Here is a 144,179-nt window from a genome sequence, read left to right on the forward strand (position 1 = left end):
AGTTCAACATGTAATTTCAATTTACATTATTTTGAGTAGTCAAAAAATGATGTTGTCATGACGTTGCCCTCTTTGGGTACAGAGACCATCCCCCTCTCTCTCTCTCTCCTACACCCAGGCTGCTGTTAGGCAGGTCATACATTCCTGGAGGAGATTCTTCCTCATGGCCAGACAGCATAGAGAGAGAGTGAGTTCTCATAGGGAGAACAAAGGAACTTCTTCCAACTCACAGAACTTGAGAACTGAACAATATTCATGTTCTGGAGAATGTTTAAACGGTCGGTGAAGTAGCCAGCTACGAACTGGTCCGTTTGGTACAATTTTGTGAAACTCATGAGAGACAATACAGCCACATTACCATAACCTTGTTTATACAAGAGTCTCCGTTGTGAGGCTTGCATCTAATTGTTGTATAAAATGAATGAGTAAAGATGAAACTATTTGTGAAATTGTGTTTGTGATTTTAAACTGTTTAACGAAGGAAACTCCGATTCCCTTTGGAGTTTAACTAAATCATAGGCCCGTCCCATGAGCACAGACATTGATCTGGCATCGTGGGACAGACGCTTTTTGCTCTTCCGAATATAACCCCCACATTGGGAATTTATCTTTAGACCATGCTTCTCAATTACGAGAGGGCTAAGGTTTGAGTAGAGACCAGCTTACCTCGATAACCACGAGAAGGCTAAGGTTTCAGACGATTGCTGAATTCTTAACCATACCACGTGGTTAAACTCTGAGACTATCGAACCGACAGAATAGGAACAAATCTTTGATACTAATTACTGGTCTGCAACTAGGAATTCGGTATCATTGAACGCGAAGACCGACAACCGCCGAAACATCTATTCTATAACAACATTGCTGAATGTTACTCTGAACTATCCATCCTAACCAGGACAGAGAGAGAGAGGGTGGACAAACTCTCCAACAGAAACAAACTTTCCAACAGAGATCACGACGACACACTGAGCGTAAATATATACAGTGGGGCAAAAAAGTATTTAGTCAGCCACCAATTGTGCAAGTTCTCCCACTTAAAAAGATGAGAGAGGCCTGTAATTTTCATCAAAGGTACACTTCAACTATGATAGACAAAATGAGAAAAAAAATCCAGAAAATCACATTGTAGGATTTTTTATGAATTTATTTGCAAATTATGGTGGAAAATAAGTATTTGGTCAGTAACAAAAGTTTATCTCAATACTTTGTTATATACCCTTTGTTGGCAATGACAGAGGTCAAACGTTTTCTGTAAGTCTTCACAAGGTTTTCACACACTGTTGCTGGTATTTTGGCCCATTCCTCCATGCAGATCTCTAGAGCAGTGATGTTTTGGGGCTGTTGCTGGGCAACACGGACTTTCAACTCCCTCCAAAGATTTTCTATGGGGTTGAGATCTGGAGACTGGCTAGGCCACTCCAGGACCTTGAAATGCTTCTTACGAAGCCACTCCTTCGTTGCCCGGGCGGTGTGTTTGGGATCATTGTCATGCTGAAAGACCCAGCCACGTTTCATCTTCAATGCCCTTGCTGATGGAAGGAGGTTTTCACTCAAAATCTCACGATACATGGCCCCATTCATTCTTTCCTTTACACGGATCAGTCGTCCTGGTCCCTTTGCAGAAAAACAGCCCCAAAGCATGGTGTTTCCACCCCCATGCTTCACAGTAGGTATGGTGTTCTTTGGATGCAACTCAGCATTCTTTGTCCTCCAAACACGACGAGTTGAGTTTTTACCAAAAAGTTCTATTTTGGTTTCATCTGACCATATGACATTTTCCCAATCTTCTTCTGGATCATCCAAATGCTCTCTAGCAAACTTCAGACGGGCCTGGACATGTACTGGCTTAAGCAGGGGGACACGTCTGGCACTGCAGGATTTGAGTCCCTGGTGGCGTAGTGTGTTACTGATGGTAGGCTTTGTTACTTTGGTCCCAGCTCTCTGCAGGTCATTCACTAGGTCCCCCCGTGTGGTTCTGGGATTTTTGCTCACCGTTCTTGTGATCATTTTGACCCCACGGGGTGAGATCTTGCGTGGAGCTCCAGATCGAGGGAGATTATCAGTGGTCTTGTATGTCTTCCATTTCCTAATAATTGCTCCCACAGTTGATTTCTTCAAACCAAGCTGCTTACCTATTGCAGATTCAGTCTTCCCAGCCTGGTGCAGGTCTACAATTTTGTTTCTGGTGTCCTTTGACAGCTCTTTGGTCTTGGCCATAGTGGAGTTTGGAGTGTGACTGTTTGAGGTTGTGGACAGGTGTCTTTTATACTGATAACAAGTTCAAACAGGTGCCATTAATACAGGTAACGAGTGGAGGACAGAGGAGCCTCTTAAAGAAGAAGTTACAGGTCTGTGAGAGCCAGAAATCTTGCTTGTTTGTAGGTGACCAAATACTTATTTTCCACCATAATTTGCAAATAAATTCATTAAAAATCCTACAATGTGATTTTCTGGAGAAAAAAAAATCTCATTTGGTCTGTCATAGTTGAAGTGTACCTATGATGAAAATTACATGCCTCTCTCATCTTTTTAAGTGGGAGAACTTGCACAATTGGTGGCTGACTAAATACTTTTTTGCCCCACTGTACATTGATTGCAATTATTCCCGAATGAGTGAGCGTTCATGTGCAAAGGATTAGCATTTCAATTGTTATAATTATCAACTTTGCAGTGTCTTATCTCAGTCGACCCCCACTTCCCTTTTGTCCACCAAGCTGCCATGCAGGTTTAGCCCACTAGGGCACATTCCCCTATCATTTCCTTGTAACCATATCTACTTGTTTGTTTGTGCATTTCTGTGATTATTTAGTTAGTTAATAAATAAATGATTTAAGACAATTGATGTATGGATGACTCATAGTGAAGACAGGGTTCGTGCAAATAACCAACAATTTACGACGTTTGGAATTAGACTAACGTGAGGTAAAGAACAATTCATTAATTAGAAGACTAATTGATTAGATATTAAAATATCTGAAAGTTATATTAGGAAAATTATAACTATGTAATCTGAATATTTTCCTTGGTGCCCCAACTTCCTAGTTAATTACAGTTACATTATTAAGTTAGTTTAATCACGTAATGATAATTACAGAGAATATTTGAAAAAAAAAAAAGTGTTCAGTTTAATGATGCCAAAGACACGACAATATTGATGGCATTTTGCAAATCCAAATCAGTTTTCTACATTGATCTAACATCATAAGTATTCGCTCATGAGCTTTCAGGTTCCCAAACTCTATTTAGTGGGAGCAATGGAAAGGCTTCTCCCGTGTGAGTTTCGCTCATGTGATTTCATGTTTCCTAACTGGTTAAACACTGGGCGCAATGGTATGGCTTCTCACCTGTGTGTACCCTCTTATGTCTTTTCAGGGATCCTAATAAGGCAAACGTACTTCCACACTGGGAGCAGTGGTAAGGCTTCTCCCCTGTGTGTATTCGCTCATGAGCTTTCAGCTTTCCTAACTCCGTGAAACTCTTTTCACAGTGGGAGCAATAGAAAGGCTTCCCCCCTGTGTGTATTCGCTCGTGGAATTTCATGTTTCCTAACTGGTTAAAACTATTTCCACAATGGGAGCAGGGGTAAGGCTTCTCCCCTGTATGTATACGCAAATGAGATTTTAGGTTTCCTAATTGGTTAAAATGCTTTCCACACTGGGAGCAGTGGAAGGGCTTCTCCCCTGTGTGTAGTCGCTCATGAGCTTTCAGCTTTCCTAACTCCGTAAAACTCTTTTCACAGTGGAAACAATGGTGTGGCTTCTCTCCTGTGTGTATCCTCCCATGTCTTTTCATGTTTCCTAACTGGTTAAAACTCTTTCCACACTGGGAGCAGTGGTAAGGTTTCTCCCCTGTGTGTATTCGCTCATGATCTTTCAGCCTTCCTAACTGGCCAAACCGCTTTCCACACTGGGAACAATGGTAAGGCTTCTCCCCTGTGTGTATTCGCTCATGAGCTTTCAGGCTTCTTAACTGACTATAACTCTTTCCACACTGGGTGCAATGGTATGGCATCTCTCCTGTGTGTGTCCTCTCATGTCTTTTCAGGCTTCCTAACTTGATAAAACTCTTTCCAATCTGGGAGCAGAGGTGTCGTCTTGCTGGTTTGGAAGTCTCTGGTTCCGCAGAGTTTGGTTTTTCTCCTGCCAAAGACAGTGTTTATTTAAAGAGAGACATAAATGAAACCTCAACATGATAAAACCGTCTTGCTATGAGGTTTAATCCAAATCAGATCCCTCAATAACCTGAGGCAAGTTTTCAAACATTTCATAATTCAAAACAAATGATGTTGTAGAGCTTCCTCATAATTACTGATATGTTTACATTACTTATTTAATTAATTCTGTTTTATATGTCAGAACACAAAAACTAAACAGTTCTAGAACACTCAAGACACAGACGTCACTGGATTCCAATCGAGCAGGTGGTTGTAAATATATAACCTTCATAGCTGTATGATACAGAATGTGACTTTTTCCATACGCACTAAAGCATATTACTCTCAAATTTTGTGCACAAATTTGTTTGCACTCTTGGCATTCTCTCAACCAGCTTCATGGGGTAGTCACCTGAAATGCATTTCAATTAACAGGTGTGCCTTGTTAAAAGTTAATTTGTGTAATTTATTTCCTTCTTAATGCGTTTGAGCCAATCAGTTGTGTTGTGAAAAGGTAGATAGCCCTATTTGGTAAAAGACCAAGTCCATATTATCGCAAGAACAGCTCAAATAAGCAAAGAGAAACGACAGTCCATCATTTCTTTAAGACATGAAGGTCAGTCAATCTGGAAAATTTCAAGAACTTTGAACATTTCTTCAAGTACAGACGGAAAAAAACATCAACCTCTATGATGAAACTGGCTCTCATGAGGACCGCCACAGGAAAGGAACACCCAGAGTTACCCCTGCTGCAGAGGACAATTTCATTATTTTACAGCCTCAGACATTCCAGCCCAAAAATATGCTTCACAGATTTCAAGTAACAGACATCTCAACATCAACTATTTAGAGGAGACTGCGTGATTCAGGCCTTCATGGTCGAATTGCTGCAAAGAAACCTGCAAAGAAACCACAACTAAAGGACACCAATAAGAAGAAGAGACTTGCTTGGGCCAAGAAACATAAGCAATGGACATTAGATTGGTGTTAATCTGTCCTTTGGTCTGATGAGTCCAAATTTGAGATTTTCGGTTCCAACTGCCGTGCCTTTGTGAGATGCAGAGTAGGTGAACGGATGATCTCTGCATGAGTGGTTCCGACCGTGAAGCATGGAGAAGGAGGTGTGATGGTGCTTTGCTGGTGGTGACACTGTGTGATTTATTTCGAATTCAAGGAACACTTAACCAGAATGGTTACCTCCAGGCTGTGTAAAGGCTATTTGACCAAGAAATAGACTGATGGAGTGCTGCATCAGATGACCTGGCCTCCACAATCACCCGACCTCAACCCAATTGAGATGGTTTGGGATGAGTTGGACCGCAGAGTGAAGGAAAAGAAGCCAACAAGTGCTCCGCATATGTGGGATCTCCTTCAAGACTGTTGTAAAAAGCATTCCAGGTGAAGCTGGTTGAGAGAATACCAAGAGTCTGCAAAGCTGTATTTGTATTAGTCGGGGACAGCCCTACTGGTAACATATACCAGTGAGCAGATCTATTTTATTTGTTCTAACTAAACTACAGCACTTACTTTGATGAGTCAAATCTGATCCTTTCTTCTCTTCTCCTCCTCTCACAGTTCCACTCAGCCCCGTTGTTTTCCTGCAGTCCACCAGCAGCACAGACAACCTCTTCATACCCAGCAGTAAGGTGCTACCGTGAGAGGCACGACACGGGGACTCCGGGAGGGAGGAAGGGCTAGCGTTGTCCTGGTAACCATAAAGAGGGGACACAGACACATATCATTATGGATGCTGATGTCACTGTTGTCATGAAGTTCGTTACAGAAACCCAGCCCAGACCCCGATAGAGCAAGCTGTATGCTAGACCAGACCAAGCTGTACCATCTGGTGTTCTGATCTGGAGAGACTCTTCTCTTCCTCGTCAGCATCAGGATGTTGTTGAGGCTCCCCAGAGGATCCACAATAGTCATGTCTCTCTCCTGTGTGAACGAGAACAGCAAACAGACAGTCAACTTATGATCTTCTACTACAATCACAGGGGCATGAATGTCTAAAAAGGGCCTAAAATGGGCCTAAAATGGGCACTTTCATCATGATTTTGTAAAATATTGTTTGTGTTGTAAATGTAAAAGGGTCCTTCCACTAAATGGAGGCTTTTTGCACCCCTTTGATATTTTAAGTAGAAATGATGCACCAATATTGAATTTTAAAAGCCTGTTATGCAAAGTGAAGTGCACTTTAATACAGACCACACGGAGAATTCAATAAATCGAATTTAAAAGTACCAAAAATATATGTACCAATGGCAGATTACCACTTAAACATTTCCTACCTTACTGAACAACATATTCAAGTGTAGAACTTCAGTAGAATGCCCCTTTAAAACCACACATTAGTTCAGGTTATAATTTGTGTAACTTTCCAACAGGAATATGTTCCAAAAACTTCATAAATAACAAGGTTGCCAACAAACAGCGCATACAAAGTTGTATAGAGGCAGAATAAGACACCGGGAAGGGAGTGGGCTATTTCATTACGTGTTTCACTCACCACGTTAATCCACTCTGGTAGCCTACGGGCAAACATTAAGAATAAGCTACGTGGTGAGTTGATGCCTATTCGGCAGCGTGTTAGCTAGGTGAATTGACCATGCTACTTTGCATGCGGCGTTTGTTGGCATCCTGTACTTTACGAAGATTTTGGAACAGATTCCTGTTGGGACGTTCCACAAATTAGACCCCATTAGTTCAACAACTGCATCGTTTGTGACCCTGGTTTTAAGACAGTACTCACTGGTGGTAATCGGAAATTCCCTCTCCTCCTCTTTTATTGAGATAGCCTCCTCTTCCTCTTTTACTACAAAATGTTCTTCCTCTTCTTTCAATGTTATGGCATCTTCCTCCTTTTTGATTCTGAAAGTTACTACCTCCTCCTCTTCCACTCTGACAACCTCTTTCCCATCTTCCTCTTTCACTGTAATATCATCCTCTTCTGTCAATGTGATAGCCTCCTCTTCCTCCTTTATCATCCTGAAAGCTTCTCCCTCTCCTTTCATCAGAGCTTCTTTCTCCGTCGAGCTTAGTGAGCTCATGCTCCGGGCGATTATCCTAGTGCAGTATCAATTTAACACATTTGCTAATCTAAGACTCAAATTACGTTAAAATGAACGAGTAGATACGTAAACATAATTATGAGCCAGCTAGCAAACCACCGCGTTGATTGAATCAGAAGCCTTTTGTCGCAGTTGAAGAAGCATCCTGTCCCGTCCACTAGAATACACGTCACGCAAGAAGCATCACCCGAAAGACTCATATCGCCACCAGCTGGCTGGAGTGGGTAACGCAGATTGGAGAAAAAACAACCAGATGTTATGTTTTCTCTTCCTTCTTACAGCCAATACTTTCCTCCAGGGCTGACCTGCCCATTAGGTAGGATTAGGTGACAGATTGACGAGGGTGGCATTTTACGAGCTAAATTGACCAAAGCTCATCGCTAACAACACATAATAACACCTCACATAATGTTGCCCTAAAACTATGACAATTTCTATCACCCAGTGGCATATGGACTATTTAGGTGAGTGTTGGTGTTGCCACATGAAGCAGTGCCTGCTTTGTTTAAGGCAACATGGACATATACGGCTCTACCTGTGTAGAGCTCATGCTCCTTCACCCTTCCAATCTCTGAAGTGCCCTTTTGGGTGGTGGTATAATTTGTATTCATTTTTTTGTCATTTTTATTCTGAACCCACTGCCTGCAAGTCATTGTTAAATTTGCCTAACTATCTTACAGGTAGACCCTCTTTCTCTCTCTCATCATGTCACAAGCTGACAGGCTCCCAGAGGCAGGGCAATAAAAGGCCCCAGCTCACTCAACTGCCCCTCCCCTCTCCAACAGACATCAACCCAGAACATCCTGAAGACAGAACATCTAAAAGATCATCTGGGAATCCTTTCTTCCTCATGGAGCTTTTTGAAAGTGAGGTGAATATTCAATGTGAAGTTTGTACAGTGGATTCGGAAAGTATTCAGACCCCTTGACTTTTTCCACATTTTGTTAAATTACAGCCTTATTTTAGAATGGATTTAAAAAACGACATATTCAGCAATCTACACAATACCCCATAATGAGAAAACAAAAACAGGTTTTATGAAAATGTAGCAAATTTCTTAAAGATAAAAAACAGAAATACCTTATTTACATAACAGTAACTATTCAGACCCTTTGCTATGAGACTGCCAGAGCAAAAACCAAGCCATGAGGTAGAAGGAATTGTCCGTAGAGCTTCGAGACAGGATTGCGTCGAGGCACAGATCTTGGGAAGGGTACCAAAACACTTCTGCAGCATTGAAGGACCCCAAGAACACAGTGTGGTGAAGAAGGCGCAACAGAGCCTCTTCAACCTCAGGAGACTAAAGAAAGTTGGCTTGTCACCTAAAACACTCACACATTTTTACAGATGCAGAATGAAAGCATCCTGTCGGGCTGTATTACCGCCTGGTACGGCACCTGCACCACCCACAACTGCAAGGCTCTCCAGAGGGTGGTGCGGTCTGCCCAACGCATTACCGGGGGCAAACTACCCACCCTCCAGGACACCTACAGCACCCAATGCCCAAAAATATATAATCAAGAACATAAACCACCCGAGCTACTGCCTGTTCACCCCGCTATCATCCAGAAGGCGAGGTCAGTACAAGTGCATTAAATCTGTGACTGACAGACTGAAAAACAACTTCTATCTCAAGGACATCAGACTGTTTAACAGCCATTACAAGCACATTAGAGGCTGCTGCCTATAGGCATAGACTAGAAATCACTAGCCACTTTAAGGAATGGAACACTAGTCACTTTAATAAGTTTACATATCTGGCATTACTCATCTCATATGTATATACTGTATTCTATACTAGTCTACGGTATCCTAGTCCGTTCCGCTCTGATATCGCTCGTCCTTATGTATATAGTCTTATTTCATTCCTACTTATATTTGTGTGTATTGGCTAGTCATATCCCAGTTCAACTATTTGCTTATAGTCTTGGCTACAGCCACTGTGTTCTTTGGGAACTTCAATGCTGCAAAAAAATGTGTCTCCCTTCCCCAGATCTGTGCCTCGACACAATAATGTGTCGGCGCTCTACAGACAACTCCTTCCACCTCGTGGCTTGGTTTTTGCTCTGACATGCACTGTGAACTGTGGGACCTTATATAGACTGGTGTGTTCCTTTCCAAATCATGTCCAATTAATTGAATTGACCACAGGTGGACTCCAATCAAGTTGTAGAAACATCTCAAGGATGATCAATGGAAACAGCATGCACCTGAGCGAGTCTCATATCAAAGGGTCTGAAAACTTGTGTAAATAAGGTATTTCTTTTGATTTTCTATAATTTGCAAACATTTCTAAAAACCTGAATACTTTCCGAAGGCACTGTATGTATATAAAAACATGTTTTCCACTAACCCTACCATCCATCCCCTAATTAGAGTAAACTAATGCACAACAACTATTAGGCTTCTACGTCCAGCTTCTACATACTATGTACATTTTACGGACACAATGTATTTTACAATAGTTATATTTAGTTTGTTTTTAATCTTATCCTTCAGTTACGCTAAACCTCTCCCATCTATCTCTGAAGACCACCCCGTCCTATCCTTCAGTTACCCTAAACCTCTCCCATCTATCTCTGAAGACCATCCAGTCCTAACCTTTAGTTACCCTAAATCTCTCCCATCTATCTCTGAAGACCATCCAGTCCTAACCTTTAGTTACCCTAAACCTCTCCCATCTATCTCTGAAGACCACCCCGTTCTATATGCCATATATTTTTAACTGTGCTATTTCACAAAAGTTATTGACTTTTATATTCTCATCGTTGATACAGATTGTAAATTAAAAATAAACATGTTTGATAAAAGTATTATTATTTTATTAATCAATTGACTATGACTTTTCAAATCACCCAGTAGTGCTGTCTGCAGAGTTAGCTCCAGGTAAATGTTGCCATTCCTTGACCTGCGACCAAAGACAAGCAACATATGGACAGTACCAAAACAAATGATCTAATGATTCTGTGTCTTCGCAGCTAAATATGCAGAGGTTCGTTGTATCCCCTATATATATTTTGTAAAATAATTTCAATTGAAAAATTCTAAGTTTTGAATCTGGTGTCATTCACAATTTTCATGAACCAAGTTTGTTCTTTAAAGCAGGGCTGACAGACAAGATTCTGACTTTTCCCCCCTTCCACTTGTCTCTTCCATTTTTGTGGTAATGCTGCAATTAGTTGGTTGTAATTTTGGGTAGAGCAGAGATTTCCATATATTTTTATGAGCTGCATGTGTGACAACTCCACCAGTCCTATTGATGGTATAATTTACAAAGATTATACCTTTTTCATGTAATCAATTTTATTTATTTATTTTGATCAGTTACTATATTTGAGTTTAACCATTTTTTTAAATGATTTGTTTGGTCTTTTCTGGTGGATTAAACTGAAATTGCAACCAACTTTCTAAGGCTTGTTTTAAAAAATAATGATCTTTTGGAGATGATTCCATTTTCAAATAACTGAAAGTGAGAGGTTGTAATCTGAATAAAGAGAAAAAGGCCATTCTTGAACATCGGGTGAGACATTCTTACTAATCTGATAGAGAACCAGGTCGGAATAAAAGTAGAACTTTTGTATGATTGAAGCTTTTAATTAGAGATCTAATGCTTTAATAATTAATAATTTCTGCCCTCCGAATTCATATTCATTATACAAATAGTCCTATTTAATTTAATCTTGCTTGCTGATATAAATACAATTGAATATTTTTTTCTTTAAAAGGGGACTGGGAGACAAGTCAGGATCGAGGCAAAGATGAACGGAGCAAAGTACAGAGAGATCCTTGATAAAATCCTGCTCAGGACCTCAGACTGGGACAAAGGTTCACCTTCCAACAGGACAATGACCCTAAGCACACAGCCAAGACATCGCAAAAGTGGCTTCGAGACAAGTCTCGGAACGTCCTTGAGTGGGCCAGCCAGAGCTCGGACTTGAACCGGATCGAACATCTCTGGAGAGAGCTCTGGTGCAGGTTTTCATTAAGGATCTCTCTGTACTTTTCTCCATTAATCTTTCCCTCGATCCTGACTAGTTTCCCAGTCCCTGCCACTGAAAAACATTCCCACAGCATGATGCTGCCACCACCATGCTTCACCGTAGGGATGATGCCAGGTTTCTTCCAGATGTGACGCTTGGCATTCAGGCCAAAGAGTTCAATCTTGGTTTCATCAGACCAGAGAATCTTGTTTCTCATGGTCTGAAAGTCCTTTAGGTGCCTTTTGGCAAACTCCAAGCTGGCTTTCTTTTGTCTTTTACGGAGAAGTGGCTTCCGTCTGGCCACTCTACCATAAAGGCCTAATTGGTGGAGTGCTGTAGAGATGGTTGGTCTTCTGGAAGGTTCTCCCATTTCCACAGAGGAACTCTTGAGCTCTGTCAGAGTGACCATCGGGTTCTTGGTCACCTCTCTGACCAAGGCCCTTCTCCCCCTATTGCTTAGTTTGGCTGAGCCGCCAGCACTAGGAAGGGTCTTGGTGGTTCCAATCTTCTTCCATTTAAGAATGATGGAGGCCACTGTGTTCTTTGGGACCTTCAATGTGGCAGAAATGTTTTGGTCCACTTCCCCAGATCTGTGCCGTGACACAATCCTGTCTCGAAAGGAATATATCACATCAAATATAGGCTACTTAAAGTTCAAGTTAGATCACACATTCCGCCGATTGTTGTTGAAAAACGTTTCTTAAACGGAACAAAACGGGGATAAACATACCTGAATTTGTCCAATAGAAACTCTCGTTTGCAACTGTTGGACTAATGATTACACCGTATATCAGCTAGATGCAGGCAAGAGTGTGCAAGGCGGTATTGAATGTGTCAATATATTTTTCAAATTCTTCTCTCGACCAGTGTGCACCTACGTTGTAAACCTTAATTCATAGGCTAGGTTGTAGCAACCTTATGATGGGAATAGGGGAAATGTTAGTATCATGTAGTAGTCTAAACCTATCGCTGTTACATTGAACAGGGTGAATGGAATATGATTTGGAGTCATCTAATATGCTGTAATAGAAATAAGGCCATGCTCATGAAAAAACAAATAGTTCTGCCTCATCTTAAACGGCACTGTTAGGATGGTGGACCACTCTTGGTACACATGGGAAACTGTTGAGCTGGGAAAACCCAGCAACTTTGCAGTTCCTGACACAAACCGGTGCACCTGGCACCTACTACCATCCCCCATTCAAAGACACTTAAATATTTTGTCTTCCCCATTCACCCTCTGAATGATACACATACACAATCCATGCCTCATTTGTCTCAAGGCTTAAAAATCCTTATTTAACCTGTCTCCTCCCCTTCATCTACACTGATTGAAGTGGATTTAACTAGTGCCATCAATAAGGGATCATATCATTCATCTGGATTCACCTAGTCAGTTTATGTCATGGAAGGAGCAGGTGTTCTTAATGTTTTGTAGACTCAGTGTAAAGCACTACAGATAATCAAGTGCTATTTGAATGTGATGCATTTGCTCTATTGTTTACAGCGGGGTTGGGAAATTCCAGTCCTCGAGGGCCTGATTAGTGTCACAGTTTTGCCCCAGCTAACACACCTGACTCCAATAATCAACAATTCATGATCTTCAGTTTAGAATGCAATTTGATTAATCAGCTGTGTTTGCTAGGGAGGGAGAAAAAGTGTGACATCAATCAGGCCCCGAGGACTGGAGTTGCCCACCCCTGGTTTACAGGATTATTTGTATTTTAAAGAGCGTAGCTTTAAGGGGTTAGTACCGTCACATCTAGATAAAAACGAATGTAAAAAATGAACAGAGCAAATGTGTATTAAAACACTACCTAATCATATAAGTATTTATTCAACATTTACATATTCATATTATAATGAAACAGTAGGGAGCAGGTCTCGAACCCTCGACCTTCTAGCCCGAGGTCCGGCGCGCTATCGACTGTGCCGCAAAAGCATGCTCGTGCGGCAGGGTTGATTTCCGCGAGTAATAACCCAGGGTCGCTATTATTATTATTATTATTTATTTTTTTTTTATTTTTTTTTATTGGGGTGGATCAGCTTAATATTGCGGAAAGAATGTTGCTTCCAATGTAATTGTCTGCATCATTTCCAATCCCCCATATTTTTTTGGGTAAATATATATATCCATACACGCATGCATACATATATACATATATACATACACATACCTATATAGACATACATACTTTTTTAAAGAATATACCTTTATTATTATTCCCCGCAACCCTACCACCGCTCCCCCAATTGGAGTAAACTAATAAACACTTCTGCTTTTACCTTCAATTTATACATCTTATACCTATTTTACAGACACAGACTACTTTATAATAGTTCTCTCTTGTTTGTTCTTAGTCCTTCCTCTATTTCTGTTGTCCATCCAATTTTATTTCCACTTGTAACTGTGCTATTTCACAAAAGCTCCGCACCTATACACATTTCACAGATCCCGTATGCCCTACATTGTTTATCTTGTTATTAGTCCCACCCTTCAGTTCCACTCAACCCTTCCCATCTATCTTCCAACATCATCCATTTCGGATTTTTATTTGCCATATATTTTTCAACTGTGCTGTGATGCTTCACAAAAGATTTGAACCTTCCTATTCTCATAGCTTCTACAGATTGTAAATTAAAAATAAACATTTTTGCTAAAATAATTATTATATTATTGATTGATTGACTATGGCTTTTCAAATCCCCCAGTATTGCTATCTGTAGCGTTAGTTCTAGGCAAATGTTGCAATTCTTCAGCCATTCCTGGACCTGTGACCAAAAACGAGCTACATATGGACAATACCAAAATAAATGATCTAATGACTCTGCCTCCTCACAACAGAATCTGCAGAGCTGGGAAGATTGTATACCCCATATATATAACATTCTATTAGTTGCAAGAATTTTGTACAGTAATTTAAATTGAAAAATTCGAAGTTTTGAATCCGGCGTTGTTTTGCGTATCAATTCATAAACCATGTGCCATGGAATGGGTACATCGAAAATCTCTTCCCAACTATTTTGCAATTTATATGGCACAGCTGTCAGATTTTTGGTCCTTAAATGAAATTGGTATATGTTTTTATTTATCACACTTTTCTTTAACCATTTATGTTCTTTAATACAGGGCCGACATACAAGTTCCTTACTTTTTTCCCCTTCTACTTGCCTCTTCCATTTTTGTGGTAATGCTGCAATTAATTGGTTGTAATTTTGGGTAGAGCAGACATTTCCATATGTCTGTGTTAGCTGCATGTGTGACATAACTCCACCAGTCCTATTTATGATATCATTCACAAAAATTATACCTTTTTTAAACATTTCTTCGATAAATACAGTTTTTTTATCAATTACTATATTTGAATTTAACCACAATATTTGTTGTACTATTTGTTCCGTCCTTTCAGGTGGATTAAACTGAAATTGCAACCAACTTTCTAAGGCTTGTTTAAAAAATAAGGATATTTTGGAGATTATTTCCTTTTCAAACAACCGAAAGTGAGCAGGTGTAATCTGAATAAAGGGAAAAAGGCCCTTCTTGAACATAGGATGAGACATTCGTACCAATTTACTAGAGAACCAGTTTGGATTTAAGTATAACTTTTGTATGACTGATGCCTTTAGTGAGAGGTCTAATGCTTTAATATTTAATAATTTCTGCCCTCCGAATTCATATTCGTTATATAAATAGGCCCTTTTAATTTTATCTGGCTTGCCGTTCCAAATAAAATGGAATATTTTTTGTTCATATAATTTAAAAAGCAGGTCACTAGGTGTAGGCAAAACCATAAGCAAATAGGTAAACTGTGATATGACTAAAGAGTTAATCAGGGTGATTTTTCCACAAATAGACAAGTATTTTCCTTTCCATGGTAGCAAGATCTTATCTATTTTTGCTAACTTTCTATAAAAATTTATTGGAGTGAGATCATTTCTTTCTTTTGGGATTTTTATACCGAGTATGTCCACATCTCCGTCAGACCATTTAATTGGTAAACTACATGGCAATATAAAATGTGTATTTTTTAGTGATCCAATACGTAATATGGTACATTTATCATAATTTGGTTTTAATCCAGAGAGGATAGCAAAGGTATCTAGATCCTCTATGAGGCCGTGGAGAGACTCTAGTTGTGGTTTTAAAAGAAAACATGAATCATCAGCGTACAATGACACCTTAGTTTTTAAGCCACGGATTTCTAATCCATTAATATTAATGTTTGATCTAATTTTAACAGCTAACATTTCGATGGCAATAATAAATAGATATGCCGATAGTGGACAACCTTGTTTTACTCCTCTAGATAGTTTAAAACTTTCTGAGATGTAGCCATTATTTACTATTTTACACCTAGGGTTACTATACATAATTTTAACCCATTTTATAAGAGATTCCCCAAAATTGAAATATTCTAGGCATTTATATATAAACTCCAGTCGTACTTTATCAAAAGCCTTTTCAAAATCAGCTATGAAAACCAGACCTGGTGCCCCCGATATTTCATAGTGTTCTATTGTTTCCAGTACTTGCCTTATATTATCTCCAATGTATCGTCCATGTAAAAAACCTGTCTGATTAGGATGAATAATATCTGACAAAACTTTTTTTATTCTATGCGCCAAGCATTTTGCTAGGATTTTTGCATCACAACACTGTGTAAGAGGTCTCCAATTTTTTAATTGGACTGGATCTTTATATATACCACTTGGGTCCTGTTTCAGTAATAACGATATCAGACCTTCTTGTTGCGTGTCTGATAATCTACCATTTATATAGGAGTGGTTAAAACAAGCTAATAATGGTCCTTTGAGTATATCAAAAAAAGTTTTGTATACTTCCACTGGTATGCCATCCAGCCCTGGAGTTTTCCCATCCTTAAAGGCCCCAATTGCATCAAGCAGTTCCTCCTCTGTAATTTGGCCTTCACATGAGTCTTTCTGTACAGATGTTAATTTTACATTATTAATAGGAAAAAAATCCATACAATTAGTTTCAGTTAGTGGAGATGGAGGAGCCTGAAACGAAAACATATTCTTAAAGTACTTTACTTCCTCTTTCAAAATATCATTTGGTGAATCATGCGTGACTCCATCATTTGTAACAAGTTTTAATACATTTTTTTTGGTAGCATTTCTATATTGAAGATTGAAAAAGAATTTGGTGCATTTTTCCCCATATTCCATCCAGTTCGCTTTATTTTTATAATATATTACACTGGATCTTTCTTGAATAAGTTCCTCCATTTCTTTTTGTTTTTCCTCTAACTTATTCTGTGCCTCTATGGTACTGTTTTTATTGCTATCTAACTGTACTGTTAGTCCTTCAATTTCCTTTGTTAATATGGACTCTTTTGATCTAAATTCCCTTTGTTTTATAGATGAGTACTGAATTGCATGGCCTCTAAAGGCACACTTAAAAGTGTCCCATACAATAAGGGGATCTGCTGTACCTATGTTATGTCTGAAAAAGTCAGTTATAAAATCTTCTGTCCTAGTTCTAAACAATTTATCATCTAGTAGACTTTGATTAAATTTCCAATATCCTCGCCCACGTGGAAATTCTGTAAGAGAAATATATATGCCAATTATGTGATGATCCGACCGCATTCTGTCCCCTATCAACACTTTTTTAACTTTTGGTGCCAGAGAGAATGGTATAAGAAAGTAGTCAATACGACTAGCTTGATTCAGCCTCCGCCATGTATATCTCACTAAATCAGGGTATTTAAGTCTCCATATATCCACTAATTCCAATATATCCATGACATTCATGATTTCCTTAAGTGCCTGAGGGTGATAGTTTGTAGTGTGATTTCCTTTCCGGTCTATAGAGGTATTTAAGACCGTATTAAAATCTCCCACTATAATAATAGAGTCTAGTGTTGCTTGTAGAGTTGATAAATTCTTATATATATTTTCAAAGAAGCTTGGATCATCATTATTCGGACCGTATAGGTTAACAAGCCATATTTGTTTATTGTCCAATAACATATTTAAAATAATCCATCTACCTTGAGGATCTGTTTGGACAATTTGCACATTTGGATCAAAATTATTGTTAATTAAAACCATCACCCCTTTTGAATTTCTTTGCCCATGGGAGAAATATATTTTGCCCCCCCAGTTCTTTTTCCACAAAACTTCATCTAAAACTGTTGAATGGGTTTCCTGTAAACAATAGGTATTATAATCCTTCTCTTTTAGCCAGGTAAATACTGATCGTCTTTTCTTATTATCTGCTAAGCCATTACAATTGTAACTGGCTATACTTATTTCACCACTTACCATAATGAGACACACTTTTCATTCTTTTAATCAGAATATATTTTTGTAAACGTACTATTAAAAAGTAACATAATGATTGAGTGTCTATATAGTTGTACCATGATATTTGCATTTCTACTAAGTAAACCTCCAATTGGTCCCTACTATTCCACCCGCTAAAAGGCCTCATCTCGAGATGGCTTGTCATCCCAATGCCCGGTAGACCACCCTCGACCCCCTGTATCCCATAGCCCTGAACCGACTGGGATCCATTCTTTGAAAAGAGCATACAGTGCCATTTACCGAATTGAAGAAGATCAATTACCATATGCATTTCCATTGCCCTCACCTCGATTTGTATTATATATATCTGTGGATCATCCTCTATTGTCCCTAACATCTTTTACTTCTTCCTTCGCAACAGTTGTGGGATACACACATACACCCACACACACTCAGCCCTTACCCCCACACAACCATAAGCTCACTTTCTCAACAATTGCACCATCCCAGAGCCCAACTCAAGATGGGTCATGATTTACAAATGCACTTGCAGTTGCAGCTGCATGAGAAGGCCTGCAAGACCGCACAAAAAATTAGCAAAAATTGAGAGATTTATTTACCATTGTCATATCCTAGATAATGGAGGTCAAATGTACACCTTATTCCTGAAACACCCACAATACGGCCACCCGTCATGACCATGTCCCCACGCATCTCCATGCAGTCCGACTTTGATTTTGTGCCGCCAGGGCCACAATAATATACCCCCTCTCTGAATGTCCGAGTGTGACCCCCTCCCCATGGGTTACTGCAGCTAGTGTTGCCAGCACTGCCACTGCCTGGGTGGGGGCACCCCACCGGAATCCCCACCGGCTAGGTACAAGGTCGTCATGGTTCTCATTAGCAGCTTTGAGAATTTCCTTGTATATTATGCTCTCCCTTTATGGGGCTTTGGCTTTGCAGGACCAACCCTGCCAAGCAGGCTCAGAATCTTGAGGGGGCAGTGCTGCTCTTGGTCTCTGACCTCATTTTAGCTGCATACAGACCGCTTACAGCGGGCACATATAACAGTTAGGGACTTCTCCTTAGTATCTGGGTCATTCAGGTGGGTGTCTAGGGTATAGTGCCATGGACCGTACCATTAAAATAGGATAATAAATAATTAGATATAATTTATAAAAAAATAAATAAAAAATGTAGTTCTCCATGATAGGACAATAAATAAATAAGACGTATAATTCATTATAAAAGTATATCCATCATCTTAACAACATTGAAAGCCCTCTCATACCCGGCTCACAGCAATACATTGGCTCTGGGATATGCAACCATTTCATTACTCACTCACTCAACTTTCCAAACATAACAAATAAAATAAAAAATAAACACAAACCATACCATCCACACATACTGTGCCTTCTGTTTACTTAGTTTTTATCTTCACTATGTTGAATTAGTGCTTGTGTGTTCAATTAGTTATATGTGAAGATTTATAGAAAAGCTATATTTTTTATTGTATTGTTACAATCAGTAACCGGGCTTGAATTGTGTTTATTTCCCTCGTCTATGAGAACTTTGTAATTTTTAAAATAACCATGGAGTAGTCTTTGTGTCTCTGAACAACTGGTTATCAATATATAGTTTATCAACGACGAGAGCTACTCGTTTCGCTTTTAATCTATTTTCTTTGAAAATTGGATACAGAACTTTGCGCCGTTCTGCAATTTCCTTCGGAAACTGATCATTCATGCCAATTTTGGTCCCAGCAAGTCTTTTACCCAGGCTTTTAACCATTATTTTATCTTTAAATGAAGCAAATTTGGCAACGATTGGGCGTTCGTACCTCTGCCCTCTCTGTCCGAAGCGGTGAACGCGTTCAAGTTGGATTTTGTCGATAACTTCGCGTGGAATCTGAAGCGCTGTAAGGAGGAACTCTCTAACTATAGATTCAGGAACTTCTCCTTCTTTTTCTTGGATACCTGTAAGTACCAAATTCTCTCTCATGGATCTAGTTTGTATGTCCAGTAAGGTTTCTTTCAGAACGGTGTTCTCCTTTTTAATTCCATTCATTTCGGTTTCAATCTTATTGACTGTCCCTTTTAGCGCGTGTGTTTGCTTCTCCAATGTCGCAGCTTTTTCATCACTCATCTCTAGGCTTGCCTTCAACTCTTTTATATCCTTACTAACTAATTCAAGTATACCCAGTTTGTCATTTATTGATTTTAACAGATCGGTTTCGACCTTTACCATTCCCGGTGGTGAGAATATTAAATCATCAGTGTCTGTAGAAGAGTCACGTTTTCGTTTTGTAATCGGTTCCCCTGTCTTACTCTCCGTCATGTTTGGTTGTTGCCTGTTTTCGTAATATTTGTCGATAAATGTCTCTAGTTTTAGGATTTGTTTTGTGTTATTGTCCAGATTGAAGGTTATCACTCACCAGATTAAGTAGTGCTAATATTTTAGTCTAATTTAGCAGATATTTCGAATATTATGTTTTATCTTGAGGTGCTCTACATAAATCCCTTCAGTCCGCCATTACCCTTACGTTACCTTTCTTTTCTACCTTTCGTTACCTGGACCGATCGCTATTATTATTACACTATTAAGCTTCTACGTCTGTATACAGGACGGTATTATTTGTAAGACGTAAGAGAAAATATATCAGCTTATTGTTAAATTATTATGACGTTCTTTCCAATACAAAAGTGTAGTAACTATTGTTTCCAAACTGCGTTACCCACTCCAGCCAGCAGAAGGTGATGGGAGTCTTTCAGGTGATGCTTCTTGCGTGACGTATAATCTAGTGGACGGGACAGGAGGCTTCTTCAAACAGCGACAAAAGGCTTCTGTTTAACCACGCTGTGCTTTGCTAGCAAACCTAAAACTCTTTAGACCATTCTTGTGTGTATTACTCTTAGTGTTTCGAACATAATTCTGTTTATCTATCTACTGGTTCATTTATAAACGTAATTTGCTTGTTAAATTAGCAAATGTGTTACATTGATACCGCACTAGGCTAATTTCCCAGAGCATAAACGCACAAATCGACGGAGAAAGAAACTCTGGTGAAAGGAGGCAAAGAAGCTTGAAGAATGAAAAAGGAGAAACAATAGGATGATATTACAGTGAAAGAGGAAGATGGGAAAGAGGTTGTCAAAGTGGAAAAAAAGGTAGAAGCTTTCAGAATCAAAAAGGAGGAAGATGCCTTAAAATTGAAAGAAGAGGATGAACCTTTTCGAGTAAAAGAGGAGGATATCGCAATAAAAGAGAAGGAGACTGAAGTTCCGATTACCACCAGTGAGTACTGTCTTAAAAACAGGGACACAAACTATGCAGTTGTTGAACTGTGTTTTTTAAGGGGCATTATACTGAAGTTCTGCACTTTAATATGTTGTTCAGTACTGTAGGAATTGTTTTAGGGGCAATCTGCCATTGGTACATATATTTTGTGCACTTCAAAATTGTATTTATTGAATTCTCTGTGGTCTATATTAAAGTGCACTTATTCTAATATAACAGGCTTTTAAATATAATATACAGTGCATCATTTCTACATAAAATATCAAAGGGACGCAAAATGCATCCATTTTGTGGAACGGCCCTTTAACATTTGCATCACAGTGGTGGGAAAAGTACGCAATTGTCATACTTGAGTAAAAGTACAGATACCTGAATAGAAAATTACCCAAGTAAAAGTGAGTCACCTAGTAAAATACTTCCTGAGTAAAAGTCTAAAATATACTTTAGTATCAAAAGTAAAGTTTATTAATAATTTCAAATTCCTTATTAAGCAAACCAGATGGTGCCATTTAACTTTTTTTCTTTTCTTTTAATTTACAGATAGCCAGGGACACACTCCAACTCTCAGACAATCTACAATTGAAACTTGTGTTTAGTGAGTCTGCCAGATCAGAGGCAGTGATGATTACCAGGGATGTTCTCTTGATTAGTGCGTGAATAGGACCATTTTCCTGTCCAACTAAGCCTTCAAAATGTAATGAGTACTTTTGGGTGTCTGGGAAAATGTATGGAGTAAAAAGTACATAATTTTCTTTAGGAATGTAGTGAAGTAAAAGTCAAATTAGTCAAAAATAGTAAAGTACAGATTCCCTGAAAAACTACTTAAATCGTACTTTAAAGTATTTTTTACTTAGGTACTTTATACCACTGATCACAAAAAAAAGAAAAAGCATAATTCAAGTGGCTAATTTAGGCCCTTTTTAGACATATATTCAAGCCTCTTGTAACACTGTAATTGCAATAGAAGTTCATAAGTTTACCGTCTGTTTGATGTTCTCATTCACACAGGAGAGAGACATGACTATGGTGGATCCTCTGGGGAGCATCAACAACATCCTGATGCTGACGAGGCAGAGAAGAGTCTCTCCAGATCAGAACACCAGATGGTACAGCTTGGTTTGGTCTAGTATACAGCTTGCTCTATCGGGGTCCGGGCTGGGTTTCTGTAATGCACTTTGTCAACAGTGACATAAGCATCCATAATTATATGTCTGTCCCCTCTTTATGGTTACCAGGACAATGCTAGCCCTTCCACCCTCCCGGAGTCCCCATGTCGTGCCTCTCCCGGTTGCGCCTCACTGCTGGGTATGAAGAGGTTGTCTGTGCAGCTGGTGGACTGCAGGAAAACAACGGGGCTGAGTGGAACTGTGAGAGGAGGAGAAGAGAAGAAAGGATCAGATTTGACACATCAAAGTAAGTGCTGTAGTTCAGTTTGAACAAATACAATAGATCTTCCCACTGGTATCTGTTACCAGGACAACCAGCAGAGTTGTGTTAGTTGACATGAAGATGGACTGGTATCTTTTACTAGTAGGGCTGTCACAGACTAATAAACATCTTGTTTGACTTAGTCACCTGTTCTTTCCACCAATCAATTGGTGCACATTTTAAATGTGTATTTCTATATATACACTACCGTTGAAAAGTTTGGGGTCAATTAGAAATGTCCTTGTTTTTGAAAGAAAGGCACATTTTATGTCCAATAAAATAACATCAAATTGATCAGAAATACAGTGTAAACATTGTTAATGTTGTAAATGACTGTTGTAGCTGGAAATGGCAGATTGTTTTATGGAATATCTACATAGGCGTACAGAGGCCCATTATCAGCAACCATCACTCCTGTGTTCCAATGGCACGTTGTGTTACCTAATACAAGTTTATAATTTTAAAAGGCTAATTGATCATTAGAAAACCCTTTTGCAATTATGTTAGCACAGCTGAAAACTGTTGTGCTGATTTAAAGAAGCAATAAAACTGGCCTTCTTTAGACTAGTTGAGTGTCTGGAGCATCAGCATTTGTGGGTTTGATTACAGGCTCAAAATGGATCAATTAGCCTTTTAAAATGATAAACTTGGATTAGGTAACACAACGTGCCATTGGAACACAGGAGTGATGGTTGCTGATAATGGGCCTCTCTACGCCTATGTAGATAATCAGCCATTTCCAGCTACAATAGTCATTTACAACATTGACAATGTCTACACTGTGTATATGATCAATTTGATGTTATTTTAAATGGACAAAAAAAGGCTTTTCTTTCAAAAACAAGGACATTTCTAAGTGACCCCGAACTCTTGAATGGTATTGTATATCCTCACACCATCCATGTTGTAAACAGCATTCTGCATGAATTCTTACTCAACTTGCAACAAAACAATTTTATGAAATCTAATTTTGTTAGAAATCTAAAATTGTTTAACATGGTCAAGTTCGGTTTCTGTGCAATCTTCAGACACTCTAGAAGGCAACCAAACTTGTTTCATCATTCTACATGATGTATTGGCTATACAACACCTGAATTAGCCCATGAAGGGTCTTGGTCCAAACCTATCGTTTTGAAACCTAGCTAGATAGCCAATGAGCTGGGCTTTCCAGCAGTATGTGAATGCCGTTTGTAGGACAAACAGCCATCATGCTAGAGCTGTGCACAACAGAGTTCATTCTCTGGTGAAAGGAAACAGGACGCACTGTAGTTTACGTTTCACAGCAGTTCCTTCTCTTCTACAAACTTCTCAAATCTGAAAAAGTTAAACATGGCTACTAAGAGTGGAAAAGCTAAATCTCAGTCCAAGTATAAACATTTTGATGATATTATTGCAGAAATTGACCAGGAGAGTGACACAGAAGGAATGGATGAGGACTCTGTGAGTGACCACAGTTATGATTCCAGCGCGGAAGAAATGTTTTTGGAAGGAAAAGATCCACTTTTAGACCAGTAAGTAAAATTGGTTTTTGCTTCTCATGCTAATGCAGTTGTTTCAATGGTCACATATTCATTTGATATTTTTTGTTGATTTATTTATATATATATATATATTTATACACACATTCGAAGTTTACATACACTTAGGTTGGAGTCATTATAACTCGTTTTTCAACCACTCCACAAATTTCTTGTTAACCTCACTAGGGTATGTGGGACGGTAGCGTCCCACCTCGTCAACAGCCAGTGAAACTGCAGGGCGCCGAATTCAAAACAGAAATCCCATAATTGGAATTCCTCAAACATACAAGTATTTCACACCATTTTAAAGATACACCTGTTGTAAATCCAGCCAAAGTGTCTGATTTCAAAAAGGTTTTACGACGAAAGCACACCAAACGATTATGTTAGGTTAGAGCCAAGACACAGAAAAATACAGACATTTTTCCAGCCAAAGAGAGGAGTAACAAAAAGCAGAAATAGAGGTAGAATTAACTTCTCTTAAATACCGATCCCGGATCCGGGTTTGAAAATAGACAACATACGGTGATCGCCACAAATAGTCATATTAAGCATTCCTGAAAATACAAGTGTCTCACATGCTTCAAAAGCCGTGAATCTTGCTAATCCAACTGCGTTGTCAGATTTAAAAAAGGATTTACTGCGAAAGAATAGGATGCGATTATCTGAGCTCAGCGCTCCATAACAAACTAATTTTTCAACCAGCACAGGCGTAACATTATCACAGATTGCGTTGAAATAAATCATTTACCTTTGAAGATTTTGCTCTGTTTGCAATCCCAAGGCTTATTGTTACACACTGAATGGTCTTTTGTTCGGTTAAATCCATTTTTTATAGCCTAACACGAAACATTTTGTGAACGCTTATGTCGTTGAATTTCATTTCATAAAATTTTTGACGAAACATCCGACCTAAATACACTGACTAAACCTGACGTTATCCAGTCATGTTTGGTTTCCTTGCAATCAACTGTTTGTTTGTAACACAACCAAACTTGATGGGTCATTTCGCGGGACGTATTGAGCCGAAAAAAACGATTGGAAGACAACGAGTAACGAGCTCATTGTGCACCAATTATATGACCACTGTCTCGTTGATTGACTGTATTTTAACCCAATGACCACTCATCGTCTTGAAATCTAGCTGGGTAGATAGTGCCATTTACCTCTGTTCAATGGCTATCAAATGGTTATTTGTTTGAAGACCAACCCATACATGAAACGCAGGCGTAACGAGTGTCTTTTACCTTTGCGTTTAGAACTGGAAGGAACGAAAGTTATTACGCACAGCAGTATTTCGGCAACTTGCATCTTCAGCTGTTTATTTATCCAACATCATGGCGAATAAGTCAGGGAAAGCTAAATCTAAGACTAGATATACGAATGTGGAACCTGCTGGTAGAGAGGTAGAGGGGCAATGGCACTCTGTGCTGGAGGAAGATGTGGCGCCCCGTGCTCCAGTTTTCAGACCTAAAAGGCAACCCGGACCCCAACTGGATATGACATCGAAGTATAGCCCGATGCAACTTTTCCAACTGTTTTTCACCCCGGCAGTTGTTGATTCCCTTGTTTGCAATACTAACAAGTATGGGGCTAGGAAGCAAGCAGGAAAGAAACAGGAATGGAAGCCCATTTCCATGTCAGACATTTTCTGCTACCTTTCACTGGTAATTTACATGGGGCTGGTGAAGTTCAAAACCCTAAAGGATTACTGGAAAACATCCGAACTCTATCAACTGCCTTTCCCCCCCACTGTCATGTCCTCTACAAGGTTTTTAAATATCTCACGGGCGCTTCACATCAGTGACCCAGAAGATGATGAGGAGAATGACAGGAGGAGAGGCACCGCACGGTTTGACAGGCTCTGCAAAGTCAAACCTCTCTACCACAGCATGGTTGAGGCTTGCAAGACCCATTTTCAGCCCGCACAGAACGTGTCAATCGATGAGAGGATGGTAGCCTCAAAGGCCAGAATTGGCCTAAAACAATACATGCGTAACAAGCCAACTAAGTGGGGTTACAAGCTGTTTGTTTTGGATGATTCTGTGTGTGCATACACATGCAATATTTTTGTCTATGAGGGGAAGAACACTTGTGCGACTGGTAAGGGACTTAGCTATGACTCTGTGATGGAGTTATTGGATTTCCAACTGCTGGGGAAGGGCTACAAACTCTTTGTGGACAACTTTTACACAAGCCCTACCCTGTTTGCAGACCTGAGGAAGCTAGAGGTGTGGGCTTGTGGCACTATTCGGACCAACAGAGTGGGCTTTCCAAAGACAAAAGTAAATGACATGCCTGAGCGGGCTGAGCGGGGTACCATGCGATGGATCCGTGAAGATGGCCTGCTGTTTGTGAAGTGGATGGACACTAGAGAAGTGGTGATGTGCTCCACTATTCACAAGTCCTTCAATGGCGACCATGTCAGTAGGCGTGTGAAAGACGCCATGGGTGCATGGACCACCAAAAATGTCCCCATTCCTGCAGCCATCAAGGACTACAACAAGAGCATGGGAGGTGTAGACCTATCAGACGCACTGATAGGGTACTATAATGTTCTTCATAAGACAAAGAAGTGGTACAAGACATTGTTTTACCACTTCATTGACATTGCTGTGGTGAATTCCTTCATCCTGCAGAAGGAAATGGCGAAGAGCTGTGGACAGCCCCCCATCACACAGCTAGCCTTCAGGGAGCTGCTCATCCGGGAGCTTGCTGCCTATCGCACAAAGTCCACTGCATCACGCTCTGCCCCCTCTACCTCTGCCCGCTCTACCTCTGCCCGCTCTACCTCTGCCCGCTCTACCTCTGCCCGCTCTACCTCTGCCCCCTCTACCTCTGCCCCCTCTACCTCTGCCCCCTCTGCCCGCTCTACCTCTGCCCCCTCTACCTCTGCCCGCTCTACCTCTGCCCCCTCTACCTCTGCCCGCTCTACCTCTGCCCGCTCTACCTCTGCCCGCTCTACCTCTGCCCGCTCTACCTCTGCCCCCTCTACCTCTGCCCGCTCTACCTCTGCCCCCTCTACCTCTGCCCCCTCTACCTCTGCCCGCTCTACCTCTGCCCCCTCTACTCCTGCCTCCAGTGGTGTTCATATGCCACAGTTCATTAGTGCAGGCATGACTGTGCCTCATGGCCAAAAGGCCACAGCATGGAGGCGTCGTTGTGTTCTGTGTCACATGAAGTCCCCCATCACCTGCACCACGTGTTCAGTTTGTCTCTGCTTTACCTCAGAAAGAGACTGCTATGGGACATGGCACAGGCAGCAAAATATTGTGTAGAAGACCTCTAAAGGCTCTACCCCTGTTTTTTTGTTGTTTTTTTTAAATATTTTTTTAAACATTTTTTTTTTTTGTGTGTTAGAATTGCTTTTTGATATGTTGTATATAGTTATTTGCACTGTTGTATATAGTTATAGGTCATTTCACCAATTCGGCCACTTGGGTACATTTGGGCAACTTGTGTGGGACACCTGGGTGACTTCATGCTAAATTTCATGTAGCACACTCATTTTGGAAGTTATCAGTCTGAAACTTTGCACACCTACAGTTGCCCTCTTGTGTTCTCCATCAAAACTATCTCCAGCATCCTATCTGACTGTGTGGCTATTCTAGTACATGTGAAAAAGGATGCTACAACAATAAAAACAGAAAACATATGTTTATTTCCTTGTATTTTCTTCTACCAGATCTATTGTGTTATATTCTCCTACATTCAATTAACTTTTCCACAAACTTCAGAATGTTTCCTTTTAAATGATACCAAGAATATGCATATCCTTGTTTCTAGGCATGAGCTACAGGCAGTTAGATTAGGGTATGTCTTCAGGCGGAAATTGAGAACAAGGGTTGCAGCCATAAGAGGTTGTTAAGGAGCCTGAAACAACACGAGAGAATACACACAGGTGAGAAGCCTTACCACTGCTCCCAGTGTGGCAAGTGTTTTAACCAGTTAGGGAACCTGAAACAACATGAGAGAATACATACAGTTGAAAAGCCTTACCACTGCTCCCAGTGTGGAAAGAGTTTTAACCAATTAAGCAACCTGAAAGCTCATGAGAAAATTGACACAGGGGAGAAGCCTTAACACTGCTCCCAGTGTGGAAGGAGTTTTAACCAGAAAAGCAACCTCAACCAACATAAGATAATACACAACGGGGAGAAGCCTTACCACTCCTCCCAGGTGCAAAGCTTTTGCCCATTTAGGAAGCCTGAAAGAACACATGAGACTGCACATAGAGGAGAAGGCTTACAAAAGCTCAGACTTTGGGAAAACCTTATGAAATTGCTTCTTCCAATTATTGATAAACATGTACCTGTTAAGAAACTGACTGTTAGAACTGTTAAGGCTCCATGGATTGATGAGGAAGTTAAAAACTGTATGTTTGAAAGAGTTGGGGCAAAAGGAGTGGCTAATAAGTCTGGCTGGCTTACGTACTGCAAATGGAGAAATTGTGACCAAACTCAATAAAATAATACACCTTATTAGGAAGCCAAGATCAATGATATAAAGAATGATGGGAAAAAAACGTGTAAAAAATCATAATGAAAGAAAAGCAGTGCAAGTATTACATTTTGTAAAGTTAGTGTGGGAGAGGTGGAAAAATTGTTATCGATCAATAATGACATTGACAACTTAGATGGGAAGCTACTGAGGACAGTAGCTGACTCTATAGCCACTCCTATCTGTCATATTTTTAATCTGAGCCTAGAAGAAAGTATTTTATCCTCGGGCCTGGAGGAAAGCCAAAGTAATTCCACTACCCAAGAGTGGTAAACACGGTCTTTACTGGTTCTAACAGCAGACCTATAAGCTTGCTGCCAGCTCTTAGCAAACTGTTGGGGAAAATTGTGTTTGACCAAATACAATGATATTTCTCTGTAAACAAATTAACAACAGACTTTCAGTATGCTTATAGAGAAGGGCACTCAACATGTGCTGCACTGACACAAATGACTGATGATTGGGTGAGAGAAATTGATAACAAGAAGATTGTGGGAGCTCTATTGTTAGATTTCAATGCAGCCTTTGATATTATTGACCATAACCTGTTGTTTAAGAATGTCTGTGCTATGGCTTTTCAACCTCTGCCATAATGTGGATTCAGAGCTATCTATCTAGTAGAACTCAGAGGGTTTTTAAAGGAAGCTTCTCTAATGTCAAACATATAAAGTGTGATGTACCGCAGGGCAGCTCTCTAGGCCCTCTACTCTTTTCTATTCTTACCAATGACCTGCCACTGGCATTAAACAAAGCATGTGTGTCCATGTATGCTGATGATTCAACCATATAAGCATCAGCAACCACAGCTAATGAAGTCACTGAAACACTTAACAAAGAGTTGCAGTCTGTTTTGGAATGGGTGGCCAGTAATAAACTGGTCCTGAACATCTCTAAAACTAAGAGCATTGTATTTGGTACAAATCATTCCTTAAGTTCTAGACCTCTGCTGAATCTGGTAATGAATTGTGTTGCTGTTGAACAAGTTGAGGAGACTAAATTACTTGGCATTACCTTAGATTGTAAACTGTCATGGTCAAAACATATAGATTCAATGGTTGTAAAGATGGGGAGAGGTCTAGCCGCAATAAAGAGATGCTCTGCTTTTTTGACACCACACTCCAAAAAGCAAGTTCTGCAGGCTCTAGTTTTGTCTAATCTTGATTATTGTCCAGTCGTGTGGTCCAGTGCTGCAAGGAAAGACCTAGTAAAGCTGCAGCTGGCCCAGAACAGAGCGGCACGTTTTGCTCTTAATTGTAATCAGAGGGCTGATATAAATACTATGCATGCCAGTCTCTCTTGGCTAAGAGTTGAGGAGAGACTGAGTGCATCACTTCTTCTTTTTATAAGAAACATGAATGTGTTGAAAATCCCAAATTGTTTGCATAGTCTGTAAGGGAATTCTGCCCTATGTGCACAGAAGAGACCACAGGAAAACTTATTTGATCAGAGGTTAGTTTGTTTAATAAGGATTGCAACACGGAGTTTACACTTACAGCAATTTGCAAGCAACACTCAGTACAAAATATGGTGTTTTCCCTTTTTATCCCCTACTGAGGATCACCCCGCCCAGCTAGGGTGATGTCCCCTAACTTTAATACCATATAAGCTCATAATTAATAGTTGCTAATACAAAGATGTCTCTGCTAGGCGGAGTTCAGCTTATTGCGTTATTGGCAGTTAGTTTCCCAATCACTCTTCCCCTTATTGCTATCATGTCAGACTGGAAGTAAGACTGGAACATAGTATCAACAGGAACTCTTAGTTCCCTTTATCCATCTGTTACCTAAAATATAGTTTCAACATCTGACTTTGTACAGTTGACCTTTTCATTCACTTGCAAGGTGTCAACCACTGATTCTTAATCTCAAGCTAAAGCAACACATGAATCATTGTACTTTTGTCATCACAGGTGCTCCTATAATGTACAGATATCATCAAAGTTCTTACAAGTCAACTTACACACAGCTTTGACACACACACTTATCCCACCAGACATGCCACCGGGGGTCTTTTCACAGTCCCCAAGTTTCCAGAACAAATTCAAGAAAGCGTACAGTATTATATAGGGCCCTTATTGCATGGAACTTCCTTCCATCTCATATTGCTCAAATAAACAGCAAACCTGGTTTCAAAAAACAGATAAAGCAACACCTCACAGTACAACCACTCTCCCCTATTTGACCTAGATAGTTTGTGTGTATACATTGATATGTAGGCTACGTGTGCCTTTTACAAAATGTATGTAGTTCTGTCCTTGACCTGTTCTTGTCTATTGATGTGCTGTATTATGTGTCATGTTTTGTGTGGACCCCAGGAAGAGTAGCTGCTGCTTTTGCAACAACTAATGGGGATCCTAATAAAATACCAAACTCTGTTATTCTCTCTGAGCTCAGAAATAAAGAATCTTGGTTTGACTTGGACTCCAGCAGATCCTTATTTTATAATATCCACCACAACTCTCCCACGGATTGCTGTTTATCATTGTCTCAATGAAGAGTTCTTTGTTTTACTTTCCAATAAACATTCCACTTTCCTGGGGGCATTTACAAGCTTCCCACTGGTTGAATAAACGTTGTTTCCACGTCATTTAAAAAAAACATCTTTAACATTGATGAACCTTCACTATCTTCATCCCTAAACTAGCAACATTAACTATTGTCTATTGTTATTCTCAACTTCCTGGCCATATGAAATCCTAGCTAAATACAATGTTCCCTACCAGTTTTCATGTCTTTGGTTATGCAAACGTTTGTTTATTTAATTATATTTCTCATTGAGATTAATATTTTTTAAATTCTGTATGAGTCACGCATTGCTTTGGTCATGTGGTCTCTTATGGGTCAATAATTTTAATTAGAATATAGCAATGATGCTCTCTCCTCAATCACTTAGTTTCTTTGGAAAGTATTCAGACCCCTTTACTTTTTTCACATTTTGTTACGTTACAGCCTTATTCTTAATTGGATTAAATCAAACAATTTCCTCAGCAATCTACACACAATACCCCATAATGACATCACAATACCCCATAATGACAAAGCGGAAACAGGCTTTTTGTAAATTTCTGCAAATGTATTAATCACAAAAAATGTATTTACATAAGTTTTCAGACCCTTTGCTATGAGACTCGTAATTGAGCTCTGTTGCATCCTGTTTCCATTGATCATCCTTGAGATGTTTCGACAACTAGATTGGAGTCCACCTGTGGTAAATTCAATTGATTGGACATGATTTGGAAAGGCACACACCTGTCTATATAAGGTCCCACAGTTGACAGTGCATCTCAGAGCAAAAACCTAGCCATGAGGTTGAAGGAATTGTCCGTAGAGCTCCGAGACAGGATTGTGTTGAGGCACAGATCTGGGGAAGGGTACCAAAACATTTCTGTAGCATTTAAGTTCCCTGATTTAGCCCCCTGCAGTAAAAGGTTATTCATGGAGTAAAATGATCTGTTTCAGTCATTAGTAAAGGGCACATCGTTAAGAATACAGTTATCTTTTTGTTGTTGTTTTGTGGTCTATATCCTGTCAATAATTTATTCCTTCATAAACAGAAAACGTTTACCTAAACACAACATGTGTGCAAGGGCCCCTCTAGGTTCACAACATCTTGACCATTAAATCTGGACAGCTGACAACTATTTTTAAAAGGGTAAAAGTGATCTGTTTAGGTCGTCAGTAAAGGAAGCATAGTTAAAGAGTACAATGAACCTTTCAAAGAGGATGGGGTGAGGTCTCTGGGGCTTATTTTGGGGGGGGTTGGCTGAGACATCCCTCGGACATCTCCCCTAAACTATTTTTGAAAGGGTAAAAATGATCTGTTTATGTCGTTAGTAAAACATATGTTTTAAAGACACCTGGGGGTCCAGGTTGTTAGTTATTTTGTGTACATATAGTTCCCCTGTGTGTAAGAGCCCCCCTAGATTCACATCTTCTTGACGTTTAACATTCCCAGCCAAGGGGAGAGACAGAGGGAGAGAGATTTAAATTCATTGAAAGTAAATTACATTTTATTTAAAACCTTTTATTTTATTCAAAAACTTTAGTACAGTCATTTAAACATACATATTACAATTATTAAAGTTTACTATGTAATATTAAATACAAAATTATGTCACTAATGTTTTTTTACTAAAGAACTTTATATAAATCATACATGTTATTATTACATGTAGCAACACCACATGACAACAACATGGTTGCAACCCCACATAACAACAACATGGTAGCAACACAACATGGTAGCAACACAACATGGTAGCAACACAACATGGTAGCAACATAACATGGTAGCAGCACCACATGACAACAACATGGTCCTAACACAACATGGTAGCAACACAACATGGTAGCAACACCACATAACAACAACATGGCAGCAACACCACATAACAACAACATGGTAGCAACACAGCATGGTAGCAACACAACATAACAACAACATGGTAGCAACACAACATGGTTGCAACACAACATGGTAAAAACACCACATAACACCAACATGGTAGCAACACCACATGACAACAACATGGTAGCAACACAACATGGCAGCAACACAACATGGTAGCAGCACAACATTGTACAAACATTATTTGGCACAGACAAGAGCACAAAGGCAAGAAGGTAGAGACAGCAATACATCACACGAAGCAGCCACAACTGCCAGTAAGAGTGTCCATGATTGAGTCCTTGAATGAAGAGATGGAGATAAAACTGTCCAGTTTGAGTGTTTTTTGCAGCTTGTTCCCGTCGCTAGCTGCAGCGAACTAAAAAGAGGAGCGACCCAGGGATGTGTGTGCTTTGGGGACCTTTAACAGAATGTGACTGGCAGAACGGTTGTTGTATGTGGAGGATGAGGGCTGCAGTAGATATCTTAGATAGGGGTAAATGAGGCCTAAGAGGGTTTTATAAATAAGCATTAAACCAGTGGGTCTTGCGACTGGTATACAGAGATAACCAGTTTATAGAGGAGTATAGAGTGCAGTGAGGTGTCCTATAAGGAGCATTGGTGGCAAATCTGATGGCCGAATGGTAAAGAACATCTTGCCGCCCATTGTTTCCTACCATGACTATATCCAACCCAACTACATGTGTTGCCACTATCATGTATCCTACCATGACTATATCCAACCCAACTACATGTGTTTCCACTATCATGTATCCTACCATGACTATATCCAACCCAGCTCCATGTGTTTCCACTATCATGTATCCTACCATGACTATATCCAACCCAACTCCATGTGTTGCCACTATCATGTATCCTACCATGACTATATCCAACCCAACTCCATGTGTTGCCACTATCATGTATCCTACTTGGCTGAAGCTTTGATCCAGTGGAAGAAGTATTGAGGAGCAGGGAGGTTAAAGGTCACTTCAGGATACAGCTGTTACTCTACACTATCCCTAGATAATCCAGTAATGAGAGAAAATGTATAGAATATTTAGGGCCCTATCAAATCCGTTTTCTTTTCTTTTTTTCACCTAATTACATTTTCTCCATTTTTTCAGGTTTCTGATTTGTCCCTGTTTTTCTGTTTTTCTCTCTAAATCACACTGTTAATAGAATAACAACAACATTGGATGTTCTAAGTCCACAATAATACTTAAACCACATCAGGAGACCACTTTTGAAGTCTGAGAAAAAAATTCATTTTTGTGTGTACCCTTTAATATAAGTGGCACCAGCAAGAGCCTTGCTTGGTTAGTGGTGTCTCTGTAGCACACATGTGATTGCAGAGTGTGCTGAACAAATCACAACAGGATTGATGCAAATGATCATGATATCATTCTGCCAGGTAGGCATAGACTACTTTGTAGTTGACATTTAATTGACAGGGTTTTTGGGAAAGCTTTTCCATCAACCAGAAGATGGTTGTCATCAGCATAATCGCCCAACAGCTAAACATAGTGGTAGACAAATGCACTCAGACAGGGGGATTTCCGGGCTGTTTCCTCTTCAGAAAGTTGAGGGAAAATACAAATCACTGAGTCTAATTTAGACGACTTGCAGGCAGTGGGTTCAGAATAACTATGACATAAAAATGAAAACTCTTAAATCTGTCACCTAATCCTACCTAATGGGCAGGTCAGCCCTGGAGTAAAGTATTGGCTGTAAGAAGTAAGAGAAAACATAACATCTGTTTATTCTTATTTTTATTACCTCTCATGACATTGCTTGCAAGAATAAACATTGTAATTAATATTTTTCCAATCTGCGTTACCCACTCCAGTCAGCAGATGGCGATTTGAGTCTTTCAGGTGATGCTGCTTTCGTGACGTATAATCTAGTGGACGGAACTGGAGGCTTCTTCAACAGCGACAAAAGGCTTCTGATTCAACCAACGTGGTGATTTGCTAGCGAACCTAAAACCGAAACATTGAAGCGCTTTAGACCAATCTTGTGTATTTTACTCATAGTGTTTTGAATATAATTCTGTTTACCTTTCTACTAGTTCACTTAAACGTAATTTGCCTGTTAAATTAGCAAATGTGGTAAATTGATAATGCACTAGGCTAATCGACCGGAGCATGAGTTCACTAAGCTCGACAGAGAAAGAAGCTCTGATGAAAGGAGAGGAAGAAGCTTTCAGCATGAAAAAGGAGGAAGAGGAAGCTATCACATTGAAAGAAGAAGAGGATGATATTACAGTGAAAGAGGAAGAATGGAAAGAGGTTGTCAAAGTGGAAGAGGAGGAGGTAGAAGCTTTCAGAATCAAAAAGGAGGAAGATGCCATAACATTGAAAGAAGAGAATGTAGTGAAAGAAGAGGAAGAACCTTTTAGAGTAAAAGAGGAAGAGGAGGCTATCTCAATAAAAGAGGAGGAAGACGTTTTGGGAGTGAAAAAGGAGGAGGCTGAAGATCGGATTACAAACAGTGAGTACTGTCTTAAAAACAGGGGAACTATGAAGTCCTTGATTTAATGTATTGTTTTAACGGGGCATTCTAAATCAAATCAAATGTATTTATATAGCCCTTCGTACATCAGCTGATATCTCAAAGTGCTGTACAGAAACCCAGCCTAAAACCCCAAACAGCAAGCAATGCAGGTTTAGAAGCACGGTGGCTAGGAAAAACTCCTAGAAAGGCCAAAACCTAGGAAGAAACCTAGAGAGGAACCAGGCTATGAGGGGTGGGCCAGTCCTCTTCTGGCTGTGCCGGGTGGAGATTATAACAGAACATGGCCAAGATGTTCAAATGTTCATAAATGACCAGCATGGTCAAATAATAATAATCACAGTAGTTGTCGAGGATGCAGCACCTCAGGAGTAAATGTCAGTTGGCTTTTCATAGCCGTTCATTAAGAGTATCTCTACCGCTCCTGCGGTCTCTAGAGAGTTGAAAACAGCAGGTCTGGGACAGGTGCACGTCCGGTGAACAGGTCAGGGTTCCATAGCCGCAGGCAGAACAGTTGAAACTGGAGCAGCAGCACGGCCAGGTGGACTGGGGACAGCAAGGAGTCATCATGTCAGGTCGTCCTGAGGCATGGTCCTAGGGCTCAGGTCCTCCGAGAGAGAGAAAGAAAGAGATAATTAGAGAGCAGCATAAATACTGGAGGCTGAGAACGGAGGGGTTAGGAGACACTGTGGTGCCCCATCCGATGATACCCCCGGACAGGGCCAAACAGGAAGGATATAACCCCACCCACTTTGCCAAGGCACAGCCCCCACACCACTAGAGCGATATCTTCAACCACCAACTTACCATCCTGAGACAAGGCCGAGTATAGCCCACAAAGATCTCCGCCACGGCACAACCCAAGGGGGGGCGCCAACCCAGACAGGAAGATCACGTCAGTGACTCAACCCACTCAAGTGACGCACCCCTCCTAGCGACGGCATGAAAGAGCACCAGTAAGCCAGTGACTCAGCCCCTGTAATAGGGTTAGAGGCAGAGAATCCCAGTGGAGAGAATTGGAATTGACCCTATACATTTGCAACACAAACAATATTTGACAAAATCATGATGAAAAAGGCCATTTTAGACATATTCATGCCTCTTGATTGTAATAGATGGTCATAAGTTTACGTCTGTTTGCTGTTCTCGTTCACACAGGAGAGAGACGTGACTATCGTGGATCCTCTGGGGAGCCTCAACAACATCCTGATGCTGACGAGGCAGAGAAGAGTCTCTCCAGATCAGACCACCAGATGGTACAGCTTGGTCTGGTCTAGCATACAGCTTGCTCGATCTGGGTCTGGGCTGGGTTTCTGTAAAGCACTTCATGACAACAGTGACATCAGCATCCATAATGATATGTGTCTGTGTCCCCTCTTTATGGTTACCAGGACAACGCTAGCCCTTTCACCCTCCCGGAGTCCCCGTGTCGTGCCTCTCCCGGTAGCACCTTACTGCTGGGTATGAAGAGGTTGTCTGTGCTGCTGGTGGACTGCAGGAAAACAACGGGGCTGAGTGGAACTGTGAGAGGAGGAGAAGAGAAGAAAGGATCAGATTTGACTCATCAAAGTAAGTGCTGTGGTTTAGTTTGAACAAATAAAATAGATCTGCCCACTGGTATCTGTTTCCAGGACAACCAGCAGAGTTCTGTTAGTTGAGGAAGATAGACTGGTGGATATGGATGTTAAGAATATCATAACACTGAAAAAGGATTCTGCCAATGAAAAGAGAGAAACCAATAGACCATATAAAACCTTGATGAACGTTAGCTTTAGAGAGAAAGTTTCAAGATGATCCAATGTAAGCTGCTTGTTTTACAAAACATTATGGATGTTACATTGCCTGTCCCAATCAACCCCCCCCTATCTTTACAAGACTGTAGAACAGGCAAACTAAACTCAAGACACTGTTAATTAATTAACTAATACTGGAGGAAAGCTGTGATCAGGCTGCCCACTCATGAGAAAGCTTCAAACTGTAACCAGTGCCTACAGCCTGGTTCAGGTTATCAATCAACCTACCAGGGTAGTTACAAACAGTACAGAAATTAAATCATCAACATATTTTGATCATATCTTTACTAATGCTGCAGAAATGTGTTTTAAAGCAGTTTCCAGATCCATCAGATGTAGTGATCACAATATAGTAGCCATTTCTAGGAAAACCAAAGTTCCAAAGGCTGGGCCTAATATTGTGTAAAAGAGGTCATACAATACTTTTTGTAGTGATTCCTATGTTTTTGATGTAAATAATATTTGTTGGTCCGTGGTGTGTAATGATGAGCAACCAGACGCTGCCCTTGACACATTTGAAAATGCTTATCCCAGTTACTAATAAGCATGCACCCGATAAGAAAATGACTGCAAAAACTGTTAAATCCACGTGGATTGATGAGGAATCAAAAAATGGTATGATGAAGAAGGAGGCAAAAGAGATGGCAAATAGGTCTGGCTGTATAACTGATTGGCAAACGTATTGCAAATTGAGAAATCATGTGACTAAATAAAAAGAAGAAACTACACTATGAAACAGATAAATGACATGAAGAATGATAGTAAAAAGCTTTGGAGCATCTTCAATGACATTTTGGGCTAAAATATCAACAATGACATGTCACCGGTGTCTGACAACGTGGATGGAAAATTGAGGATAATAGCGGCCGATATTGCCACTCCTATTTGCCTTGTCTTTAATTTAAGCCTACTAGAAAGTGTGTGCTCTCAGGCCTGGAGGGAAGCTAAAGACATTCCACTACCCAAGAATAGTAAAGCTCCCTTTGGTCGGCTATTTAAGCCAGTAATCAGCCTATTACCAACCCTTACATTGTTGGAAAAAAATAGTTTGGCCAGATACAATGCTATTTTACAGTTAACAAATTGAGACTTTCAGCTTATAGGGAAGGACATTCAATAAGCATAGCACTTACAAATGACTGATTGGCTGAGAGAAGTTGATGATGATAGAATTATTGTTGGGGCTGTTTTGTTAGCCTTCAGTGCGGCTTTTGACATTATCGATCGTAGTCTGCTGCTGAAAAAAACGTATGGCTTTACACCCCCTGCTATATTGTGGATATATTTTTTTAAATGTAACCTTTATTTAACTAGGCAAGTCAGTTAACCTGTTATGGCTGCAGCCCGGTGTCGGTACACTTATGACAACATCCCGTCCAAATGCAGGGCGCGAAATTCATAAGATATTCTTTAGAAATATTTAACTTTCACACATTAACAAGTCCAATACAGCAAATGAAAGATACACATCTTGTGAATCCAGCCAACATGTCCGATTTTTAAAATATTTTACAGCGAAAACACCACGTATATTTATGTTAGCTCACCACCAAATACAAAAAAGGACAGACATTTTTCACAGCACAGGTAGCATGCACAAAACCAACCTAACTAACCAAGAACCAACCAAACTAACCAAGAAACAACTTCATCAGATGACAGTCTTATAACAAGTTATACAATAAATCTATGTTTTGTTCGAAAAATGTGCATATTTGAGGTATAAATCATAGTTTTACATTGCAGCTACAATCGGAAATAGCACCGAAGCAGCTAGAACAATTACAGAGACCAAATTGAAATGCCTAAATACTCATCATAAAACATTTATGAAAAATGCATGGTGTACAGCAAATTAAAGACAAACATCTTGTGAATCCAGCCAATATTTCCGATTCTTTAAGTGTTTTACAGCGAAAACACAATATAGCATTATATTAGCTTACCACAATAGCCAAAAACACAACAGCATTGATTCAAGCCAACAGTAGCGATAACGAATAAACCAGCAAAATATATTAATTTTTTCACTAACCTTCTCAAAATTCATCAGATGACAGTCCTATAACATCATATTACACAATACATATATTGTTTGTTCGAAAATGTGCATATTTAGCGGCACAAATCGTGGTTATACAATGTGAATACTAGGCAAAATGCAATAACAATGTCCGGAGAAATCTTGAAGAGGCACCTAATCTAATCAAATAACTATTCATAAACGTTACTAAAAAATACATGTTGGACAGCAAATTAAAGATAGCTTAGTTCTTAATGCAATCACCGTGTTAGAATTCTAAAAATAACTTCAGTACGACATCCAGCTTACGTTATGGCGAGAGAGCGCCCAAAATCTGGGCGCAAACTAATAGTACACATGTTCGACAGATATATGAAATAACATCATAAATGGGTCCTACTTTTGATGATCTTCCATCAGAATGTTGTACAAGGGGTCCTTTGTCGGGAACAATCGTTGTTTGGTTTTAGAATGGCATTTTTCCCTCTTGAAATAGCAAGCAAAACTAGCCAAGTGGCGCGAAGCTCTCCTTCCTGAACAAACGCAGAGAACGCAACACGCCTAACCTCCCGAAAAAATGTCAATAATATGATAAAACTATATTGAAAAAACATACTTTACAATGATATTGTCACATTTATCAAATAAAATCAAAGCCGGAGATAGTAGCCGTCTATAACGACAGCTTTTCAGAAGGCAATCCCCGGGTACTTCTCGCACCTTCCAGAAAACAGGAAATTGGTGTCACGTCATGCCAAGAGCTCTTATTCGACCTCAGATCAAGCGATACACTCCATTTCTTCTCTCACTCCCTATTGACATCTAGTGGAAGGCGTATGAAGTGCATGTATACTAATACATATCAAGCACAGTTATAGGCAGGCCCTAGAACAGAGCATCGATTTCAGATTTTCCACTTCCTGTCAGGAAGTTTGCTGCAAAATGAGTTCTGTTTTACTCACAGATATAATTCAAACGGTTTTAGAAACTAGAGAGTGTTTTCTATCCAATAGTAATAATAATATGCATATTGTACGAGCAAGAATTGAGTACGAGGCCGTTTGAAATGGGCACCTTTTATCCAGGTTACTCAATACTGCCCCTGCAGCCCAAAGAAGTTAAAACCTGTTTGGGATAGGGGGCAGTATTTTCACATCCAGGTTGAAAGCGTGCCCAAAGTAAACTGCCTACTACTCAGGCCCAGAAGCTAGGATATGCATATAGAACACACTCTAAAGTTTCTAAAACTGTTAAAATAATGTCTGTGAGTATAACAGAACTTATTTTGCAGGTGAAACCCCAAGGACAAACAATCCAGGAGGATTTTTTGTTGTTGTTGAGTTGACTGTTTTCAATTGGTTTTGTGTGGCACTTTGTTGCAGTTCCTATTGCTTCCATTAGATGTCAACAGTCTTTAGAAATTGGTTGATGTTTTTCTTAAGAGAAATGAAGAAGTACGGCTATTCAGAACGAGGGTCCAGCCTAGTGCTCTCTAATGTTTTGATGCGCGCTCCAGGTCACGCGCTTCACCTTGTTTTTATCCGGTATTGAACACAGTTTATCCCATCTTAAATTTTATTGATTATTTACCTTTTAAAATACCTGAAGTGTGATTAGGAAAGTTGTTTGAAATGTTTGGACAGCGTTTACAGGTAACTTATTAGATATTTTGTAGTTATGTTGGGCGAGTTGAAACCGGTGTTCCAAATAAATTGACATTTTGGAGATATAACGACGGAATTAATCGAACAAAAGGACCATTTGCGATGTTTATGGGACATATTGGAGTTCCAACAGAAGAAGCTCTTCAAAAGTAAGGCATGAATTATATCGTTATTTCTGAGTTTTGTTTCGCGCCTGGCGGGTTGAAATATGATTGTCATGTGTTTGTTTGATGGGGTACTGTCCTCAGATAATCGTATGGTTTGCTTTTGCCGTAAAGCCTTTTTGAAATCTGACATGGTGGCTAGATTAACAAGAAGTTAAACTTTAATTTAGTCTATTGCACTTGTTGAATGCATGAAAGTTAAATATTTAGAATAAAAATATATATATTTCGCGCTCTGCAATTTCACCGGATGTTGTCGAAACGTTCCGCTAGCGGAACCCCTAGCCATAACAGGTTTTAATGTGTTTGAACCAATCAGTTGTGTTGTGACAAGGTAGGGGTGGTATACAGAAAATAGCCCTGTTGGGTAAAAGACGAAGTCCATATTATGTCAAGAACAGCTCAAATAAGCAAAGAGAAACAACAGTCCATCATTACTTTTAGGACCATCACAGGAATGGAAAGCCCAGAGTTACTTCTGATGCATAAGTTCATTAGAGTTACCAGCCTTAGAAATAACAGCCCAAATAAACGCTTCACAAAGTTCAAGCAACAGACATCTCAACATCATCGGTTCAGAGGAGACTGCGTGAATCAGGCCTTCATGGTCGAATTGCTGCAAAGGAACCACTACAAAAGGACACCAATAAGAAGAGACTTGCTTGTGCCAAGAAACACGAGCAATGGACATTAGACCGGTGGATATCTGTCCTTTGGTCTAATGAGTCCACATTTGAGATTTTTGGTTCCGAACGTCATGTCTTTGTGAGACGCGGAGTAGATGAACAGATGATCTCCGCATGTGTGGTTCCCACCGTGAAGCATGGAGGAGATGTGATGGTGTGCGGGTGCTTTGCTGTTGACAATGTCAGTGATTTATTTATTCAAGTCACACTTAACCAGCATGGCTACCACATCATTCTGCAGCGATACGCCATCCCATCTGGTTTGGGCTTAGTCCCACTATCATTTGTTTTTCAACAGGACAATGACCTTGGTCAACACACCTCCAGGCTGTGTAAGAGCTATTTGACCAAGAAGGAGAGTGATGGAGTGCTGCATCAGATGACCTGGCCTACTCAATCCCCCGACCTCAACCAAATTGAGATGGTTTGGGATGAGTTGGATTGCAGAGTGCAATCATACAAAAGCAGCATACAAGTTCTCAGCATATGTGGGAACTCCTTCACAACTATTGGAAAAGCATTCCAGGTGAAGCTGGTTGAGAGAAAGCCAAGAGTGTGCAAAGCTATCAAGGCAAAGGGTGGCTACTTTTAAAGAATCTAATATATATTTTGATTTGTTTAACACTTGTGGTTACTACATGATTCCATGTGTTTTTTAATAGTTTTGATGTCTTCTCTATTATTCTACAATGTAGAAAATAGTAAAAAGAAAGAAAAACCCTTGAATGAGTAGGTGAGTCCTAACTTTTGACTGGTCCTGTACATTAAATTCCCTGGCAACAGCTCCAGTGGACATTCCTGCAGTCAGCATGCCATTTGCCCGCTCCCTCAGAGATCTGTGGCATTGTTGTGTGACAAAACTGCACATTTTCGAGTGGCCTTTTATTATCCCCAGCACAAGGTGCACCTGTGTAATAATCAAGCTGTTCAATCAGCTTCTTGATATGCCACACCTGTCAGGAGGATGGATTATCTTGGCAAAGAATAAATGTTAGCTAACAGGGATGTAAAAAAATATTTTTTTATCAGCTCATTAAACATCCAACACTTTACATGTTGAGTTTATATTTTTGTTAATTGTATTAACTGTCAGTTTTAGGAACATCTACCCAAAATATTACTTTACCCAAAATATGACATCGGCGATAGTCAAAATTTTGAAAATCTGTGAACGTCTAAATAAGAAATTGGTCCATTTAAACATCATGTGTCGAACCCTTTCAACAACGGGGAGATGTTACTGATGTGCTTTGTGTCTTCGACGTAAAAACTAGTTTTGGACTTCCACTTAAAATGTCTTATTTACTTATTTTATGTTTAAGGAAGTTTGTAGGTCACATTCTGTATCATACAACTATGAAGGTTATATATTTAGAACCACCTGCTGATAGGAATCCAGCGATGTTAGTGTCATAGAACTGTCTAGTTTTTTGTGTTCTGACTTGTAAAACAGGATGAATAAAATAAGTAATGTAAACATATCAGTAATTACCAGGATGCTCTACAACATTTGTTTTAAAATCACACAAAGATTGTTAACTGGCCTCAGGTTATTGAGAGATCTGATTCAGGATTTACCCTCGTAGCATGGTTGTTTTATCATGTGGAGGTTTCATTCAGGTCTCTATTTTTTTTAAACACTGTCAGACTCAGAGGAACCAGAGCCAGGGACGTCCAAACCAGCAAGACGACACCAGTGCTCCCACTGTAGAAAGGGTTGTAACCTGTTATGGGACCTGAAACAACATGAGAGAATCCACACAGGGGAGAAGCCTTGCCACTGCTCCCAGTGTGGAAGGAGTTTTAGCCATAAAGGAAACCTGAACCAACACGAGAGAATTCACACAGGGGAGAAGCCTTACCACTGCTCCCAGTGTGGAATGAGTTTTAAATTTATAGCACACCTGAAAAAACATGAGAGAATACACACACGGGAGAAGCCATACCACTGCTCCCAATGTGGAAAGGGTTTCAGCCAGCCGGCGAATCTGAAACGGCACGAGAGAATACACACAGAGGAGAAGCCTTACCACTGCTCCCAGTGCGGAAAGAGTTTTAACGATTTAGGGAACCTGAAAAAGCATGAGAGAAGCTTTACCACTGCTCCCAGTGCGGAAAGTTTTTCAGCCGGTCAGGGGAGCTGAAATGTCACAAGAGAATACACACAGGGGAGAAGCCTTACCACTGCTCCCAGTGTGGGAAGTGTTTTAACAATTTAGGGAACCTGAAAAGACATGAGAGAAGCTTTACCACTGCTCCCAGTGCGGAAAGAGTTTTAACGATTTAGGGAGCCTGGAAAGACATGAGAGAATACACGCAGGGGAGAAGCCTTACCACTGCTCCCAGTGTGGAAAGTGTTTTAACAATTTAGGGAACCTGAAAAGACATGAGAGAATACACACATGGGAGACGCCTTACCATTGCTCCCAGTGTGGAAAGGGTTTCAACTGGCCTGCGGATCTGAAACGGCATGAGAGAATACACACAGGGGAGAAGCCTTACCACTGCTCCCAATGTGGAATGAGTTTCAACCAGCCGGGGGAGCTGAAATGGCATGAGAGAATACACACAGGGGACTTGCTGTCTTATATTGTTGACTGATAATGATTACCTGTTTTTACCATATGAACTTGAATTGTACAAAGTATACTAAAACATATATTTGTATGTTTTTATTAAAAAACATGAATTTAATATGGAGTTTGAATATAGAGTAGGTCAGATTCCTTCTGTTTTAAATGGTCCTTTTTTAAACTCTGACACTGTGTGTGTTTATCTGTGTGTCATTCCTCCAGCATTACAGATAATCAAGTGTTATTTGGATGTGATGCATTTGTTCCGTTGTTTACATTTGCATTGTTGGCCCACTGATGATTTAATGAAATGAAAATGTTCACAGACTCTGTAATGCAAAATGTTAATTGTATGTGTCCACATATCTGAGTATGTGACTTGTGGCGGATGAATCAGAATTAGTTGGGTAACATAGATAATTAAGATGTCTTATCTGCATAATATGCTGATGTGATATACTTGTTATTAGAATGTATCCCTTCGGACTCTGGTGATGGCAGTTGCACTTCTTCCCTCAGCTGGGGCTCAGTCACCTGGGGCCCAGAGAGGGGAGAGGTCAGGCTTGTCTTTTACATGTCCCTGGTGCTATGCAGAATATCAGAAAGGGAAGAGGACAGGAGGGAACATTGTCTTCATATGTGAATGTATCTGTTAAACTATGTGAAGGGATGGTGTGATTAATGGGGAACCAATTACTGGTTTCCACAATGTCTGTGCGCAAGTCACTCCCTCCTTTGGCATTGGGGGGAGGTGTATGGCAGTGTCTGGAACCATTGTATGTCCTCTCTGATGTTGCACTTATCCTGGGATAGTGTATGACCTAGAGGCTCACTCCCCTCTGTGAGCTTGTCCAGGAGTGGGGTCAAGAAGGGGTTTTACTTGAGATGGGAGTATCTAGAGTTGACAATTGAGTTATGCCATTGGATGAGTTGGTGTTTTTGTGCTATGAAGTACTAGGAACGAGATTAGAACCTCGTTTTAGGGACCAAACTGAATGATAAATTATAGCGAATGCTATCTGGCTACGGGATACTCCTTTCTCATTATAAAGTCTCACTTTGTAAACTGTTCCTAATATCTGTGGTTTATGTCGACTAGGGGGGTGGATCTTTGCTATAAATGATCTCAGTAGCCATTGTGTTGCCACTCTCAACGGTTCATTAGAAATAGTGAATTGTTGAAAGTCATTGCAAAGATCTTATTATTAAAGATGTAGTTTAAGTATAACTCTGATTGGTGTGTGAACTTTGTCTCTCCTCATTTGGTAATACAGAAATTAACCACAACAGACTAACCTTGTGAAACTGTCCTATTATAATCTCCTGTTCCTGGGAGTATCATCCTGTGTTGCAAACCAGCTGAACCTGCGTCCTTGTATGAATAAAGTCCCGCCCAGGAACAGGAAACTATAAAGATATGTGCTCATCACCCAATGCTTCAGGAATTCAGACTGTCTACACTGTACTGTGTAACTGTTATTCTCTCTGAGCTCAAAAATAAAGAATCTTGGTTTGACTTGGACTCCAGCAGATCCTTATTTTATAATATCCACCACAACTCTCCCACGGATTGCTGTTTATCATTGTCTCAATGAAGACTTCTTTGTTTTACTTTCCTGGGGTCATTTACAAGTCTCCCACTGGTTGAATAAACTGTGTTTCCATGTCATTTAAACAAAACACATCCATGTGATGATGTTTGATTAATATGGAAAACTGATTGGATTTGTAAAAAGCCATGAACATCAGGTATTTTTTATTTTTCACCGAACTGGCAACCTAAATCCAATGACAGGTGACATTTTGTGTTGATTTCATGTTGAATTCACTTTAGTTGAGGACTCAAAGAAATGTAAAGAGAAACTAGACGTTCAACACGTCTGTGCCCAGTGGGCTGGTTTGAATACGTGGTGTTGGATCAATATCCACCTTAGTTGCTAAGTTTCCATGCAATTTGCGCCAGATTTCCATGTGAATATTCTCAAATCTGCATAAAACAATATACACATTTTCCCACCAGAAATGTTTGCATCAAACAGACTTATTGCGGATAAAAGGCTTTGCGTTATGACGTAGTGCACAAGAAAAATAACGTTTCCTGTTAAATTCCCATGTACCGAATGAAAAATACAAGTTAAATTGGTTTCCATCACATTTTCAACTCCACTGATGGTTTTAAAAACGTGCTCTTGACCCGTGCACTGTAGCCTGCAGCTCACATATACAGTGATGGTAGGCTACCTACATGATGAGATTATTATGGATGAGAGAGATATTATTTTATTTGTCAAATGGCAGCCAAGCATCAATCATCATGTCACCAGAATAAGACCATCAAAACGTATAAGAAAGGAGCATCAAGCTCATCACATGCAGTTTCACCACCCTGTGAAGTTCATAACTTATTTAGTCTGTAGCCTAATAAACTGCATGGGTTCCCAAGTCGTAGAGGGAGAACCACACAACATATCATGTGTGTGTCTTTAATATGTGGGGTTCTTTAAGGTTTTTAGCATGCTTGCTTAACTAACTATAAACAAGAAAATATCCTATGTATTAAAGTTTGAATTTATGACTCATGTGAACCTGCATTGTACAATATTCTCAGAAGCCTGACTGTTCGGGTGCAACCCAAAGAATGTGTTTTGTATGCAACAGTGTACAAGGGCATAAGATATGAACAGCAGTGTGAAATGTGTGTGCGCTGTACTGTGTGACCGAAACTTTGCTAAATCTTAGAGAGGCACAGGAGGGGTGTAGAGGGAGGGGGGTGAATCAGGAGACTGCTGACTATGGTGTACAATAGACAATAATAGATAAACTATACACACGAAGATCATCTGTGAGGTTCTGATTTATGCACTACAACCCAATACTATATGTGATTGTGATTGAATACTCACTGAATTATGCACTACAACCCAATACTATATGTGATTGTGATTGAATACTCAAATTGAATATTAGCAACTGTTGGCCTGGGCGCCTGGGTGTCTGTGTGTGTGTACTGGAAGTAACAGTTAGCCCCAGATAAGTGTGCTGGGAAGCTGTGGTTAGCCTTGAGCGAGAACAGTGGGTTTTGTATAACAGGTGAAAATAGCTCAGACAATGTTGTAGAGCTGTCTGACCTCAGTCTTTGGGGTGAAGGAGCGTAATCTACACAGCAACAGCGTCGGGACATCACATGCGCTAAGGGGCCAGGACTGGCTTAAAGCGCCAACACCAACGATAGGCTGGGTGAGTCTAAACCGATTTGTAAGTCGCTCTGGATAAGAGCGTCTGCTAAATGACTTAAATGTAAATGTAAATGTAAACCACGCCCAGTCTCTACTCTGACAGGCCGGCTCGGAAGCGGGAACTCTCTCTGTCATGAGTATATTATCATATCTTTGTCAGGAACAAGACAGTTCCTTGTTCCACCCTGCGGGGTGGTGCGGTGAACCCGTATATACGGAAATTGCATTTGCCATTTATTAACTTTTGAATTAAACAATTATTTTAACCAAGTTCAGGTGTGGTATTGTTCCTATCTCATTTGAACCTTCGCAACCCTAACACTCCAAGTTAAATAAGATGTGATGGTTAGTATATAAATATTTGTGGATAAATTAGTTTCCACCACCATTTCTTGCTCATACATTTTTACTGACACAAAAAGACCCCACCATGTCAAACAAACTAACAAATTGTCTATCTGCATTAATAAAAGTGTACAGGCATATCCTGTTTCCGTAAGCCCCGTCATTACTTTTGAAATGGTTGGATCAATGTCCACCTTCATGATATGGATGAAGCCTGATTTGGAATGTCTGAGTAGTTCTACCTGATGTCATAATACACCCCTCTGATAATCAAGTGATATTTGGAATGTCTGTGTAGTTCTATCTGATGTCATAATACACTCTGATAGTGATCCATTTGCTCCATTGTTTCCATGTCAGTTGGTTTCCCACTCTGATGATTTATATCTGACAGAGGGGCTTTAAAGGAATAGTATGGTCACATTTACAGGTTGTGGCTCAGTATTCTTAATATGATGTGAAAAAAGAACAATCAACTATTTATTGATAATGTATATTCCTATTCAGCTTCTACATCTGCATAGAGGCAAACAGTATCTTAAAGTTGATTAAATATATATATATATATAAATTGTACACTTCTATTTTCACAATTTGAATTATTATTCATCAAAAACTATACCAACAATACACTGCAGCTTTGACATCAAGAAGACAATGGGCTGATGGGTGGTGGTGTTACTCTACAGGTAAGGCTGTCCAATATGAATGTTAAATACACACAATAGGTTGATCAGTAGCCAGTTAGCTAGCTGCTACAGTCCAATATGAATGTTCAATACACACAATAGGTTGACTGTTGACCAATATGAATCTTCATAATGAGGAAAAAATAAAGGTGGGCTCTCCAGTCAACATGGGGCTCCTGCTGCAGGTAGCCTAGCGGTTACTAGTGTTGGGCCAGTAACCGAAAGATCTCTGGTTTGAATCCCAAAGACAACTAGGTGAAAAATCTGTCAATTTGCCCTTGAGGACAGCAGCAGCAGGAACCTCATGTTTCTCCCATTCTTCTCTGCAGATCCTCTCAAACTCTGTCAGGTTGGATGGGGAGTGTCACTACAAAGCTATTTTCAGGTCTCTCCAGAGATGTTAAATCGGGTTCAAATCCGGGCTCTGGCTGGGCCCCTCAAGGACATTCAGAGACATCTCCCAAAGCCACTCCTGCGTTGTCTTGGCTTTGTGCGTAGGGTCGTTGTCCTATTGGAAGGTTAACCTTTGCCCCAGTCTGAGGTCCTGAGTGCTCTGGAGCAAGTTTTCAAAAATTATCTCTCTGTATTTTGCTCCGTTCATCTTTCCCTCGTACCTGATGAGTCTCCCAGTCCATGCCGCTGAAAAACATCCCCACAGCATGATGCTGCCAACCCCATGCTTCACCGTAGGAATGGTGCCAGGTTTCCTCCAGACGTGACCCTTGGCATTCATCAGACCAGAGAATTTTGTTACTCATGGTCTGATAGTCGTTTAGGTGCCTTTTGGCAAACTCCAAGCTGGCTTTCATGTGCCTTTTACTGAGGAGTGGCTTCCGTCTGGCAACTCTACCATAACATCCTGCTTGGTGGAGTGATGCAGAGATGGTTGTCCTTCTGGAAGGTTCTCCCATCTCCACAGAGGAGCTCTGTCAGAGTGACCATTGGGTTCTTGGTTACCTCCCTGACCAAGGCCCTTCTCCGCCGATTGTTCAGTTTGGCCGGGCAGCCAGCAGTAGGAAGGGTCTTGGTGGTTTCAAACTTCTTCCTTTTAAGATGATGGAGACCTTCAATGCTGCAGAAATGTTTTGGTCCACTTCCCCAGATCTGTGCCGTGACACAATCCTGTCTCGAAAGGAATATATCACATCAAATATAGGCTACTTAAAGTTCATGAAAGAACACACATATGCTCGTACTCTTGTCTCATTTTTACAAAAATAGAATTGTGCTTTTGGTCATGCAATATTTTCTTTATATATATATACACTGATCATACCAAACATTTGGAGAGAAATAAACGTCCTAATATGGACTAGGAACCTGCTCCTTTTCCCTCAGAAGAGCCTCAATTTGTCGGGGCATGAACTCTTCAAAGTGTCCAAAGCCTTCCACAGGGATGCTGGCACATGTTGACTCCAATGCTTCCCACAATTGTGTCATGTTGGCTGGATGTCCTTTGGGTGCAGTGGAGGCTGCTAAGAGAAGGATGGTCTTCCCCTTCCTCCTCTGAGAAGCCTCCACTGCACCCAAAGGACATCGAGCCAACATGACATAATTGTGGGAAGGGATTTTTTATTTATTTTTTATTTATTTTTTGTGGGAAGGGAAATTGGTAAAACATTAAAATTAAATCATTTTTGGATAAAACTATACTAAATATAATCACATCACCAAATAATTGAATAAAACATACTTTTTTGCGTCCTCCTCTGGGTACATTGACTTCAATACAAAACCTAGGAGGCTCATGGTTCTCAAGGCTTCCATAGACTTAAACAGTAATTATGACAACTTCCGGAGGACATCCTCCAACCTATCAGAGCTCTTTCAGCATGAACCTTCTCCGCTGTGCAATGTGGTTTCCGAGCTGGTCATGGGTGCACCTCAACCCCGCTCAAGGTACTAAACGATATCATAACCGCCATCGAGAAGAGACAATACTGTGCAGCCGTATTCATGGGTTGGCACCCCCCATTGGGTTGTGCCATGGCGAAGATCTTTGTGGGCTATACTCGGCCTTGTCTCAGGATGGTAAGTTGGTGGTTGAAGATATCCCTCTAGTGGTGTGGGGGCTGTGCTTTGGCAAAGTGGGTGGGGTTATATCCTGCCTGTTTGGCCCTGTCCGGGGGTATCATCGGATGGGGCCACAGTGTCTCCTGACCCCTCCTGTCTCAGCCTCCAGTATTTATGCTGCAGTAGTTTATGTGTCGGGGGGCTGGGGTCAGTCTGTTATATCTGGAGTATTTCTCCTGTCTTATCCGGTGTCCTGTGTGAATTTAAGTATGCTCTCTCTCTCTCTTTCTCTCTTTCTTTCTTTCTTTCTTTCCTTCTCTCTCTTGGAGGACCTGAGCCCTAGGACCATGCCTCAGGACTACCTGGCATGATGACTCCTTGCTGTCCCCAGTCCAGCTGGCCGTGCTGCTGCTCCAGTTTCAACTGTTCTGCCTGCGGCTATGGAACCCTGACCTGTTCACCGGAGGTGCTACCTATCCCAGACCTGCTGTTTTCAACTCTCTAGAGACAAAAACGGGATAAACATACCTGAATTTGTCAAATAAAATCAAACTTTATTTGTCAAATGCGCCGAATACAACAAGTGTAGACCTTACAGTGAATTGCTTACTTACAAGCCCTTAATTAACAGTACAGTTCAAGAAGAGTTAAGAAAATGAGCAAATTACCAAAAGTTAAGAATTATAAAAAGTTACGCAATAAAATAACAATAACAAGGCTATATACAGGGGGTACTGGTACCGAGTCAATGTGCGGGGGTACAGGTTAGTCGAGGTAATTTGTACATGTAGGTAGGGGTGAAGTGACATTTCATAGATAATAAACAGCAAGTAGCAGCAGTGTACAAAACAAATGGAGGTGGGGTCAATGTAAATAGTCCGGGTGGCCATTTGATTCATTGTTCAGCAGCCTTATGGCTTATGGGGGTAGAAGCTGTTAAGGAGCCTTTTGGTTCTAGACTTGGTGCTCCGGTACCGCTTGACGTGCAGGAGCAGAGAAAACAGTCTATGACTTGGGTGACTGGAGCATCTGACAATTTTTTGGGCTTTCTTTATAATTGCCTGGATGGCAGGAAGCTTGGCCCCAGTGATGTTCACTACCCTCTGTAGTGCATTACGGTCAGATGCCGAGCAGTTGCCATACCAGGCGGTAATGCAACCGGTCAGGATGCTCTCGATGGTGCAGCTGTAGGTCTTTTGAGGATCTGGGGACCCATGCCAAATCTTTTCAGTCTCCTGAGGTGGAAAAGTTGTTGTCGTGCCCTCTTCACGACTGTCTCGGTGTGTTTGGACCATGATAATTAGTTGGTGATGTCTTCAAGACTGTCTCTCACCTATAAAACCTATCTCGACCTGTGTGCACTTACGTTCTAAACTTTCATTCATAGGCAATCTCATGATGGGTATAGGGAAAATTCTAGTATCATGTAGTAGCCTAACCCTATTGCTGTTACATTGAACAGGGTGAATGGAATATGAATGACAGTTATCCAATATGCTGTAATAGAATTAAGGCCATGAAAAAACAAATCGTTCTGCCTCATCTTAAACGGCACTGTTTGGGTGTTGGATGATTCTTGGTACACATGGGAAACCGTTGAGCTGGAAAACCCCAGCAGCGTTGCAGTTCTTGACACAAACCGGCGCCTGGGACCTACTACCATCCCCCGTTCAAAGACACTTAAATATTTAGTCTTCCCCATTCACCATCTGAATGGCACACATACACAAGCCATGTCTCATTTGTCTCAAGGCCTAAAATGCCTTATTTAACCTGTCTCCTCCCCTTCATCTACACTGATTGAAGGGGATTTAACTAGTGACATCAATAAGGGATCACAGCTTTCAGCCCCAGCTAACACACCAGACTCCAATAATCACCTAATCATAATCTTCAGTTTAAGATGCAGTTTGATTAATCAGCTGTGTTTGCTAGCGATGGAGAAAAAGTGTGACACCAATCAAGTACCGTCACATCGAGATAAAAACGAATGTGAAAAATGTTTATTAAAACACTACCTATTCATAGATGTATGTATTCATCATTTACAATATATCAGCTTATTGTTAAATTATTATGACGTTCTTTCCAATACAAAAGTGTAGTAACTGTTGTTTCCAAACTGCGTTACCCACTCCAGCCAGCAGATGGCGATGTGCTTTTTTCAGGTGATGCTTCTTGCGTGACGTATAATGGACTGGACGGGACGCTTCTTCAGGAACAACAACGCGGCTACTCTTTCAACCACCTCGGTAGCTTGCTAGCCAACATAAAACTGAAAGATTGACGCTTTAGACCATGTTAATGCACATTAGCTAATCTCAGTGTTGTAAACGCAGTTCAGTTGACGTATCTACTGGTTAACTTTAACCTAATTTGCTTGTTTAATTTGCAAAGTTGTTAAACATTGATACTGAGCCTAGCGTTAGGCTAGTCGCTAATTCTAACATCCCAGACCATGAGCTCACTAAACAACTCCTCCTCCGTTAAAGAAGAAGAGGTCTGCTGTATGCAGAATGAAGCTCTGAGGCTGAACATTGATGTGAAAGAAGAAGAGGATGTTACAGAGGAAACAGAGGAAGAACCTTTTAGAGAGGAAGAGGATGCTATCTCAGTAGAGGTGAAGAAGGAAGACGTCTCGGGAGTGAAAGAGGAGGAGACAGAATATCAGATTACTACCAGTGAGTACTGTCTTAAACACAGAGTCATACACTCTGCCGTTGTTGAACTAATGTGGGGGTTTTAAAGGGCATTCTACTGAAGTTCTACACTTGAATATGTTGTTCAGTACTGTAGGAATTGTTAAAGGGGCCATCTGCCTTTGTTAGTTTTAATCTGCCATTGGTACATATATTTTGGGGACTTTTAAATTAGATTTATTAAATTATCCATGTGGTCTACATTAAAGTGCATCTCATCTAGTATAACAGGCTTTTAAAATGCAATGTTGGAGCATAATTTATACTTAAAATATCAAAGGGATGCAAAAGGCACCCATTTAGTGGAACGACCCTTTAACATTTGCATTTTAGGCCCTGTTTAGATATATTAATGCCTCTTGTAAGACGCTATGATTATAATAGACGGTTATAATTTTACCATCTGTTTGATGTTCTCATTCACACAGGATCCTCTGGGGAGCCTCAACAACATCCTGATGCTGACGAGGCAGAGAAGAGTCTCTCCAGATCAGAACACCAGATGGTACAGCTTGGTCTGGTCTAGCATACAGCTTGCTCTATCAGAGTCTGGGCTGGGTTTCTGTAAAGCACTTCATGACAGCGGTGACATAAGCATCCATAATGATATGTGTCTGTGTCCCCTCTTTATGGTTACCAGGACAACGCTAGCCCTTCCTCCCTCCCGGAGTCCCCGTTTCGTGCCTCTCCCGGTAGCACCTTACTGCTGGGTATGAAGAGGTTGTCTGTGCTGCTGGTGGACTGCAGGAAAACAACGGGGCTGAGTGGAACTGTGAGAGGACGAGAAGAGAAGAAAGGATCAGATTTGACTCATCAAAGTAAGTGCTGTAGTTTAGTTTGAACAAATACAATAGATCTGCCCACTGGTATCTGTTACCAGGACAACCAGCAGAGTTCTGTTAGTTGACAGGAAGATAGACTGGTATCTGTTACCAGGACAACCAGCAGAGTTCTGTTGACATGAAGATAGACTGGTGGATATGGATGTTATGAATATCATAACACTGAAAAAGGATTCTGCCAATGAAAATAGAGAAACCAATAGACCATATTAAACCTTGATGAAAGTTATCTTTAGAGAGAAAGTTAAAAAATAATAATAATAATAATCTTAAAACATGATGGATGTTACATTGTCTGTCCCAGTCAACCGCCCCTATCTTTACAAGACTCTAGAACACACAAACTAAACTCCAGAAACTTCAATGTGGTCTGTATTGCTTCATTAATATCTGATCTACACAACTTGTTAAACAGGCCAATATATATTTTAAAACAAGCTCCTTTTTTTGTCTTGACCTCCGTCTCTGTAATGGACAAAGTTCATTTCATTTCCTACTTTAACAGGTCAAATAAAGCCTGAACTCCAACATATAGACCTTACAGAAGATGGTTTCATTTTGAAATGACTAACTTTATTAATAAAATGTGTAACTGATGCTAACAGTTGAAATTCCTCCACTGTCCCTGTCCCCATACCAGGCTCAAACCAGTGATCCTCTGCTTCTCAACACACGTGACCGCTCTCCTTGAGAATAACCTATATTCAGAGTTCTAGAGCGACACACTCACTATAGCACAATAATTACTATAGCACAGTGTATTTAACAGATGGTGAGATCAGAAACAAATCAGCCCCTTTGTTTGCTCTGTTTCAGAGCTACTCTGCCTTCTGACGAAGGAAAGCCTTTTCAACTATAAATGTGTATTTGGCTGCCATTTAGGCTGCAACAACTATACAGTGGAACACCCCCTGATCTGTTGTTTTATGAAGGGTCACCTATGCCCAGTACCCAAACAGCTAGTCCCATCCTGGGATTTTTATGTTTTGCTTGAGGCCATTTCTGCTGTTGGAGCCGCTGGAAAGAATAGAAATTAGATTTATCTTGTTTAAAACTGCTTTACTTAAGCCATTATATCCGTATAATGAGTTACACCCCCATACCTTCATGAGGTTCTATAGTAGCAAGGATCTGACACCTCCGGAGGGCTTGATGGCTCAATCCACCAGAGGTATGGCTACAACATAGGCATTGTTCAAAGGCATCTCTGTTCAAGAGATCTGTAATGCAGCATGTTGTGGTGATGTACCTTCATGAGGTTCTACTGACTGGACATCACTACACATACGGTGAGTAGAGTGGGGACCTCTGAGGGATGATCCTGTCTAGACTTGGCATCAGAGAGTATATGAGCTCTGTGGTAGTTGACTATATCCCCAAAGTGAGAGACTAACGAGTCACTGAAATAGAACTGAAGATTCCCTAACAGAACCCTGATTATATGATATTCACCAGGTTACCTAACAGAACCCTGATTCTATGATATTCACCAGGTTACCTAACAGAACCCTGATTCTATGATATTCACCAGGTTACCTAACAGAACCCTGATTCTATGATATTCACCAGGTTACCTAACAGAACCCTGATTCTATGATATTCACCAGGTTACCTAACAGAACCCTGATTCTATGATATTCACCAGGTTACCTAACAGAACCCTGATTCTATGATATTCACCAGGTTACCTAACAGAACCCTGATTCTATAATATTCACCAGGTTACCTAACAGAACCCTGATTCTATAATATTCACCAGGTTACCTAACAGAACCCTGATTCTATGATATTCACCAGGTTACCTAACAGAACCCTGATTCTATAATATTCACCAGGTTACCTAACAGAACCCTGATTCTATAATATTCACCAGGTTACCTAACAGAACCCTGATTCTATAATATTCACCAGGTTACCTAACAGAACCCTGATTCTATAATATTCACCAGGTTACCTAACAGAACCCTGATTATATGATATTCACCAGGTTACCTAACAGAACCCTGATTATATGATATTCACCAGGTTACCTAACAGAACCCTGATTCTATGATATTCACCAGGTTACCTAACAGAACCCTGATTCTATGATATTCACCAGGTTACCTAACAGAACCCTGATTCTATGATATTCACCAGGTTACCTAACAGAACCCTGATTCTATGATATTCACCAGGTTTCCTAACAGAACCCTGATTATATGATATTCACCAGGTTACCTAACAGAACCCTGATTCTATGATATTCACCAGGTTACCTAACAGAACCCTGATTCTATGATATTCACCAGGTTACCTAACAGAACCCTGATTCTATGATATTCACCAGGTTACCTAACAGAACCCTGATTCTATGATATTCACCAGGTTACCTAACAGAACCCTGATTCTATAATATTCACCAGGTTACCTAACAGAACCCTGATTCTATAATATTCACCAGGTTACCTAACAGAACCCTGATTCTATAATATTCACCAGGTTACCTAACAGAACCCTGATTCTATAATATTCACCAGGTTACCTAACAGAACCCTGATTCTATAATATTCACCAGGTTACCTAACAGAACCCTGATTCTATAATATTCACCAGGTTACCTAACAGAACCCTGATTCTATAATATTCACCAGGTTACCTAACAGAACCCTGATTCTATAATATTCACCAGGTTACCTAACAGAACCCTGATTCTATAATATTCACCAGGTTACCTAACAGAACCCTGATTCTATGATATTCACCAGGTTACCTAACAGAACCCTGATTCTATAATATTCACCAGGTTACCTAACAGAACCCTGATTCTATAATATTCACCAGGTTACCTAACAGAACCCTGATTCTATAATATTCACCAGGTTACCTAACAGAACCCTGATTCTATGATATTCACCAGGTTACCTAACAGAACCCTGATTCTATGATATTCACCAGGTTTCCTAACAGAACCCTGATTCTATGATATTCACCAGGTTACCTAACAGAACCCTGATTCTATAATATTCACCAGGTTTCCTAACAGAACCCTGATTCTATAATATTCACCAGGTTACCTAACAGAACCCTGATTCTATAATATTCACCAGGTTACCTAACAGAACCCTGATTCTATGATATTCACCAGGTTACCTAACAGAACCCTGATTCTATAATATTCACCAGGTTACCTAACAGAACCCTGATTCTATAATATTCACCAGGTTACCTAACAGAACCCTGATTCTATAATATTCACCAGGTTACCTAACAGAACCCTGATTCTATGATATTCACCAGGTTACCTAACAGAACCCTGATTCTATGATATTCACCAGGTTTCCTAACAGAACCCTGATTCTATGATATTCACCAGGTTACCTAACAGAACCCTGATTCTATGATATTCACCAGGTTTCCTAACAGAACCCTGATTCTATGATATTCACCAGGTTACCTAACAGAACCCTGATTCTATGATATTCACCAGGTTACCTAACAGAACCCTGATTCTATGATATTCACCAGGTTATCTAACAGAACCCTGATTCTATAATATTCACCAGGTTACCTAACAGAACCCTGATTCTATAATATTCACCAGGTTACCTAACAGAACCCTGATTCTATAATATTCACCAGGTTACCTAACAGAACCCTGATTCTATAATATTCACCAGGTTACCTAACAGAACCCTGATTCTATGATATTCACCAGGTTTCCTAACAGAACCCTGATTCTATGATATTCACCAGGTTACCTAACAGAACCCTGATTCTATGATATTCACCAGGTTACCTAACAGAACCCTGATTCTATGATATTCACCAGGTTTCCTAACAGAACCCTGATTCTATGATATTCACCAGGTTACCTAACAGAACCCTGATTCTATGATATTCACCAGGTTTCCTAACAGAACCCTGATTCTATGATATTCACCAGGTTTCCTAACAGAACCCTGATTCTATGATATTCACCAGGTTACCTAACAGAACCCTGATTCTATGATATTCACCAGGTTACCTAACAGAACCCTGATTCTATGATATTCACCAGGTTACCTAACAGAACCCTGATTCTATGATATTCACCAGGTTTCCTAACAGAACCCTGATTCTATGATATTCACCAGGTTACCTAACAGAACCCTGATTCTATAATATTCACCAGGTTACCTAACAGAACCCTGATTCTATAATATTCACCAGGTTACCTAACAGAACCCTGATTCTATGATATTCACCAGGTTACCTAACAGAACCCTGATTCTATAATATTCACCAGGTTACCTAACAGAACCCTGATTCTATGATATTCACCAGGTTACCTAACAGAACCCTGATTCTATGATATTCACCAGGTTACCTAACAGAACCCTGAGAACCCTGATTCTATGATATTCACCAGGTTACCTAACAGAACCCTGATTCTATGATATTCACCAGGTTACCTTTCACACATGGAAGACACATGGAAGACGGGAGCGACTATGTCCCTGATACAGGAAGTGGTCTGCTATTGGCCGTTGCTATCGGAGAGTACAGTGCCTCCTGAAAGTATTCAGACCCCTTGACTTTTTCCACATTTTGTTACATTACAGCCTTTTTCTAAAAACACAATACCCCATACTGACAAAGCAAAAACATTTTTGTTTGATAATTTTGCTAATTTATCAAAAAATACAAAACTGAAATATTATATTTACTTAAGTATTCAGACCCTATACTCAGAACTCTGTTCAAGCAGCAGGTTCTGCTCTGGAGCAGGTTTTCATCAAAGATCTCTCTTAAAGGAGGACTGTAGCATCTAATGATGAAACATTATGGAGTCTTAAAGGAGGACTGGGATGGGAAAGGAAAGGGGATATCTAGTCAGTCACAACTGAATCCATTCACCCTAAATGTGTCTTCCGCATTGAACCCAACCCCTCTGAATCAGAGTGGTGCGGGGGCTGCCTTAATCGACGTCCACGTTATCGGCGCCCGGGGAGCAGTTGTTGGGGGTTAACTGCCTTGCTCAAGGGTAGAACGGCAGCTTTTTTCTACCTTGGGGGGCGTGCGGATTCGAACCAGCGACTTCTCGCTTAATGGCCCAACATTCCTAATCTCTAGTCTACAAATGTCACAAATGTTCCAACTTCAATTCATTATTTCTCAATGATGCTTTAAAACCTCTCTAGGGGGTGTGGGACGCTTCCCACCTGGCCAACATCCAGTGAAATTACAGAGCGCCAAATTCAAAAACAGAAATACTCATTATAAAAATTCATGAAACATACAAGTGTTATACATCGGTTTAAAGATTAAGTTCTTGTTCATCCAACCACCTTGTCAGATTTCAAAAAATACTTTACGGCGAAAGCAAACCATGCGATTATCTGAGAACAGCGCCCAGCAGACAAATCATAACAAACAGTAACCAGCCATGTAGACGAGTAACATAAGTCAGAAATAGCAGATTACTTTGGGCACGCTTTTCATCCAAAATTCCGAATGCTGCCCCCTACCCTAGTGAGGTTAAAGGAGAAGTTTACCCAAAATCCAGAAACTCTGAAGTGATTCCATACATTGAAACTAGTCCAGTGGATATTTTCCCTCTCCCCCTCTCTCTCCCTGTAGTGCTGTCCTGAAACAGCTGCAAAACGTGACTCGTGACGTTGCTGGATGCGGGCCTCGCTCTGCTGCTTTGCCAGTTTGTTATTTTATTACAGCTATGGCCTTTGGCTTTCACCTGGAATTGTTTATTTATGTCTGAGAAAAAAAAAACTTTTCAATCCATAAAATGTATATAAATATGATGATGTCATAGTGAATTCATGACATGTGACTGAACAAGCCTTTTCATACTTCATAACATGGCTACATACAGTGCCTTCGGAAAGTATTCAGACCCCTTGACTTTTCCATATTTTGTTACATTACAGCCTGATGCAATCTACACACAAATACCCCTTAAACCTGTCTAGGACATGCGTTCCGCTGGCGGAACCCCTCGACAACATTCCGCAGGAAATTCAAAAATATATTTTTTAAATATGTAACTTTCACACATTAACAAGTCCAATACAGCAAATGAAAGATAAACATCTTGTTAATCAATTTTAGAGCAATGCTGAAATGTAACAAAATTTGGAAAAGGTGAAGGGGTCTGAATACTTAACGAATGCACTGTGTGTGTGTGTATACTGAACCAAAATATAAACAACAATTTCAATGATTTACAGTTCATATAAGTCAGTCATTGTAAATAAATGAATTAGGCCCTAATCTATGGACTTTACATGACTGGGCAGGGGCGCAGCCATTGGTGGGCCCTGGAGGGCATACGCCCACCCATTGTGGAGCCAGGCCCAGCCAATCAGAATTAGTTTTTCCCCACAAAAGGGCTTCATTACAAAGAGAAATACAACTCGGGTGGCTGGTCTCAGACGATGTGGAGGTCCTGGGCTGGCGTCGTTATATGTGGTCTGTGGTTGTGAGGCCAGTTGGATGTACTGACAAATTCTCTAAAACAACGTTGGAGGAGGCTTCTGGTAGAGAATTTAACATTCAATTATCTGGTAACAGCTCCAGTGGATATTCCTGCAGTCAGCATGCCAATTGCACGCTCCCTCAAAACTTGAGACATCTGTGGCATTGTGTTGTGTGACAGAACTGCACATTTTAGTGGCCTTTTATTCTCCCCAGCACAAGGTGCACCTGTGTAATGATCATGCTGTTTAATCAGCTTGATATGCCACACCTGTCAGGTGGATGGATTATCTTGGCAAAGAATAAATGTTAACTAACAGGGATGTAAAAAATTCTGCAATCTTTTTTTTCAGCTCATGAAACATCCAACACTTTACATGTTGCGTTTATATTTTTGTTTATTGTAGTTACTCTCAGTTTTAGGAACATCTTGCCAAATATTTCACTTTATTTTTTACTTTACCCAAAATATCACATCAGCGATAGTCAAAATGTTGAAAATATGTGAACGTCTAAATAAGAAATTGGGCCATTTAAACAAAATGTGTCGAACCCTTTCGACAACGGGGAGATTTTACTGATGTGCTTTGTGTCTTCGACGTAAAAATAAGTTTTGGACTTCCACTTAAAATTACTTATTTACTTATTTTATGTTTAAGGAAGTGTGTAAAGTTGTGGCCAAACGTTTTGAGAATGACACAAATATGAATTTTCACAGTCTGCTGCCTCAGTTTGTATGATGGTGTTACACCCCTGAAAAAGGGGAGAAAGAATCACAACTGTGAAACTTTTAGTGCAATCATTTTACATAAGTAACACATTTTACAGAATAACAGATCTACAGGAAATATAGTTTTGTAGGGTACAAGGCTTATTCAAGTCACAACAGTATACACTGTACATCACTGAAACAAATACTATTTTCAATATAACTGTCAAGCACAAAGCTTTAACTCAGCAAACCATAACTAAAATATCTTATTAACAACGCACCTGTTCATTCACAATCGACATAAAATGGCAGCTACCTAGCAGTACGAAGCTAGCTGCAACCGAGCAGGGCTCATATTACTCTCTGCAAACTTAACTAACTTCCTCAATATGTTACTAAGACACACCTTAAACACTCTTGACATGTTAGTGAGTTATAACATTTAAATTACTCTTTTTTATCATCAATAACGTACCTGAAAAAGGGGAGAAAGAATCACAACTGTGATACGGTAATGTTACCTCATTGAAACTTTTAGTGCAATGAGAAAAAGACTGCGAATTCTCTGTGAACTTGAGTGGAGACCAGAGCAATCGATCTCAGGCTCATAGATTAAGAGCATTTAGTAGATCACAGATTAACACTTTTACCCACGACAAAATAAAGTAATCAACATAACGTTTACACATTCCTCTCACAATTCGTACCCTTTGTATGCTTGACGGATTTTAACACAATTATATAAATGTTATCAATCTATCAACTAATACTGAATGCATGATCTTCTTAACCTTAGATGTTTTAAGATCCTCACATACTATGAACTTACTAATACTTTTTAATGTATAACAGGCTATTAGTATTTCCTTTAACCTGTCACAATGGCAATTTGCATATACTCCAGAATGTTATGAAGAGTGATCAGATGAGTTGTAATTAATTGCAAAGTCCCTCTTTGCCATGCAAATAAACTGAATCCCCCCCAAAACTGGAAGCTTCAGGGTGGTGCTTGGGGTGGTGCTTGGAATCATTGTTCTTCCTCTGTCACCCATGGTTACCTGCAAGGAAACACGTGCCGTCATCATTGCTTTGCACAAAAAAGGCTTCACAGGCAAGGATATTGCTGCCAGTAAGATTGCACCTAAATCAACCATTTATCAGATCATCAAGAACTTCAAGGAGAGCGGTTCAATTGTTGTGAAGAAGGCTTCAGAGCGGTTTAATTGTTGTGAAGAAGGCTTCAGGGAACCCAAGAAAGTCCAGCAAGCGCCAGGACCGTCTCCTAAAGTTGATTCAGCAGCGGGATCAGGGCACCACCAGTACAGAGCTTGCTCAGGAATGGCAGCAGGCAGGTGTGAGTGCATCTGCACACAGACTGATATTCTGCAAAGGGTACAGGGATTGGACTGCTGAGGACTGGGGTAAAGTCATTTTCTCTGATGAATCCCCTTCTCGATTGTTTGGGGCATCTGGAAAAAAGCTTGTCCGGAGAAGACAAGGTGAGCGCTTCCATCAGTCCTGTGTCATGCCAACGGTAAAGCATCCTGAGACCATTCATGTGTGGGGTTGCTTTCAGCCAAGGGTGTGGGCTCACTCACAATGTTACCTAAGAACACAGCCATGAATAAGGAATGCCACCAACAAATCCTCCGAGAGCAACTTCTCCCAACCATCCAGGAACAGTTCGGTGACGAACAATGCCTTTTCCAGCATGAAGGAGCACCTTGCCATAAGGCAAACGTGATAAGTGGCTCAGGGAACAAACATCAATATTTTGGGTCCATGTTCCAGGAATCTCCCCAGACCCTAATCCCATTGAGAACTTGTGGTCAATCCTCAAGAGGCGGGTGGACAAACAAAAACCCACAAATTCTGACAAACTCCAAGCATTGATTATGCAAGAATGGGCTGCCATCACAGGATGTGGCCCAGAAGTTAATTGACACCAGGGTGGATTGCAGAGGTCTTGAAAAAGAAGGGTCAACACTGCAAATATTGACTCTTTGCATCAACTTCATGTCATTGCCAATAAAAGCCTTTGACACTTATGAAATGCTTGTAATTATACTTCAGTATTTCATAGTAACATCTGACAAAAATATCTGAAGACACTGAGGCAGCAAACTTTGTGGAAATTAATATTTGTCATTCTCAAAACTTTTGGCCACAATGTAGCTCGCATTCTGTATCATACAGCTATGAAAGTTATATATTTAGAACCACCTGCTTGATTGGAATTAAGCGACGTCTGTGTCTTGAGTGTCCAAGAACGGTTTAGTTTTTTGTGTTCTGACTTGTAAATTAGAATGAATAGAAAGTAATGTAAACATTATCAGTAATTACCAGGAAACTCTACAACATTTGATTTAAAATCACACCAAGATTGTTAAAACTGGCCTTAGCTTATTGAGTGATCTGATTAGGATTTACCCTCGTAGCAAGGCCTATTTATCATGTGGAGGTTTCATTCAGGTCTCTTTTTTTAAAAACACACTGTCTTTGGCAGGAGAAAGACCAGACTCAGAGGAACCAGAGCCAGGGACGTCCAAACCAGCAAGAAGACACCAGTGTTCCCACTGTGGAAAGCGTTTTAACCAGAAAGGACACTTGAACCAACATGAGAGAATACACACAGTAGAGAAGCCTTACCACTGCTCCCAGTGTGGAAAGGGTTTCAGCCAGGCGGCGAATCTGAAACGGCACGAGAGAATACACACAGTAGAGAAGCCTTACCACTGCTCCCAGTGTGGAAAGAGTTTTAAGGATTTAGGGTACCTGAAACAACATGAGAGAATACACACAGGGGAGAAGCCTTACCACTGCTCCCAGTGTGGAAAGTGTTTTAACCGGTCAGGGGATCTGAAAAAACATGAGAGAATACACACAGGGGAGAAGCCTTACCACTGCTCCCAGTGTGGCAAGTGTTTTAAACAGTTAGGGAACCTGAAAGAACACAAGAGAATAAACACAGGTGAGAAGCCTTACCACTGCTCCCACTGTGGAAAGGGTTTCAGCCAGGCGGCGAATCTGAAACGGCACGAGAGAATACACACAGTAGAGAAGCCTTACCACTACTACCAATGTGGAAAGAGTTTTAACGATTTAGGGTACCTGAAACAACATGAGAGAATACACACACGATAGAAGCCATACCACTGCTCCCAGTGTGGAAAGTGTTTCAACCAGCCGGGGGAGCTGAAATGGCATGAGAGAATACACACAGGGGACTTGCTGTCTTATATTGTTGACTGATAATGATTACCTGTGTTTACCATATGAACTTGAATTGTACAAAGTATACTAAAACATATATTTGTATGTTTTTATTCGAAAACATGAATTGAATATGGAGTTTGAATATAGAGTAGGTCAGATTCCTTCTGTTTTAAATGGTCCTTTTTTAAACTCTGACACTGTGTGTGTTTATCTGTGTGTCATTCCTCCAGCACTACAGATAATCAAGTGTTATTTGGATGTGATGCATTTGTTCCGTTGTTTACATTTGCAATGTTGGCCCATTGATGATTTAATGAAATGAAAATGTTCACAGACTCTGTAATGCAAAATGTTAATTGTATGTGTCCACATATCTGAGTATGTGACTTGTGGTGGATGAATCAGAATTAGTTGGGTAACATAGATAATTAAGATGTCTTATCTGCATAATATGCTCATGTGATATACTTGTTATTAGAATGTATCCCTTCGGACTCTGGTGTTGGCAGTTGCACTTCTTCCCTCAGCTGGGGCTCAGTCACCTGGGGCCCAGAGAGGGGAGAGGTCAGGCTTGTCTTTTACATGTCCCTGGTGCTATGCAGAATATCAGGAAGGGAAGAGGACAGGAGGGAACATTGTGTTCATATGTGAATGTATCTGTTAAACTATGTGAAGGGATGGTGTGATTAATGGGGAACCAATTACTGGTTTCCACAATGTCTGTGCGCAAGTCACTCCCTCCTTTGGCATTGGGGGGAGGTGTATGGCAGTGTCTGGAACCATTGTATGTCCTCTCTGATGTTGCACTTATCCTGGGATAGTGTATGACCTAGAGGCTCACTCCCCTCTGTGAGCTTGTCCAGGAGTGGGGTCAAGAAGGGGTTTTACTTGAGATGGGAGTATCTAGAGTTGACAATTGAGTTATGCCATTGGATGAGTTGGTGTTTTTGTGCTATGAAGTACCAGGAAAGAGATTAGAACCTCGTCTTTGGGACCAAACTGAATGATAAATTATAGCGAATGCTATCTGGCTACGGGATACTCCTTTCTCATTGTAAAGTCTCACTTTGTGAACTGTTCCTAATATCTGTGGTTTGTTATGTCGACTAGGGGGTGGATCTTTGCTATAAAAGATCTCAGTAGCCATTGTGTTGCCACTCAACGGTTCATTAGAAATAGTGAATTGTTGAAAGTCATTGCAAAGATCTTATTATTAAAGATGTAGTTTAAGTATAACTCTGATTAGTGTGTGAAGTTTGTCTCTCCTCATTTGGTAATACAGAAATTAACCACCACAGACTAACCTTGTGAAACTGACCTATTATAATCTCCTGTTCCTGGGAGTATCATCCTGTGTTGCAAACCAGCTGCACCTGCGCCCTTGTATGAATAAAGTCCCTCCCAGGAACAGGAAACTATAAAGATATGTGCTCATCACCCAATGCTTCAGGAATTCAGACTGTCTACACTGCGGTGTGTAACTGTTATTCTCTCTGAACTCAGAAATAAAGAATCTTGGTTTGACTTGGACTCCAGCAGATGCTTATTTTATAATATCCACCTCAACTCTCCCACGGATTGCTGTTTATCATTGTCTCAATGAAGAGTTATTTGTTTTACTTCCCTGGGGTCATTTACAAGCCTCCCACTGGTTGAATAAATGATGTTTCCACGTCATTTCAACAAAACAAATCCATGTGATGATGTTTGATTAATGTGGAAAACTGATTGGATTTGTAAAAAGCCATGAACATCAGGTATTTTTAATTTTTCACGAACTGGCAACCTAAATCCAATGGCAGGTGACATTTTGTGTTGATTTCATGTTGAATTCACTTTTGTTGACGACTCAAAGAAATGTAAAGAGAAACTAGACGTTCAACACGTCTGTGCCCAGTGGGCTGGTTTGAATACGTGGTGTTGGATCAATATCCACCTTAGTAGCTAAGTTTCCATGCAATTTGCGCCAGATTTCCATGTGAATATTCTCAAATCTGCATAAAACAATATACACATTTTCCCATCAGAAATGTTTGCATCAAACAGACTTATTGTGGATAAAAGGCTTTGCGTTATGACGTAGTGCACAAGAAAAATAACGTTTGCTTTTAAATTCCCATGTACCGAATGAAAAATACAAGTGAAATTGGTTTCCATCACATTTTCAACTCCACTGATGGTTTTAAAAACTTGTGTGAAATAGGAAACGTGCTCTTGTCCCGTGCACTGTAGCCTGCAGCTCACATATACAGCGCTGGTAGGCTACCTACATGATGAAATTATTATGGATGAGAGAGATATTATTTTATTTGTCAAATGGCAACCAAGCATCAATCATCATGTCACCAGAATAAGACCATCAAAATGTATTGGAATGGAGCATCAAGCTCATCACATGCAGTTTCACCACCCTGTGAAGTTCATAACTTATTTCATCTGTAGCCTAATAAACTACATGGGTTCCCAAGTCGTAGAGGGAGGACCACACAACATATCATCACGTGACTCCAAGTTAACTGAGATATGATCGTTATTAAATCAATATTTGCACATAAAGGATTTCTCGTTTATACATTTTTAATGACACAAAAAGACCCCACCATGTCAAACGAAATAACAAATCGTCTGTCTGCATTTATAAAAGTGTACAGGCATAGCCTGTTTCCATCAGCCCGGTCATTACTTTGGAAATGGTTGGATCAATATCCACCTTCATGATATGGATGAAGCCTGATTTGGAATGTCTGAGTAGTTCTATCTGATGTCATAATACATCCCTCTGATAATCAAGTGATATTTAGAATGTCTGAGTAGTTCTATCTGATGTCATAATACATCCCTCTGATAATCAAGTGATATTCACATGTGATGCATTTGCTCCGTTGTTTACATTTAAGTTGGAGGCCCACTCTGATGATTTATGTCTTACATAGTGGGGCTTTAAAATAACATTATGGTGACATCTTTTGTGGCTTGAAATGAATAGGATTATTAATGGGCTGATGGTTGGTGGTGCTACTATATAGGTAAGGTTGTCCAATATGAATGTTCAATACACACAATAGGTTGATCGCTAGCCAGTTAGCTAGCTGCTACAGTCCAATATGAATGTTCAATACACACTAGGTTGATCGGTAGCCAGTTAGCTAGCTGCTACGTCTTTATCCGCACAGCTAGCTAACACAGCTCGCTATCAACAAAGTCAAAATGCCCTCCAGGCCTGGTGGTGGCAGCAGTGCACTACAACCACTATTTACCGTAGCTTCCAGAGTGAAAAATAATTAGGCAATATAAAGAGGGCACGACAAAACCTATTCCCCATCAGGAGACTGAAAAGGTTTGGCATGGGTCCTTAGATCACAACGCAGGGCCAGACGGATTACCAGGACGTGTACTCCGAGCATGCGCTGACCAACTATCAAGTGTCTTCACTGACATGTTCAACCTCTCCCTGTCTGAGTCTGTCATACAACATGTTTCAAGCAGACCACCATAGTCCCTGTGCCCAAAGAACACCAAGGTAACCTACCTAAATGACTACCGACCCATAGCACTAGTCTGTAGCCATGAAGTGCTTTGAAAGGCTGGTCATATCTGTGGAGATGGGAGAACCTTCCAGAAGGACAACCACCTCTGCAGCACTCTGCCAGTCTGGCCTTTATGGTAGAGTTGCCAGACGGAAGCCACTCCTCAGTAAAAGGCACGTGACAGCTCACTTAGAGTTTGCCAAAAGGCAACCAAAAGATTCTCATACCATGAGAAACAAGATTCTCTGGTCTGATGAAATCAAGATTGAACAATGGCCTGAATGCCAAGCGTGACGTCTGGAGGAAACCTGGCACCCTCCCTACGGTGAAGCATGGTGGTTGCAGAATCATGCTGTGAGGATGTTTTTCAGCGTAACAGAATTTGAGGCTGTAACGTAACAAAAATTGGAAAAAGTCAAGGCGTCTGAATACTTTTCGAATGCTGTCCTCTCCAAATTTAGCTGTATTTTATTGGTTGGAATTGTTTTAAGATGGCCATACCGTGGATTATTTAGCTGTTTGATTTTTAATTCTAGGACCCCTTTAGGTATATAAAATATATGTGTTTATATATATACAGTACCAGTCAAAAGTTTGGACACACCTACTCATTCCAGAGATTTTCATTATTTTTTACTATTTTCTGCGTTGTAGAATAATAGTGAAGACATCAAAACTATGAAATAACATATATGGAATCATGTAGTAACCAAAAAAGTGTTAAACAAATATAAATATAGTTTATGTTTGAGATTCTTCAAAGTAACCACCCTTTGAGTGGATGACAGCTTTGCACACTCTTGGCAATGTAGAAGAAAGTTAAAATAAAGAAAAACCCTGCAATGAGTAGGTGTGTCCAAACTTTTGACTGGTACTATATATATTTATATGCACTGCTCAAAAAAATAAAGGGAACACTTAAACAACACAATGTAACTCCAAGTCAATCACACTTCTGTGAAATCAAACTGTCCACTTAGGAAGCAACACTGATTGACAATAAAATGCACATGCTGTTGTGCAAATGGAATAGATAAAAGGTGGAAATTATAGGCAATTAGCAAGACACCCCCAATAAAGGAGTGGTTCTGCAGGTGGTGACCACAGACCACTTCTCAGTTCCTATGCTTCCTGGCTGATGTTTTGGTCACTTTTGAATGCTGTCGGTGCTTTCACTCTAGTGGTAGCATGAGACGGAGTCTACAACCCACACAAGTGGCTCAGGTAGTGCAGCTCATCCAGGATGGCACATCAATGCGAGCTGTGGCAAGAAGGTTTGCTGTGTCTGTCAGCGTAGTGTCCAGAGCATGGAGGCGCTACCAGGAGACAGGCCAGTACATCAGGAGACGTGGAGGAGGCCGTAGGAGGGCAACAACCCAGCAGCAGGACCACTACCTCCGCCTTTGTGCAAGGAGGAGCACTGCCAGAGCCCTGCAAAATGACCTCCAGCAGGCCACAAATGTGCATGTGTCAGCATATGGTCTCACAAGGGGTCTCGGTACCTAATGGCAGTCAGGCTACCTCTGGCGAGCACATGGAGGGCTGTGCGGCCCCACAAAGAAATGCCACCCCACACCATGACTGACCCACCGCCAAACCGGTCATGGTGGAAGATGTTGCAGGCAGCAGAACGTTCTCCACGGCGTCTCCAGACTCTGTCACGTCTGTCACATGTGCTCATGTGCTCAGTGTGAACCTGCTTTCATCTGTGAAGAGCACAGGGCGCCAGTGGCGAATTTGCCAATTTTGGTGTTATCTGGCAAATGCCAAATGTCCTGCACGCTGTTGGGCTGTAAGCACAACCCCCACCTGTGGACGTCGGGCCCTCATACCACCCTCATGGAGTCTGTTTCTGACCGTTTGAGCAGACACATGCACATTTGTGGCCTATATGAGATATATATAAGAGTATATATGTGATATATATGAGAGTATATGAGCTCTATGGTAGTTGACTATAACCCCAGAGTGAGAGACTAACGAGTCATTGAAATAGAACTGAAGGTTACCTAACAGAACCATGATTCTATGATATTCACCAGGTTACCTAACAGAACCCTGATTCTATGATATTCACCAGGTTACCTAACAGAACCCTGATTCTATGATATTCACCAGGTTACCTAACAGAACCCTGATTCTATGATATTCACCAGGTTACCTAACAGAACCATGATTCTATGATATTCACCAGGTTACCTAACAGAACCCTGATTCTATGATATTCACCAGGTTACCTAACAGAACCCTGATTCTATGATATTCACCAGGTTACCTAACAGAACCCTGATTCTATGATATTCACCAGGTTACCTAACAGAACCCTGATTCTATGATATTCACCAGGTTACCTAACAGAACCCTGATTCTATGATATTCACCAGGTTACCTAACAGAACCCTGATTCTATGATATTCACCAGGTTACCTAACAGAACCCTGATTCTATGATATTCACCAGGTTACCTTTCACACATGGAAGACAAACGTACTTAGATGTGAAGACGGGAGAGACTATGGCCCTTATATAGGAAGTGGAGTCATCTGCTATTAGCTGTTGCTTGACAGACGTTGTTTGATTGGATCTCCCTAGACTCCGCCCCTAACGAGGCTTATAATATCATAGAACAGGGGTTACGTTAGGTAACCTTAAGTTACATGTCCTACTATGCTAATTTCTCTGTATTAAATGGCCCATAACTTTAACACTAGCAGAGATCCTGCAACTAATTTACCCTTAAAGTATATTACGTTCAACAATATATATAAAACATCTAAACATTTATATTTTCAATATTCATATTTATATTTTCTATATTAATAAATTCATGTAAGAAATGTATGAATGAAATCAAAATACAAATCAAATTATGTGTCGACCTTACAGTGGAATGCTTACTTACAAGCCCTTAACCAACCATGCAGTTTTAAGAAAAATAAGTGTTATGTATAAAATACAAATAATTCATATTAAAGAGCAGCAGCAAAATAACAGTAGCGAGGCTGTATACAGGTATTACCGGTATAGAGTAAATGTGGAGGCTGTATACAGGGGGTACCTGTCACGACTTCTGCCGAAGTCGTTGCCTCTCCTTGTTCGGGCGGTGTTCGGCGGTCGACGTCACCGGCCTTCTAGCCATCATCGATCCATTTTTCATTTTCCATTGGTTTTGTCTTGTCTTCCCACACACCTGTTTTCAATCCCATTCATTACCTATTGTGTATTTAACCCTCTGTTTCCCCTCATGTGTTTGTCAGAGATTGTTTTATGTCAGTGTTGTTTCTTGCTTTATAGGTGCGCGACGGGTCCTCGTACCCATGTTTATTTGATGTATGTTAATTTTCGTGTTTGGAGCATGTCGAGTGGACATTTAGTAAAAGTCTACATTTACACTCCGTCTAACTCTCCTGCGTCTGACTTCCATGCCACCTATACACACATTTATGACAGTACCGGTACAGAGTCAATGTGGAGGCTGTATACAGGTATTACCGGTACAGAGTCAATGTGGAGGCTGTATACAGGTATTACCGGTACAGAGTCAATGTGGAGGCTGTACACAGGTATTACCGGTACAGAGTCAATGTGGAGGCTGTATACAGGTATTACCGGTACAGAGTCAATGTGGAGGCTGTATACAGGTATTACCGGTACAGAGTCAATGTGGAGGCTGTATACAGGTATTACCGGTACAGCGTCAATGTGGAGGCTGTATACAGGAGGTACCGGTACAGCGTCAATGTGGAGGCTGTATACAGGAGGTACCGGTACAGAGTCAATGTGGAGGCTGTATACAGGTATTACCGGTACAGAGTCAATGTGGAGGCTATATACAGGTATTACCGGTACAGAGTCAATGTGGAGGCTATATACAGGTATTACCGGTACAGAGTCAATGTGGAGGCTATATACAGGTATTACCGGTACAGCGTCAATGTGGAGGCTGTATACAGGTATTACCGGTACAGCGTCAATGTGGAGGCTGTATACAGGAGGTACCGATACAGAGTCAATGTGCGGGGACACAGGTGAGTCGAGGAAAAATACTACTCCTATTACAGAGCAAGTGGTAAAGCTTCATATGACACCCATTGTTGGAGGACTGTAGCATCTAATGATGAAACATGTAGCATCTCCACAGAGGAGCTCTGTCATGATTGTAGCAGGTTTACTAACGTGTTAGTTATATTAGCTGTGTTGACTATGACGTTACTTTAGCTAATATGGTGACAACGATGCTGTGTGTAGCAGTTATGAAATGGTTTGGTTTGGAAAGGTTTTTTCTCCTGGTCACCTACAGCTGATGTGTTGTGCATTGACGTCCACAAGCGAAGGGAAAAGTTGAGCGAATTGACGTGAGAGGAAATACAACGTGGCAGTTGTGAAAGTGAACTGTGTTTACGCGTCATCAGGGGTGAATTCATTCAGACGATTCTGTTGACAAACGTTTCTTAAACGGAACAATACCGGGATAAACATACCTGAATTTGTCCAATAGAATCTCTATTTCAGCTAGATGCAGGTGAGAGTGTGCAAGGCAGTATTGAATGTGTCTGTCCATGTGTCACTGCCTGTCACCTCAAATGTTTCTCTCGACCAGTGTGCACCTACATTCTAAACTTTCATTCATAGGCTAGGTTGTAGCAACCTTATGATGGGTATAGGGGAAATGTTAGTATCATCTAGTAGCCTAAACCTATCGCTGTTACATTGAACAGGGTGAATGGAATATGATTGGCAGTCATCTAATATGCTGTAATAGAAATAAGGCCTTGAATAAACAAATCGTCCTGCCTCATCTTAAACGGCACTGACCGCCACTGTTTGGATGGTGGAAAACCCAGCAACTTTGCAGTTCTTGACACAAACCGATGAGCCTGGCACCTACTACCATACCCTGTTCAAAGACACTTAAATATGTTGTCTTCCCCATTCACCCTCTGAATGGCACACATGCACAATCCATGTCTCATGTCTCAAGGCTTAATATCCCTTATTTAACCTGACTCCTCCCCTTCATCTACACTGATTGAAGTGGATTTAACTAGTGACATCAATAAGGGATCATAGCTTTAGCCTGGATTCACCTGGTCAGTGTAAGTCATGGAAGGAGCAGGTGTTCTTAATGTTTTGTAGACTCAGTGTAAAGCACCACAGATAATCAAGTGCTATTTGCATGTGATGCATTTGCTCTGTTGTTTACAGTATTATTTGTATCGTATAGAGCGTGGCTTTAAGGGAAAAGTACCGTCACATCTAGATAAAAACGAATGTGAAAATAAACAGAGCAAATCTGTATTAAAACACTACCTATTCATAGATGTATTTATTCATCATCTACATATTCATATTAAGCTTCTACGTCTGCGTACAGGAAAGTATTTTTTGTGAGACGTAAGAGAAAATATATCAGTTTATTGTTAAATTATTATGACGTTCTTTCCAATTCAAAAAAGTGTAATAACTGTTGTTTCCAAACTGCGTTACCCACTCCAGCCAGCAGATGCGATATGCGTCTTTCAGGTGATGCTTCTTGCGTGACGTATAATTTACTGGACGGGACGCTTCTTCAGGAACAACAACGCGGCTACTCTTTCAACCGCCTCGGTAGCTTGCTAGCCAACATAAAACCGATAGATTGACGCGTTACACCGTGTTTGTGTACATTAGCTAATCTCAGTGTTTTAAACACATTTCTGTTGACTTATCAACTGATGACCCTTAACCTAATTTGCTTGTTCAATTTGCAAACTTGTTTAAGATTGATACTGAGCCTAGCACTAGGCTAGTCGCTAATGCTAACTAACTAGCTAACTTCCCCGACCATGAGCGCACTAAACTACTTATCCCCTGCTAAAGAAGAGGGGGTCTGCTGTATGGAGAAAGAAGCTCTGGGACTGAACAATGTCGTGGAAGATGAGGCTGTTACAGTGAAAGAAGAGGAGGCTGTTACAGTGAAAGAAGAGGAGGCTGTTACAGGGAAAGAAGAGGAGGCTGTTACAGGGAAAGAAGAGGAGGCTGTTACAGTGAAAGAAGAGGAGGCTGTTACGGTGGAAGAAGAGGAGGCTGTTATAGTGAAAGAAGAGGAGGCTGTTATGGTGGAAGAAGAGGAGGCTGTTATGGTGGAAGAAGAGGAGGCTGTTATGGTGGAAGAAGAGGAGGCTGTTATAGTGAAAGAAGAGGAGGCTGTTATAGTGAAAGAAGAGGAGGCTGTTATAGTGAAAGAAGAGGAGGCTGTTACAGTGAAAGAAGAGATAGAAACCTTTAGAGAGGAAGAGGATGCTATCTCAATAAAGGTGAAGGAGGAAGACGTTTTTGGAGTGAAAGAGGAGACAGAATATCAGATTAACACCAGTGAGTACTGTCTTAAACAGGGGCACAAACTGTTGTTGAACTAATGTGTGGTTTTAAAGGGGCATTCTACTGAAGTTCTACACTTGAATTTGTTGTTCTGTACTGTAGGAATTGTTTCAGGGGCCATCTGCTGTTGGTACATATATTTTTGGGACTTTTAAATTAGATTAATCGAATTCTCCATGTGGTCGACATTAAAGTGCACCTCATCTAATATAGCAGGCTTTTCAAATTCAATATTGTTGCATATTTTGTACATTAAATATCAAAGGGACACAAAAGGCACCCATTTCGTGAAACTACCCTTTCACATTTGCAACACAAACATTATTTTTTAAAATCATGATGAAGTGGCCATTTTAGGCCCTTTTTAGACATATTAATGCCTCTTGTAAGACCCTATGATTGCAAGATCATAAGTTTACAATCGGTTTGATGTTCTCATTAACACAGGAGAGAGACACGACTATTGTGGATCCTCTGGGGAGCCTCAACAACATCCTGATGCTGACGAGGCAGAGAAGAGTCTCTCCAGATCAGAACACCAGATGGTACAGCTTGCTCCGTCTGGGTCTGGGCTGTGTTTCTGTAAAACATTTCATGACAACAGTGACATCAGCATCCATAATGATATGTGTCTGTGTCCCCTCTTTATGGTTACCAGGACAACGCTAGCCCTTCCTCCCTCCCGGAGTCCCCGTGTCGTGCCTCTCCCGGTAGCACCTTACTGCTGGGTATGAAGAGGTTGTCTGTGCTGCTGGTGGACTGCAGGAAAACAACGGTGCTGAGTGGAACTGTGAGAGGAGGAGAAGAGAAGAAAGGATCAGATTTGACACATCAAAGTAAGTGCTGTAGTTTAGTTTGAACAAATACAATAGATCTGCCCACTGGTATCTGTTACCAGGACAACCAGCAGAGTTCTGTTAGTTGACATGAAGATGGACTGGTATCTGTTACCAGGACAACCAGCAGAGTTCTGTTAGTTGACAGGAAGATGGACTGGTATCTGTTACCAGGACAACCAGCAGAGTTCTGTTAGTTGACAGGAAGATGGACTGGTATCTGTTACCAGGACAACCAGCAGAGTTCTGTTAGTTGACAGGAAGATAGACTGGTATCTGTTACCAGGACAACCAGCAGAGTTCTGTTAGTTGACAGGAAGATAGACTGGTGGATATGGATGTTATGAATATCATAACACTGAAAAAGGATTCTGCCAATGAAAAGAGAGAAACCAATAGACCATATAAAACCTTGATGAAAGGTAGCTTTAGAGAGACAGTTATAAGATGATCCTATGTAAGGTGCTCGTTTTTCAAAAACATTTTCTCAAAATATTATGGATGTTACATTGTCTGTCCCAGTCAACCCCCCTATCTTTACTGGTATCTACACCCAAACAAGGGCACTGCGTTCATCCACCTCTGGCCTGCTCGCCTCCCTACCTCTGAGGAAGTACAGTTCCCGCTCAGCCCAGTCAAAACTGTTCGCTGCTCTGGCACCCCAATGGTGGAACAAACTCCCTCACGACGCCAGGTCAGCGGAGTCAATCACCACCTTCCGGAAACACCTGAAACCCCACCTCTTTAAGGAATACCTAGGATAGGATAAAGTAATCCTTCTAACCACCCCCCCCCCCCCCTTAAAAGAGTTAGATGCACTATTGTAAAGTGGTTGTTCCACTGGATATCATAAGGTGAATGCACCAACTTGTAAGTCGCTCTGGATAAGAGCGTCTGCTAAATGACTTAAATGTAAATGTAAATGTTTACAAGACTGTTGAACAGGCAAACTAAACTCCAGACACTGGTAATTAATTCACTAATACTGGAGGAAAGCTGTGATCAGGCTGCCCACTCAAGAGAATGCTTCAAACTGTAACCAGTGCCGTCAACCTTGTTCAGGTTATCAATCAACCTACCAAGGTAGTTACAAACAGTACAGAAATGTAATCATCAACATGTTTTGATCATATCTTTACTAATGCTGCAGAAATGTGTTTGAAAGCAGTATCCAGATCCATCAGATGTAGTGATCACAATATAGTAGCCATGTCTAGGAAAACCACAGTTCCAAAGGCTGGGCCTAATATTGTGTAAAAGAGGTCATACAATCTTTTGTAGTGATTCCTATGTTGTTGATGTAAATAATATATATTTTTTAAACAAAGATAAATGACATAAAGAATGATTGTAAAAATCTTTGGAGCATCTTCAATGAAATTTTGGTTAAAAAAAATCAACAATGACTATTTTACCTTTATTTAACTAGGCAAGTCAGTTAAGAGCCTAGGTACAGTGGGTTAACTGCCTTGTTCAGCGGCAGAACAACAGAGTTTTACCTTGTCAGCTCGGGATTTCGATCCAACAACCTTTTGGTTACTGGCCTAACGCTCTAACCACTAGGCTACCTGCCGCCCCAGAGCTACCTGTCTAACAGAACACAGAGAGTGTTCTTTAATGGAAGCCTGTACAACAAAATCAAGGTAGAATCAGGAATTCCCCAGGGCAGCTGTTTGGCACCTGCTTGTTTCAATCTTTACCAACAATATGCCAACGACATTTGAGTAAAGCCAGTGTGTCTATGTATGCGGATGACTCAACACTGTACACGTCAGCTACCATGGCAACTGAAATGACAGCAACACTTAACAAAGAGCTGCAGTTAGTTTCAGAATGGGTGTCAAGGAATAAATTAGTCCTAAATATTTCAGATTACCTTAAATTACATGGCCTACTATGCTAATTCTGTAGCGGTATTGTTAGAGGGGGGTTAAGATAAAGATTTTGTTGGGGAGCCAGGCAGGTATTAACCCTAGTTATTAAAGTGAGTTATTACCTAGTATAACATTATTATTATTATTAAATATTATTAAAACCAAAAGGATGAAAGTAGAATAGATAGAGTAGCGCTTCCAGACACATTCTAAACATGATGGAGTCATAAAGGAGGACTGTAGCATCTAATGATGAAACATTATGGAGTCTTAAAGGAGGACTGTAGCATCTAATGATGAAACATTATGGAGTCTTAAAGGAGAACTGTAGCATCTAATGATGAATTACTATGGAGTCTGATGCTTTAACGGAGAAGTTTACCCAAAATCCAGAAACTCCTAAGTGATTCCATACATTGAAACTATTCCAGTGGATTTTTTCTCTCTCCCTGTAGTGCTGTAATGAAACAGCTGCAAAAATGTGACTCGTGACGTTGCTGGATGCGGGCCTTGCTCTGCTGCTTTGCCAGTTAATTTGTTATTTTATTACAGCTAAGGCCTTTGTCTTTCACCTGGAGTTGTTTATTTATGTCTGAGAAAAACACACTTTTCAACATAAAACATATACAAAATAAACCCAGCAAAAAAAATGTACCTATCTTTTTCAGGACCCTGTCTTTCAAAGATTATTTAAAAAAAATCAAAATAGCGTCACAGATCTTCATTGTAAAGGGTTTAAACACTGTTTCCCATGCTTGTTCAATGAACCATAAACAATTAATGAACATGCACCTGTGGAACGGTCGTTAAGACACAAACAGCTTACAGACGGTAGGCAATCAAGGTTACAGTTATGAAAACTTAGGACTCTAAAGAGGCCTTTCTACTGACTCTGGAAAACACCAAAAGAAAGATGCCCAGGGTCCCTGCTCATCTCCGTGAACGTGCCTTAGGCATGCTGCAAGGAGGCATGAGGACTGCAGATGTGGCCAGGGCAATAAATTGCAATGTCCGTACTGTGAGACGCCTAAGACAGCGCTACAGGGAGACAGGATGGACAGCTTATCGTCCTCGCAGTGGCAGACCACGTGTAACAACACCTGCATGGGATTGGTACATCCAAACATCACACCTGCGGGACAGGTACAGGATGGCGACAACAACTGCCCAAGTTACACCAGGAACACACCAATCCCTCCATCGGTGCTCAGACTGTCCGCAATAGGCTGAGAGAGGCTGGACTGAGGGCTTGTAGGCCTTGAAAGACAGGTCCTCACCAGACATCACCGGCAACAACGTCGCCTCTGGGCACAAACCCACCGTCACTGGACCAGACAGGACTGGCAAAAAGTGGTCTTCACTGACAAGTCGCGGTTGTCAGTGGTGATGGTCGGATTTGCGTTTATTGTCGAAGGAATGCGCATTACACCGAAGCCTGTCTGGATAGGGATCGATTTGGAGGTGGAGAGGCCGTCGTGGTCTGGGGCGGTGTGTCACAGCATCATCAGACTGAGCTTGTTGTCATTGCAGGCAATCTCAACGCTGTGCGTTACAGGGAAGAAATCCTCCTCCCTCATGTGGTACCCTTCCTGCAGGCTCATCCTGACATGACCCTCCAGCATGACAATGCCACCAGCCATACTGCTCGTTCTGTGCGTGATTTCCTGCAAGACCGGAATGTCAGTGTTCTGCCATGGCCAGCGAAGAGCCCGGATCTCAATCCCATTGAGCACGTCTGGGACCTGTTGGATCGGAGGGTGAGGGCTAGGGCCATTCCCCCCAGAAATGTCCGGGAACTTGCAGGTGCCTTGGTGGAAGAGTGGGGTAACATCTCACAGCAAGTACTGTCAAATCTGGTGTAGTCCATGAGGAGGAGATGCACTGCAGTACTTAATGCAACAGGTGGCCACACCAGATACTGACTGTTACTTTTGATTTTGACCCCCCCTTTGTTCAGGGACAAATTATTCAATTTCAGTTAGTCACATGTCTGTGGAACTTGTTCAGTTTATGTCTCAGTTGTTGAATCTTGTTATGTTCCAACAAATATTTACACATGTTAGGTTTGCTGAAAATAAACACAGTTGACAGTGAGAGGACGTTTCTTTTTTTTGCTGAGTTTAGATTGACGAGGGAAAAAACAATTTAATCAATTTTAGAATAATGCTGAAATGTAACAAAATTTGGAAAAGGTGAAGGGGTCTGAATACTTAACGAATGCACTGTGTGTGTGTGTGTATACTGAACCAAAATATAAACAACAATTTCAACGATTTACAGTTCATATAAGTCAGTCATGGACTTTACATGACTGGGCAGGGGCGCAGCCATTGGTGGGCCCTGGAGGGCATACGCCCACCCATTGCGGAGCCAGGCCCAGCCAATCAGAATTGTTTTTTCCCCACAAAAGGGCTTCATTACAAAGAGAAATACAACTCGGGTGGCTGGTCTCAGACGATGTGGAGGTCCTGGGCTGGCGTCGTTATATGTGGTCTGTGGTTGTGAGGCCAGTTGGATGTACTGCCACATTCTCTAAAATGACATTGGAGGCGGCTTCTGGTAGAGAATTTAACATTCAATTATCTGGTAACATATCTGGCCTTTTATTCTCCCCAGCACAAGGTGCACCTGTGTAATGATCATGCTGTTTAATCAGCTTGATATGCCACACCTGTCAGGTGGATGAATTATCTTGGCAAAGGATAAATGTTCACTAACAGGATGTAAACACATTTGTGCACAACATTTTTGAGAAATAAGCTTTCATGCTTATGGAAAAATTCTAGGGTCTTTTATTTCAGCTCATGAAACATGGGACCAACACTTTACATGTTGTGTTTATATTTTTTAGCAACATCTACCCCCAAATTGTTTTTACTTTACACAAACTATCATGACATTTGTGATAGTCAAAATGTACAACATTTGTGAACGTCTAAATAAAAGAAATTGTCACAGCTGGCGTTGTCGTGGAAATTCATGTATGCTGAGAGAGACTTTGTCATTTCTTCAAACAATCATCTTGATTTAATATTGATTAATTATTGCAATAATGAAGCTGTTGACCCCACACTCTTGAGTGTGTTGCCGAGAGCTTAACCTTGAATGAAAACAGAGCTCTTATAAATGCTTAGTCAGGGCTGGTTCCACCCCTCCCCAAAAAGTAATGTAAACATTATCAGTAATGACCAGGAAACTCTACAACATTTGTTTTAAAATCACACCAAGATTGTTAAAACTGGCCTTAGGTTATTGAGCGATCTGATTAGGATTTACCCTCGTAGCATGGCCTATTTATCATGTGGAGGTTTCATTCAGGTCTCTTTTTTAAAAAACACACTGTCTTTGGCAGGAGAAAGACCAGACTCAGAGGAACCAGAGCCAGGGATGTCCAAACCAACAAGAAGGCACCAGTGTTCCCACTGTGGAAAGTGTTTTAACCAGTTAAGGGACCTGTACCGACATGAGAAAATACACACAGGGCAGAAGCCTTACCACTGCTCCCAGTGTGGAAAGGGTTTCAGCCAGCCGGCGAAGCTGAAACTGCACGAGAGAATACACACAGGGGAGAAGCCTTACCACTGCTCCCAGTGCGTAAAGAGTTTTAACGAATTAGGGAACCTGAAAAAACATGAGAGAATACACACAGGGGAGAAGCCTTACCACTGTCCCCAGTGTGGAAAGTGTTTCAACCAGCCAGGGGAGCTGGAATGGCATGAGAGAATGCACACAGGGGAGAAGCCTTACCATTGCTCCCAGTGTGGAAAGTGTTTCAAATGGCCCACGAATCTGAAACGGCATGAGAGAATACACACAGGGCAGAAGCCTTACCACTGCTTGCAGTGTGGAAAGAGTTTTAACGATTTAGGGAACCTGAAACAACACGAGAGAATACACACAGGGGAGAAGCCTTACCACTGCTCCCAGTGTGGAAAGGGTTTCAGCCAGCTGGTGAGTCTGAAACGGCATGAAAGAATACACACAGGGGAGAAGCCTTACCACTGCTCCCAGTGTGGAAAGAGTTTTAACGTTTTAGGGAACCTGAAAAAACATGAGAGAATGCACACAGGGGAGAAGTCTTACCACTGCTCCCAGTGTGGAGAGAGTTTTAACGATTTAGGGAACCTGAAAAAACATGAGAGAATACTGTGTGTATTCTCTCATGTTTTTTCAGGTTCCCTAAATCATAAGGGAGAATCCTTATCACTGCTCCCAGTGCGGAAAGAGTTTCAACCAGCTGGGGGAGCTGAAATGGCATGAAAGAATACACACAGGGGACTTGCTGTCTTATATTGTTGACTGCTAATGATTACCTGTTTTTACCATATGAACTTGAATTGTACAAAGTATACTAAAACATATATTTGTATGTTTTTATTAGAAAACATGAATTGAATATGGAGTTTGAATATAGAGTAGGTCAGATTCCTTCTGTTTTAAATGGTCCTTTTTTTAACTCTGACACTGTGTGTGTTTATCTGGGTGTCATTCCTACAGCACTACAGATAATCAAGTGATATTTGGATGTGATGCATTTGTTCCGTTGTTTACATTTGCAATGTTGGCCCACTGATGATTTAATGAAATGAAAATGTTCACAGACTCTGTAATGCAAAATGTTAATTGTATGTGTCCACATATCTGAGTATGTGACTTGTGGCGGATGAATCAGAATTAGTTGGGTAACATAGATAATTAAGATGTCTTATCTGCATAATATGCTGAGGTGATATACTTGTTATTAGAATGTATCCCTTCGGACTCTGGTGTTGGCAGTTGCACTTCTTCCCTCAGCTGGGGCTCAGTCACCAGGGGCCCAGAGAGGGGAGAGGTCAGGCTTTTACATGTCCCTGGTGCTATGCAGAATATCAGGAAGGGAAGAGGACAGGAGGGAACATTGTCTTCATATGTGAATGTATCTGTTAAACTATGTGAAGGGATGGTGTGATTAATGGGGAACCACTTACTGGTTTCCACAATGTCTGTGCGCAAGTCACTCCCTCCTTTGGCATTGGGGGGAGGTGTATGGCAGTGTCTGGAACCATTGTATGGCCTCTCCGATGTTGCACTTATCCTGGGATAGTGTATGACCTAGAGGCTCACTCCCCTCAGTGAGCTTGTCCAGGAGTGGGGTCAAGAAGGGGTTTTACTTGAGATGGGACTATCTAGAGTTGACAATTGAGTTATGCCATTGGATGAGTTGGTGTTTTTGTGCAATGAAGTACCAGGAACGAGATTAGAACCTCGTCTTAGGGACCAAACTGAATGATGAATTATAGCGAATGCTATCTGGCTACGGGATACTCCTTTCTCATTATAAAGTCTCACTTTGAAAACTGTTCCTAATATCTGTGGTTTGTTATGTCGACTAGGGGGTGGATCTTTGCTATAAAAGATCTCAGTAGCCATTGTGTTGCCACTCTCAACGGTTCATTAGAAATAGTGAATTGTTGAAAGTCATTGCTATTGCAAAGATCTTATTATTAAAGATGTAGTTTAAGTATAACTGACTGGTGTGTGAAGTTTGTCTCTCCTCATTTGGTAATACAGCAATTAACCACCACAGACTAACCTTGTGAAACTGACCTATTATAATCTCCTGTTCTTCGACATAACTGAGTATGTGACTAACCTTGTGTATCATCCAGTGTTGCAAACCAGCTGCACCTGTGTCCTTGTATGAATAATATCCCTCCCAGGAACAGGAAACTATAAAGATATGTGCCCATCACCCAATGCTTCAGGAATTCAGACTGTCTCCACTTCGCTGTGTAACTGTTATTCTCTCTGAGCTCAGAAATAAAGAATCTTGGTTTGACTTGGACTCCAGCAGATCCTTATTTTATAATATCCACCACAACTCTCCCACGGATTGCTGTTTATCATTGTCTCAATGAAGAGTTCTTTGTTTTACTTTCCTGGGAGCATTTACAAGCCTCCCACTGGTTGAATAAACTTTGTTTCCACGTCATTTCAACAAAACAAATCCATGTGATGTTTGATTAATGTGGAAAAGTGATTCGATATGTAAAAAGCCATGAACATCAGGTATGTTTTATTTTTCACCGAACTGGCAACCTAAATCCAATGACAGGTGACATTTTGTGTTGATTTCATGTTGAATCCACTTTAGTTGACGACTCAAAGAAATGTAAAGAGAAACTAGACGTTCAACACGTCTGTGCCCAGTGGGCTGGTTTGAATACGTGGTGTTGGATCAATATCCACAGGTGACATTTAGTGTCGTAGTAGAACTGCTACTTCCTATCTGACTGGTAATAGGACTTCACTGCTACTTCCTACCTGACTGGTAGTAGGACTTTACTGCTACTTCCTATCTGACTGGTAATAGGACTTCACTGCTACTTCCTATCTGACTGGTAAAAGGACTAATATTTATACAATCAATCAAGCAAATTTGTATGGCCTTTTTTTTTTTTTTACTTCAGCAGTGGTCACAAAGTTATTTTACAGTCATCTGGCCCAGAGACACCTTGGACATACAGGGCACCACTGCCCCTGCCTTTCTCCCTGTGTGATGTCATATCCTTTTCCTGTTAAGGCACCTGACCAGCTGAGTGCAGGTGGGCTCTTCCATGAAGAGACTCCGGGGGCACTACCTACAGGATAGCATAACTTCCTGTAGGTAGTGTAGCATAACTTCCTGTTGGCGTTGTAGCATAACTTCCTGTAGGCAGTGTAGCATAACTTCCTGTAGGAAGTGTAGCATAACTTCCTGTAGGAAGTGTAGCATAACGTCCTGTAGGCAGTGTAGTATAACTTCCTGTAGGCAGTGTAGCATAGCTTCCTGTAGGCAGTGTAGCATAACTTCCTGTGGGCAGTGTAGCATAACTTCCTGTCGGCAGTGTAGCATAACTTCCTGTGGGCAGTGTAGCATAACTTCCTGTAGGCAGTATAGCATAACTTCCTGTAGGCAGTGTAGCATAACTTCCTGTTGGCGTTGTAGCATAACTTCCTGTAGGCAGTGTAGCATAACTTCCTGTAGGAAGTGTAGCATAACTTCCTGTAGGAAGTGTAGCATAACGTCCTGTAGGCAGTGTAGTATAACTTCCTGTAGGCAGTGTAGCATAACTTCCTGTAGGCAGTGTAGCATAACTTCCTGTGGGCAGTGTAGCATAACTTCCTGTCGGCAGTGTAGCATAACTTCCTGTGGGCAGTGTAGCATAACTTCCTGTAGGCAGTATAGCATAACTTCCTGTAGGCAGTGTAGCATAACTTCCTGTCGGCAGTGTAGCATAACTTCCTGTAGGCAGTGTAGCATAACTTCCTGTAGGCAGTGTAGCATAACTTCCTGTAGGCAGTGTAGCATAACTTCCTGTAGGAAGTGTAGCATAACGTCCTGTAGGCAGTGTAGCATAACTTCCTGTAGGCAGTGTAGCATAACTTCCTGTGGGCAGTGTAGCATAACTTCCTGTGGGCAGTGTAGCATAACTTCCTGTGGGCAGTATAGCATAACTTCCTGTGGACAGTGTAGCATAACTTCCTGTAGGCAGTGTAGCATAACTTCCTGTAGGCAGTATAGCATAACTTCCTGTAGGCAGTGTAGCATAACTTCCTGTTGGCGTTGTAGCATAACTTCCTGTAGGCAGTGTAGCATAACTTCCTGTAGGAAGTGTAGCATAACTTCCTGTAGGAAGTGTAGCATAACGTCCTGTAGGCAGTGTAGTATAACTTCCTGTAGGCAGTGTAGCATAACTTCCTGTAGGCAGTGTAGCATAACTTCCTGTGGGCAGTGTAGCATAACTTCCTGTCGGCAGTGTAGCATAACTTCCTGTGGGCAGTGTAGCATAACTTCCTGTAGGCAGTATAGCATAACTTCCTGTAGGCAGTGTAGCATAACTTCCTGTCGGCAGTGTAGCATAACTTCCTGTAGGCAGTGTAGCATAACTTCCTGTAGGCAGTGTAGCATAACTTCCTGTAGGCAGTGTAGCATAACTTCCTGTAGGAAGTGTAGCATAACGTCCTGTAGGCAGTGTAGCATAACTTCCTGTAGGCAGTGTAGCATAACTTCCTGTGGGCAGTGTAGCATAACTTCCTGTGGGCAGTGTAGCATAACTTCCTGTGGGCAGTATAGCATAACTTCCTGTGGACAGTGTAGCATAACTTCCTGTAGGCAGTGTAGCATAACTTCCTGTAGGCAGTGTAGCATAACTTCCTGTAGGCAGTATAGCATAACTTCCTGTGGGCAGTATAGCATAACTTCCTGTAGGCAGTGTAGCATAACTTCCTGTAGGCAATGTAGCATAACTTCCTGTGGGCAGTGTAGCATAACTTCCTGTAGGCAGTGTAGCATAACTTCCTGTAGGCAGTATAGCATAATTTCCTGTAGGCAGTATAGCATAACTTCCTGTAGGCAGTGTAGCATAACTTCCTGTAGGCAGTGTAGCATAACTTCCTGTAGGCAGTATAGCATAACTTCCTGTAGGCAGTATAGCATCACTTCCTGTAGGCAGTGTAGCATCACTTCCTGTAGGCAGTGTAGCATAACTTCCTGTGAAAGTAGTAAAATTAATGACATGGAATGAAAAGGTGTGGCATTTACTTCTGAGTATGTCCAATGTTTATTGTGTGATCAAAATCTACTATAAAAATGATAGTTTTCTTAGTTGATCATACTTCAATCAACATTCCCAGCATGAACAGCAGCCTCGGAACAAATTCGTATTTACAATGACAGCATGGCAAAATGCCTCCTGTGGGGCAGTAAACACAGATCTGGTTACTTTGAAAATACTTGTATTAAGTTGTTAGCAAGAATAAACAATGTAATTAACATTTTCCCAAACTGCGTCACCCAAACTAGTCAGCAGATGATTCTTTCAAGTTGTTTCTTGCGTGACGTATAATCTAGTCGACGGGACCGTTCGACACAAGGCTACTGATTCAGACAGATCGGCAGCTTGCTAGCAAATAAAATCAAGTTTATTTCATATAGCCCTTCGTACATCAGCTAATATCTCGAAGTGCTGTACAGAAACCCAGCCTAAAACCCCAAACAGCAAGCAATGCAGGTGTAGAAGCACGGTGGCTGGGAAAAACTCCCTAGAAAGGTCAAAACCTAGGAAGAAACCTAGAGAGGAACCAGGCTATGAGGGGTGGCCAGTCCTCTTCTGACTGTGCCGGGTGGAGATTATAACAGAACATGGCCAAGATGTTCAAAATGTTCATAAATGACCAGCATGGTCAAATAATAATCATGAATAAATGTCAGTTGGCTTTTCATAGCCGATCATTAAGAGTTGAAAACAGCAGGTCTGGGACAGGTAGCACATTCTATAATGAAAACAGGTACATTCTGAAAGGTTTTGTTGATGTGATAACAAAAATGTTATTCACGTCTGAATTCTGGATAATACTGTTTGTTTTATTTGACTTAAATGTTATTATTTATGTATCATACTATGCGAATACACTACCAAGCAATGCAAGTAGATATTTGGAATTAACCCCAAAGAAGGTTTTGATCAATAATTTATTAAGAAAACCAGTAGTCACGATCAGACTATGCTTCCTATTCAGGCATCATATAATGCACAGCCACATGCAAATACATCAACTCCACCAATAAAACATTGAAAGCTTTAACATGACTACTGGTGATGTCATTATTTTCGTCACCATCCATCACTGGTTAAATTGCATTATTATTCTTTGTACATGGTGTGCCCGCCTCCTGAGTCTGACTAGAAGTCCACTCAGAATACCTCTTCTCTGCCGTCGGCGACGAGCCCTGGGGGGTACGAACAAAGGATCACATTCTGGAAAGTTGTAATGCTGGTGAGTTACCGCCGCTCTGATATCCAAATGTTATTTCCGGCTGTATGTAATAACACAACAAACGCTCTGGGCTAATAGAAATAACACAACACTGCAAAGTTGCTGAGGAGCCAGAAGCAGAGTTTAGAACATGTCTCTTGGGAATATTTTAACTTGGCACATACAGTATTCAGACCCCTTGACCTTTCACCTTACAGCCTTATTCTAAAATTGATTAAATCGTTTTTTCCCCTACACACAATACCCCATAATGACAGAGTGAAAACAGGTGTGAATTTTTTTTGCAATTTTTGTGGTGTTGTGAACAATTTTAAATGTACACTGACACATCGCGATCCACCATTAACAGGGTCGCGACCCATACTTTAAGAAAGGCGGTTGTAGGGTCATACCCAAGACTCGAAGCTGTAATCGCTGCCAAAGGTGCTTCAACAAAGTACTGAGTAAAGGGTCTGAATACTTATGTAACTGTGATATTTCAATTTTTAATGTTAACCTGTTTTTACTTCGTCATTATTGGGTATTGTGTAGATTGATAATTTAAAAATATATATATTTTAGAATAAGGCTGTCACAACAAAATGTGGAAAAAGTCAAGGGGCCTGAATATTTCCGAAGGCATTGTATTTGCACCCTCTGAACTAATCCTAAAAAAAAAGACTAAAATCCTCCAGAGGCCAAATGGAGCTCCGTACTGCACCGCCAAGCGCCTCCCAAATGGTGTAACAATGCGGACAGCTCTGTATAGCTTCTCATTGACATGATTGGTCAATGCGGCAACTTCAGGAGAGTAATGGCACAATCTGCGAAAGCCAGCAGGAGAGGGAGGAGAATGGTTGGGTCAGGTTAAAACCTCTTCTGGATAGGACCCTTCATCTCAATTTCCACCTAAAATTACCCAAATCTAACTGCCTGTAGCTCAGGACCTGAAGCAAGGATATGCATATTCTATACTATTTGAAAGGGAACACTGAAGTTTGTGGAGATGTGAAATTAATGTAGGAGAATATAACACAGCTGGTAAAAGATAAAAACATGTTTTCAATTTTTATTTGATCATCTTTGAAATGCAAAAGAAAGGCCATACATTGATATAGGGCGCTGGGGGTCATGTATATGCTGTCCACAACAGGGCAACCAGTACATGTGCAAAGTCAGACTGATAACTTCAAGAATGAGCGAGTTACATGACATTTAGTATGAAGTCACCCAGGTGTCCCACACGAGTTGCCCAAATGGCCGAATTGATTTTTTTCAAGAAAACAACTACATAGAAAATACAAAGATGCTTAGTCTACACACTCCCAGGAATGTCATAAATGATGGATCATTAGCTTCCCTACATAAAAGGTACTAACGGGAAACGTGACAAGAATGCTGATCCAATATCTCCAAACACAGAAGTGAAACATTTAAGGGCCAAGTTAGCAGCCCACAGTGATCCAATGTCACTGTTGTGAACAACACCACAAACCACACAAAGTTAAAAATAAAATAAAACAACTTTAGAATGACAGTATTTGGAAGATCCTCAGTCCTCTACACAACATTGTGCTGCTGATGCCAAGTCCCAAAGCAGTCTCTTTCTGCTGTAAAGCAGAGGCAAACCGAACAAGTCGTGCAGATGATGGGGGACTTCATGTGACAAAGAACAACTCCATGCTGTGGCCTTTTGGCCCCGAGGCACATTCATGCCTGCAGTTGTGAATTCGGCCATGTGAACACCACTGGTGGCAGGAGCAGAAGGGACAGAGGTAGAGGGGGCAGAAGGTGCTGCAGTGGACTTTGTGCCGTAGTCAGCGAGCTCCTGGATGAGCAGCTCTCTGAAGGCTAGCTGTGTCATGGGGGTCTGTCCACAGCTCTTAGCCATTTCCTCATGAAGGACGAATGCATTCACCACAGCAATGTCGATGAAATGATAAAACAATGTCTTGTACCATTTCATTGTCTTGTGGAGAACATTGTAGTAGCCTATCAGAGCGTCTGACAGGTCCACACCTCCCATGCTCTTGTTGTAATCCTTCACAGCAGCAGGAATGGGGACATTTTTAGTGGTCTGTTCCCCATTAGCGTCCTTCACACGCCTGACTACGTGATCGCCACTGTACGATTTGTGGATACTGGAGCACATGACCACCTCTCTGGTATCCATCCACTTTACAAAGAGCAGGTCATCTTTACGAATCCATCGCATGGTACCCCTATCAGCCCGCTTAGGCATGTCGTTTACTTTTGTTTTGGGAAAACCCACTCTGCTTGGACGAAGCAGAGCCCACACATTCAGAGCCCACACACAAGCCCACACATTCAGCTTCCTCAGGTCTGTGAACAGGGTAGGGCTTGTGTAGAAGTTGTCCACAAACAGTTTGTAGCCCGTCCCCAGCAGTTGAAAATCTAATAATTACATAACGGAATCATAACTAAGTCCCTTACCGGTGGCTGAGATGGATTTCCCCTCGTAAACAAAAATATTCCAAGTGTAGGCACACACAGAATCGTCCAAAACAAACAGTTTGTACCCCCCTTTTGTTGGCTTGTTACTCATATATTGTTTGAGGCCAATTCCAGCCTTTGAGGCTACCATCCTCTCATCTATGGACAGGTTCTGGTTGGGTTGAAAATGGGTCTTGCAAGCCTCAACCATGCTGGGGTAGAGAGGTTTGATTTTGCAGAGCCTATCAAAGCTTGCTGTGCCTCTCTTCTTGTCATTGTCCTCATCAACTTGTGGGTCACTGATATGAAGTGCTGTTCCATTCTACTCCATTCCGGCCATTGTTGTGGGCCACCCTCCCTTCAACAGCCTCCAATGGCTATTTATATAATAATGGAATGGAGTGAATGGAACAGGACCAAACAGACCATGTTGCTTGATGATGTGGAACCTTGGGGCGATAAGGTAACCTAGTGGTTAGAGCGTTGGGCCACTAACCCAAAGGTTGGTGGATCGAGTCCCAGAGCTGACAAGGTAAAGATATGTCATTCTGCCCCTGAACAAGGCAGTTAACTTCTCTTGGGTAGGGGGAAGCATTCGGAATTGTGGATGAAAAGCATGCCCAAATTAAACTGCCAGCTACTCATCCCCAGAAGATAAGATATGCATATTATTAGTGGATTTGGATAGAAAAAACTCTGAAGTTTCTAAAACTGTTTGAATCATGTCTGTGAGTATAACAGAACTTATTTAGCAGGTGAAACCCTGAGGACAAACCATTCAGATTTTTTTTTTGAGGTCACTCTCTTTTCAATTAGTTTTCATTGGGAAACCAGATTTCTAAGGGACCTTCTTGCAGTTCCCACCGCTTCCACTGGATGTCAACAGTCTTTAGAAATTGGTTGAGGTTATTCCTTTGTGTAATGAAGAAGTACGGCCATCTTGAAGGAGGGTCACTCGAAGTAAGGCATGAATTATATTATTATTTCTGCGTTTTGTGTTGCGCAGTAGGGTTGAATTATGCTTCTCTTTCTTTGTTTACAATGGTGCTATCCTCAGATAATAGCATTGTTTGCTTTCGCCGAAAAGCCTATTTTAATTCTGACATGTTGGCTGGATTCACAACCAGTGTAGCTTTAATTTGGTATCTTTCATGTGTGATTTAATGAAAGTTACATTTTTATAGTAATTCATTTGAATTTGGCGCTCTGCATTTTCTCTGGCTTTTGGCCAAGTGAGACAGTAGCGTCCCGACTAAACTCAGATTTTTGGATATAAATATGAACTTTACCGAACAAAACATACATGTATTGTGTAACATGAAGTCCTATGAGTGTCATCTGATGAAGATCATCAAAGGTTAGTGATTAAAACCTCTTAGAACCCCCCCCCCCCCTTCTTTCAATTTCCGCCTGAAGACATACCCAAATCTAACTGTCTCTAGCTCAGGCCCAGGAGCAAGGATATGCATATTCTTGGTACCATTTGAAAGAAAACACTCTGAAGTTTGTGTAAATGTGAATTGAATGTAGGAGAATATAACACAATAGATCTGGTTTAGATAATACAATGAAAAAAACAATACGTTTTTTCTTTTTAATTGTTGTATCATCTTTAAAATGAACAAGATATAACAAACATTTAGATATGTTTTCCACTGAAATTGTCCCCATATTCATAAGGCAACAGTACTTGTGCAAAGTTTCAGAATGATAACTTCCAAAATGAGTGTGCTACATGACATTTATCATGAAGTCACCCAGGTGTCCCACACATGTAGCCCAAATGTACCCAAGTGGCCAAATTGGTGAAGGTATACATTTAGAAACAAATAACTATATACAAAATACCAAAATGGTATTCTAACACCCCCCCCCCCCAAAAAAAATGGAGGGGGAAAAAATGGGGGAAAAATCATTGAAACAAAAAATTACAAAATAACATGGGTAACTATTTACACACTTTCAATATTTGGAAGACCCTCAGTCCTCTATCAAATCAAATCTATTTACATAGCCCTTCCTACATCAGCTAATATCTCAATGTGCTGTACAGAAACCCGGCCTAAAACCCCAAACAGCAAGCAATGCAGGTGTAGAAGCACGGTGGCTAGGAAAAACTCCCTAGAAAGGCAAAACCTAGGAAGAAACCTAGAGAGGAACCAGGCTATGAGGGGTGGCCAGTCCTCTTCTGGCTGTGCCGGGTGGAGATCACAGTGGTTGTAGAGGGTGCAACAGGACAGCACCTCAAGAGTAAAAATGAACAGTTTAGGGTTCCATAGCCGCAGGCAGAACAGTTGAAACTGGAACAGCAGCACGGCCAGCTGGACTGGGGACAGCAAGGAGTCATCATGCCAGGTAGTCCTGAGGCATGGTCCTAGGGCTCAGGTCCTCCGAGAGAGAGAAAGAAAGAAAGAAAGATCGAAAGACAGAATTCGAGAGAGCATACTTAAATTCACACAGGACACCGGATAAGACAGGAGAAATACTCCAGATATAACAGACTGACCCCAGCCCCCCGACACATAAACTACTGCAGCATAAATACTGGAGGCTGAGACAGGACGGGTCAGGAGACACTGTGGCCCCATCCGATGATACCCCCGGACAGGGCCAAACAGGCAGGACATAACCCCACCCACTTTGCCAAAGCACAGCCCCCACACCACTAGAGGGATATCTTCAACCACCAACTTACCATCCTGAGACAAGGCCGAGTATAGCCCACAAAGATCTTCGCCATGGCACAACCCAATGGGGGGTGCCAACCCATGAATACGGCTGCACAGTATTGTCTCTTCTCGATGGCGGTTATGATATCGTTTAGTACCTTGAGCGGGGTTGAGGTGCACCCATGACCAGCTCGGAAACCACATTGCACAGCGGAGAAGGTTCATGCTGAAAGAGCTCTGATAGGTTGGAGGATGTCCTCCGGAAGTTGTCATAATTACTGTTTAAGTCTATGGAAGCCTTGAGAACCATGAGCCTCCTAGGTTTTGTATTGAAGTCAATGTACCCAGAGGAGGACGCAAAAAAGTATGTTTTATTCAATTATTTGGTGATGTGATTATATTTATTATAGTTTTATCCTAAAATGATTTTATTTTAATGTTTTACCAATTTATTTTCTTCTGAAACTCACTGAAAATCCCTTCCCACAATTATGTCATGTTGGCTCGATGTCCTTTGGGTACAGTGGAGGCTTCTCAGAGGAGGAAGGGGAAGACCATCCTTCTCTGAGGAGCCTTCACTGCACCCAAAGGACTTACAGCCAACATGACACAATTGTGGGAAGCAATGGAGTCAACATGTGCCAGCATCCCTGTGGAAGGCTTTGGACACTTTGAAGAGTTCATGCCCCGACAAATTGAGGCTCTTCTGAGGGAAAAGGAGGAGGTTCCTAGTCCATATTAGGACGTTTATTTCTCTCCAAATGTTTGGTATGATCAGTGTATATATATATAAAGAAAATATTGCATGACCAAAAGCACAATTCTATTTTTGTAAAAATGAGACAAGTGTACGAGCATATGTGTGTTCTCTCATGAACTTTAAGTAGCCTGTATTTGTGTCAAGGCATAGATCTGGGGAAGTGGACCAAAACATTTCTGCAGCATTGAAGGTCCCCATCGTCTTAAAAGGAAGAAGTTTGAAACCACCAAAACCCTTCCTACTGCTGGCTGCCCGGCCAAACTGAACAATCGGGGGAGAAGGGCCTTGGTCAGGAAGGTGACCAAGAACCCAATGGTCACTCTGACAGAGCTCCTCTGTGGAGATGGGAGAACCTTCCAGAAGGACAACCATCTCTGCATCACTCCACCAAGCAGGACTTTATGGTAGAGTTGCCAGACGGAAGCCACTCCTCAGTAAAAGGCACATGAAAGCCAGCTTGGAGTTTGCCAAAAGGCACCTAAAGGACTATCAGACCATGAGTAACAAAATTCTCTGGTCTGATGAATGCCAAGGGTCACGTCTGGAGGAAACCTGGCACCATTCCTACGGTGAAGCATTGGGTTGGCAGCATCATGCTGTGGGGATGTTTTTCAGTGGCATGGACTGGGAGACTCGTCAGGATCGAGGGAAAGATGAACGGAGCAAAATATAGAGAGATAATTTTTGAAAACTTGCTCCAGAGCACTCAGGACCTCAGACTGGGGCAAAGGTTAACCTTCCAATAGGACAACGACCCTACGCACAAAGCCAAGACAATGCAGGAGTGGCTTTGGGAGATGTCTCTGAATGTCCTTGAGGGGCCCAGCCAGAGCCCGGATTTGAACCTGATTTAACATCTCTGGAGAGACCTGAAAATAGCTTTTTAGTGACACTCCCCATCCAACCTGACAGAGTTTGAGAGGATCTGCAGAGAAGAATGGGAGAAACATGAGGCTCCTGCTGCTGCTGTTCTCAAGGGCAAATTGACAGATTTTTCACCTAGTTGTCTTTGGGATTCAAACCAGAGATCTTTTGGTTACTGGCCCAACACTAGTAACCGCTAGGCTACCTGCAGCAGGAGCCCCATGTTGACAGGAGAGCCCACCTTTATTTTTCCCTCATTATGAACATTCATATTGGTCAACAGTCAACCTATTGTGTGTATTGAACATTCATATTGGACTGTAGCAGCTAGCTAACTGGCTACTGATCAACCTATTGTGTGTATTGAATATTCATATTGGACTGTAGAAGCTAGCTATCTGACTACTGATCAACCTATTGTGTGTATTGAATATTCATATTGGACTGTAGCAGCTAACTAACTGACCCTGATCAACCTATTGTGTTTATTGAATATTCATATTGGACTGTAGCAGCTAGCTATCTGGCTACCGATCAACCTATTGTGTGTATTGAACATTCATATTGGACTGTAGCAGCTAGCTATCTGGCTACCGATCAACCTATTGTGTGTATTGAACATTCATATTGGACTGTAGCAGCTAGCTATCTGGCTACCGATCAACCTATTGTGTGTATTGAACATTCATATTGGACTGTAGCAGCTAGCTAACAGGCTACCGATCAACCTACTGTGTGTATTGAATATTCATATTGGACTGTAGCAGCACAGCTAACTGGCTACTGATCAACCTATTGTGTGTATTGAACATTCATATTGGACTGTAGCAGCACAGCTAACTGGCTACCGATCAACCTATTGTGTGTATTGAACATTCATATTGGACTGTAGCAGCTAGCTATCTGGCTACTGATCAACCTATTGTGTGTATTGAACATTCATATTGGACTGTAGCAGCTAGCTAACTGGCTACTGATCAACCTATTGTGTGTATTGAACATTCATATTGGACAGCCTTACCTGTATAGTAGCACCAACACCCATCAGCCCAATCTCTTCTTGACGTCAAAGCTGCAGTGTATTGTTGGTATAGTTTTTGATGAATAATAATTCAAATTGTGAAAATAGAAGTGTACAATTTATATATATATATATATATATATATATATTTAATCAACTTTAAGATACTGTTTGCCTCTATGCAGATGTAGAAGCTGAATAGGAATATACATGATCAATAAATAGTTGATTGTTCTTTTTTCACATCATACTAAGAATACTGAGCCACAACCTGTAAATGTGACCATACTATTTATTTCAAGCCACACTAAGATGTCACCATACTATTCCTTTAAAGCCCCTCTGTCAGATATAAATCATCAGAGTGGGAAACCAACTGACATGGAAACAATGGAGCAAATGTATCACTATCAGAGGGGTGTATTATGACATCAAATAGAACTACTCAGACATTCCAAATTTGCCCCACTAAGATGTCACCATACTATTCATTTACAGCCCCTCTGTCAGATATAAATCATCAGAGTGGGAAACCAACCTACATGGTGTAACGGCAGCCTTCCCTCTCTTTACTAGATTAGGGGGTGTAACAGGGATCAGACCAACACGCAGCGTAGCCAATGCTCAACATGTTTAATTAAACAAATAAACAGTGAACACTACAAATACAAAATAACAAAATGTGGCAAACCGATACAGTCCTAGCTGGTGCATAGAAAACACAAAGACAGGAAACAACCACCCACAAAATCCCAACACAAAACAAGCCACCTATATATGATTCTCAATCAGGGACAACGATTGACAGCTGCCTCTGATTGAGAACCATATTAGGCCGAACACAGAAACAGACAAACTAGACACACAACATAGAATGCCCACCCAGCTCACATCCTGACCAACACTAAAACAAGCAAAACACATAAGCACTATGGACGTGACACATGGAAACAATGGAGCAAATGTATCACTATCAGAGGGGTGTATTATGACATCATATAGAACTACTCAGACATTCCAAATATCACTTGATTATCAGAGGGGTGTATTATGACATCAGATAGAACTACTCAGACATTCCAAATATCACTTGATTATCAGAGGGGTGTATTATGACATCATATAGAACTACTCAGACATTCCAAATCAGGCTTCATCCATATCATGAAGGTGGATATTGATCCAACCATTTCCAAAGTAATGACCGGGCTGACGGAAACAGGATATGCCTGTACAATTTTATTAATGCAGACAGACAATTTGTTAGTTCGTTTTACATGGTGGGGTCTTTTTGTGTCAGTAAAAATGTATGAATGAGAAATGGCGATGGAAACTCCTTTATGTGCAAATATTTATATAATAACCATCACATCTTAGTTAACTTGGAGTCACATGATATGTTGTGTGGTCCTCCCTCTACGACTTGGGAAACCATGCAGTTTATTAGGCTACAGATGAAATAAGTTATGAACTTCACAGGGTGGTGAAACTGCATGTGATGAGCTTGATGCTCATTTCCAATACATTTTGATGGTCTTATTCTGGTGACATGATGATTGATGCTTGGTTTCCATTTGACAAATAAAATAATATCTCTCTCATCCATAATAATCTCATCATGTAGGTAGCCTACCAGCACTGTATATGTGAGCTGCTGACTACAGTGCACGGGACAAGAGCACGTTTGCTATATAATACAACAGCTTTTTAAACCCTCAGTAGAGTTGAAAATGTGATGGAAGCCCATTTAACTTGTATTTTTCATATGGTATATTGGATTTTAACAGCAAAAGTTTTTTTATTTGTCACACAAAGCCTTATGTCTGCAATTAGTCTGTTTGAAAGAAACATTTCTGGTGGGAAAATGCATATATTGTTTTGTACATATTTGAGAATATTCACATGAAAATCTGTCGCAAATTGCACGGAAACTTAGCTACTAAGGTGGATATTGATCCAACACCTGCCACTTATTCAAACCAGCCCTTTGGGCATAGACGTCAGTTCAACATCTAGTTTCTATTTACATTTCTTTGAGTCGTGAATTCAACATGAAATCAACACAAAATGTCACCTGTCATTGGATTTAGCTTACAAGTTGGGTGAAAAATAAATAAAGATTCCTGATGTTGACGGCTTTTTACAAATCCAATCAGTTTTCTGCATTGATCAAACATCATCACATGGATTTGTTTTGTTGAAATGACGTGGAAACAACATTTATTCAACCAGTGGGAGACTTGTAAATGACCCCAGGAAAGTAGAACAAAGAACTCTTCATTGAGACAATGATAAACAGCAATCCGTGGGAGAGTTGTGGTGGATATTATAAAATAAGGACCTGCTGGAATCCAAGTCAAACCAAGATTCTTTATTTCTGAGCTCAGAGAGAATAACAGAGTTACACAGCGCAGTGTAGACAGTATAATTCCTGAAGCATTGGGTGATGAGCACATATATTTATAGTTTCCTGTTCCTGGGAGGGACTTCATCTATACAAGGACACAGGTGCAGCTGGTTTGCAACGCAGGATGATACTCCCAGGAACAGGAGATTATAATAGGACAGTTTCACAAGGTTAGTCACATACGCAGATATGTGGACACATACAATTAACATTTTGCATTACAGAGTCTGTGAACATTTTCATTTCATTAAATCATCAGTGGACCAACAATGCAAATTTAAACAATGGAGCAAATGCATTACATGCAAATATCACTTGATTATCTGTAGTGCTGGAGGAAAGACACACACAGATAAACACACACATAGTCAGAGTTTAAGAAATGACCATTTAAACACATGGAATCCGATCTACTCTATATTCAAACTGACAGACTCCATATTCAATTCATGTTTTATTACAAAAACATACATTTGAGTATACTTTGAACCATTTAATTTAATATGGTACAAACAGGTAAACACATTCTCAGGCAACAATATAAGACAATTGGAGCACTGTGTATGTTCTCTGATGAATTTTAAGTTAATGTGATGTGAAATATAAATTTACACACTAGGAGAAGTAATTATTCTCTCCTGTGTGGATTCGCACATGATGTTTAAGTGACTGTGATGAGTAATATGTTTTCCCGCAGTCTGAGCTTTTTTAAGCCTTCTCCTATGTGTGCTGTCTCATGTGTTCTTTCAGGCTTCCTAAAATGGGCAAAACCTTTGCACCCTGGGAGCAGTGGTAAGGCTTCACCACCTGTGTTTTAGCTCATGTGTTTTCAGGTTATGTAAGTGGGTAAAACGCTTTCCACACTGTGAGCAGTGGTAAGGATTCTCCCTTGTGTATTCTCTCATGTCGTTTTAGGTCCCTTAACTGGTTGAAACACTTTCCACACTGGGAGCAGTGGTAAGGCTTCTCCCCAATGTGTATTCTCTCATGTTTTTTCAGGTAGCTTTTCTGGTTAAAACTCTTTCCACACTGTGAGCATTGGTAAGGATTCTCCCCTGTGTGTATTCTCTCATGTCGTTTTAGGTCCCCTAACTGGTTAAAACACTTTCCACACTGGGAGCAGTGATAAGGCTTTTCCCCTGTGTGTATTCTCTCATGTCGCTTTAGGTCCCCTAACTGGTAAAAACACTTTCCACACTGGGAGCAGTGAAAAGGCTTCTCCCCTGTGTGTATTCTCTCATGTTTTTTCAGGTAGCTTTTCTGGTTAAAACTCTTTCCACACTGGGAGCAATGGTAAGCCTTCTCCCCATTGTGTATTCTCTCGTGTTGTTTAAGCTCCCATAAGAGGTAACAACCCTTTCCACACTGGGAGCAGTGGTAAGGCTTCTCCCCTGTGTGTATTCTCTCATGTCGTTTCAGGTCCCCAAACTGGTTAAAACACTTTCCACAGTGGGAACACTGGTGTCGTCTTACTGGTTTGGACATCCCTGGCTCTGGTTCCTCTGAGTTTGTCCTTTCTCCTGCCAAAGACAGTGTGTTTTTTTAAATAGAGACCCGAATGAAACCTCCACATGATAAAACGGCCTTGCTACGAGGGTAAATCCTAATAGATCCCTCAATAACCTGAGGCCAGTTTTAACAATCTTAGTGTGATTTTAAAAGAAATGTTGTCGAGCTTCCTGGTAATTACTAATAATATGTTTACATTACTTATTTTATTCATTCTGTTTTACAAGTCAGAACACAAAAAAATTCATTACACAGGTGCACCTTGTGCTGGGGACAATAAAAGGCCACTAAAATGTGCCGTTTTGTCACACAACAATGCCACAGATCTCTGAGGGAGCGGGCAATTGGCATGCTGACTGCAGGAATGTCCACTGGAGCTGTCGCCAGGGAATTTAATGTACAGTACCAGTCAAAGGTTTGGACTCACCTACTCATTCAAGGGGTTTTCTTTATATTTACTATTTTATACATTGTAGAATAATAGTGAAGACATCAAAACTATGAAAAAATACATGGACTCATGTTGTAACCAAAAAAGGGTTACATCAAAATATATATTAGATTCTTCAAAGTAGCCACCCTTTGCCTTGACGGCTTTACACACTCTTCTCTCAACCAGCTTCACCTGGAATGCTTTTCCAACAACAGTCTTGAAGGAGTTCCCACATATGCTGAGAACTTGTTGGCTGCCTTCCCTTCACTCTGCGGTCTAACTCATCCCAAACCATTTCAATTTGGTTGAGGTCGGGGGATTGTGGAGGCCAGGTCATCTGATGCAGCACTCCATCATACATTTACATTTACATTTAAGTCATTTAGCAGACGCTCTTATCCAGAGCGACTTACAAATTGGAAAGTTCATACATATTCATCCTGGTCCCCCCGTGGGGAATGAACCCACAACCCTGGCGTTGCAAGCGCCATGCTCTACCAACTGAGCCACACGGGACCATCACCCTCCGTCTTGGTCAATTATCCCTTACACCACCTGGAGGTGTGTTGGGTCATTGTCCTGTTGAAAAACAAATGATAGTCTAACTAAGCACAAACCAGATGGGGTGGCATATCGCTGCAGAATGCTGTGGTAGCCATGCTGGTTAAGTGTGCCTTGAATTCTAAATAAATCAGTGTCAACAGCAAAGCACACGCACACCATCACACCTTCTCCTCCTTGCTTCACAGTGGGAACCACACATGCGGAGATCATCCGTTCACCTACTTGCGTTTGAAACCAAAGATCGCAAATTTGGACTCATCAGACCAAAGGACAGATATCCACCAGTCTAATGTCCCTTGATCGTGTTTCTTGGTGCAAGCAAGTCTCTTCTTGTTGGTTTCCTTTAGTAGTGGTGTCCTTTAGTAGTGGTTTCCTTTAGTAGTGGTGTCCTTTAGTAGTGGTGTCCTTTAGTAGTGGTGTCCTTTAGTAGTGGTTTCCTTGCAGAAATTCAACCATGAAGGCCTGATTCATGCAGTCTCCTCTGAACAGTTGATGTTGAGATGTGTCTGTTACTTGAACTCTGTAAAGCATTTATTTGGGCTGCAATTTCTGAGGCTAGTAACTCTAATGAACCTATACTTTGCAGAAGAAGTAACTCTGGGTCTTCCATTCCTGTGGTGGTCCTTAAAGTAACGGACTGTTGTTTCTCTTTGCTTATTTGAGCTGTTCTTGACATAATATGGACTTGGTCTTTTACCAAATAGAGCTATCTTCTGTATACCACCCCTACCTTGTCACAACACAACTGATTGGCTCAAAATAATTATGAAGGAAAGAAATTCCACAAATGAACTTCTAACGAGGTACACGTATTAATTGAAATGCATTCCAGGTGACTATCTCATGAAGCTGGTTGAGAGAATGCCAAGAGTGTGCAAAGCTGTCATCAAGGCAAAGGGTGGCTACGTTAAGATTTTTTTAAATATAAAATATATTTTGATTTGTTTAACACTTTTTTTGGTTACTACATGATTCCATATGTGTTATTTCAGAGTTCATGTCTTCATTATTATTCTACAATGTAGAAAATAGTTTTTTAAAATTAAAAAAGACCCTGGAATGTCAATTTCTGACTGGTACTGTAAATTCCTCTACCATAATTCGCCTCCAACGTTGTTTTAGAGAATTTGGCAGTACGTCCAACCGGCCTCACAACTGCAGACCACATGTAACCACGCCAGCCCAGTACATCCACATCCGGCTTCTTCACCTATGGGAAACTGAGACCAGCCACCCGGACAGCTGATGAAACTGAGGAGTATGTCTCTCCGTAATAAAACCCTTTTGTGGCCTGGATCCCCAATTAGTGGAGTGGGCCTATGCCCTCCCAGGCCCACCAATGGCTGCGCCCCTGCCCAGTCACGCGAAGTCCATAGCTTACGGCCTAGTGAATTTATTTACATTGACAGATTTCCTTATTTGAACTGTAAATCGTTGAAATTGCTGCATGTTGCGTTTATATTTTTGTTCAGTACATATATAAATATATAAACTGTATATAACCATATTATAAAGCATGAAAATACTTATTCAGATGTCATGAATTCACTATGACATCATCATGTTTGGATAGGATTTATGGGTTGACATTTTTTCCCCTCAGACATAAATAAACAATCCAATCCAAAGGCCAAAGCTTTAATAAAATAACAAATTAACTGGCAAAGCAGCAGAACGAGGCCCGCGTCCAGCAACATCACAAGTCACGTTTTTGCAGCTGTTTCAGTACAACACTACAGGGAGAGAGAGAGGGAGAGGACAAACTCCACTGGACTAGTTTCAATGTATGGAATCACTTAGGAGTTTCTGGATGTTGGGTAAACTTCTCCTTTAAAGCATCATTGAGAAATAATGAATTGAAGTTGGAACATTTGTAGACTAGCAGTTAAGAATGATTGGCCAGTAACCGAAAGGTCTCCGGTCTTTATGCCAGCAAGTTGGAAAAATCTGCCGTCCTGAACTTGAGCAAGGCAGTTAACCCCCAACAACAACTGCTCCCCGGGCACCGATGACGTGGACGTCGATTAAGGCAGCCTCCACACTGATTCAGAGGGTTCAATGCGTTCGACACATTTCAGTTGAATGCATTCAGTTATACAACTGACTAGGTATCCCCTTTCCATCATTAGATGCTACAGTCCTCCTTTAAGACTCCATAATGTTTCATCTGTACGTGCTACAGGCCTCCTTTAAGACTAGAATATCTGAAGAATCCAGGTATTTCCATGTTTAACAAGTTCAGTAGATCAGATGTTAATGAAGCAATACAGACCACATTGAAGTGTATGGAGTTTAGTTTGCCTGTTCTACAGTCTTGTAAAGACAGGGGGGTTGACTGGGACAGGCAATGTAACATCCATAATGTTCTTAGGAACTGTTTTTGTCCTTACATCAGATCATCTTATAACTGTCTCTCTAAAGCTAACTTTCATCAAGGTTTTATATGGTCAATTGGTTTCTCTCTTTTCATTGGCAGAAACCTTTTTCAGTGTTATGATATTCATAACATCCATATCCACCAGTCTATCTTCCTGTCAACTAACAGAACTCTGCTGGTTGTCCTGGTAACAGATACCAGTCAGAAGCAGAACCATTGTATTTGTTCAAACTAAACTACTTACTTTTATGTGTCAAATCTGATCCTTTCTTCTCTTCACTTCCTCTCACAGTTCCACTCAGCCCCGTTGTTTTCCTGCAGTCCACCAGCAGCACAGACAACCTCTTCATACCCAGCAGTAAGTTGCTACCGGGAGAGGCACGACATAGGGACTTCAGTAGGACAGAAGTGCTAGCGTTGTCCTGGTAACCATAAAGAGGGGACACAGACACATATCATTATGGATGCTGATGTCACTGTTGTCATGAAGTGCTTTACAGAAACCCAGCCCAGACCCCGATAGAGCAAGCTGTATGCTAGACCAGACCAAGCTGTACCATCTGGTGTTCTGATCTGGAGAGACTCTTCTCTGCCTCAGCATCAGGATGTTGTTGATGCTCCCCAGAGGATCCACGATAGTCATGTCTCTCTCCTGTGTGAACGACAACATCAGACAGACAGTCAACTTATGATCTTCTACTACAATCATAGGGTCTTACAAGAGGCATGAATGTCTAAAAAAGGGCCTAAAATGGGCACTTTCATCATGATTTTGTCAAATATTGTTTGTGTTGTAAATGTAAAAGGGTCGTTCCACTAAATGGAGGCTTTTTGCACCCCTTTGATATTTTAAGTAGAAATGATGCACCAATATTGAATTTTAAAAGCCTGTTATGCAAAGTTAAGTGCACTTTAATACAGACCACACGGAGAATTGAATAAATCGAATTTAAAAGTCCCAAAAATATATGTACCAATGGCAGATTACCACTTAAACATTTCCTACCTTACTGAACAACATATTCAAGTGTAGAACTTCAGTAGAATGCCCCTTTAAAACCACACATTAGTTCAGGTTATAATTTGTGTAACTTTCCAACAGGAATATGTTCCAAAAACTTCGTAAATAACAAGGTTGCCAACAAACAGCGCATACAAAGTTGTATAGAGGCAGAATAAGACACCGGGAAGGGAGTGGGCTATTTCATTACGTGTTTCACTCACCACGTTAATCCACTCTGGTAGCCTACGGACAAACATTAAGAATAAGCTACGTGGTGAGTTGATGCCTATTCGGCAGCGTGTTAGCTCGGTGAATTGACCATGCTACTTTGTTTGCGGCGTTTGTTGGCATCCTTGTACTTTACGAAGATTTTGGAACAGATTCCTGTTGGGACGTTCCACAAATTAGACCCCATTAGTTCAACAACTGCATCGTTTGTGACCCTGGTTTTAAGACAGTACTCACTGGTGGTAATCGGAAATTCCCTCTCCTCCTCTTTTATTGAGATAGCCTCCTCTTCCTCTTTTACTACAAAATGTTCTTCCTCTTCTTTCAATGTTATGGCATCTTCCTCCTTTTTGATTCTGAAAGTTACTACCTCCTCCTCTTCCACTCTGACAACCTCTTTCCCATCTTCCTCTTTCACTGTAATATCATCCTCTTCTGTCAATGTGATAGCCTCCTCTTCCTCCTTTATCATCCTGAAAGCTTCTCCCTCTCCTTTCATCAGAGCTTCTATCTCCGTCGAGCTTAGTGAGCTCATGCTCCGGGCGATTATCCTAGTGCAGTATCAATTTAACACATTTGCTAATCTAAGACTCAAATTACGTTTAAATGAACGAGTAGATATGTAAACATAATTATGAGCCAGCTAGCAAACCACCGCGTTGATTGAATCAGAAGCCTTTTGTCGCAGTTGAAGAAGCATCCTGTCCCGTCCACTAGAATACACGTCACGCAAGAAGCATCACCCGAAAGACTCATATCGCCATCAGCTGGCTGGAGTGGGTAACGCAGATTGGAGAAAAAACAACCAGATGTTATGTTTTCTCTTCCTTCTTACAGCCAATACTTTCCTCCAGGGCTGACCTGCCCATTAGGTAGGATTAGGTGACAGATTGACGAGGGTGGCATTTTACGAGCTAAATTGACCAAAGCTCATCGCTAACAACACATAATAACACCTCACATAATGTTGCCCTAAAATTATGACAATTTCTATCACCCAGTGGCATATGGGCTATTAAGGTGAGTGTAGGTGAGGCCACATGAAGCAGTGCCTGCTTTGTTAAAGGCAACATGGACAGATACGGCTCTACCTGTGTAGAGCACATGCCCCTTTTCCCTTCCAATCTCTAAAGTGTCCTTTTGGGTGGTGGTATAATTTGTATTCATTTTTTTGTCATTTTTATTCTGAACCCACTGCCTGCAAGTCATTGTTAAATTTGCCTAACTATCTTACAGGTAGACCCTCTTTCACTCTCTCTCATCATGTCACAAGCTGACAGGCTCCCAGAGGCAGGGTAATAAAAGGCCCCCAGCTCACTCAATTGCCCCTCCCCTCTCCAACAGACATCAACCCAGAACATCCTGAAGACAGAACATCTAAAAGATAATCTGGGAATCCTTTCTTCCTCATGGAGCTTTTTGAAAGTGAGTTGAATATTCAATGTGATGTTTGTACGGTGGATTCAGAAAGTATTCAGACCCCTTTACTTTTTCCACATTTTGTTAAATTACAGCCTTATTTTAGAATGGATTTAAAAAATACATATTCAGCAATCTACACACAATACCCCAATATGAGAAAACAAAAACAGGTTTTATGAAGATTTAGCAAATTTCTTAAAGATAAAAAACAGAAATACCTTATTTACATAACAGTAAGTATTCAGACCCTTTGCTATGAGACTGTCATCGCAAAAATCAAGCCATGAGGTAGAAGGAATTGTCCGTAGAGCTCCGAGACAGGATTGCGTCGAGGCACAGATCTTGGGAAGGGTACCAAAACACTTCTGCAGCATTGAAGGACCCCAAGAACACAGTGTGGTGAAGAAGGCTCAACAGAGCCTCTTCAACCTCAGGAGGCTAAAGAAAGTTGGCTTGTCACCTAAAACACTCACTAATTTTTACAGATGCAGAATGAAAGCATCCTGTCGGGCTGTATTACCGCCTGGTACGGCACCTGCACCACCCACAACTGCAAGGCTCTCCAGAGGGTGGTGCGATCTGCCCAACGCATTACCGGGGGCAAACTACCCACCCTCCAGGACACCTACAGCACCCGATGCCCAAAAATATATAATCAAGGACATAAACCACCCGAGCCACTGCCTGTTCACCCCGCTATCATCCAGAAGGCGAGGTCAGTAAAAGTGCATTAAATCTGTGACTGACAGACTGAAAAACAACTTCTATCTCAAGGCCATCAGACTGTTAAACAGCCATTACTAGCACATTAGAGGCTGCTGCCTATAGGCATAGACTAGAAATCACTAGCCACTTTAAGGAATGGAACACTAGTCACTTTAATAAGTTTACATATCTGGCATTACTCATCTCATATGTATATACTGTATTCTATACTAGTCTACGGTATCCTAGTCCGTTCCGCTCTGATATCGCTCGTCCTTATGTATATAAGGACGAGCCTACCAGGAATATGACTTTCCCGAAACGGATCCAGTGTTTTGCCTTCCACCCAATACAATGGATCTGATCCCAGCCGGCGACCCTGTGCGACGCCGTAAAAGGGGCAAACGAGGCGGTCTCGTGGTCAGGCTTCGGAGACGGGCACATCGCGCTCCACTCCCTAGCATACTACTCGCCAATGTCCAGTCTCTTGACAATAAGGTTGATGAAATCCGAGCACGGGTAGCATTCCAGAGAGACATCAGGGATTGCAACGTGCTCTGCTTCACGGAAACATGGCTAACTCAAGAGACGCTAACGGAGTCGGTGCAGCCAGCTGGTTTCTTCATGCATCGCGCCGACAGAAACAAACATCTTTCTGGTAAGAAGAGGGGCGGGGGGGTATGCCTTATGATTAACGAGACGTGGTGTGATCATCATAACAACACACAGGAACTCAAGTCATTCTGTTCACCTGATCTAGAACTCCTCACAATCAAATGTCGACCGCATTATCTACCAAGGGAATTCTCTTCAATCATAATCACAGCCGTATATATTCCCCCCCAAGCAGACACATCGATGGCCCTGAACGAACTTTATCTGACTCTTTGTAAACTGGAAACCACACACCCTGAGGCTGCATTCATCGTAGCTGGGGATTTTAACAAGGCTAATCTAAAAACAAAACTCCCTAAATTCTATCAGCATATCGATTGTGCTACCAGGGCTGGAAAAACCCTAGATCATTGTTATACTAATTTCCGCGACGCATATAAGGCCCTCCCCCGCCCCCCTTTCGGAAAAGCTGACCACGACTCCATTTTGTTGATTCCAGCCTACAAACAGAAACTAAAACAACAAGCTCCCGCGCTCAGGTCTGTTCAACGCTGGTCCGACCAATCTGAATCCACGCTTCAAGACTGCTTCGATCACGCGGATTGGAATATGTTCCGCATTGCGTCCAACAACAATATTGACGAATATGCTGATTCGGTGAGCGAGTTCATTAGGAAGTGCATTGACGATGTCGTACCCACAGCAACGATTAAAACATTCCCAAACCAGAAACCGTGGATTGACGGCAGCATTCGCGTGAAACTGAAAGCGCGAACCACTGCTTTTAACCAGGGCAAGGTGACCGGAAGCATGACCGAATACAAACAGTGTAGCTATTCTCTCCGCAAGGCAATCAAACAGGCTAAGTCCCAGTACAGAGACAAAATCGAGTCGCAATTCAACAGCTCAGACACAAGAGGTATGTGGCAGGGTCTACAGTCAATCACGGATTACAAAAAGAAAACCAGCCCCGTCGCGGACCAGGATGTCTTGCTCCCAGACAGGCTAAACAACTTTTTTGCCCGCTTTGAGGACAATACAGTGCCACTGACACGGCCCCCTACCAAAACCTGCGGGCTCTCCTTCACTGCAGCCGAGGTGAGTAAAACATTTAAACGTGTTAACCCTCGCAAGGCTGCAGGCCCAGACGGTATTCCCAGCCGCGTCCTCAGAGCATGCGCAGACCAGCTGGCTGGTGTGTTTACGGACATATTCAATCAATCCTTATCCCAGTCTGCTGTTCCCACATGCTTCAAGAGGGCCACCATTGTTCCTGTTCCCAAGAAAGCTAAGGTAACTGAGCTAAACGACTACCGCCCCGTAGCACTCACTTCCGTCATCATGAAGTGCTTTGAGAGACTAGTCAAGGACCATATCACCTCCACCCTACCGGACACCCTAGACCCACTCCAATTTGCTTACCGACCCAATAGGTCCACAGACGACGCAATCGCAACCACACTGCACACTGCCCTAACCCATCTGGACAAGAGGAATACCCATGTGAGAATGCTGTTCATCGATTACAGCTCAGCATTTAACACCATAGTACCCTCCAAACTCGTCATCAAGCTCGAGACCCTGGGTCTCGACCCCGCCCTGTGCAACTGGGTCCTGGACTTCCTGACGGGCCGCCCCCAGGTGGTGAGGGTAGGTAACAACATCTCCACCCCGCTGATCCTCAACACTGGGGCCCCACAAGGGTGCGTTCTGAGCCCTCTCCTGTACTCCCTGTTCACCCACGACTGCGTGGCCATGCACGCCTCCAACTCAATCATCAAGTTTGCGGATGACACTACAGTGGTAGGCTTGATTACCAACAACGACGAGACGGCCTACAGGGAGGAGGTGAGGGCCCTCGGAGTGTGGTGTCAGGAAAATAACCTCACACTCAACGTCAACAAAACAAAGGAGATGATTGTGGACTTCAGGAAACAGCAGAGGGAGCACCCCCCTATCCACATCGACGGGTCAGTAGTGGAGAAGGTGGAAAGTTTTAAGTTCCTCGGTGTACACATCACGGACAAACTGAATTGGTCCACCCACACAGACAGCGTTGTGAAGAAGGCGCAGCAGCGCCTCTTCAACCTCAGGAGGCTGAAGAAATTCGGCTTGTCACCAAAAGCACTCACAAACTTCTACAGATGCACAATCGAGAGCATCCTGTCGGGCTGTATCACCGCCTGGTACGGCAACTGCTCCGCCCACAACCGTAAGGCTCTCCAGAGGGTAGTGAGGTCTGCAGAACGCATCACCGGGGGCAAACTACCTGCCCTCCAGGACACCTACACCACCCGATGTCACAGGAAGGCCATAAAGATCATCAAGGACAACAACCACCCAAGCCACTGCCTGTTCACCCCGCTATCATCCAGAAGGCGAGGTCAGTACAGGTGCATCAAAGCAGGGACCGAGAGACTGAAAAACAGCTTCTATCTCAAGGCCATCAGACTGTTAAACAGCCACCACTAACATTTAGCGGCCGCTGCCAACATACTGACTCAACTCCAGCCACTTTAAAAATGGGAATTGATGGAAATTATGTAAAAATGTACCACTAGCCACTTTAAACAATGCCACTTAATATAATGTTTACATACCCTACATTACCCATCTCATATGTATATACTGTACTCTATATCATCTACTGCATCTTGCCATCTTTATGTAATACATGTACCACTAGCCACTTTAAACTATGCCACTTTATGTTTACATACCCTACAGTACTCATCTCATATGTATATACCGTACTCTATACCATCTACTGCATCTTGCCATGCCGTTCTGTACCACCACTCATTCATATATCTTTATGTACATATTCTTTATCCCTTTACACTTGTGTGTGTGTATAAGGTAGTAGTTGTGGAATTGTTAGGTTAGATTACTTGTTGGTTATTACTGCATTGTCGGAACTAGAAGCACAAGCATTTCGCTACACTCGCATTAACATCTGATAACCATGTGTATGTGACTAATAAAATTTGATTTGATTTGATTTGATTTCCTATCCTTCAGTTACCCTAAACCTCTCCCATCTATCTCTGAAGACCACCCAGTCCTATCCTTCAGTTACCCTAAACCTCTCCCATCTATCTCTGAAGACCATCCAGTCCTAACCTTCAGTTACCCTAAACCTCTCCCATCTATCTCTGAAGACCACCCCGTTTGATTTTTATTTGCCATATATATTTAACTGTGCTGTTTCACAAAAATTATTGACTTTTATATTCTCATCGTTGCTACAGATTGTAAATTAAAAATAAACATGTTTGCTGAAAGTATTATTATTTTATTAATCAATTGACTATGACTTTTCAAATCATTCAGTAGTGCTGTCTGCAGAGTTAGCTCCAGGTAAATGTTGACATTCCTTGACCTGCGACCAAAAACAACCAACATATGGACAGTACCAAAACAAATTATCTAATGATTCTGTCTCTTCGCAGCTAAGTCTGCAGAGGTTCGTTGTATCCCCCATATATATTTTGTATAATAATTTCAATTGAAAAATTCTAAGTTTTGAATCTGGTGTCATTCACAATTTTCATGAACCAAGTTTGGTCTTTAAAGCAGGGCTGACAGACAAGATTCTTCCTTTTCCCCCCTTCCACTTGTCTCTTCCATTTTTGTGGTAATGCTGCAATTAGTTGGTTGTAATTTTGGGTAGTGCAGACATTTCCATATATTTTTATGAGCTGCATGTGTGACAACTCCACCAGTCCTATTGATGGTATAATTTACAAAGATTATACCTTTTTTATGTAATCAATTTTATTTATTTATTTTGATCAGTTACTATATTTGAGTTTAACAAGTTTTTTGTATTATTTGTTTGGTCTTTTCTGGTGGATTAAACTGAAATTGCAACCAACTTTGTAAGGCTTGTTTTAAAAATAATTATCTTTTGGAGATTATTTAATTTTCAAATAACTGAAAGTGAGAGGTTGTAATCTGAATAAAGAGAAAAAGGCCATTCTTGAACATCGGGTGAGACATTCTTACTAATCTGATAGAGAACCAGGTCGGAATAAAAGTATAACTTTTGTATGATTGAAGCTTTTAGTTAGAGATCTAATGCTTTAATAATTAATCATTTCTGCCCCCCGAATTCATATTCATTATATAAATAGTCCTATTTAATTTAGTCTTGCTTGCTGATATAAATACAATTGAATATTCTTTTCTCGTATAATTTAAAAGGGGACTGGGAGACAAGTCAGGATCGAGGCAAAGATGAACGGAGCAAAGTACAGAGAGATCCTTGATAAAATCCTGCTCAGGACCTCAGACTGGGACAAAGGTTCACCTTCCAACAGGACAATGACCCTAAGCACACAGCCAAGACATCGCAAAAGTGGCTTTGAGACAAGTCTCGGAACGTCCTTGAGTGGGCCAGCCAGAGGTCGGACTTGAACCGGATCGAACATCACTGGAGAGAGCTCTGGTGCAGGTTTTCATCAAGGATCTCTCTGTACTTTTCTCCATTCATCTTTCCCTCCATCCTGACTAGTTTCCCAGTCCCTGCCACTGAAAAACATCCCCACAGCATGATGCTGCCACCACCATAATTCACTGTATGGATGATGCCAGGTTTCTTCCAGATGTGACGCTTTATCATTCAGGCCAAAGAGTTCAATCTTGGTTTCATCTGACCAGAGAATCTTGTTTCTCATGGTCTGAAAGTCCTTTAGGTGCCTTTTGGCAAACTCCAAGCTGGCTTTCTTTTGTCTTTTACGGAGAAGTGGCTTCCGTCTGGCCACTCTACCATAAAGGCCTAATTGGTGGAGTGCTGCAGAGATGGTTGGTCTTCTGGAAGGTTCTCCCATTTCCACAGAGGAACTCTTGAGCTCTGTCAGAGTGACCATCGGGTTCTTGGTCACCTCTCTGACCAAGGCCCTTCTCCCCCTATTGCTCAGTTTGGCTGAGAGGTCAGCACTAGGAAGGGTCTTGGTGGTTCTAATCTTCTTCCATTTAAGAATGATGGAGGCCACTGTGTTCTTTGGGACCTTCAATGTGGCAGAAATGTTTTGGTCCACTTCCCCAGATCTGTGCCGTGACACAATCCTGTCTCGAAAGGAATATATCACATCAAATATAGGCTACTTAAAGTTCAAGTTAGATCACACATTCCGCCGATTGTTGTTGAAAAACGTTTCTTAAACGGAACAAAACGGGGATAAACATACCTGAATTTGTCCAATAGAAACTCTTGTTTGCAACTGTTGGACTAATGATTACACCGTATATCAGCTAGATGCAGGCAAGAGTGTGCAAGGCGGTATTGAATGTGTCACTGTCTGTCACCTCAAATTTTTCTCTCGACCTGTGTGCACCTACGTTGTAAACTTTAATTCATAGGCAGGTTGTAGAAACCTCATGATGGGTATAGGGGAAATGTTAGTATCATGTAGTAGTCTAAACCTATCGCTGTTACCTTGAACAGGGTGAATAGAATATGATTGGCAGTCATCTAATATGCTGTAATAGAAATAAGGCCATGCTCATGAAAAAACAAATCGTTCTGCCCCATCTTAAACGGCACTGTTAGGATGGTGGACCACTCTTGATATACATGGGAAACTGTTGAGCTGGAAAAACCCAGCAACTTTGCAGTTCTTGACACAAACCGGTGCACCTGGCACCTACTACCATCCCCCGTTCAAAGACACTTAAATATTTTGTCTTCCCCATTCACCCTCTGAATGATACACATACACAATCCATGTCTCATTTGTCTCAAGGCTTAAAAATCCTTATTTAACCCATCTCCTCCCCTTCATCTACACTGATTGAAGTGGATTTAACTAGTGACATCAATAAGGGATCATAGCTTTAGCCTGTATTCACCTGATCAGTCTAAATCATGAAAGGAGCAGGTGTTCTTAATGTTTTGTATAATCAGTGTATAGCACTACAGATAATCAAGTGCTATTTGAATGCGATGCATTTACTCTATTGTTTACAGCGGGGTTGGGAAATTCCAGTCCTCGAGGGCCTGATTAGTGTCACAGTTTTGCCCCAACCCCAGCTAACACACCTGACTCCAATAATCAACAATTCATGATCTTCAGTTTAGAATGCAATTTGATTAATCAGCTGAGTTTGCTAGGGAGGGAGAAAAAGTGTGACATCAATCAGGCCCCGAGGACTGGAGTTGCCCACCCCTGGTTTACAGGATGATTTGTATCTTAAAGAGCGTAGCTTTAAGGGAATAGTACCGACCCATCTAAATAAAAACGAATGTAAAAAATGAACAGAGCAAATGTGTATTAAAACACTACCTAATCATATAAGTATTTATTCAACATGTACATATTCATATTGTAATGAAACAGTAGGGAGCAGGTCTCGAACCCTCGACCTTCTAGCCCGAGGTCCGGCGCGCTATCGACTGTGCCGCAAAAGCATGCTCGTGCGGCAGGGTTGATTTTCGCGATTATAAACCCAGGGTCGCTATTATTATTACACTATTAAGCTTCTACGTCTGTGTACAGGACGGTATTATTTGTAAGACGTAAGAGAAAACATATCAGTTTATTGTTAAATTATTATGACGTTCTTTCCAATACAAAAGTGTAGTAACTATTGTTTCCAAACTGCGTTACCCACTCCAGTCAGCAGAAGGCGAGTTTTTCAGGTGATGCTTCTTGCGTGACGTATAATCTAGTGGACGGGACAGGAGGCTTCTTCAACAGCGACAAAAGGCTTCTGGTTTAACCACGCGGTGCTTTGCTAGCAAACCTAAAACTCTTTAGACCATTCTTGTGTATATTACTCTTAGTGTTTCGAACATAATTCTGTTTACCTATCTACTGGTTCATTTATAAACGTAATTTGCTTGTTAAATTAGCAATGTGTTACATTGATACTGCACTAGGTTAATTTCCCGGAGCATAAACGCACAAATCTAGACGGAGAAAGAAACTCTGGTGAAAGGAGGCAAAGAGGCTTGAAGAATGAAAATGGAGAAACAAGAGGATGATATTACAGTGAAAGAGAAGGATGGGAAAGAGGTTGTCAAAGTGGAAAAAGAGGTAGAAGCTTTCAGAATCAAAAAGGAGGAAGATGCCGTAAAATTGAAAGAAGAGGAAGAACCTTTTCGAGTAAAAGAGGAGGATATCGCAATAAAAGAAAAGGAGACTGAAGTTCCGATTACCACCAGTGAGTACTGTCTTAAAAACAGGGGCACAAACTATGCAGTTGTTTAACTAATGTTTGGTTTTTAAGGGGCATTCTACTGAAGTTTTGCACTTTGATATGTTGTTCAGTTCTGTAGGAGTTGTTTAAGGGGCAATCTGCCATTGGTAAATATATTTTGTGCACTTCAAAATTGTATTTATTGAATTCTCTGTGGTCTATAATTAAAGTGCACTTATTCTAATATAACAGGCTTTTAAAATATAATATACAGTGCATAATTTCTACTTAAAATATCAAAGGGACGCAAAATGAACCCATTTTGTTTAAAGGCACTTTAACATTTGCATCACAGTGGTGGGAAAAGTACGCAATTGTCATACTTGAGTAAAAGTAAAGATACCTTAATAGAAAATTACTCAAGTAAAAGTGAGTCACCTAGTAAAATACTTCCTGAGTAAAAGTCACAAATATACTGAAGTACCAAAAGTAAAAGTATATAAATAATTTCAAATTCCATATATTAAACAAACCAGATGGTGCCATTTTCATTTTTTTTTTTTTTACGGATAGCCAGGGACACACTCCAACTCTCAGACAATCTACAATTGAAACGTGTGTTTAGTGAGTCCGCCAGATCAGAGGCAGTGATGATTACCAGGGATGTTCTCTTGATTAGTGCGTGAATTGGACCATTTTCCTGTCCAGCTAAGCCTTCAAAATGTAATGAGTACTTTTGGATGTCAGGGAAAATGTATGGAGTAAAAAGTACATCATTTTCTTTAGGAATGTAGTGAAGTAAAAGTCAAATTAGTCAAAATTAGTAAAGTACAGATTCCCTGAAAAACTACTTAAATCATACTTTAAAGTATTTTGTACTAAAGTACTTTATACCACTGATCACAACAAAAAAAAGCATAATTAAAGTGACTGATTTAGGCCCTTTTTAGACATATATTCATTGTAACACTCTGTAATTGCAATAGAAGTTCATAAGTTTACTGTCTGTTTGATGTTCTCATTCACACAGGAGAGAGACATGACTATCCTGGATCCTCTGGGGAGCATCAACAACATCCTGCTGACGAGGAAGAGAAGAGTCTCTCCAGATCAGAACACCAGATGGTACAGCTTGGTTTGGTCTAGCATACAGCTTGCTCTATCGGGGTCTGGGCTGGGTTTCTGTAAAGCACTTTATGACAACAGTGACATCAGCATCCATAATGATATGTGTCTGTGTCCCCTCTTTATGATTACCAGGACAACGCTAGCCCTTCCACCCTCCCGGAGTCCCCATGTCGTGCCTCTCCCGGTAGCGCCTTACTGCTGGGTATGAAGAGGTTGTCTGTGCTGCTGGTGGACTGCAGGAAAACAACGGGGCTGAGTGGAACTGTGAGAGGAAGAGAAGAGAAGAAAGGATCAGATTTGACTCATCAAGGTAAGTGCTGTAGTTTAGTTTGAACAAATACAATAGATCTGGTATCTGTTACCAGGACAACCAGCAGAGTTCTGTTAGTTGACATGAAGATGGACTGGTATCTTTTACTAGTAGGGCTGTCACAGACTAATAAAAATCTTGTTTGACTTAGTCACCTGTTCTTTCGACCAATCAATTGGTACACATTTTAAACGTGTATTTCTATATATACACTACCGTTGAAAAGTTTGGGGTCAATTAGAAATGTCCTTGTTTTTGAAAGAAAAGCACATTTTTTTGTCCAATAAAATAACATCAAATTGATCAGAAATACAGTGTAAACATTGTTAATGTTGTAAATGACTGTTGTAGCTGGAAATGGCAGATTGTTTTATGGAATGTCTACATAGGCGTACAGAGGCCCATTATCAGCAACCATCACTCCTGTGTTCCAATGGCACGTTTTGTTACCCAATACAAGTTTATAATTTTAAAAGGCTAATTGATCATTAGAAAACCCTTTTGCAATTATGTTAGCACAGCTGAAAACTGTTATGTTGATTAAAGAAGCAATAAAACTGGCCTTCTTTAGACTAGTTGAGTGTCTGGAGCATCAGCATTTGTGGGTTTGATTACAGGCTCAAAAATGGATCAATTAGCCTTTTAAAATGATAAACTTGGATTAGGTAACACAACGTGCCATTGGAACACAGGAGTGATGGTTTCTGGGAATGGGCCTCTGTAGATAATCAGCCATTTCCAGCTACAATAGTCATTTACAACATTAACAATGTCTACACTGTGTTTATGATCAATTTGATGTTTTTTAAAATGGACAAAAAAATAGCTTTTCTTTCAAAAACAAGGACATTTCTAAGTGACCCCGAACTCTTGAATGGTATTGTATATCCTCACACCATCCATGTTGTAAACAGCGTTCTGCATGAATTCCGACTCAACTTGACACAAAACAATTTTATGAAATCTAATTTTGTTAGAAATCTAACATTGTTTAACATGGTCAAGTTCGGTTTCTGTGCAATCTTCAGACACTCTAGAAGGCAACCAAACTTGTTTCATCATTCTACATTATGTATTGGCTATACAACACCTGAATTAGCCCATGAAGGGTCTTGGTCCAAACCTATCGTTTTGAAACCTAGCTAGATAGCCAATGAGCTGGGCTTTCCAGCAGTATGTGAATGCCGTTTGTAGGACAAACAGCCATCATGCTAGAGCTGTGCACAACAGAGTTCATTCTCTGGTGAAAGGAAACAGGACGCACTGTAGTTTACGTTTCACAGCAGTTCCTTCTCTTCTACAAACTTCTCAAATCTGAAAAAGTTAAACATGGCCACTAAGAGTGGAAAAGCTAAATCTCAGTCCAAGTATAAACATTTTGATGATATTATTGCAGAAATTGACCAGGAGAGTGACACAGAAGGAATGGATGAGGACTCTGTGAGTGACCACAGTTATGATTCCAGCGCGGAAGAAATGTTTTTGGAAGGAAAAGATCCACTTTTAGATCAGTAAGTAAAATAGTTTTTTGCGTCTCATGCTAATGCAGTTGTTTAACTTCTTAGGGCTGCAAGCCCGATGCCGGAACATCATCCGGGGAAATTTCATAATGACTAACTACAATACAACGTCGTAACATTAAACATTCTTGAAAATGCAAGTGTCTTACATGCTTCAAAATATTAGAATCTTGGTAATCAAACTACGTTTTCCGATTTAAAATAGCTATTACAGAGAACAAATGCCATGCTTTTATTTGAGAAGAGCGATCAACAACAAAAAACATTTTCCGCCATGACACGTTTACAAATTCACATCTGAAGGTAAAATTATGATTTACATTCTGATATCTTGCTCCTATTTCTCTTCCCGAGGGTCCCAGTGATCAAACAAAGTGCCGTTTTCTTTGATAAAATCCATTTTTGTAGCCTAAAATGAAACATTTAGGATAACGTTTGCCTTGCGATTTCCATCTCTATCAACTTTTTACGGCACATTCGACGCAATTACATGCAGTAAACAATCGTTTATCTAGTCATGGTTGGTTTCATTGTAATCCTCTGGATGTTTGCAACCCAGCCAGACTAACTGTTCTTTTCCCGGTGAGTATTGACCGAAGTGAGCTGATTTGACGACAACAAGCAATGACATCTTTGCGCACCAGTAATATTGGCGAAGCGTCGTTGATTGACTGTATTTCTGCCCAATGACCACAGATCTTCTTGAAATCTAGCTGGCTAGATAGCCAATGAGTGGAGGTAAATGCCAGTATGTGATGTTATGGGTTGGACCACCATCCCTTGTTTCTGAACGCAAGCGTAACACGCGTTCTTTCGCCATCGACCATCAGACTAGTTGCACCACAGCTCATTACGCACGGAATTTGTTTGGAAAGTTTTGAAAGTAGTTTTTAAAGTGTTATTTGTAAGATTTCATTGTATACATCATGGCGAATAAATCTGGAAAAGCTAAATCGAAGTCTAAATATACAGATTTGCACCAGATTTTAGACGAGATTGATAGAGAAAGTGAGACGGAATTTTTGTTTGAGGAATCTGTGAGCGAATACAGTTATGATTCCAACATTGAGGAGCTTTTTCTGCAAGGACAGGACGCAATTCTCGACCGGTAAGTACTAATGCCGTTGTTTGAAATATAAATATTATTATTTCGTTATTTTTTGCAATTTTTTTATTTTATTATTTGCAATGAAATGTGTGATGAAATGTGTAAAGTACACATTGGCTATACATAGTGTATGTATGTATGCATATATATATATATATTCCATGTCAGATATATATCTTCCATTTTTTATTCAAATGGACTAAAAGAGACACACATGGGCACATAAGCCACGTGTGTGTGTGTGTGTTTGTTTGGGTGTGTATGTATGTATGTATGTATGTATATATATATATATATATATATATATATATATATATATATATATATGCCATGTCAGATATATATATTTTCAATTTTTTATTCAAATGGAATGGAGTGAAACGGCAAACACATGGCCACTGCTACTCCTCTCCATTTCCATATGAAATAGCCATTGGGTGCTGTTGGGGGGAGGGCAGGCCCACAACAATGGCCGCAGTTGAATGGAACAGCACTTCACCTTAGTGAAGTATTCTATACAATACATATCTGTTTATTTCATGTGATGATAAAAGGCTCATACAATACAAATATTTTTTTTAATGTTTTCTTTCACAGTGATAGCGTCTCCGACTGGGAGCCTCCGGTGCCAAGGTGCCCATCCCCCACTGAAGCGGGTTCATCCAGCCGGACTCCTGCTGTCTCTGGCTCCACACCTACCCCCGCCCGGCCATCTAGAGGTGGGAAGAGGGTAACAAAGAAGCGGAGGAAGGGAAGTGTGGAACCTGCTGGTAGAGAGGTAGAGGGGCAATGGCACTCTGTGCTGGAGGAAGATGTGGCGCCCCGTGCTCCAGTTTTCAGACCTAAAAGGCAACCCGGACCCCAACTGGATATGACATCGAAGTATAGCCCGATGCAACTTTTCCAACTGTTTTTCACCCCGGCAGTTGTTGATTCCCTTGTTTGCAATACTAACAAGTATGGGGCTAGGAAGCAAGCAGGAAAGAAACAGGAATGGAAGCCCATTTCCATGTCAGACATTTTCTGCTACCTTTCACTGGTAATTTACATGGGGCTGGTGAAGTTCAAAACCCTAAAGGATTACTGGAAAACATCCGAACTCTATCAACTGCCTTTCCCCCCCACTGTCATGTCCTCTACAAGGTTTTTAAATATCTCACGGGAGCTTCACATCAGTGACCCAGAAGATGATGAGGAGAATGACAGGAGGAGAGGCACCGCACGGTTTGACAGGCTCTGCAAAGTCAAACCTCTCTACCACAGCATGGTTGAGGCTTGCAAGACCCATTTTCAGCCCGCACAGAACGTGTCAATCGATGAGAGGATGGTAGCCTCAAAGGCCAGAATTGGCCTAAAACAATACATGCGTAACAAGCCAACTAAGTGGGGTTACAAGCTGTTTGTTTTGGATGATTCTGTGTGTGCATACACATGCAATATTTTTGTCTATGAGGGGAAGAACACTTGTGCGACTGGTAAGGGACTTAGCTATGACTCTGTGATGGAGTTATTGGATTTCCAACTGCTGGGGAAGGGCTACAAACTCTTTGTGGACAACTTTTACACAAGCCCTACCCTGTTTGCAGACCTGAGGAAGCTAGAGGTGTGGGCTTGTGGCACTATTCGGACCAACAGAGTGGGCTTTCCAAAGACAAAAGTAAATGACATGCCTGAGCGGGCTGAGCGGGGTACCATGCGATGGATCCGTGAAGATGGCCTGCTGTTTGTGAAGTGGATGGACACTAGAGAAGTGGTGATGTGCTCCACTATTCACAAGCCCTTCAGTGGCGACCATGTCAGTAGGCGTGTGAAAGACGCCATGGGTGCATGGACCACCAAAAATGTCCCCATTCCTGCAGCCATCAAGGACTACAACAAGAGCATGGGAGGTGTAGACCTATCAGACGCACTGATAGGGTACTACAATGTTCTACACAAAACAAAGAAGTGGTACAAGACATTGTTTTACCACTTCATTGACATTGCTGTGGTGAATTCCTTCATCCTGCAGAAGGAAATGGCGAAGAGCTGTGGACAGCCCCCCATCACACAGCTAGCCTTCAGGGAGCTGCTCATCCGGGAGCTTGCTGCCTATCGCACAAAGTCCACTGCATCACGCTCTGCCCCCTCTACCTCTGCCCGCTCTACCTCTGCCCGCTCTACCTCTGCCCGCTCTACCTCTGCCCGCTCTACCTCTGCCCCCTCTACCTCTGCCCCCTCTACCTCTGCCCCCTCTACCTCTGCCCCCTCTGCCCGCTCTACCTCTGCCCCCTCTACCTCTGCCCGCTCTACCTCTGCCCCCTCTACCTCTGCCCGCTCTACCTCTGCCCGCTCTACCTCTGCCCGCTCTACCTCTGCCCCCTCTACCTCTGCCCGCTCTACCTCTGCCCCCTCTACCTCTGCCCCCTCTACCTCTGCCCGCTCTACCTCTGCCCCCTCTACTCCTGCCTCCAGTGGTGTTCATATGCCACAGTTCATTACTGCAGGCATGACTGTGCCTCATGGCCAAAAGGCCACAGCATGGAGGCGTCGTTGTGTTCTGTGTCACATGAAGTCCCCCATCACCTGCACCACGTGTTCAGTTTGTCTCTGCTTTACCTCAGAAAGAGACTGCTATGGGACATGGCACAGGCAGCAAAATATTGTGTAGAAGACCTCTAAAGGCTCTACCCCTGTTTTTTTGTTGTTTTTTTTAAATATTTTTTTAAACATTTTTTTTTTTTGTGTGTTAGAATTGCTTTTTGATATGTTGTATATAGTTATTTGCACTGTTGTATATAGTTATAGGTCATTTCACCAATTCGGCCACTTGGGTACATTTGGGCAACTTGTGTGGGACACCTGGGTGACTTCATGCTAAATGTCTTGTAGCACACTCATTTTGGAAGTTATCAGTCTAAAACTTTGCACAACTACAGTTGCCCTCTTGTGTTCTCCATCTAAATTGTCCCCAGCATCCTATCTGACTGTTTGGCTATTCCAGTACATGTGAAAAAGGATGCTACAACAATAAAAACAGAAAACATATGTTTATTTCCTTGTATTTTCTTCTACCAGATCTATTGTGTTATTCTCCTACATTCAATTAACATTTCCACAAACTTCAGAATGTTTCCTTTTAAATGATACCAAGAATATGCATATCCTTGTTTCTAGGCATGAGCTACAGGCAGTTAGATTAGGGTATGTCTTCAGGCGGAAATTGAGAACAAGGGTTGCAGCCATAAGAGGTTGTTAAGGAGCCTGAAACAACACGAGAGAATACACACAGGTGAGAAGCCTTACCACTGCTCCCAGTGTGGCAAGTGTTTTAACCAGTTACGGAACCTGAAACAACATGAGAGAATACATACAGTTGAAAAGCCTTACCACTGCTCCCAGTGTGGAAGGAGTTTTAACCAGAAAAGCAACCTCAACCAACATAAGATAATACACAACGGGGAGAAGCCTTACCACTCCTCCCAGGTGCAAAGCTTTTGCCCATTTAGGAAGCCTGAAAGAACACATGAGACTGCACATAGAGGAGAAGGCTTACAAAAGCTCAGACTTTGGGAAAACCTTATGAAATTGCTTCTTCCAATTATTGATAAACATGTACCTGTTAAGAAACTGACTGTTAGAACTGTTAAGGCTCCATGGATTGATGAGGAAGTTAAAAACTGTATGTTTGAAAGAGTTGGGGCAAAAGGAGTGGCTAATAAGTCTGGCTGGCTTACGTACTGCAAATGGAGAAATTGTGACCAAACTCAATAAAATAATACACCTTATTAGGAAGCCAAGATCAATGATATAAAGAATGATGGGAAAAAAACTTGTAAAAAATCATAATGAAAGAAAAGCAGTGCAAGTATTACATTTTGTAAAGTTAGTGTGGGAGAGGTGGAAAAATTGTTATCGATCAATAATGACATTGACAACTTAGATGGGAAGCTACTGAGGACAGTAGCTGACTCTATAGCCACTCCTATCTGTCATATTTTTAATCTGAGCCTAGAAGAAAGTATTTTATCCTCGGGCCTGGAGCAAAGCCAAAGTAATTCCACTACCCAAGAGTGGTAAACACGGTCTTTACTGGTTCTAACAGCAGACCTATAAGCTTGCTGCCAGCTCTTAGCAAACTGTTGGGGAAAATTGTGTTTGACCAAATACAATGATATTTCTCTGTAAACAAATTAACAACAGACTTTCAGTATGCTTATAGAGAAGGGCACTCAACATGTGCTGCACTGACACAAATGACTGATGATTGGGTGAGAGAAATTGATAACAAGAAGATTGTGGGAGCTCTATTGTTAGATTTCAATGCAGCCTTTGATATTATTGACCATAACCTGTTGTTTAAGAATGTCTGTGCTATGGCTTTTCAACCTCTGCCATAATGTGGATTCAGAGCTATCTATCTAGTAGAACTCAGAGGGTTTTTAAAGGAAGCTTCTCTAATGTCAAACATATAAAGTGTGATGTACCGCAGGGCAGCTCTCTAGGCCCTCTACTCTTTTCTATTCTTACCAATGACCTGCCACTGGCATTAAACAAAGCATGTGTGTCCATGTATGCTGATGATTCAACCATATAAGCATCAGCAACCACAGCTAATGAAGTCACTGAAACACTTAACAAAGAGTTGCAGTCTGTTTTGGAATGGGTGGCCAGTAATAAACTGGTCCTGAACATCTCTAAAACTAAGAGCATTGTATTTGGTACAAATCATTCCTTAAGTTCTAGACCTCTGCTGAATCTGGTAATGAATTGTGTTGCTGTTGAACAAGTTGAGGAGACTAAATTACTTGGCATTACCTTAGATTGTAAACTGTCATGGTCAAAACATATAGATTCAATGGTTGTAAAGATGGGGAGAGGTCTAGCCGCAATAAAGAGATGCTCTGCTTTTTTGACACCACACTCCAAAAAGCAAGTTCTGCAGGCTCTAGTTTTGTCTAATCTTGATTATTGTCCAGTCGTGTGGTCCAGTGCTGCAAGGAAAGACCTAGTAAAGCTGCAGCTGGCCCAGAACAGAGCGGCACGTTATGCTCTTAATTGTAATCAGAGGGCTGATATTAATACTATGCATGCCAGTCTCTCTTGGCTAAGAGTTGAGGAGAGACTGACTGCATCACTTCTTTTATAAGAAACATGAATGTGTTGAAAATCCCATATTGTTTGCATAGTCTGTAAGGGAATTCTGCCCTATGTGCACAGAAGAGACCACAGGAAAACTTATTTGATCAGAGGTTAGTTTGCTTAATAAGGATTGCAACCCGGAGTTTACACTTACAGCAATTTGCAAGCAACACTCAGTTCAAAAGATGGTGTTTTCCCTTTTTATCCCCTACTGAGGATCACCCCGCCCAGAGTGATGTCCCTTAACTTTAACACCATATAAGCTCATAATTAATAGTTGCTAATACAAAGACACCTCGCGGCACAGCGCCTCTCCCCTATTTGACCTAGGTAGTTTGTGTGTATGCATTGATATGTAGTCTACGTGTGCCTTTTACAAAATGTATGTAGTTCTGTCCTTGAGCTGTTCTTGTCTATTGATGTGCTGTATTATGTGTCATGTTTTGTGTGGACCCCAGGAAGAGTAGCTGCTGCTTTTGCAACAGCTAATGGGGATCCTAATAAAATACCAAACTCTGTTATTCTCTCTGAGCTCAGAAATAAAGAATCTTGGTTTGACTTGGACTCCAGCAGATCCTTATTTTATAATATCCACCACAACTCTCCCACGGATTGCTGTTTATCATTGTCTCAATGAAGACTTCCTCATTCCACTTTCCTGGGGTCATTTACAAGCCTCCCACTGGTTGAATAAACGTTGTTTCCACGTCAAATTAAAAACATCTTTACATTGATGAACCTTCACTATCTTCATCCCTAAACTAGCAACATTAACTATTGTCTATTGTTATTCTCAGGAACCTTTCTGGCCATATGAAATCCTAGCTAAATACAATGTTCCCTACCAGTTTTCATGTCTTTGGTTATGCAAACATTTGTTTATTTAATTATATTTCTCATTGAGATTAATATTTTTTTTATTCTGTATGGGTCACGCATTGCTTTGGTCATATGTTCCCTTACGGGTCAATGATTTTAATTAGAATATAGCAATTATGCTCTCTCCTCAATCACTTACAGTTTCTTTGGAAAGTATTCAGACCCCTTGACTTTTGTATTAAATGTATTAAATGAAACAATTTCCTCAGCAATCTACACACAATACGCATTACCTCCCACTGGTTGAATAAATGTTGTTTCCACGTCATATTAAGTTAAAAAACATCTTGAACATCTTGAACATTGATGAACCTTCAAAGGAAAGGGTAAAAATGATCTGTTTATGTCGTTTGTAAAACATGTGTTTTGAAAGACACCTGGGGGTCCAGGTTGTTAGTTATTTTGTGTACATATAGTTCCCCTGTGTGTAAGAGCCCCCCTAGATTCACATCTTCTTGACGTTTAACATTCCCAGCCAAGGGGTGAGACAGAGGGAGAGAGATTTAAATTCATTGAAAGTAAATTACATTTTATTTCAAACCTTTTATTTTATTCAAAAACTTTAGTACAGTCATTTAAACATACATATTACAATTATTAAAGTTTACTATGTAATATTAAATACAAAATTATGTCACTAATGTTTTGTTACTAAAGAACTTTATATAAATCATACATGTTATTATTACATGTAGCAACAGCACATGACAACAACATGGTTGCAACCCCACATAACAACAACATGGCAGCAACACAACATGACAACATGGTAGCAGCACAACATAACAACAACATGGTAGCAAAACAACATGGCACCAACACAACATGGTAGCATCACAACATGGTAGCAACACCACATGACAACATGGTAGAAACACAACATAACAACAACATGGTAGCAACACAACATGGTAGAAAAACAACATGGTACCAACACAACATGGTAGCATCACAACATGGTAGAAGCACCACATGACACCAACAAGGTGGAAAAACCACATGACAACAACATGGTAGCGACACCACATAACAACAACATGGTAGCAACACCACATAACACCAACATGGTACCAACACCACATGACAACAACATGGTAGCAACACAACATGGTAGCAACACAACATGGCAGCAACACAACATGGTAGCAACACAACATGGTACCAACACAACATGGTACCAACACCACATGACAACAACATGGTAGCAACACAACATGGCAGCAACACAACATGGCAGCAACACAACATGGTAGCAGCACAACATGGTACAAACATTATTTGGCACAGACCAGAGCACAAAGGCAAGAAGGTAGAGACAGCAATACATCACACAAAGCAGCCACAACTGTCAGTAAGAGTGTCCATGATTGAGTCCTTGAATGAAGAGATGGAGATAAAACTGTCCAGTTTGAGTGTTTCTTGCAGCTTGTTCCCGTCGCTAGCTGCAGCGAACTGAAAAGAGGAGCGACCCAGGGATGTGTGTGCTTTGGGGACCTTTAACAGAATGTGACTGGCAGAACGAGTGTTGTATGTGGAGGATGGGGGCTGCAGTAGATATCTTAGATAGGGGTGAGTGAGGCCTAAGAGGGTTTTATAAATAAGCATTAAACCAGTGGGTCTTGCGACTGGTATACAGAGATGACCAGTTTACAGAGGAGTATAGAGTGCAGTGAGGTGTCCTATAAGGAGCATTGGTGGCAAATCTGATGGCCGAATGGTAAAGAACATCTTGCCGTCCAATGTATCCTACCAAGACTATATCCAACCCTACTCCATGTGTTGCCACTATCATGTATCCTACCATGACTATATCCAACCCAAATACATGTGTTTCCACTATCATGTATCCTACCATTACTATATCCAACCCAGCTCCATGTGTTGCCACTATCATGTATCCTACCATGACAATATCCAACCCAACTCCATGTGTTGCCACTATCATGTATCCTACTTGGCTGAAGCTTTGATCCAGTGGAAGAAGTATTGAGGAGCAGGGAGGTTAAAGGTCACTTCGGGATACAGCTGTTACTCTACACTATCCCTAGATAATCCAGTAATGAGAGAAACTGAATAGAATATTTAGGGCCCTATAACATCTCTATCTATATATAACATCTGTATCAAATCCCTTTTCTTTTCTTTTTTTAACCTAATTCCATTTTCTCCGTTTTTCCAGGTTTCACATTTGTCCCTGTTTTTCTGTTTTTCTCTCTAAATCACACTGTTAATAGAAAAACAACAATATTGGATGTTCTAAGTCCACAACAATACTTAAACTACATCAGGAGACCACTTTTGAAGTCTGAGAAAAATCTAAGAAATGTTCATTTTTGTGTGTAGATACCCTTTAATTCAAGTGGCACCAGCAAGAGCCTTGCTTGGTTAGTGGTGTCTCTGTAGCACACATGTGATTGCAGAGTTTGCTGAACAAATCACAACAGGATTGATGCAAATAATCATGATATCATTATACCAGGTAGGCATAGCCTACTTTGTAGTTAACATTTAATTGACAAGGTTTTTGGGAAAGCTTTTCCATCAACCAGAAGATGGTTGTCATTAGCATAATTGCTAACAGCTAAACATAGTGGTAGACAAATGCACTCAGACAGGGGCATTTCAGGGCTTTTTCCTCTTCAGAAAGTTGAAGGAAAATACAAATCACTCAGACTAATTTAGACGACTTGCAGGCAGTGGGTTCAGAATAACTATGACATAAAAATTAAAACTCTTAAATCTGTCACCTAATCCTCCCTAATGGGCAGGTCAGCCCTGGAGTAAAGTATTGGCTGTAAGAAGTAAGAGAAAACGTAACATCTGTTTTTTTATTTTTTATTACCTCTCATGACATTGCTTGCAAGAATAAACATTGTAATTAATCTTTTTCCAATCTGCGTTACCCACTCCAGTCAGCAGATGGCGATTTGAGTCTTTCAGGTGATGCTGCTTGCGTGACGTATAATCTAGTGGACGGAACTGGAGGCTTCTTCAACAGCGACAAAAGGCTTCTGATTCAACCAACGTGGTGATTTGCTAGCGAACCTAAAACCGAAACATTGAAGCGCTTTAGACCAATCTTGTGTATTTTACTCTTAGTGTTTAATTTGTCTACTCGTTCATTTAAACGTAATTTGCTTGTTAAATTAGCAAATGTGGTAAACTGATAATGCACTAGGCTAATCGACCGGAGCATGAGTTCACTAAGCTCGACGGAGAAAGAAGCGCTGATGAAAGGAGAGGAAGAAGCTTTCAGGATGAAAAAGGAGGAAGAGGAAGCTATCACATTGAAAGAAGAAGAGGATGATCTTACAGTGAAAGAGGAAGATGGGAAAGAGGTTGTCAGAGTGGAAGAGGAGTTAGAAGCTTTCAGAATCAAAAAGGAGGAAGATGCCATAACATTGAAAGAAGAGGAAGAACATTTTGGAGAAAAAGAGGAAGAGGAGGCTATCTCAATAAAAGAGGAGGAAGACGTTTTGGGAGTGAAAAAGGAGGAGACTGAAGATCAGATTACAACCAGTGAGTACTGTCTTAAAAACAGGGGCACTATGCAGTTCTTGAAATAATGTATTGTTTTAACGGGGCGTTCTACTTCAGTTCTACACATGAAAATGTTGTTCAGTACTGTAGGAATTGTTTAAGGGGCAATCTGCCATTGGTACATATGTTTTTTGGACTTCGATGTATTGAATTCTCATTCTCCATGTGGTCTACATTAAAGTTCACCTCATCTAATATAACAGGCTTTTAAAATCTACTTAAAATATCAAAGGGATGTTAAAGGCACCCATTTTTTGGAAATGACCCTATGCATTTGCAACACAAACAATATTTGACAAAATCATGATGAAAGTGGCCATTTTAGACATATTCATGCCTCTTGATTGTAATAGATGGTCATACGTTTATCAAAGGGATGCGAAAGGCACCCATTTAGTGGAACGACCCTTTAACATTTGCATTTTAGGCTGTTTAGAGAGATTAATGCCTCTTGTAAGACCCTATGATTATAATAGACGGTCGTAAGTTCACTATCTGTTTGATGTTCTCATTCACACAGGAGAGAGACATGACTATCGTGGATCCTCCGGGGAGCCTCAACAACATCCTGATGCTGACGAGTCAGAGAAGAGTCTCTCCACATCAGAACACCAGATGGTACAGCTTGGTCTGGTCTAGCATACAGCTTGCTCCGTCTGGGCTGTGTTTCTGTAAAACATTTCATGACAACAGTGGCTTCAGCATCCATAATGATATGTCTCTGTGTCCCCTCTTTATGGTTACCAGGACAACGCTAGCCCTTCCTCCCTCCCGGAGTCCCCGTGTCGTGCCTCTCCTGGTAGCGCCGTACTGCTGGGTATGAAGAGGTTGTCTGTGCTGCTGGTGGACTGCAGGAAAACAACGGGGCTGAGTGGAACTGTGAGAGGAGAAGAGAAGAAAGGATCAGATTTGACTCATCAAAGTAAGTGCTGTAGTTTAGTTTGAACAAATACAATAGATCTGCCCACTGGTATCTGTTACCAGGACAACCAGCAGAGTTCTGTTAGTTGACATGAAGATAGACTGGTATCTGTTACCAGGACAACCAGCAGAGTTCTGTTAGTTGACAGGAAGATAGACTGGTATCTGTTACCAGGACAACCAGCAGAGTTCTGTTAGTTGACATGAAGATAGACTGGTATCTGTTACCAGGACAACCAGCAGAGTTCTGTTAGTTGACAGGAAGATAGACTGGTATCTGTTTCCAGGACAACCAGCATAGTTCTGTTACTTGACAGGAAGATAGACTGGTGGATATGGATGTTATGAATATCATAACACTGAAAAAGGATTCTGCCAATGAAAAGAGAGAAACCAATAGACCATATAAAACCTTGATGAAAGTTAGCTTTAGAAAGTTAAAAGATGATCCAATGTAAGGTGCTTGTTTTACAAAAACTTTTCCTTAAAACATTATGGATGTTACATTGCCTGTCCCAGTCAACCCCCCTATCTTTATAAGACTGTAGAACAGGAAAACTAAACTCCAGACACTGGTAATTAATGAACTAATACTGGAGGAAAGCTGTGATCAGGCTGCCCACTCAAGAGAAAGCTTCAAACTGTAACCAGTGCCGTCAACCTTGTTCAGGTTGTCAGTCAACCTACCAGGGTAGTTACAAACAGTAGAGGAATGAAATCATCATGTTTTGATCATATCTTTACTAATGCTGCAGAAATGTGTTTTAAAGCAGTATCCAGATCCATCAGATGTAGTGATCACAATATAGTAGCCATGTCTAGGAAAACCACAGTTCCAAAGGCTGGGCCTAATATTGTGTAGAAGAGGTCATACAATTTTTTGTAGTGATTCCTATGTTGTTGATGTAAATAATATTTGTTGGTCCTTGGTGTGTAATGATGAGCAACCAGACGCTGCCCTTGACACATTTGAAAATGCTTATCCCAGTTACTAATAAGCATGCACCCATTAAGAAAATGACTGTAAAAACTGTTAAATCCACGTGGATTGATGAGGAATCAAAAAATGGTATAATGAAGAGGTAGGCAAAAGAGATGGCATATAGGTCTGTCTGTATAACTGATTGGCAAACGTATTGCAAATTGAGAAATCATGTGACTAAACTGAATAAAAAGAATAAGAACCTACACTATGAAACAAAGATAAATGACATGAAGAATGATTGTAAAAAGCTTTGGAGCATCTTCAATTAAATTTTGGGGGAAAAAATCAACAATGACATGTCACTGGTGTCTGACAACGTGGATGGAAAATTGAGGATAATAGCGGCCGATATTGCCACTCCTATTTGCCTTGTCTTTAATTTAAGCCTACTCGAAAGTGTGTGCCCTCAGGCCTGGAGGGAAGCTAAAGACATTCCACTACCCAAGAATAGTAAAGCTCCCTTTACTGGCTTAAATAGCCGACCAATCAGCCTATTACCAACCCTTACATTTTTGGAAAAAAATAGTTTGGCCAGATACAATGCTATTTTACAGTAAACACATTGAGACTTTCAGCTTATAGGGAAGGACATTCAATACGCACAGCACTTACAAATGACTGATTGGTTGAGAGAAATTGATGATGATAAAAATATTGTTTGGGCTGATTTGTTAGACTTCAGTGCGGCTTTTGACATTATCGATCATAGTCTGCTGCTGAAAAAAACGTATGGCCTTACACCCCCTGCTATTTTGTGGATAAAGAGTTTAAAAAAAAAAGCTAACCTTTATTTAACTAGGCAAGTTGGTTAAGTACAAATTCTTATTTACAATGACAGCCTAGGACTGCCTTGTTCAGGGGCAGAACGACAGATGTTTACCTTGTCAGCTCGGGGATTTGATCCAGCAACCTTTTGGTTACTGGCCTAACTCTTTAACCACTAGGCTACCTGCCGCCCCAGAGCTACCTGTCTAACAGAACACAGAGAGTGTTCTTTAATGGAAGCCTGTACAACAAAATCAAGGTAGAATCAGGAATTCCACAGGGCAGCTGTTTGGCACCTACTTTTTCAATCTTTACCAACGACATTTGAGTAAAGCCAGTGTGTCTATGTATGCGGATGACGCAACACTGTACACGTCAGCTACCACAGCAACTGAAATGACAGCAACACTTAACAAAGAGCTGCAATTAGTTTCAGAATGGGTGGCAAGGAATAAGTTTGTCCTAAATATTTCAGATTACCTTAAATTACATGGCCTACTATGCTAATTCTGTAGCGGTATTGTTAGAGCGGGGTAAAGATAAAGATTTTGTTGGGGCGCCAGGCAGGTATTAACCCTAGTTATTAAAGTTAGTTATTATGTATTACAACATTTTAATTTATATTATTAAATATTATTAAAACCGAAAGGATAAGAGTAGAATAGATAGAGTAGCGCTTCCAGACATATTCTAAACATGATGGAGTCATAAAGGAGGACTTTAGCATCTAATGATGAAACAATATGGAGTCTTAAAGGAGGACTGTAGCATCTGATGATGAAACATTATGGAGTCTTAAAGGAGGACTGTAGCATCTAATGATGAAACATGATGGAGTCTTAAAGGAGGACTGTAACATCTAATGATGAAACATCATGGAGTCTTAATGGAGGACTGTAGCATCTGATGATGAAACATTATGGAGTGTTTTTACGGCTAGGGGTTCCGCTAGCGGAATGTTTCGACAACATCCGGTGAAACTGCAGAGCGCGAAATTCGAAAAAATTATTAGAACATTTTAGCTTTCATGCAATCACAATTGCAATACTCCAAAATACAGCTTAACTTCTTGTTAATCTAGCCACAGTGTCAGATTTCAAAAAGGCTTTACGGCGAATGCAAACCATGCTATTATCTGAGGACAGCACCCCATCAAACAAACACAGACAATCATATTTCATTCCGCCAGGCACTACACTGTGTCTTCACCAGACAGGACTGTTTCGTCACTTCCTGTTGAATTTGCAGACGTGTTGCTGTGCGTTTTGCTGCCAACTTTACGTTTTGTTTTTGTTTTTTCTTTTTAATTACCGTTTATACTTTTAGTTTTTCCATCGCAACTTTTTTCCCTCATTCAACTTTTTCACTCCGGACGCTTTATCTGGACATGGTTCGTCAGCACCTTCAACAGCCGAAGCTAAGTAGTAACATTAACATGATGTCTTCTAATTGCAGTCGCTGTACTCATAATATACAGGAGAACGATCGCCTTACGGCGAGAATAGCTGTGCTGCAAGCCCAGCTTCAGACGCAATCGTTAGGCAAGGGTAATTTCAGTGTAGGAAAGGAAGAAACAGCGTCTGTGCCACCAGTAAGTACAGATACTAACGTTAGTATAAATCCCCCCGCACAGTCCCCGCAGCCGGACAACTTTCTCATGGCTTCTGGAGGGAAATGCTGTAGGAATGCTCAACTGGTGTCGCTCATTCAGCCGACAGAAACTTTCAACCGGTTTTCCCCATTATGTAGCGAGTCTGAGGCTGAGTCTTCTCTTGTCTCTACTCCTCCCGCTACGGGGTCTGAGACGCCGAAGGCTCCAACCATTAGCTCTGACAAATTGAAAACCCTAGTCATTGGCGACTCCATTACCCGCAGTATTAGACTTAAAACGAATCACCCAGCGATCATACACTGTTTACCAGGGGGCAGGGCTACCGACGTTAAGGCTAATCTAAAGATGGTGCTGGCTAAAGCTAAATCTGGCGAGTGTAGAGAGTATAGAGATATTGTTATCCACGTCGGCACCAACGATGTTAGGATGAAACAGTCAGAGGTCACCAAGTGCAACATAGCTTCAGCGTGTAAATCAGCTAGAAAGATGTGTCGGCATCGAGTAATTGTCTCTGGCCCTCTCCCAGTTAGGGGGAGTGATGAGCTCTACAGCAGAGTCTCAGCACTCAATCGCTGGTTGAAAACTGTTTTCTTCCCCTCCCAAAAGATAGAATTTGTAGATAATTGGCCCTCTTTCTGGGACTCACCCACAAACAGGACCAAGCCTGACCTGCTGAGGAGTGACGGACTCCATCCTAGCTGGAGGGGTGCTCTCATCTTATCTACCAACATAGACAGGGCTCTAACTCCTTTAGCCCCACAATGAAATAGGGTGCAGGCCAGGCAGCAGGCTGTTAGCCAACCTGCCAGCTTAGTGGAGTCTGCCAATAGCACAGTCAGTGTAGTCAGCTCAGCCATACCCATACCCATTGAGACTGTGTCTGTGCCTCGACCTAGGTTGGGCAAAACTAAACATGGCGGTGTTCGCCTTAGCAATCTTATTAGGATAAAGACCTCCTCCATTCCTGCCATTATTGAAAGAGATCATGATACCTCACATCTCAAAATAGGGTTACTTAATGTTAGATCCCTCACTTCAAAGGCAGTCATAGTAAATGAACTAATCACTGATCATAATCTTGATGTGATTGGCCTGACTGAAACATGGCTTAAGCCTGATGAATTTACTGTGTTAAATGAGGCCTCACCTCCTGGTTACACTAGTGACCATATCCCCCGTGCATCCCGCAAAGGCGGAGGTGTTGCTAACATTTATGATAGCAAATTTCAATTTACAAAAAAAAAAATGACGTTTTTGTCTTTTGAGCTTCTAGTCATGAAATCTATGCAGCCTACTCAATCACTTTTTATAGCTACTGTTTACAGGCCTCCTGGGCCATATACAGCGTTCCTCTCTGAGTTCCCTGAATTCCTATCAGACCTTGTAGTCATAGCAGATCATATTCTAATTTTTGGTGATTTTAATATTCATATGGAGAAGTCCACAGACCCACTCCAAAAGTCTTTCGGAGCCATCATCGACTCAGTGGGTTTTGTCCAACATGTCTCTGGACCTACTCACTGCCACAGTCATACTCTGGACCTAGTTTTGTCCCATGGAATAAATGTTGTAGATCTTAATGTTTTTCCTCATAATCCTGGACTATCGGACCACCATTTTATTACGTTTGCAATCGCAACAAATAATCTGCTCAGACCCCAACCAAGGAGCATCAAAAGTCGTGCTATAAATTCTCAGACAACACAAAAATTCCTTGATGCCCTTCCAGACTCCTTCTGCCTACCCAAGGACGTCGGAGGACAAAAATCAGTTAACCACTTAACTGAGGAACTCAATTTAACCTTGCGCAATACCCTAGATGCAGTTGCACCCCTAAAAACGAAAAACATTTGTCATAAGAAACTAGCTCCCTGGTATACAGAAAATACCCGAGCTTTGAAGCAAGCTTCCAGGAAATTGGAACGGAAATGGCGCCACACCAAACTGGAAGTCTTCCGACTAGCTTGGAAAGACAGTACCGTGCAGTACCGAAGAGCCCTCACTGCTGCTCGATCATCCTACTTTTCCAACTTAATCGAGGAAAATAAGAACAATCCAAAATTTCTTTTTGATACTGTTGCAAAGCTAACTAAAAAGCAGCATTCCCCAAGAGAGGATGGCTTTCACTTCAGCAGTAATAAATTCATGAACTTCTTTGAGGAAAAGATCATGACCATTAGAAATCAAATTACGGACTCCTCTTTGGATCTGCGTATTCCTCCAGGGTTTAGCTGTCCTGGATCTGCACAGCTCTGCCAGGGCCTGGGATCGGGAGAGACACTTAAGTGTTTTAGTACTATATCTCTTGACACAATGATGAAAATAATCATGGCCTCTAAACCTTCAAGCTGCATACTGGATCCTATTCCTACTAAACTGCTGAAAGAGCTGCTTCCTGTGCTTGGCCCTCCTATGTTGAACATAATAAACAGCTCTCTATCCACCGGATGTGTACCAAACTCACTAAAAGTGGCAGTGATAAAGCCTCTCTTGAAAAAGCCAAACCTTGACCCGGAAAATATAAAAAACTATCGGCCTATATCGAATCTTCCATTCCTCTCAAAAATTTTAGAAAAAGCTGTTGCGCAGCAACTCACTGCCTTTCTGAAGACAAACAATGTATACGAAATGCTTCAGTCTGGTTTTAGACCCCATCATAGCACTGAGACTGCACTTGTGAAGGTGGTAAATGACCTTTTAATGGCGTCAGACCGAGGCTCTGCATCTGTCCTCGTGCTACTAGACCTTAGTGCTGCCTTTGACACCATCGATCACCACATTCTTTTGGAGAGACTGGAAACCCAAATTGGTCTACACGGACAAGTTCTGGCCTGGTTTAGATCTTACCTGTCGGAAAGATATCAGTTTGTCTCTGTGAATGGTTTGTCCTCTGACAAATCAACTGTGCATTTCGGTGTTCCTCAAGGTTCCGTTTTAGGACCACTATTGTTTTCACTATATATTTTACCTCTTGGGGATGTTATTCGAAAACATAATGTTAACTTTCACTGCTATGCGGATGACACACAGCTGTACATTTCAATGAAACATGGTGAAGCCCCAAAATTGCCCTCGCTAGAAGCCTGTGTTTCAGACATAAGGAAGTGGATGGCTGAAAACTTTCTACTTTTAAACTCGGACAAAACAGAGATGCTTGTTCTAGGTCCCAAGAAACAAAGAGATCTTCTGTTAAATCTGACAATTCATCTTGATGGTTGTAAAGTCGTCTCAAATAAAACTGAAGGACCTCGGCGTTACTCTTGACCCTGATCTCTCTTTTGACGAACATATCAAGACTGTTTCAAGGACAGCTTTTTTCCATCTACGTAACATTGCAAAAATCAGAAATTTTCTGTCCAAAAATGATGCAGAAAAATTAATCCATGCATTTGTTACTTCTAGGTTAGACTACTGCAATGCTCTACTTTCCGGCTACCCGGATAAAGCACTAAATAAACTTCAGTTAGTGCTAAATACGGCTGCTAGAATCCTGACTAGAACCAAGAAATTTGATCATATTACTCCAGTGCTAGCTTCCCTACACTGGCTTCCTGTTAAGGCAAGGGCTGATTTCAAGGTTTTACTGTTAACCTATAAAGCGTTACATGGGCTTGCTCCTACCTATCTTTCCGAGTTGGTCCTGCCGTACATACCAATACGTACGCTACGGTCACAAGACGCAGGCCTCCTAATTGTCGTTTGAATTTCTAAGCAAACAGCTGGAGGCAGGGCTTTCTCCTATAGATCTCCATTTTTATGGAATGGTCTGCCTACCCATGTGAGAGACGCAGACTCGGTCTCAACCTTTAAGTCTTTACTGAAGACTTATCTCTTCAGTAGGTCATATGATTGAGTGTAGTCTGGCCCAGGAGTGTGAAGGTGAACGGAAAGGCTCTGGAGCAACGAACCGCCCTTGCTGTCTCTGCCTGGCCGGTTCCCCTCTCTCCACTGGGATTCTCTACCTCTAACCCTATTACAGGGGCTGAGTCACTGGCTTACTGGTGCTCTTTTATGCCGTCCCTAGGAGGGATGCGTCACTTGAGTGGGTTGAGTTACTGACGTGATCTTCCTGTCTGGGTTGGCGCCCCCCCTTGGTTTGTGCTGTGGTGGAGATCTTTGTTGGCTATACTCGGCCTTGTCTCAGGATTATAAGTTGGTGGTTGAAGATATCCCTCCAGTGGTGCGGGGGCTGTGCTTTGGCAAAGTGGGTGGGGTTATATCCTTCCTATTTGGCCCTGTCCGGGGGTTTCTTCGGATGGGGCCACAGTGTCTCCTGACCGCTCCTGTCTCAGCCTCCAGTATTTATGCTGCAGTAGTTTGTGTCGGGGGGCTAGGGTCAGTTGGTTATACCTGGAGTACTTCTCCTGTCTTATCCAGTGTCCTGTGTGAATTTAAGTATGCTTTCTCTAATTCTCTCCTTCTCTCTTTCTTTCTCTCTCTCGGAGGACCTGAGCCCTAGGACCATACGTCAGGACTACCGGGCATGACGACTCCCTGCTGCCCCCAGTCCGCCTGGCCTTGCTGCTATTCCAGTTTCAACGGTTCTGCCTGCGGTTACGGAACCCCTACCTGTCCCAGACCTGCTGTTTTCAACTCTTAATGATCGGCTATGAAAAGCCAACTGAATATTATTCATGATTATTATTTGCCCATGCTTGTCACTTATGAACATTTTTGAACATCTTGGCATAGTTCTGTTATAATCTCCACCCGGCACAGCCAGAAGAGGACTGGCCACCCCTCATAGCCTGGTTCCTCTCTAGGTTTCTTCCTAGGTTTTGGCCTTTCTAGGGAGTTTTTCCTAGCCACCGTGCTTCTGCACCTGCATTCTAGCTGTTTGGGGTTTTAGGCTGGGTCTCTGTACAGCACTTCGAGATATTAGCTGATGTACGAAGGGCTATATAAAATAAACTTGATTGATTGATTGACTACACAAAACTCAGAAATAACAAAATAATTCATGCCTTACCTTTGAATATCTTCTTCTGTTGGCACTCCAATATGTCATCATAAACATCATAAATGGTCCTTTTGTTCGATTAATTACATCGTTATATCTCCAAAATGTCCATTTATTTGGCGCGTTTGATCCAGAAAAACACCGGTTTGAACTGGCGCCTCATGACTTCAAAATATCTAATAAGTTACCTGTAATCTTGATCCAAACATTTCAAATAAGTTTCCTAATAAAACTTTAGGTATTTTTTAACATAAATAATTGATCAAATTTAAGACAGGATAAACTGTGTTCAATAGAGGATAAAAACAAAGTGGCGCGAGCTTTCAGTGCGCGCGCCCCAACCACAACAGTACACTACACTCGACCCTCGTTCTGAACTGCCCTACTTCTTAATTACATAACGGAAAAACATCAACCAATTTCTAAAGACTGTTGACATCCAGTGGAAGCGATAGGAACTGCAAGCAAGTGCCTTAGAAATCTAGATTCCCATAGAAATCCCATTGAAAGGCTGTTTATCATGTGGAGGTTTCATTTGGGTCTCTATTTAAAAACACACACTGTCTTTGGCAGGAAAAAGACCAGACTCAGAGGAACCAGAGCCAGGGACGTCCAAACCAGCAAGACGACACCAGTGCTCCCACTGTGGAAAGGGTTGTGACTGGGTATGGGACCTGAAACAACATGAGATAATACGCACAGGGGAGAAGCCTTACCACTGCTCACAGTGTGGAAAGAGTTATTACCAGAAAGGAAACCTGAAACCTCATGAGAGAATACACACAGGGGAGATGCCATACCACTGCTCACATTGTGGAAAGAGTTTTAAGCTTTTAGGAAACCTGAAAGCTCATGAGAGAATACACACAGGGGAGAAGCCATACCACTGCTCCCGGTGTGGAAAGAGTTTTAACTGGTTAGGTGCCCTGAAACAACGTGAGAGAATACACACAGGGGAGAAGCATTACCACTGCTCACAGTGTGGAAAGAGTTTTAATGATTTAGGGAACCTGAAACGACATGAGAGAATACACACAGGGGAGAAGCATTACCACTGCTCCCAGTGTGCAATGAGTTTCAACCAGAAAGAACACCTGAACCAACACGAGAAAATACACACAAGGGAGAAGCCTTACCACTGCTCACAGTGTGGAAAGAGTTTTAACGATTTACGGAACCTGAAACGACATGAGAGAATACACACAGGGGAGAAGCCTTACCACTGCTCCCAGTGTGGTAAGAGTTTTAATGATTTACGGAACTTGAAACGACATGAGAGAATACACACAGGGGAGAAGCCTTTTCACTGCCCCCAGTGTGGAATGAGGTTCAACCAGAAAGAACACCTGAAAAAACATGAGAGAATACACACAGGGGAGAAGCCTTTTCACTGCTCCCAGTGTGGAAAGTGTTTTAACCTGTTAGGGGACCTGAAACAACATGAGAGAATAGACACAGGGGAGAAGCATTACCACTGCCCAGTGTGGAAGGTGTTTCAACCAGTCAGTGAATCTGAAACGGCATGAGAGAATACACACAGTGGAGAAGCCTTACTATTGCTCCCAGTGTGGAATGAGTTTCAACCAGAAAGACCACCTGAAAAAACATGAGAGAATACACACAGGGGAGAAGCCTTTTCACTGCTCACAGTGTGGAAAGTGTTTTAACCTGTTAGGGGACCTGAAACAACACGAGAAAATACACACAAGGGAGAAGAGTTTTAACCAGAAATGCTACCTGAAAAAACATGAGAGAATATACACAGGGGAGAAGCCTTTTCACTGCTCCCAGTGTGGAAAGTGTTTTAACCAGTTGGGGGACCTAAAATGACATGACAGAATACACACAGGGGAGAAGCCTTACCAATGGTCTTTATCCAATGTTGGCCTGGGTAGGTTGTGCACTTGGGACATTTTTAAATGTTTGTACCTCTCCCTTTTTTAACTGTTTTCTTGTACATATTGTCTAAGACGTCAGACTGACAGTGCACTTTTCTGTGGTTGTACATTGTATGTGTCCATTTGCCATATAGTTACTTATACCTACAAAACTCTATTTAGGTAGACTTAAAATCTGACTTACAAACTGGTTTTAACCAGTTACATAACCTGAAAACACATGAGCTTATACACAAGTGGTGAAGCCTTACCACTGCTCCCAGTGTGGAAAGGGTTTTAACCTGAAGCATTACCACTGCTCCCAGGGTGCAAAGGTTGATTTGTGAATATTGATATTTCACATCACATTGACTTAAAATTCATCAGAGAACATACACAGTGCTCCCGTTGTCTTATATTGTTGACTTGTAATGATTACCTGTTTTTACCACATGACATTGAATTGTACAAAGTATACTAAAACATATATCTGTATGTTTTTATTAGAAGACATGAAGTGAATATGGAGTTTGTCAGTTTGAATATAGAGTAGATCAGATTCCATGTGTTTAAATGGTCCTTTTTAAAACTCTGACTGTGTGTTTATCTGGGTGTGTCTTTCCTCCAGCACTACAGATAATACAGTGATATTTGGATGTGATGCATTTGTTCCATTGTTGACATTTGCAATGTTGGTCCACTGATGATTTAATGAAATTAAAATGTTCAGAGACTCTGTAATGGAAAATGTTAATTGTATGTGTCCACATAACTGAGTATGTGACTAACCTTGTGAAACTGTCCTATTATAATCTCCTGTTCCTGGGAGTATCATCCTGCGTTGCAAACCAGCTGCACCTGCGTCCTTGTATGAATAAAATCCCTCCCAGGAACAGGAAACTATAAAGATATGTGCTCGTCTCCCAATGCTTCAGGAATTCAAACCGTCTCCACTTCGCTGTGTAACTAGTGTATAAGAGGTTAAACAAAGATTCTGGTGTGACTCTGATGTGGATGATGTTATAAATATTTGTTGGTCTGATTTGATTAATGAGGAGCATCCAGACACTTGCACTTGATGAATTTATGAAATTGCTTCTTCCAATTATTGATAAACATGTACCTGTTAAGAAAATGACTGATAGAACTGTTAAGGCTCCGTGGATTGGATTGATGAGGAATTAAAAAACTGTATGTTTGAAAGAGTTGGGGCAAAAGGAGTGGCTAATAAGTCTGGCTGGCTTACGTACTGCAAATTGAGAAATGATGTGACCAAACTCAACAAAAATAATAAACTTTATTATGAAGCCAAGATCAATGATATAAAGAATGATGGAAACAAACTTGTAAAAAAACATAATGAAAGAAAAGCAGTTCAAGTATTGAATGTTGTAAAGTTATTGTGGGAGAGGTGGAAAAATTGTTATCAATCAATAATGACAAACGTCCTGGCATTGACAACTGAGATGGAAAGCTACTGAGGACAGTAGCTGACTCTATAGCCACTCCTATCTATCATATTTTTAATATGAGCCTAGAGGAAAGTCTTTGTCCTCAGGCCTGGAGGGAAGCCAAAGTAATTCCACTACCCAAGAGTGGTAAAGCGGCCTTTACTGGTTCTAACAGCAGACCTTTGATCTTGTTGCCTGCTCTTAGCAAACTGTTGGAAAAAATTTTGTTTGACCAAATACAATGCTATTTCTCTGTAAACAAATTAACAACAGACTTTCAGCATGCTTATAGAGAAGGGCACTCAACATGTGCTGACTGACACAAATGACGGATGATTGGTTGAGAGAAATTGATAACAAGAAGATTGTGGGAGCTCTATTGTTAGATTTCAGTGCAGCCTTTGATATTATTGACCATAACCTGTTGTTTAACTTCTTGCCACTATAGGGGGTGCTGTTTCGCATTAGCATAATTTGCTCTACAGATTAAACGGCTTCCTACTCAATTCTTGCTCGTACAATATGCATATTATTATTATTATTGGATAGAAAACACTCTCTAGTTTCTATAGCCGTTGGAATTTTGTCTCTGAGTGAAACAGAACTCAATCTACAGCACTTTTCATGATAGGGAGTCAGATTTCAGACATCTTGGCCCCTGATCTGGAGTCAGTTTAAAGGTCCGTGTAAATGCTATGGAGAAACAGACACTTCTTACGTCTTCCCCTGGATGTCAGTACGTGATGACGCTTTGAATGGAGTCGATTGCGCAATCAGGGGCTGTATAAAACAGCAAATACCGGAAGTAGCTTCCCTTTGCTGCCTGCGCCTGGCGCACGAAGGATGTCGGACTCGCCTCCTTCCAAGCTTTTGTTTAGCCAGTAATATTTCTCTGGTCATGTTTTTACTCGTTAGAGGTGTTAAAAACATCATAAGGTAGTTAATTTAAACCGTTTTATAGCAATTTATATCCGTTTAGTGCGATTTTGAGGCATTTATTTCTGAGACACTTTGAACCGCTGGGCACGTTTCCAGTTCATGCCGAACGTTAGTGGGCATTTCCACATGGCAAGAGGACAGCTTTCGACCAAAAGACGATTAGACCCAAGAAAGGATTCTTTGCCCAAGATTCTGATGGAAGAACAGCTCACAGTAAGAACAATTTATGATGATAAATCGTGTTTCTGTCGAAAAATGTTAAACGCTTATGCCGCCATTTTGTTTTGTATAGCTTCGCTTGGCGCAACCTGTATTGAAAAGTAAGGATAATTTAAAAAATGTAAATCAGCGATTGCATTAAGAACTAATTTGTCTTTCGATTCCTGTCAACCCTGTATTTTTTAGTCAAGTATATGATTAGCTTTTGATTAAACTAGATCACTCAAAGATGGCGACCGACATTTCCAGGCTTGTTTTGCTACTATTTTCATTGTATAACCACGTTTTTTTATGGCTAAATATGCACATTTTCGAACAAACTCTATATGTATGTTGTAATATGATGTTACAGGAGTGTCATCGGAAGAATTCTGAGAAGGTTAGTGAAAAAATTAATATATTTTGGCGATGATAACGATATCGCTCTCTTTGGCTTGAATTCATGCTGGGGTAACGTTTGCATATGTGGTATGCTAATATAACGATTTATTGTGTTTTCGCCGTAAAACACTTAGAAAATCTGAAATGTTGTCTGAATTCACAAGATCTGTGTCTTTCCATTGCTATGTGCTGTGTATTTTTAAGAAATGTTTTATGATGAGTAAATTGGTAATACAAGTTGCTCTCTGTAGTAATTCTAGTCGCTTTGGTGAGATTTGTGATGGTGGCTGCAATGGCAAACTATGATTTATACCTGAAATATGCACATTTTTCTAACAAAACCTATCCTATACCATAAATATGTTATCAGACTGTCATCTGATGAGGTTTTTTCTTGGTTAGTGGCTATCAATATCTTAGTTTAGCCGAATTGGTGATAGCTACTGGTGGAGAGAAAAAATGGTGGACAAAGAAAAATGGTGTCTTTTGCTAACGTGTTTAGCTAATAGATTTACATATTGTGTCTTCCCTGTAAAACATTTAAAAAATGTGAAATGGTGGCTTTATTCACAAGATCTGTATCTTTCATTAGGTGTCTTGGACTTGTGATTTAATGATATTTAGATGCTACTATTTAATTGTGACGCTATGCTAGCGATGCTAATCAGTGTGGGGGGGGGGGGGTGGGGGGTGATCCCGGATCCGGGGTTGAGGCTCGTTAGAGGTTAAGAATGTCTGTGCTATGGCTTTTCAACCTCTGCCATATCGTGGATTCAGAGCTATCTATCTACTAGAACTCAAACGGTTTTTAATGGAAGCTTCTCTAATGTCAAACATGTAAAGTGTGGTGTACTGCAGGGCAGCTCTCTAGGCCCTCTACTCTTTTCTATTTTTACCAATGACCTGCCACTGGCATTAAACAAAGCATGTGTGTCCATGTATGCTGATGATTCAACCATATAAGCATCAGCAACCACAGCTAATGAAGTCACTGAAACACTTAACAAAGAGTTGCAGTCTGTTTTGGAATGGGTGGCCAGTAATAAACTGGTCCTGAACATCTCTAAAACTAAGAGCATTGTATTTGGTACAAATCATTCCTTAAGTTCTAGACCTCAGCTGAATCTGGTAATGAATTGTGTGACTGTTGAACAAGTTGAGGAGACTAAATTACTTGGCATTACCTTAGATTGTAAACTGTCATGGTCAAAACATATAGATTCAATGGTTGTGAAGATGGGGAGAGGTCTAGCCATAATAAAGAGATGCTCTGCTTTTTTGACACCACACTCCAAAAAGCAAGTTCTGCAGGCTCTAGTTTTGTCTAATCTTGATTATTGTCCAGTCGTGTGGTCCAGTGCTGCAAGGAAAGCTGCAGCTGGCCCAGAACAGAGCGGCACATTTTGTTCTTAATTGTAATCAGAGGGCTTATAAAAAATACTATGCATGCCAGTCTCTTTTGGCTAAGAGTTGAGGAGAGAATGACTGCATCACTTCTTTTTATAAGAAACATGAATGTGTTGAAAATCCCAAATTGTTTGCGTAGTCTGTAAGGGAATTCTGCCCTATGTGCACACAAGAGACCACAGGAAAACTTATTTGATCAGAGGTTAGTTTGTTTAATAAGGATTGGAACCCGGAGTTTACACATACAGCAATTTGCAAGCAAGACAATCAGTTCAAAAGATGGTGTTTTCCTTTTTTATCCCCTACTGAGGATCACCCCGCCCAGGGTGATGTCCCTTAACTTTAATACCATATAAGCTCATAATTAATAGTTGCTAATACAAAGATGTCTCTGCTAGGCGGAGTTCAGCTTATTGCGTTATTGGCAGTTAGTTTCCCAATCACTCTTCCCCTTATTGCTATCATGTCAGACTGGAAGTAAGACTGGAACATAGTATCAACAGGAACTCTTAGTTCCCTTTATCCATATGTTACCTAAAATATAGTTTCAACACATAGACATCTGACTTTGTACAGTTGACCTTTTCATTCACTAGCAAGGTGTCAACCACTGATTCTTAATCTCAAGCTAAAGCAACACATGTATCATTGTACTTTTGTCATCACAGGTGTTCCTATAATGTACAGATATCATCAAAGTTCTTACAAGTCAACTTACACACAGCTCTGACACACACACTTATCCCACCAGACATGCCACCGGGGGTCTTTTCACAGTCCCCAAGTTTCCAGAACAAATTCAAGAAAGCGTACAGTATTATATAGGGCCCTTATTGCATGGAACTTCCTTCCATCTCATATTGCTCAAATAAACAGCAAACCTGGTTTCAAAAAACAGACCAAGCAACACCTCGCGGCACAACGCCTCTCCCCTATTTGACCTAGGTAGTTTGTGTGTATGCATTGATATGTAGGCTACATGTGCCTTTTACAAAATGTATGTAGTTCTGTCCTTGAGCTGTTCTTGTCTATTGATGTGCTGTATTATGTCATGTTTTGTGTGGACCCCAGGAAGAGTAGCTGCTGCTTTTGCAACAGCTAATGGGGATCCTAATAAAATACCAAACTCTGTTATTCTCTCTGAGCTCAGAAATAAAGAATCTTGGTTTGACTTGGACTCCAGCAGATCCTTATTTTATAATATCCACCACAACTCTCCCACGGATTGCTGTTTATCATTGTCTCAATGAAGACTTCCTCATTCCACTTTCCTGGGGTCATTTACAAGCCTCCCACTGGTTGAATAAACGTTGTTTCCACGTCAAATTAAAAACATCTTTACATTGATGAACCTTCACTATCTTCATCCCTAAACTAGTAACATTAACTATTGTCTATTGTTATTCTCAGTAACCTTCCGGGCCATATGAAATCCTAGCTAAATACAATGTTAGCGCCAGTTTTCATGTCTTTGGTTATGCAAACGTTTATTTATTTAATTATATTTCTCATTGAGATTAATATTTTTTTAATTCTGTATGGGTCACGCATTGCTTTGGTCATATGTTCCCTTATGGGTCAATGATTTTAATTAGAATATAGCAATTATGCTCTCTCCTCAATCACTTACAGTTTCTTTGGAAAGTATTCAGACCCCTTGACTTTTTCCCATTTTGTTATGTTACAGCCTTATTAAAAAATGTATTAAATTAAACAATTTCCTCAGCAATCTGCACACAATACCCCATAATGACAAAGCGAAAACAAGGTTTTTATACATTTTTGCAAATGTTTTAAACACAAATGATTTACATAAGTATTCAGACCCTTTGCTATATGAGACTCATAATTGAGCTCAGGTGCATCCTGTTTCCATTGATCATCCTTGAGATGTTTCTACAACTAGAATGGAGTCCACCTGTGGTAAATTCAATTGATTGGACATGATTTGGAAAGGCACACACCTGTCTATATAAGGTCCCACAGTTGACAGTGCAGATCAAAGCAAAAACCTAGCCATGAGGTTGAAGGAACTGTCCGTACAGCTCCGAGACAGGATTGTGTTGAGGCACAGATCTGGGGAAGGGTACCAAAACATTTCTGCAGCATTGAAGGCCCCTGATTTAGCCCCCTGCAGTAAAAGGTTATTCATGGAGTAAAATTATCTGTTTAAGTCATTAGTAAAGGGCACATCGTTAAGAATACAGTTATCTTTTTTTGTTGTTATGTGGTCTATATCCTGCCAATAATTTATTCCTTCATAAACAGAAAACAT

At 41.1% G+C, this 144,179-nt stretch overlaps 1 protein-coding gene across 1 annotated transcript; it reads right to left on the reverse strand.

Moving 5' to 3' along the window:
- Nucleotides 1–3,306: 3,306 nt before the first annotated feature.
- Nucleotides 3,307–118,135, reverse strand: LOC120036624 (zinc finger protein 501-like). Its single transcript, XM_038983004.1, has 5 exons — nucleotides 118,008–118,135; nucleotides 117,547–117,560; nucleotides 97,876–98,215; nucleotides 62,656–62,664; nucleotides 3,307–3,880 (listed from the first exon to the last, which is right to left on the reverse strand). The coding sequence occupies exons 1-5, from the start codon at nucleotides 118,133–118,135 to the stop codon at nucleotides 3,307–3,309; spliced, it is 1,065 nt and encodes a 354-aa protein (XP_038838932.1).
- Between the last annotated feature and the right edge of the window lie 26,044 nt (nucleotides 118,136–144,179).

This window comes from Salvelinus namaycush, unplaced genomic scaffold, assembly GCF_016432855.1.
Source record: "Salvelinus namaycush isolate Seneca unplaced genomic scaffold, SaNama_1.0 Scaffold14, whole genome shotgun sequence".
Taxonomy (NCBI): Eukaryota; Metazoa; Chordata; class Actinopteri; order Salmoniformes; family Salmonidae; genus Salvelinus; species Salvelinus namaycush.

Excerpts from the sequence above, each read along its gene's own strand:
- LOC120036624 (XM_038983004.1), bottom strand. The coding sequence starts at position 118,135 with ATGGGTCTTGCAAGCCTCAACCATGCTGTGGTAGAGAGGTTTGACTTT.